We start from the raw sequence: 125,000 nt of genomic DNA on the forward strand, positions 1-125,000 counted from the left end.
CTTTCATTTAGCATTATTACACGATACTGAAGCAGTAATTTTGATATATTTTTAAAGTCTATCTATCTATCTATTGCCAGACGCCTCAATCCCGTTTGGGGTGGCCACAAACAAATCGCCTCCAAGTCGCCCTGTCCCCCGCCATTTCACTGCCCTGCTCCCAACTCACACCCCCCTCTCTCATATACCTCTCCACCCCATCCCTCCATCTCATCAGTATTATACAGTATTGAAGAAAGTATTTGGATTATTACTTGTGTGTATTAATTATGATATTAGCCTAAACCAAAATTACCTTCACCCAACACCCATGTACCTCCTCCCACAGTGCCCTCGTCACCCCCTGTGGGCGTGGAGTGTACTGGGGGTGTAGGCGGTGGGTCCCTGATGGTGAGGTGGTCCCCGCCCTCCCCCGCCCACCATAATGGACTCCTCCAGGGATACAGGCTCTCTCTCACACGCCTCGACGATACTACAGGTGAGAGAGAGAGAGAGAGAGAGAGAGAGAGAGAGAGAGAGAGGAAGGATAAAGTAGACAGGTTGGGAGAACAAATTTTTCTCGGTGTGTGTGTGTGTGTGTGTGTGTGTGTGTGTGTGTGTGTGTGTGTGTGTGTGTGTGTGTGTGTGTGTTGTGTATGTGTGTGTGTGTGTGTGTGTGTTGTGTGTGTGTGTGTGTGTGTGTGTGTGTGTGTGTGTGTGTGTGTGTGTGTGTGTGTGTGAGAGAGAGAGAGAGAGAGAGAGACAGTGGCAAGGAGGTAGATGTGGTAGGCAGGGAGAAACCCAAGGTAATATGATCCACCCAGATATTACCCCTCACCACCAACATTGCTATTACCCAGGTCAATCTCCCATGGCCCACACCTGTCCTGTACACGTCTTATATTACCTGTATGGTTCATCTTACTCTCTATGGATGACCTGCTGATTTATGTAACCCTTTCTTACCTGTTCATTTTTTTCTTGGGATGTGATTTACCCTTTTTTTTATCCACCGGTGTAACTTCATCCTCTCTGACCTAACTTCATGTGATTCCCGACTTCTTCGTGATGTATTACGTGGCTTGTTATTTCTAGGATGATTAGAAGACGATCCGTGACCTAGTATGGGTTAAACTAGCAGACTGACCTTTTGTTACCTCGGAAATGGTTTGCTTTGGCCTGGTATGACTGTACAAGTATGACCTATTGCGACCTGGCAGGACCTGAGTGCCCGGTTATGACTAAGTTAAAATAATTCCTGAGTATAAGTTCATACGACTTTGATTTTTATTATTTGATTTGATTTTAAACTGACCAGCTGTGAACCCAGAGAGGAGGAGGAGTAAACTGTTGTGAGGAGAAAATGGGTGGCGTATTACCCTAAAATGCGACCTAGATTAATATAGCTAACCTAGTGTGACCCAATATGACTCCTTGTGACCTCATGTGGCCACGATGGGGAGGTGGCCTGGGTTTAGGAGCGGCTGATATGATGTGTAGTCTTTTTTTTCGTCTGAGGGAACTGGGCTACTCTTACACCTGAGTCCTTTGCGGGTGCCTGAAACTAAATGATCCTTAGTTAAGAGGTAGGAATGAGTTCTTGGTTACTAGTAAAATTTATCCTTCAGAGTGACTACACCTGGCCATCAAATGATCAGGAAGGAGATTACAGTTATTAGAGGAGCCTTAGGTATCAGGTAGGGTGAGTCCTTGGTTACTAGTACAATTTAACCCCCAATCAAACTAAACTTGGTCATCAAATAATCTGAAAAGGGAGGAGAGTCAGGTTAGAGTAAAAGCACTATACTACGAGCCAACATAACCCAGCCAAACTCTTCTTTGACTCGGCAGAAGAGGTAGAGGAGGTGGTGCGGGTGGTGAGTGACGGGGAGGAGAGTGTGGGCGGCCTCCTTCCCTGGACCAACTACAGCGTCACCGTGGCCGCCATGACCCGGGCCGGTGCTGGTGTGACCTCGCCTGACCTCATCTGTACCACCAGGGAGGACGGTAAGGGCATCGGAAAGGGAGTGGAAGTGTGCCATGTCCCGGGGTTCTGTTGATAGTTACATATATCGTCGTTGCCATCGTCATAGTTACCCTCATTGGCATCTTCATTATCGTCTTTGTAATCATCTTCATCATCATCAGTTCCCTCTTGTATATGGCGTGAGTGGGATCCAGAAACTTACATGAAAACACGAAAGGGGAACTGTAATTTTCCTAGTTTCCCTTTCTGGTAAATGGATTCATCCCGCTTGAAGTATTTGGGAAACTGAGATCGGATGCCACTGATGCTAAAACATGCTCTGTCTTATTATCGAGTCTTATATTACCCATTTGTATATATCCACCCACCATTGTATCGCCTGTATACTTCCATCATGGGTGTTACATATGACTGGGGATTTGCACACACTGTCAAGGTCTGTGTTTTAACAGCATAGCCTCAAGTCCTAGTACGGGACCTCCTCCTTCTTGCTGGACCTTAGGAGGAACAAGGCTGCTTGCAACGCAAGTAGTAGGCAGTGGGGTCACCACAGTTCTACTGTCACAAACAATAGCTTGTCCCTAGTTCCCCGTCAGCGTTGTATCCTGCCTTTCATACATCTTACCCCTGAACGCCAGAAAGTATCTTTCCTTCTTATAGCAGCTGTTGAGTGCTTCATATTGCTAGTATAGAAAAATATTTAATGGAACACCTTCCATCGTCACACCGACGAAATGTTGGAGACCTTCAGTCGTGATAGTAAACCAGTAGATTTTTCTTTTCGGGGGAGGGGGAGGGGGGAGGTGTCTCCTACTCTTCCCTTTTCATCCACCATATACATCCTGCCGAAAATACGTGGGTAACTAGTAGTCTTTCTCCTACGCCCTCACCCCAGGGATTCATATAAAAATGATTGTAGTTTTGTGTTTAATCAAATCGCCTAAATTATTCACCTGCACAAATGAACCCAATACTCCTCTTTTTCAGACAACACATTTTTCCCAGTGGCTTACATTAATCAGTGGCAGATATATTATGCAGTGGGGGTTGTGAAGTATTAAAGAGCACCAGTACCTCTCCACTCCTGTCATCACGCTACTGAAAATCTTTACAAACCAAAGATAAAAATAGTGCTATAGATTCGACTATTTTCTAACTCTCTTTGGAAAACAGACATAGAATTCTAGGTGTGTTTGCATGTGCTCATATTTAGATAGGTTGTAATTTGCTTTATTTAGCTTGAAATTAAGTATAGATGTAAGTGAGTAACACAGAGTGCAGTTAATTAAGCAGTAGTTCACCTGTAACAGCTAGAACTCACTCTATAATTCATCTTTCCAGTATTTCCTTTTCATTTACTAAGCCAGATGATTTCGTTCACCTGAAGGACACTTCTCGTAGTGCAAGATTTAAAAACATCAGTAATTTTTCGTTGCAGTTTTTTTGACCATTGTATCACTTTGTTGTTGCAAGAACAAAGTAAACAGGACATCATCGAACTGAAGAGGTTGAGGACTTTATGGAGTACATGAAACGTGTGCAATCTTGCCGTTTTCCATTCTTAATTGGGCTCAGATAAACAGGTCATCATCATCATTATCATCATCATCATCATCATCATTATTATTATCAATCATCATCATCATCATAAACCAGTATCCAGATATCATATGATCTGAGCTTCAGTTTTCCGTTTTCAATAATATGTTTGTAGTGTTAACATTATCATCAGCATTACTGTTTCATTAGTGTTGCATTTAATAATACTGTTATTTTGTTATGTATCTGTTTTGTAATGCCGTGAATACCAAGGCCGATCTGGTGCATAATCCCCTTCATTTTGTAATCTGATAGAGGTGCTTGTAATGTGAGGCTGTACACTTGGCTGGTATTAGAGTACAGTACGTGTAATTTTGTACATCCTCTCGAAAGTAGCCGCACTCTCAGCATCACTAAGCGCTTGACAGTGGACCGCATGTGCTTAGGAAATTGTCTCCAACTTTTAAATACATACATATTCACAGGATTAGTTGTATTTGCACTTTTATTGTGGTTTTTATTGTTTATGTGCTGTATTTACTTCAGATTTCTTTACTGCTGCCGTGTTACCAGTATATAAATTTGTTTTTGTAATATTACTGGATGTTGATCAGGTTTCTTTCATGTATTACTTTTGCCCTACATAACTATAGCCTCTTTGAGAACACTGAAAGACACAGATACAGAGGGAAAACACAGATACATAGGGAAAAATTATACAACTGTCCACAGAGGAGACAGAGGGAGGAGACAAATTAGACTGTGGTGATCATTATGATTATGGTATTGATTTCCACGTTAACATTTATGGGTGTATGGTTGATCATTATGTTTACGACTGGTTCCAATATTGTTAAATTTATTATTATTATTATTATTATTATTATTTCTTTACTTATTTTATTTACATAGTTTTTTTTTTGTGACAGTTGCGGGAGTGCCAGCTGGTCTGAGAGCCCTACAGAGCGGCCCAGACACCGCCATCATCACCTTCCTGCCGCCCTCCCCTCCTACGGGCCTCCTGCAAGGCTACACGCTCCACCACCGCATGCCCCACGCCCGCACGCCCACCCAGCACCCCCTCCACGCCCACGCCACCGCCCACACCCTGACACACCTGGACCGCGGCGCACACCAATTCTGGCTGACGGCGAGAACCAGGGTGGGAGAAGGACCGCCCACACCCACTGTCAAGCTCACTATTTCAGACCAAGGTGAGGTGGCCAGGACTGACCTTTAATAAACTGTCAACATACACCTTGGAGTAGCATTAGTAATCATCATTTATATCCCCACCTCGTTTCCCTCACGTGTATGAAGTGTGACAGGGACAGAGAGCAAGAAAAAAATGGGTAGAATGGAAGTAATCAACAGTACACCAATTAAATGGCTCCCTCATTCACTTGCTGATGTTCTTTATATGGTACTGTATTTACTCTGTTCCTGACCATGTTCTTAGTTCCTGACCCCATCCCCCGGTGGGAAAATGATGATGATGATGATGATGATAGTAATGACGACGACGACGACGACACTTGCTAAATACCGGATTTAATGAAAAACAAATTTTCTTGAGGTAGATTGTACAGTATATGTTTTTGTGCTTGTATTTTGTGAAAGCACACAGTACACATACACGCATTGTGTGTGTGTGTATATATGTGTGTGTGTGTGTGTGTGTGTGTGTGTGTGTGTGTGTGTGTGTACACCATTATATGCATATAAATTATCACCGGGTCTCGATGTTCACAAAAACTTTCAGGAGTAATTTATAAGGGACTCGCAACTTTAATTTAGCGTTGACTATTGAATTATTTATCTCAGTGTCTCGGAACTAAATACAGATGCAACTGTTGCTTATTATTCCATCGGAGTAACAGACAGACCATATTCAAATTCAAAACACATACTGTAGAACTGTCCGCAGAGTTGACAATGGAACGAGGTAAATTAAACCAGGAGGGACCATTAGTGTATAAATATATCACCAGCTTTAGTACTAATTCACGAAGTACCGCATCACCAAACATTACTTATTCAGAAAAGAAGGCAAAATTAATGTGTACGCATAACTGACAACTCGAAGCTCATTAGCAAAATTGCGCCATTAATCCCGCGAGAGTTGAGGCGGGGTGGGGGGGGAGGGGAGTAAGAAGTGGCGGGAAAATATTGTAAACAAACGGCGGCCATCTTTAACCAGTGCTGCCAACCCCGCCGTATAACCCACCCACAACCCGTTGGGAAATCAGGAATATTTTCACTCTGTAGACGAAATGCCTCAATTATCCCGCACACTCGTCCACTCTAACGTTGTAATTACGTTTACTTTTACGGAATTTTGCGGAAATGAACTGAGGTATTCATGTTGCTCGTATGGTAAGAAGAGAGGGATGCGGATGGGGGTAGATGTGAGATAAAAGATAGATAGATAGATAGACAGGCTTACCTAGATAAACAGGTATTACTGGGATGGGGAAGCAGATACGTTAGTTGATAATATTTTAAGGTACGCGTTTCTCTGATGCAGGAGAGCCAGATTTAGCAGTGAAATGGGGTGATAAAAATAATGAGTTTGAGGATGCTGGTTGATGGAGAGGCTTATGGAGGGAGTAATGAACACATAGGTAGATAGATTGAGTGATATGTCTATTATTATGATGGGTTTAGTGATTAACAGCTGGGTAGACAGATGGATGTTATAATACCGATGATCCTCACGTTATATTCACAGTTAACGCCAGTCCCCATTACGGTACAAATATTTTATGTAAAAAGAAGAAACCAAAGACTGAAAGCCGGCAGAAAACTCCTTCACAGAGAAAGAGAGAGAGAGAGAGAGAGAGAGAGACTGTCAGACAGGCAGACAGACAGGGACAGAGACAGACTGCCACACAGACAAGAGAGACGAGAACAGATAGACAAAGACAGAGATAAAGAGACAGAATTCAATATTCTTTCGTTTTGGAAAGCCGTAACACTTTCATTTTGGAAAGCCGTAACACATTGCATTGGAAAGGTTGGGGTGGAGGTCAAGGGAAAGACAGACTTAGGATGACTGTTCCAGATATGACCAACTGTAAGAGGAAGGATGGTGGACACTCTCTCACTCATGCACTGGAGTGGGAGGGAAGAGGGTGTGAGTGTATGGAGGGACGAGATTGTAAACACGTATTTGCTCATGTATTAGAGGTAGGGAGATGAGGGTGCAAGTATACGAAGAGACAGAATTGTAAACATTCTCTTACTCATGCATTACAAGTGGAGAGAACAGGAGTGCAAGTGTATGTAGGCCAAGACAGGTGCTACTCTTTCTTCCATTACACCAACAACCGTCACTCATATACCTTTATTTAGCGGATATTTTCTTGTTTTTTTTTCAGTGGTTAAAAACGACAGGTGGCTCCATATCCATTCCATTGCACTTCTTCGTGACTAGCACCATATTCCAGTGTTAACCTAGAGCTCAGCATTCGAGTTGGGTAGATGGCATGTGTAGACCAAATATCCTTTCCATTGCACTTCTTCGTGATTAGCACAATATTCCAGAGTAATTATTTTTCAGCGTTCGAATTAGATAGATAGCAATTTTGGACCAAGTGGAAAAAATGTAGGCTATCTCCCCATTCACTCCCCATCTAACCCACATTGTCTCCCCAACAGTGATAGGCGGGGTGGCGACGTTGGGGAGGAGTGTGGTGGCGAGGGAGGGCGAGGATGTGCGTCTGGACTGTCTCACTGTGGGCAGCCCCGTACCTAAGCCTCGATGGACCAGGGGCAGGGTCCTTCTTACCCCCACTGGCAGGTGAGAGAGAGAGAGAGAGAGAGAGTGTGTGTGTGTGTGTGTGTGTGTGTGTGTGTGTGTGTGTGTGTGTGTGTGCATGATCAGGGTCTTATATATTCTTTGTCTTATATTCTTTGTGTATGTATGTGTGTGTGTGTGTGTGTGTGTGTGTGTGTGTGTGTGTGTGTGTGAGAGAGAGAGAGAGAGAGAGGTTGTTTCAGGGAAAGGTCGGGGTCATGGTAAAGCAAGGTTAATAAGTTTAGGAGTGAGCTGGAGAGGCACCTGATTGGGGATAAAACTAGGAATAGCAGCACACTTACATTTTCTCTGCACACACACACACACACACACACACACACACACACACACACACACACACACACACACACACACACACACACACACACACACACACACACACACAGATTACCGTCACCCAAACCATGAAATAACCTAACATCTCTTTTCTCCTGTTCTTCATCTCCTGCAGAGTAAGTCAAGAGGAGGACGGATCGCTGGTGCTCCGGGGGGTGGAAAGGGGTGACCGGGGGAACTACACCTGCTCCACACCCCCTGCCCCTCGCCGACACCCTCCCTACACCCACACCACCGCCACCTACACCCTACACGTACAGGGTGAGTACGGAAGGGCACATATATCATTACTTGTATCTCATTTTCACAAGTTTTCATTTCTTCCTTTTTTTTTCAGTTATCTAGGGTACATGTAAAAGATCTTCAAATTGTACCACTCCTTTAACTTCTTGGTGTTGGAAAAGAATGAAGGATTAATTGTGTGTGTATTTGTATTTACTGTCACCCAACGAAATGACCTCGTATGCACCGATAGACATAGCGGAACAGATATTTATTAGTATTTATTGTGTAACTACGTAATTGTGTGTTTCATTTCACAGGGCATGCTGTTGATAGTTACCCCAGTTTCACACTTTCTCTTTCCTTGTTTTGGTGTTTTACTTCACCCCATCGTTAGATATGAAAAACGTTGAGGAGGAAGATCATGTCACTATTCTTTACCATTTTTTTTTCTAATCTGACTCTTAACCCCGTTCTTCTCAGTGGATGACCAAGTGTAGTCAGTCAGATTGGAAGGTCAAGTGTAGTCAGATTGGAGGGTCAAGTGTAGTCAGATTGGAGGGTCAAGTGTAGTCAGATTGGAGGGTCAAGTGTAGTCAGATTGGAGGGTCAAGTGTAGTCAGATTGGAGGGTCAAGTGTAGTCAGGTTGGAGGGTCAAGTGTAGTCAGGTTGGAGGGTCAAGTGTAGTCAGGTTGGAGGGTCAAGTGTAGTCAGGTTGGAGGGTCGATTTGGTCAGTGAGCAGGAGACATTTCTACCACATAACTAAGGCTGATCGAATTTCATGCAACCTCACTTAAACATTCAAGTTGTGAAAGTGGCCTAGTTTACATATAGAATTTTGTAACACTATACTCCCAGCCTCTCACGCCTTCCCCCTCCCACAGTGCCACCCAGCGCGCCTTCCGTCCACATCGCAGACTCCTCACCCTCTTCCCTGACGGTGGCGTGGGCGGGGGGCGACACAGGGGGTGCGGCGGTGCGGGAGTGGGCGGTGTGGTGGCGGTCAGCGTCGGGCGGGGGCAGCTGGAACACGAGGGAGCTGGGCCGGGCACACTCAAGATATGTCATTAATGGACTGCAGTGTGGCGCACAGTACCAGGTGGGTGGATGTGGGTGTGGATGGGTGTCTGGCAGTAAGTGGGTGTGGGTGGGTGTTCATGAATGACTTGAGTGAAAGTGGGTGTGGATGAGTTTCTGGATGGGTGGGAGGGCGGGAACTGCTGAAACACGAGGTAGCTGGGACAAAACACACCCATGATATGTTTGTTGTTAATGGACGCCAGTGTTGGTGGTACAGCAGATGGGTAGATGTAAAGGAGTGTGGATTACTGTGAGAGTTGGGTGAAAAGATAAGGAATGGGGTGTTGGGTGTTTGCCTACCCCCGTTTGCTCTATCAGTTTTAATACTATGATGACGTGGAAGGTGATCCAGTTGCATGAATAACTATGCCTCTCCCACAGGTGTACGTGACTGCCCGGACACATGTGGGTGTGTCGCCTGCCTCCCGCCCACTCACTGCCCGCACATCAGGGTCTCCGCCCGTGGCCCCGCCCCCTCAGCAGCTGGCCAGCGGGAACAGCACGGGGGTGTGGGTGTGGCTGGGGCGGTGGGGCGACGGTGGCTGCCCCATCACTCACTTCACATTGGAGCTGCGCCGCCCACACGACCCGTCATGGACCACATGTTAGTTACGCTCATTGTCTCTCATTGGAGTTACCCTCTTTCATTCAGGCCCCCTTAATTAAATTCCTTTCATTGCCCATGCAACTTTATTTTCACTGTTTGGTATTTCAGACAATATTACCTGTGATGCATTTCTCCTTGTAGTGATGTAACTGTATATATTGTAGTATGAACTGTTGTGCAGTACGATACATGTTTGATTAACGTATTCAGAACAGTTATACGCATATATCCTCCTTTGTTTCTGCCACTATGTGGCTTACCATTCCCACCCTTACAGTAGCCAGCAGCCTGGCTCCACAGCAGGTGTATGAGGTGGGCAGCCTGCGTGGAGGATCTCCTTATGCCCTCCGCCTCACTGCCCACAATGCTGCTGGAGCCACCACTGCCACCACGCCGGGTGAGGGGACAGGCGGACTGAGTGGGCTGCAGGAGGGGCAGCCCCTGCCTTTTCCCACGGATCCTCGCCTCCTGGCCTCTGGGGCGGCCTCAGCCCTGGCTCTGGCCCTCACACTGGCTGCTGCGCTGCTTTGTGTCAGGAGACGTGAGTATCACTCCAACGTGCTGCCGTCTTGGTAGCAACACATACTGTGCGTGTACCTGCATCCAGTGTATATAACGGTTGTTATGCACATTCAGATAAGAATCACACTAGAGGACATTACAAAGGTTACATTTTTTTTTTAAACTAGCAGTCAGCAAATGGCTCTGCTCCACGTGTGTTGGAGAAGTTACTTAATGGAAATGAAGCTATGTTTGGATGATACCACTTGTGGTATAAAGCCAGGAACACAACGGACTCCCGGCTTACAATGACATGAAGCACTGGAAAAATTGGCCATTTCAAGAGGATACTCCAGGGCAGTCTGTTGTTGGGATGTGTTGAGATAATGTGTTGTGAGAATGAGTTAAGATTACATATTGTGTGAGGGGAGAGGTAATGGTAGAATGATTTGTGTGTGTGTGTGTGTGTGTGTGTGTGTGTGTGTGTGTGTGTGTGTGTGTGTGTGTGTGTGTGTGTGTGTGATATTTTGTGTCGGTGGTGGTTTCGATGGTGCCCACATCACAGTCTGGTGATGTAATTCTTCTCTGTCTAGCAAAGAAACTATCTGGTCGTGGTTCTAGAACAACATAGTTTGTGATTGGAGACTTTGGATGATTGTGATGACCACGTCTGTGTATATTTATTGTGTTGTGGAAGGGAGACAAAAGGGCGCAAACAGCGTCTCATGATTTCATTATCATGTTGCTGAGTATAACCTATCACACAGAAAAGTATGATTTTTTTATCGGATGATATTTTAGCTGAAACATTTTTATGCATTTTTCTATTCACTCTGATATGTTTCTTATCCTTTTCCTGCATATGTATATAATTAATTTTGTTTGCATGGATGTAGTGCATGATGATGTATATGATATTACTTATTGGAAGAGAGCTCCTTTACATGCATGAATGTTAGCCAATAATATACTTCGTTTTACTAAATATCTATAAGAGCATAATTGCTTAGTGACATTATTAAAATCAGTGCATGGTATATTATGTGTTTTGGACTAATTTGATTTTGTGAAGTAATATATCTGATAAATAAATCTCCCATATAGTGACACTTACTCTTTCTTTATCTGTGGCTTGGGGGTTAAGTAGCACTGTGCTCATGTACTCACTGTAAGTTGTAAAGAGCGTCTGAAAGGGATGGGAGTGAGGAGGAGGGACTGGGACCCCACCTTCCCCTCCAAATATTGGTGTAGGGATGTGACCACCCCACCCACACACCACCGATAGTGCTGTACCGTCTACTTCTCAGTCTTCTATGACACGCTGCAGAGGAGATGGAACAGATTTGCCCCTCAGTTCCTGATCTGAAATTATTTGAATGATATTTGTTTTTTTTACTGTGATGTATCTATATATTTGTGTTGCTCATTTTTATCTCTACTCCTTCTCAGTATACTTGCACTGTTGGCTGTGTTGGTTCCATCAAGGTATGTTTCCTTATTCTCCCTCTTAGCTACGTGGATGGGTGGCAGCAGCATCAAAATAATAACAGAGAGAGAGAGAGAGGGAGGAAGGGAGGGAGAGAGAGAGAGAGAGATGTGGCATCGTACTGCAGAGTTTAAATGCGTAGTGTCATATGTTTCCCTTTTATTTTCCGTGATATTGCTAAACTATATTCCCCTCTAGTGCATATTTATCAACCCTTGGCGCCATTTTGCTCCCCTGAATAGAATCATGGGTTGGCTTGAAAAATAAAATAATAATAATAATTCGAGCCTAGCAGCGAAAATGTTGTTAGTGTGTTTCTGTAATTTCTGTACTGTACTGTGTGGCGTGTATTCGTTATTGTTCCTGTATCCTTTATATCCCCATTTCCATCCCCTCGCATTTTCCTACGCCATCGTTTATTCTCCCTCCCTCCATGGTCCTCATTTTGTTCCTACACCTGAACACACACACACACACACACACACACACACACACACACACACACACACACACACACACACACACACACACACACACACACACACACACACACACACACCGTCCCCTTCCTTCTAATCCCCACCATTAATTCTTCCCTTCCCCCTCCTACCACCGCACCAGGCCACCAGGACCAGCCACCAGTCTTAAAACGTCCACCCACCCCACCTCAGAATATTTACATTATTTTGCCTGTTTGGGTGTGGGTATTCTTTGTTTTAAATTTGTTTTGATTTTGTTTTTGCATTTGTCTTTCGATTTCCTCTAACTTTGCCTCGTTATTATGCTACTTATTAATTAATTGTAGTAACGTAATGGTACTTAATGACTGTGAATTTGTCTTGCAGTCAGAAGTTTTATTTATTTATTTATTTATTTATTTATTTATTTATGTATTTATTTTATCTCTGACCTCTTTCCTTTTGTCTTTACGCATTGTTGGTAAAGACGTGCCTAGAGTTGCCCTAATTTTTTTTGTTAAACAAGACATTTTATTAATTAGTTTTCCATAGATGAAGGCTGAGGTGAAGTTATGTAGGCCTGGAGTTACTGATGTTGGAGATGAAGTTACAGTAATCCTTGAGTTATTATTTACACTCATTGTTGTTGGAGATGAAGTTATTGCAATCCTTGAGCTATTAGTATTGTTAGATGAAGTTACTGTAGCCCTTGAGCTATTATTTACACCTATTATTGTTGTGCTGTGTCTTTCCTGTAGCCTCCTAATACCCCTTTCAACCCTCTGTTAGCTTCTCAGTCCCCCTAAGAATCCCCCAGTCCTCTAACACAAACTCACTCCCCAGGCGCTGCGGCAGGTCAGGGCGGGGCGGGGAGCAGCAGGCGGGGATCTGAGGCAGAGCGTGAGGCAGAGGAGAACAAGACCAACCTCCTGCAGCAGCGAGAGGCTTACTACGCCACCGTCCGCAAGCCACAGCAGCCACCAGCCACACTGGACCGCATCCCAGGTACTAAGTCTTTCGTCTTTGCTGCCGGTCACCTCTTCAACTGTTCTTTTGTGTCTACTGGTATTTTCCACTGCCTGTGACCCCATAGTCTTAAACATAATGCATCAAGACATTTCAACATGGGCGTATCTTGATTTTGGCCATGTTCTGTATAATTTTCTCTGACAAGGATACTGTTTTAGGCTTTCAGTCTTTGAACCTTTCTTTTTACGTAAAAAAGACAGGCAAGTACCAGATAATCTTGAGCCCAATGAAACCTTCTCATGACTTTTACTGTATTGTAGTGTTAACTTCTTGTTACAGCCCAGCATTCAAGATTAGGAGATGGCAATTTTAGACAGGTTAATGTGGACAGAGTATAGTTGTGTCTTCCGTGGTAATCAGTCCTTCTAAACACACGCCTAGAACCCTGTTGTAGTGCTAATAGTTTGTTACAACTCAGCAGTCAGGATGGAGAGACGGCAGTTTTAGGCTACGTTACAGTTGGCTAAATAGTTATGTCATTCTTTCCTGTTATTCAGTCTAAACTTATATTTCTGTTTCCTTCCATTTATATTCCATTCTCTCTCCAACAGAGTTCTCTGAGGACATCTACCCATACGCCACCTTCCAACTGGGGGAGGGGCGAGGGGGTGGGGGAGGCGGTGGTGGTGGCGGCGGTGGTGGAGGAGGTGGGGGTGGGGGTGGAGGGGGGGCACCAGTAGGGGGTGGTGGTGCTGGGGCCGGGACCGGGGCAGGGGCCGGGGCAGGGGGAGGGGGTCTGGGCAGCCCCGAGGAAGCAGCCACAGCCAAGTTCCAGACGTTCATCTACCAAGACAATCGCTATGGAGTGACCGAAGCAAGACCTCCCCCAACCTCGGTGAGTCCACTGCCCCTCCCGTGAGCTGTAGAGCCGTATTCTAGGTGACGTATCTTCGTAACACCTCTTCCTTAGCGATTTATTTTGCCCACCACAGTACATCTTAACATTTTCTAGTCTGATTTTTAGGTTCACTGGGCAAAATTAGATTCATTTTGCCTACTACATCATAATATTCTTTTTTTACATTACTGTATATCATTTTAATATCGATATACCAGTAGTTTGCATCAGTGACATACAAGAAGATTTGAAGGTGCATTGAGATAAATAAATCGCTGAGGAAGAGGTACTGTGTAAACTCCAGAGCCATGTAGAATCCGCCCTGTACTTCCTGCCCCTCCTCTACCCTGTCCCTGGTTGATAGGAAGGTTGATGCCAGGGTCTCACACCGAACGAAGGCCTATTGGTGGTGGTGCTTTCCAGACAGCATGAGTAACTGTATCATCGCAAACTGTTCCTTGTGCAGTCTAGCAAAGCTTCAGAGCATCACATTAAACAACAGGTATTCGTTGTGTGCGGATCCGTAGCTCCTCCTGTCGACCAGAGATGAGGGTACGAGGCGGGTAGTACACATGGCTAGCTAGTGTACATAGAAGTGTAATATGCTGGTACTCTGATACTCACACTTCTGCACATTATCCCTTCAGCTCGACGACATGTTTATTTTAAGTCTTGCTACCGCCTGAGGGTTTTATTCAGCTTAGAAGAAATTTTCCCAACTGAAGATTGTTATATATAGCCTTCACTACGAGAAACCTCACTTTAGTCTTTGGTTCTCTGGTTAAAATGAAAGTGAGGTAATCAGACTGAAGGGGATAATCATCTTGTACTTCTCAGTGATGTGGATATTTTTTAAAAGGCTTACTCAGTCAACTTTGCCCTCGTTATATTATGCAGACAGTCCTCTTTATAACTCAATGGTGTGTTAAAAAATGCAACCACTTTTCCATACAATTGCGTCTGTAACTTGGGGGAAATTGGGGTGGATCAGTTTTATAGGTGTCATTGGAACTTTATAAAGGCCACTTTTCCGTAGTATACGTGGACATATTAACTGAACATAATGTCAAAAAAGTGACATATAACAAAGACTTCCTGTATTATCCTGCCACTTAGATACAGCTTTGCATTTAATCATTCTGTAGCCAAGATAATAAGTTCTATTTGGCAAGAATTTAAAGTGCTTACAGTTGCAGAAATTCAGTAGCTACTCAGGATGGCTGTGTTTAAGTATGGGTGCTTGGGGATGAAGTGGTGTGAACACTGTCTGGAGTGAAGTGGCAGAATTGGTTGTGTAAATCCCAAGAGGTGACTGGTGGGTGTTCAGTGATGTAATGCCTGCCAGGGGTGTTGGCGGGTCATCTGCTCTTAAATATACCTCACTGTAGTAACCTACCTTGTTCCCCTACACCTCGAAGTGGGTAAAATGGGATTGGTTAACATTTTTATTACCCTTTTTTTCCCTACACTGCATGTTGTTTGTTGCACCAGAGCACAGTGTAAAAAGGTGGCGTAACAGAGCACATACTAACTTTATTTAGTATCATTGCAGATATTTATTTCATGTTGGCACTTCACCAGTTTTATTCAGTAGGTCTGTGCATTTTGTGTGTGACTCCAGGATGCCCAGAGTTGAACATTTGTTACATCATCATCAAATAACCCAGTTTCCCACAATCACGTTTGGTAGGGAGGTCAGACACTTAACTCTGGGTCAAACTCTCTACAGTTCAGGACGCTTTCTAGTACTTTTTCCTAAGTGTTTTATTTTGGATGCTACACCCTCATATTATTTAATAGTATTTGTCTATAATAACATATATTATGTGAATAACTTCAGGAAGGTATTAACCTGTCATATGCAGAAGTTGGTAAAGAAGAGGTGCTAGCAAGCCTCCTTAACCGACGAGAATGCGACTTTTATGACCTCGCTGGGCACTCAGAACAAAAGAGAAAAAAAGCTCCTGGAATAAGAAGCCCCTCCCATCGTGAACCGATGGAGGCACAAAATTACTTGCAGCACAAGTGCTGGAAGGCAGAGCCGCCACATCGTTACACTATTAGAGGTGCTTGGGTCACGAGCTTCCGTCCCATTTTGTTACTTTATGCATAAGGAAGTACATGGGTAATATTTGTGCCCTGTCCTCAGAGATGAATTATAACAGCATGATTGGGTTTACACACTGCAGTGCTGGAGATGAGAAGGCGATGTGTGGAAAAGGAAAATAGTCACAGGAAGAGTTTGTGAATAAATTGTGCTTGTCAGAAATAGCAGCCAAAACCAATAATGAATTGTGAAAAATACGGTACATTCCTCTTGATGATATTTACATACAAACTGACGACAGCTTCAGTGTTATATCGTTCATATGGAGAAACATTTACAAATAATCTTCAAAGAATCCAAGCGTTTATAGTCAGTTTCCTTAGTATTTCCATCATCATCATTATTATTTCTGCCATTGGTCATTAGTTTCACCATCATCCTCGGTCCTGTGACTAATTTTCCCGTTTTTTGTTCGTGCCTGCCATCCCTCCCGACCTCCTCCCTGCCACAACCACCTCCCTTACCTCTCTGCTGCTAATTTTTAAACGATCAAATGGGTGGTTTTTAGCCAGCCCAGCCCTCCGCCAAAGCTCACGGGCGTAGCAGCAGCAGGGGAGGGGGTGGGGGCGTGGGTGGAGGGGGTGGGGGAGTGGGCGGGAGGGTGGTGGGCGGCCCGAGGAGTGAGAGTGAGGAGTACGATTCGCTACAGTCCGACACCGACACTGAACATGGCACCTCTTCCCGCACCGAGTCCTCCATCCACCTGGACTCTGCCACGCTGGACACCCGGCCGCACCAGCACCTGCACCTGCCCCTTGACCCCACCCCGCCCCGCCCTGAGCAGCAGCATCAGCCACAACAACAGCAACAACAGCAGCAGCAGCAACAGCACCCACAGCACCCACATGCACGCAAACCAGCAGCCTCACGCAACGTCCATCACAGTGAGTGCACGGTCGTTAGTCATGTGCATTTGTGTAGAACTTGCACTGTACTATGTGTGCATATTTGGTGTGTGTGTGTGTGTGTGTGTGTGTGTGCGTGTGTGCGTGTGCGCGCGCGTGCATTAGAGATATCCTTACGGTAGATTTAGTTGGTCCTTTGTAAGTACTGTATTGAGAACTAAAAACAACAGTAGCCAGTTAGGAAGTGCTGATGATTGCTGGAGAGGTACCCATGCAGTGTCATTAAGTCATTTGTAAGTATATATTGTAGTTAGGATTAGAAATACTAAAGTGGCTTGATTTACTAACTTGTAAGTACATGGCAGTAGATAATCTTACTAACACTACTAATCCCATCTTCATTGTTCTTCCTCCCCCTCTGTCATCTCTGTTGTTGTTCCTCCTTTATTTTCCTTGTCTCCCATTAACATCACTCTTTTAATTTACTTTATATCCTGACCTTCTTCCTTCTTTTATTTGACTTCTTCCTCGTATCCTTACTCTATCCTTCATATCGTTATCATACCCTATTTTCCTGATCTTCTCTCTCATACCACCTTCTTCTTTTCTTTCATCCTTCTCCTGTCTTCACTTTCATCCTTCTCTCCTATTCCTCTCTTTCATATTTCCCTCCTCTTCCTCCCATCTTACCAATCCTTTCATCACTTTTCTTGTACCTCTCCCCTCCGTTCCTCTCTTCCACCCCACCCTCTCCCCAGATCTGATTTACCACGCCCCAGAATCCAGCACCTCAACGGAGCCCTCACCTATCCTGGAGCGCAAGTCCTTCCCCCGCAAGCTGGACGTGACGAAGGGCCTGAGAGCCATTGGTGCCGGCTCTGGGGGCACTGGAGGCGGCGTAGGAGCATTCACCAGCCGAGCCGTCCTGGGCAAGATGGCTGCCAACATCCGCGGATCGGGGAGCACCCAGGAGACCAGCCTTTCCATCCCGAAGAAGATGGTAATCCGCGGTCCGCACGCCGATCCAAACAAGAACACCGAAGACGCCAAGTACGGATTCGCCCGCAAGATCAACCCGCCCGCTGGATTCTCCATGGGCAGCCACAACGAGCTGTCTGAGGCGGAGTGTGACCTGGAGATGCGCAAGCGAGTGGCGAAGGAGGGCGGTGAAGCGGGCGGGGATGGAGCATACATAGGTCACGCCAGGTCACAATTTAGGTCGTATGTGCCGGGTCGTGGTGGCAGTGATGGTGGTAACAAGGACTACAGCATTAAGGTTTAGAGCACCGGTTGGCCTAGTCCTGCAAAACCGTAGAACAATATATTACACAGTACTTTAGAATTTTGTAACAAGTCTGATACTGAATGACTGAAATTGATACTGAATTGCTGAAATAAATACTGTAGCAGTGTGGAAAACAACAACAGCCGCATCTGAATATAAGAAATGAATCATATTACGTTGAAAAGAAGCTGTAATAAGTTAACGCATTAAGTCTGATGAATGTTATCAAGAAAAAATAACTGATGATTTAAGTTTGAACAAATATAATAATGTAAATAATGTATAATCAACCACTTGCATTAACATATTGCAGCTTTCAGTGCATAGTGGAAATGGGATGTTGAGAAGAGTAGGTGTATATGCAGTGTTGGATCAGAGACTGTGTATGAACTAATGTATATAATATTAGATGTAACTTCACAAAAATATGTTTATAGAAGGTGAGACAGCATTACATGTGATCTTTGTGGAGAGGACGGGAGATTATAATATTTAATCAGAAAGTGATTGATTTGGATTGATATAAATGGGTCACAGAAACTTGACGTGGACTGAAGTGTAGAGACGGTACTGTATATATAAATAATTTGGTGGGTAAAGACAGACGTAAAGGGTGAAGGAAATAGAAATGTATAAAATAAGTACTTCAGATGGTAATAGACATCAAAAAGATAAATTCAGGTCGCAGAGAATTGAAGTGCACTATCATTTTAAGCAAGAGAAAACTATGAACTAATCGCCAGTGTGAAAAATATTGTGATGCACAGTAGAGTTCCGATTATTTATATATATTGGCTCCAAGGGTTTCCAGATTGATTACATGAATATCAAAGCTTAGTCACATCCCGCCATTATCGATTTTCCAATAAAGGAGGAATTAATTGTGCAAAATCCGCTTAATTATAGTCATCAGTTTAGCCCCGTCCTTGCTGTGGATGCTTCCCATTTTTTTAAGCTGATCAGCATGGGGACACGTATTCTCGTTGGTTAAGGAAGCTCCCGAACACCTCTTCCTTAGCTGTTTATTATTGGATACGGCTGGTTAATATCAATTTGTATGTTGTTTATGCTGAGTATGGTTATATTTGAATGATTTAAATGACAGTGAGGAGTAATGAGCAAAATAAATGGCAGGAAATACATGAGAAAATAATGGTGTAAGTTTACGAATAAGCCACTGAGGAAGAGCTGTAAGTAAGCGTCCTTAGCCCACACAAACGCGGTCCCAGACGATTTAATTGAGCTTAATACAAAATCCAAGCAGTTAAAGGATTGATGGCTACCTGTGTGTTGGAAAAGTTGATCTGGAGTGAAAAGAAACGCGACTTGATCATAATATACCTGAATAATCGGGCTTCTCCTGTACTGGCAGTGCTTGCTGTTTTGCCATTGACTGCTCCTACTATAAATTATCAGCAGCAACTCATAACGGACGAGTGGCAGTAAAGTTGTGGCTGTGAGGTTATGTTGATCCGCTAAGCTAGTTCAGCAGGGTGAGTCAGAGGCGGCAACAGGATTTAGTGGCGGTATTTAGGAGGGCATGAATACTTTGGCGTAATGGAAGAAAGCTTGGCGTAATGGAAAAAGATTTGGAGTGATGGAAAAAGAATTGGAGTGATGGTAATGTGAAAGTTGTGGAGAAGTTACAGCAGTTAGGTGGAGGGTGGGGATGGACAATGAGTTAAGCAGACTTTGAAGATGAACTGCCACGATCAAAAGTCTGCATTTCCCTGCCGAGTGTTGATGGAGTGATATGAATTATATTTGTGAAAAGTATGAAAACACACACACACACACACACACACACACACACACACACACACACACACACACACAAATAGATACGGAACGGTAATCAAAACATACAAAAACTACTGAGATTCTTGGAGAGCAGAACACATCGCTGGCAGGACCTTGGCGACGGACTTTTGCTGATGATTGTACATGAATTACCGGGGATGGGACAGAAGCATTAAATACGGAGGCAAATGAAGAATAGTAGTGTATAATCAAAGGGGAAAAAGTATGTTAGGCTCGTGGGCATAAAGTGTGTGCATCAGTTATCATTTTCCCCAGTCACTGAATATTACCATTGTCTTCCTTGTTCCTTTAAGATATATTTTGTAATTTAACGGAATGAAATAGGTGTTTGCCGGAAAAAAAATCTGTTTCGCATTCATATGATTGAGGGATAATTATAAGGAGCCATGTAAAAGGTCATAAATAAATAACATAATAAATAAGTAGGTAAGAATGAACGAAATGTAAAAGAGTATAATTTACGAGGAAGAACTTTGAAGCGATAAGAAAAGATAATGATGACAAAGCTCCCCAGTAAAGATAAGGTTAAAGATACACAGTGATAAGGATAAACAGTGATAAAAGTCAGCCCAGTCTAGCCCACGATATCACGGCCCCTGACTCACCCTGCGTATTTAATCTCTAATGACGAGCATCCTAGGTGTTTTAAAAAGTGTTAATGGTAATGGGATATTTTGTACTCTGCCCTCGATAAAATTATAATTAGGAATCTAGCGTATTTCAGACGAAGGTGGACATTTACTTCGGTGTTGTACAGATAATCCAGTTTTAATTTCACACAGACACACACATTCTCTCTCTCTCTCTCTCTCTCTCTCTCTCTCTCTCTGTCAGAATGTTATGCCAGGTTTATGTGCATTCTCTCTTTTAGTCTCCTCTGCCACTGTTACCGAGTCACAAGTTACCCAGTCCAGAGCTGTGCAGTCCGGTAACCCCTTCCATAATAGTTACCCATCCAGTTACCCGTTACCACAGTTGCCCGTTACCATAGTTACTCAGTGCCGTTGTTCAAGCCAGTTACTCAATCGACCGTTAACCAATTCAAATACATTCCTCATGTTATTCATTCTAGAGTTATCTGTTATTCTTTCTAGAGTTATCCATCACTATAGAACCCTCGTATAGTTGCCAATACATCTTAAAACTCCACATGTCATCCTTCCTAGAGTTTTTCCACCCATAGTCATCCACCCCACAGTATCCCAGCATCGTTACCCGCATCTCATCCACATGTTACCTATCCAGAGTAAGTGTTTGCCAGTAAAAATCTCTCTCTGCTCATCCACATATTAAAGTTTCCCAGTGTCATCCATCTCAAAATTATACTAACATCTTATTTCGCATGTTATTTAGTAAAGTTGGCCCTGCATTTTTTCAGTAAAGTTGTCCCTATTATTTTATTTACTATCGTTTTCTATATTTTTAGTAGTCTTGTTTTTCCTTACAGTTTTGTCGTAAAGTTCTCCCTGTTTTTTCATTTAGTAAAGTTTTTCTATATGTTTTTTTCATGTAGTAAGATTGTCCCTATTTTTTTATTAGTAAATTTGATCCTTCCTCGCCCACATGACACCATTTGCAAAGTAATCCATTTCAGATTTATTTTTGTTTCTCAGTAACGTTGCCAACGCTTTTCCACGTCTTAAAATTTCCCAGCGTTACTCACCACAGTTACCAATGTTACCCATACCTTGTACATGTGTTTCCCTTTCCAGAGTTTATTTATTTATGTATTTTTCTGTTTATTTGTTTACAGGACACGAGAGAGGAAAGAAAAATAAATAAAAAAAAATCCATATACCAGAGCACACGTGTCCTCCAGTGCACTTGGCCATAAATCTTCCACCTGTTACCTTCCTCTGGTTTACCCTTCCCTGATTTACCTCTCCATAGTTACCCAGGACGGTTACCCACACCCCTTCCACATTACCTTCTCCAGTAATCCAGTAAGTTACCCATTCCACAAGTTACCAGTTCATAAATATCATCAGTTGCCGATACCCTCATCCAGTTACCCCAAGAAGGGTTAACCATCCCACAGATTACCACTATAGTTACCCGTGTCACAGATTACCACTATAGTTACCCATGTCACAAATTACCGCTATAGTTACCCATTCCACTTGTTAATGCTTCACTAGTTAACCAATTACCAGATATCTATACCCGTTACCTGCCGATTACCCACGAGTATCCATCCGAGTTACCCATTCTCAAGCCCTGTTGCCTACTTGGTTACTTGTTACTATCATCATGTCTGTTTCAGTTACCAAATTCACAAGTTACTCATTGCAGACCAGTAAAGTTACCAGTGCTTCAGTTACCCACCCTGTTACCTGCCTCACAACCATCCCAGCCTTGTTACCCACCGAGTTACCCATGAGAGTTACCAAGTTCATTTCATTTATCAGTTTTACACGTTATAGTGTGTCCAGCTTAACTTGGCCCAAAATTGCCTTCAGTCCGTCTTGAATACTGGACTGTAACAAAGCTTAACACTAGAACGCGGTGCTAATCACGAAGAAGTGCTATGGAAAGGACGTAGAGCCGTAGTATGATCGTATTTTGCCTTTTAGCTACGGGGGATAAACTGCAAAAGGACAAAAATCACTGCCAAGTTAATGTGAACAAACTATAGCATCCATTTTCTCCCAGTCCACTTAAATTTCCCTTCTCGGACACCCCTTATTTATTTATTTATTCATTTATTATTTATTTTTGGCAAATTTACCCATACAGGTTTCTTATTAATGTCCGATCCAGGTAACCATCCTTCGGTTACTAATCCACCAGTAACCACTCTAGTTAGCCAAAGTTACCTGTCCCTCACGTTACTCCAGTTACGGTACTCATCCCACAAGTTACCCCAGTGGCATCCATTCCACAAGTTACCCAGAAGTTACACCCATTCCACAAGTTACCCCAAAATTACCCATTCCACAAGTTACCCTATACCTACCCTTTCCACAGGTTACCCAAAAGTTACCCATTCTACAAGTTACCCAGAAGTTACACCCATTCCACAAGTTACCCTAAAGTTACCCATTCCACAAATTACCCTATACCTACCCTTTCCACAAGTTGTATAAATTCCATCACATTTTTCCATACCACGACTATCCACACCCATCTCTCTTCATCCCTATACCACTCAAACTATAGCTATTAATACCAGTCACACCAATAGCCCAGATATAACCAAATAGTGAGCATAAACATAGGTCTATTCCCGTACAGAACAGTTTACCTTGCTCTTATTATCCATTTTCTTTTTTTTACCCATTTTCTGTTCTTTTTCGTTTTTCACTTTGATGGGGTTCTGTCAGTTTGGACTCAGCGTATTTACAACTGTACTTCCATTTTTTATTTTTATGTAACAGGATCCAAGCTTGCATTACAAAAAATATCTTTAGCCATTAAATTGTACGTCTGAGTACTGCGAAGGTCATGATTTGTACTTTTATGTAATTTAGTCCGTACGGTAGTTTAGAACAATTAAGTATTTTCTAAAGCGATTTTTTCATAACTGTAAAAAAAAGAATGTTCTGTCCTGTAATGTATTATATGTGCTTTTTAATAAAGTACTCGGGAAACATGCTTAATAATGTTTTTGAAAGTGGTTAGACAGTGCCTTTTTTGTTTTCATGTTTTGACAGGGTGCTAGGAAGACAGGCTGGAAAGACGGGGGTACGTGGTGGAATGATGGCTTTGTAGTAGGTAAGTCACTCCTCTTTGTTTCAAGTACCATTAACCTCTTCAGTCCGATAACACATTTTAATTATTCCTGCTGCCTCTAGGCAACTTAATTCAGCTTGGGGGTGAAGTCGCGTCCTGCACCCCCCCCCCCCAACTATTTTCGGGAGACCAGTGTTTTATCAAAATACAGTATATGAATTAAATACGTTACATATATTACATTCCAGAATTACTTCAATAAAAAGTGGAATTTAGTAATTTACTAACGAGTTAAAATTCAGACGAGGTTGATGGTAAGATTCATGCCCTCTCCTCTTTGATCTAGGTGCATAGGCTTACATAGCTGTGTGGGTCGCTTTTCCATACCATAAAATCCTAGGAACGGGATTAATGGGGTGGGGGTGTAGGGAATGCATACCCTTATATTTCTGGAGACTGTTTTTACACCAAAATACGTGTAGTAAATACCGTACATAAATATCATCGTCGAGTTGATTTCCTTGGGTATGAGGTGTTTGGGTATTGTGAGGAATTTGGTAGTCGTCATAAACTCTGAGTTTTGGTAAAAGCGCTAGGAATGACCCTTCCCCCCCTTTTCTAAAGTGCTGGATTCGCCCCTGAACCTGGTTAGCTTATTCCACTGTGCTATATTTTGTCAAGTGAACCCTAGTTTTGAGGCAGGTATTGATCTCCTTGGTTATTCGTCAAATCGATGTTCCAGTCTGGCTACACGTGGTCATCAGCTAAACTAAATGGGGTTAAAGATTTTTTCTCATTAAGGGGAAGGAATTAATCTCCCTGGTTATTAGCCAAATCTACTCTAGTCTGACTACACGTGGTCATCAGCTGAGGTAAAAGGGGTTAGGTTAGGGATCCATTCTCGTAAAAATAAATAAATAAAATAGCTGCGACACACGAGGCGGGGCAAGGCCACCTCAACATGTCAATTACTGTACTAAAAAAGGCGGAAAATCCATACCCACGTGAGAAAAAGCTATGAGAGAGAGAGAGAGAGAGACTACAGTAGCTCACCCTCTGGTTCATATGGCCTACCCCAAGGGGGGTTGATGTGAGATTGGCAGTTACTGTTATTTTTTGATGCACTGGTTGGGGCTATTCTATTCTGTGTTTTTCCTTTGCCTGTTTGCATGCTGTCAGAATTATGTGTAACGGTGGAGATAGTTTTGATGGCGAGGGTGATCATGAAGCTTTATAAAAATTCTTTCCTGACTTAGGTACTCTGAAAAAAAAAAAAATCGTTAGTTACAGTCATTTTTAGGAAGATAGTCTGCTTTTTGTAACTTTCACAACGATGACGCCTTTTTAAAAACTTTATTCTACGTAATCCCAGACAGTTAGCCTATCTTCAACTTTGGAGAGACTTTTCGGGCTGAAGGAGGTAGATCTATCACTTCCCTAAAACAGTTAATCCTGAAATAAAGAATTGTTTTCTCAACAAGGACCCCTTAAATACTGTGTTCATGTTACTTCCAAAGCCCGTATTCTCGTGGGGTAAGGAGGCTCCCTAGCACCTCTTCCCTAGTGATTTATTTTTGGATATGACTGGCTAAGATCTTTGTACTTTTGTTTATACAGTATGGCGATATTGAAAGGATTTATATAACAAAATAGGACTAAGGTATAATAAGCATAATAAGTCGCTTAGGAAAAGGTGTTAGGGAGCTTCCTTAACTGACGAAAAGGAGACTCCAGGTGTTATTCAGCTCTTGAACTAAAGGGGTTAACGAAGCCTTTATCTGATCTTCCGTTCAAATTCTCCTGTAAGCTGAATAAAATTGTGTAGAGGCAAAAAAAAAAAAAAGTAAAAAACAAAACATAAGTCATTGGTAGCAGTATCATCTCACTTCCCCCGTCTCCCCCCCCCCCACACTTGACCGTTCAAGCTTTTAAATTCTCTTTCTCCTTCAACCATTCAAAGTTCTGTGTCGAGTGTTTATGGCTAAAGGATAGCTTAGTGTACGTAGGAAGACGAGCAGTAGACTTCTTTGTGTTTATTAACGGCATAACAGTATAAGTATTACCACGGAAATAAATCTTGGCATCTCCATATTTCAGTTACCAAGAGTCGTCTCCCACCCCCCTCTGGGCCCTCATCTCTTCCCTCACATCTGTCCAACTGTATAAAAATAATTTCTTGCTACTGACCGAGAACCAGGTGATAGAACTTTATTTCTTGGCGTGTATTAATACCATAGCATCATAGTTATCACAAGAATAAACAAAGGCATGCCTTTATATCAGTTATCAGGTGCATCTTCCTCCCTGCCTCCATACCCCCCACACCCCCTCCCCTCCGCATCACTCCCCCCCTCCTTCACGTCCTCTCCTCTCTCCCTGATCCACCGTTTCATGCTCTCTGAGTGATGCTTCGAATTCATATTTCGAGGATCTCCATTTCTGGAAAAGGAGGGCCTTAATTACCTCTATTGTTGTGTTTGCTTTAATAACATAAGGAGAATAGTGCAGTACAAGGAGAGAGATACTTTAAATCACATTGAAGATTCGAGTGTAAGGCCTTGTCGTATGGTTTCGCTTGCCGTGGTTCGAGATTGTCCAGATTGTTGGTTCGAGAGGCCAATCTTGGAACTTGAGAATCCCCCCATCCCTTCCCCCCCACGCCGCCGAGCGACATGGCCAGGGTGCGGGATGCTGTGCGTTGCTTTCCGGACTTACACCGTTTTGTGAGTATTGTTTTGGTAATTAAGCTGTTTTAGGGCTTGTAGAGATCACAATTAATTGCTCTAGCAATCATTGAACTATTGATTCAGCTCGGGAATGGGTTAGGTACCTTAAATGGCCGTTGTGAGGCGCTATCAGTGAACAGCATCAGTGTTGCACCGCATGGCAAGTATTGGGTTTTAGCAGTTGCGTAACTTTTGGAAAACCTCCAAGTATATAAACCTAACTTTAAAACCACAAAGCTTTTACTCGGATTGGGAATGGGTTAACATCACTGTAATAAGTTTATTTCATGTGGTACATTTAGACTATCCTACAATAGACGCTACCCAGGTAAGCAGCGTGAATCATGTGTTCGGCTTCAGTGGTTTCCCGTATTTATGGGAAAATCTGTGTTAGAAATGACGCTGGCGTGAACATTTACGGTAAAACTGATATAAAAGCAAGTTACAAAATGATGAATTTACATCCACGTGCTCTGTTGCATGACTGCGGGCGAGGGTGTTGGTGTATAGTGGCCGCCATTTTGACGCCAGGTAGGATGGTCCCGTACTGGTGTAAGGGAATCTTGCTTGTGTCTTCTTGTTATTTTCGGACATTTTATTTTAGGTGAAGGCAATATATAACCCCTCCGGTTTAGTGGAAGAAAAAAATACCATGGATAGAAATAGTCGTAGTAAAGGAGTTGATGCAACTCAAATAATTTACATGCTTAAAGAGGTAAGATTACTAAAGTAAGTTTTTTGTACTTTATGTTCTCATTATATTAATACTTTCAGGTGGTAGATGTAGACTGAAGTGACAGCTGGAACAGTCTTGTGTATGCAGATGGCAGCGGATGTTCCAATACCTGAGGTAGACCATACATGCAACTCGCCGCTTCAGTACAAGGTGAGGATGTTCACCAGATTCACAATAAGACATTACAGATATTCATGCTCAAGTAGTCAACAGCAGATATTGATACTGCGGGAAATGTAGGCACCAACTTAAGGTCAGTTGATTTAAATGGTCAGTTATTTTATTCCTGCATTCCGCTGGTGTGTATTTATCATTTCTCACACAAAAGTTTATACATGCAGTCCCAAGATCAGTAACCCCATTTAGCTCAGTTGATAGCCAGGTGTTGTCAGACTGGGGGTTTGATTTGACGCAACCACCTTTACCGTAGCGCATCAAATTACATACTAGCATGACAGTATTCAAGGTGTGAGAGTCGCCCAATTCCATCAGACGAATACAAACCATGTTCTAGTAACGCCGCTCAAGGAAGAAAAACTGTTCATTCACTTTGAATGTATGGACTTGAGCCCTGGACTCCCAACCACTTCCTGAATAAATAGCGAATTAATGATAAACTTCCACCAGACCATTAAATTCAGCTTTGAAGAGAATTCGAATTACAGGAATATGATATAGCCTAAATCTGGAGGTAGAAAAACAGGTATGAGTGACGTCCTTAGGCTGTATAGGCTAACAATAGGGGATAGATTAACAGGTAAAGTAAATGGTAAGATGCAGTTAGATAAATGGGTGTGTAGATTGATATTGATACAAATACTGTAGGTTGGTGTATAATACATAGATAGATGGAGTTGTAGGTAGGTACTGGTATATTAGTAAGGTGTTGGTAGATTGATGGATAAACTGGTATACAGGCGAGTGGATGGATAAATACTGACAGACGGGTAAGTGTATCAATCCTAAGGACTCTTGGATATGGTGATCAGGCATATACGTCAGAGGCAGTGGGCCCTAGGTTGCAAAACTGTCAAAACCCCAGGCAAAATTCTTGTGCAGCTCCATGTTGTCGAATTATCATACGATGTCCTGTCATTGAAGTACTGTACGTGATTTGAGTTGCGGATTTTATTAGATGGTTACAAGGTTTTATAAAATGCCTTAATTTGTAGTTGTTTTAACATGGAACAGGTATTTGTAGAATTATTCAGTAGTCCACCCATTCTGCCATCATCTATTCCATTTCTGCCAGTTCAGGAGCGTAGATCTAAGTAATATTCAGTCCCATTATATCCTTATGGCCAGGGTGATAGAATTATGTTAGTTGCCCCTTCAATAGCGTTTGGAGAACAGTTTTCTCTAACAAGAGTTTACATAAAACGTCAAAGTTTAATCCAAGTAAGCAGATATGTATAGGTAATTAAAATTATTTTGTCAAATGATGTCATTTGAATATGATTTCAAAGAATTTTCATGGATTTGGGGAAACATTTGTGAATACCTCACCAGTTGGTGTTAGAGCATGGTAGTAATGGTGGATTGTAATAGATACGTAATAATTTCAATACTTTTTCACTCATGTATAAGTTTTATTGTAATAATCATACGTTTTTACCAAATAATTTAATAAATGCAACAACATAGAGAGAAAGTGAATCGAAACTTATTAATGAACGTGCCTGAAGACGCCATTACGTCGTTATGATAACAAAACAGAGTGGTTCGAAGAACAGGCGGAGAAAATTACAAATATTTACAGTGGTAAGTGTGTGTTAGTTGTTTTGCTTTTATGTGAACACTGTGGTGGTATGAGGGTTGTGTGGAGACGAATAGAGGAATGAAAAGGAAAGGGGAATAGAGGTGGGCTAGGATGAAAGTATGCTTGTGTGGAGGATGGTGAGGCAAAATTTACTCTTGATTTTAGTATATTTCTATTTTTTCTGCAGCCGTAGAATCTCAGTTCAGTAATTGAATACTAAATAATTTGCCAAAGATCCCTTCACAACTAATTGGAACATGTACATCTCATTCAGTAATTAATTTTTTAGAGTATGGTAATATTACCGGTAGGTTCTGTAGTCTGCCAGACATGCTTTTTAGTACTGAATTGTAATTATTATTCGTATTTGGTTATGTTATAAGGATTCAGTTGAGATGAATCTGTAAATATTTGAAATTTATGTAGTTAGCCATGCAAGTATAGTCATTGAATGTATGTTTTTAAATTTCAGTAAAATATTATGGTTAATTTGGAAATTTGCTTATACTGTATTGCTTTATTTTAAATATTACTGGCAATTTCCCCCATCTTGAAGGGGTTCAGTTGGGATTTTATTATTTAATCTTGGAAATCTCTGTGGTTAAATATGCTTGTGTAAGGCGTCGTAAAATCAGTGATTACAGTAGAAGTGCTTGCATAGTGATGGTGTTGCATTGTTCATTTTTCATTCATTCATTGCCAGACGCCATGTATCCCAGACGGGGTGGCCAATGGCTTAGAGTTAATTGTTTTACAGGGAGGGGCACTAATCCTCCACCAACCCCACTTCACACGTAGGGATGCCAACAGCATCTGGTGTTCCCAGGCGGTCACCCATCCAAGTACTAACCAGATTGTGCTCAGGTTATTTATTTTTCTCAGCAACAGGAACCCAGTCAGGTTTTTAAAAATTAATGTTATGAGGTGGCTTGCTGACCCTTGGGTGGGTAGTCTTCACAGGCAGCTCAGACCTCGACTCTTGCTGTCCGATACTTTTTCTCACTGTAATGTTTTTGTTTTTATTATTTATTTTATTGTTTATTTATTCATTGTGGAATTTGCCCTCTGCACTTGATTTGGATTTGTATATGCTATAGATTGATGTTATAATGTATTCTTGGTTATTGTGGAAATCACAGATGTCCTTTTTTATTTGTTTACTGGTAATCATTGCTATTTTATTCATCATATATTTGTTCCCTGTTTTTGTGCTTTTCTTCTTTTTTATAAGATAATTATTTAAAGCAAGCGTGCCTTCAAAGGTTAGGTCTTTTGATACTTGGGGCAGCGGTGCAAAAGTCACCCGCTCGTTACTGGATGATGAAGACTGTGTCAAATCTGACCCGCTTGTTAGTGGATGACGCAAGCTGCGTCGAACAAAATTGCCACTTGATATTTTTTGCTTTAGAATTTTTTTGCGTCCATTCCTGGACGCACTAAGGTGTGTGCTGCATCTCAGTATATTGTTCCACACGCCACACCCGAACAGATAGAGCTATAAATAAAGGCTGGGGAAAAAAATAATTTAGCAACAGCTTTGGCCGTGCGAAACACCCCTCCTGCACTGCAGTGTGATCGTAAGATAATATCCTTTTGTGGTACGTAAAACCCACCCGACTTGCCCCACAGTAAATGATTATATACCAAAATGTAGGTAATGAAATTTCCTAAAATTCTTTCTCAGTAACATTTACCATAAAATTATATTTCTTTGAGAAAACACGAAGAAAAAACATCGTAAATTAGTGCTTAATTTATATTCGCCAAACGTTTTTATCAACACCATAAGCAGGTACAACTATTCAAGATTACGAGGAATATAAAATCACGGAGATAGAAGCAAAACTAAGGGTGTGAGGATAAAATGTTTTAAAAAGTACTGTCAGCGCAGAAACGAGGGGTTCTCCCAGCATTCAGCCAAGGCCGAGCCGGCCCACATCCTGAGTTCTTGCCCCCGGTTGCCCTAATTGGACTGACAGCCATGCATATTGTTGATTTGATTTCCAAGAGGTTTCTTATCATTGCTATCAAAGAAAGTAGGCTGGTCAAGTGGTCATATACCCTTAAATGAACTGGTATTGATAACCCCTTAAGTAGGCTGTCTTGGACTGTGGTACGGTAGCCTTGCTTCAGGCCCCTATGCTTGGAAGGGGTAGTTGGGGTTGGTTATATATAATATTGTCCTGTAAGTATAATCCTTGACAGTTGTCAGTAGTTGTTATTACCTTCACCCTGCTGGCCTATTTTTTTTAGTTCGTGCTGCTTCCAGACTGCCTTATTTATTCATATTTTACTGGAGCTGTTTGATGTAGCCATAACCCCATTACAATTATATTTGCCGTAAGGCTAAGTAAGAAATCTGTGATGACAGAATGTAAAGTAAGTGGATACAAGAAGTAAGTCTTACAGTGTGCTTGTGAAGTTTAGATCTTTGTTTTTCTTTAATGGTAATGATCTTGGCTGTTATGCTGCCAGGAATAATTTCTGCTCTTCAGTCTTGTGACATTTTACCTTTTTTATCATTATCAAAATAGTTTTATATGAACAAAGATTTTAGCTAGAGGGGTATTATCAAGATTGTTTTATATAAACAAAGACTTTAACTAGAGGGATATTATTATATCCTTTATTAACCCTTGCATTATTAGGGTAATCAAGCCGAAAAAATAAAAATAAATAACCATTGCAGCAAGAATAAAGAAAATCACCATTTTCTGGTGGTTAGCCAGTCATTGTCACTACCCTTAGCAGAAAAACATTTTCTGGTGACAGCAACAGTATATAATAGAAAGCTGAATTGAATGGAGCAACAAATCGGTCTAACCATTTGACCCATTTGTTTCCCACTTCATATTTACCCACAACTGATTGTATGGGGGTGGTGGTGGTGGTGGTGGTGGTGGTGGTGATGATGATGATGATAATACTGATGATGATGATGATGATGATTCTCAAAGTTGATTTTTTTTTGCAGGTGATTGGCTGGCTGAGTGTGCCAGTATAGATCTAATTGGTGATGTTGCAGCAACAGAAGAGTGATGGGATGGGATTGCTTTGGATGACAACTCAGTACCATGGCAACCACATGATTGGTTAGTGCTCATGTCATTGCAGAATTATTGTTGCATATTTATCCTATCTTTAGGAGGATGTAAGGGAGTGTTTCTTTGTACAGGGCATACTTATCAACCTAGCAATTGTACTGAGTCATAGCTCTTTTTTTTTTTTTTTTTTTTTTTTTTTTTTTTAAAGCTCTAAGAACAGCACTAACTAGCTATGTACCATTCTTATTGTTTTGATATTTTTTTTTTTTTTAATTATGTAACAATTTTTATATATTTATTTTTACCTTTTTTCTGTGAGATGGAGCCAGGATTTGAGGGCATGAATTGTGAGTGAAAGTATGACCTGTATAATTGGGCAGACTTTGGTTAGTTCTCATACATTGAGTTTTTCCTACCTTCTAAATCCAGTATCCTTAGATGGGGAAAATTCTGGATGATTTTTTTTTTTTTTTTCTTTTTTTAAGCTCAGATACTGTAAGGAACAGCACTAAATATATTCAGAACTTGTCAGCTAGGGGCATTGTGTGGTGATGTATATATTTTTCAGTTCTTGCTATGTAGATTTTATTCAGACATGGAGAGTCTTGGGGTGGTTGGTATTACTGTATGTAGTCATCATTAACCTCTCCATTACTAGGGTACACTACATACGCTGGAAGAATTTTAATCTGGTTGCAGCAGAAATAAAAGTGAAATACCCGTAAATATAAAACAGAATATAAATACATCACTAGATTCAATAGATTAGTAACTGATTCTGACCCTTTGCTGCATTTGTCTCTCACTGTTGATATTTACTCATAGGTGATTGATTGGCTGAGTGTGGTGGTAGGGATGTTGATGATGATGATGTTTTTACCCACAGGTGATTGGTTAGGTGGGTGGCTGTGGCGTTGGCAAGTGCATCTTTGGAGGTACAGCAACAGAATAGTGATTGCTGTGATGAGTTGAGGGCAGGCCGACAGACTCTGCCTTGGCAACCAACATATAGGTTAGTGTCACTATCTTTGCTGAATATTTTAGTTTATATTTTTATGAGGTAAGAGTATTCATAAGTGTACAGAGGATTTTTTTTTTTTTTTAAGATAGGAACAGCAATAAATGTGTAATTTTTGTATGTGATTTGTTTTTCATGTTTTATTAGTATTACCATACTATTATTTTAGCACTAAATGGGCATTTTTTGTGAGTGATTTGTTTTTCATAGTTTATTTTTTTTAAATTATTATTATTATTATTTTTTTTTTTAGCTCAAGCAGAGAATAACACAGCATTTTTAGAACAGTGTTAAATATATTCACCAAACAGCTGTGAGTGACCTGGTAAATGGCTTGGATGAAATGTCAAATATATTTACTGGTTTGAGTGGCCAGTCACTATAACCTCCTGCTGTTTTATGCTTTGCCTTTTTTCCTCCACCTCCCATGCCACAGAACATGCTAAGACTTGTCACTCTTTGCAGGTGTCTTTCTTTATTTTCCCTTCATGCCACATACCACAGAGTTTTGTCATAAAATCTTTGTTTCTGTTTGCATAGGAGGCATTATATCATCATGTCCGTACCTTTACCATTATCAGATAATGTTAATATTCTCATCAGAAGCAACATCAGTAGTAAAGAGTTCTAGATTTGCTCGGAAAAGAATCTTAAGTTAAATTAGGCAAAAGAAATTGATGAGTAAATGGTGGCAGGGAGTATGCTTAACCAACAAGTATGTGACCCTAAGTGCCATTTGCATGCCACTCTGGAGGTAGATTTTTTTTTTTTTAGTGGTATCCCCAGTAGGCCTAATCCACTGTAGAAATGCAATTTTTGAGGAATGTATGTAGTATCTTTAGGGTGGTTAGGGTAGGAAAGAATGATTGGTGAAGAAGGGGGAGGGGGAAAAGTATGAGATAGAGTGTAGAGGTGTTGGAGTAGTGCAAGTTGGAGTGAGGGCAGCCTGATGATGGAGGACAGGGTGACATGGAGGCAGAAACCTAATATGTGGCCACCCCTTCAGAGAATAAGAGCATCTGGCTATAGCAAAGATGTGCAGTAGGGAAGTCTGAAGGGGTTGTAGAGTGTGCTTTCATATAGAGGGAGTGAATGGAAATAGGATGGGGAAAAGAGTGTATGTGGAAGAGTTTGAAGGCAGGAGATGGCTGGTAGGAAAGTAGATGGAAGGTGTGGTAGGAACATGGATGAATACAGTTAATGAATGTAAGAAGTGAGACATGGAAATCAGTGAAGCTAGGGAACTGGCAGGATTGACTAGGATGAAGCATAGATCATGCTGTGATTAGGGTTTGGCACCCATTTTTAAACTTGACAGTTGATTAACACTGAGGTATTGTGAAGTGAATCTGTAAAGGAAAATTGACTCCCAGAAAATATGTGCAGATCATTAGGCCCCTGAAGTAAAGTCAGGATTCTGAGGGCTTGAATAGTGAGTGGATAAGTGAGTGGCCCGTTTTACTAGGCATTCTGTTGATTTGTTGGCACACTACTCAGTATTATTCACTTTTTGGACCACATCTCACTCCATCCTTTTATGGGAAAGAGATTATTAGTATTATTAAGATTACCATTATCATCATTATTATTATTATGCTGCATGTATTGAGTGCAGGCTTAGGTTCATCTGCCCTAATATGTTCTGGATAGTGGTAGTCTGGCCTTTGGCACTTCCACCTCAAAGGGGTTAATGTGAGACTGACTTTTTTTTTTTTTTAATACCGTAATACACAGTGCTTATCACCTCATTTGAAGGTTGCACCATTGACTTTCTGCAGAATGCTGGTCACCTCTTTTGAAGACTTATTGTGTATGCTTTCCACAATTTTTCCTAGTTACTTTTCTCCCAATGTATTGCCACAAAATTTCTCTACCTTTTACTAATATTCCTAAAGCTGTTGCCTGGTTGCAGTTTTTGCATGTAAACACCTTATCACACTTTTTTTGCCTAGAATTTTTTCAGTGTCAGTATGGAAACTTTAGAATATAAGCCTGTCAGAATGACCAGTTCATAATGCCCATAATTTAAGCTGCATTTTTGAAGAAGCCAGAGAGGGAAATGATAAAAAAAAGAGGGAAAAAAGCCAATCCCTTAGTTTCCTCCTTAGGTTGTAGGAACCCGAGGGTGGAATGTCAGTCAATTTATTGGTTGGTTGCAGTAAGTGTTGAGGATGTACTCAATTAAGGGAATTTGTATGTCATAATTGTGCCCCCTCCTGGGAATCCTTCAGTGAGATGGCTTGGACAGAATATCTGGTAGGCTGCTTTGTAAACATTAATGTGTTGAGGGTATTGTTATTATTATTATTATTATTATTATTGTTTGGTAGGTGAGGGCACTTACCATCCACTCACTCGGTGTAGTGCTGCTCTCAGGTGACTGCCCTTTCCTCACCTCCTTCCATCTTTCCTTCTGTCCTCTTGTCTTTCCTGCATTCGGATCCTTATGCCTAGAGGTGACTCTGCGCTCCCTCTTGTCTTTTTTTTCCTTTCATACTTTTCTCTTGCTTTTGTCTATGGGTGGCTGTACACTGAGTGACGAGCCAAATGGTTTCCTGTACACCAGGAAACCATTTACTATGGTGGGTGGTAACCTATAACCAAGTTATGGTGCCTGGTGGTTTAGTGAGTAATTAAAGCGCTTCAGTCAGATTGAGCCTGTGTGGGTGCATATCCAAGGGATGGTTGGGGTTTATTGCACATGTAATGCCACTCAGGGATGAGTGAGGCTGGTCACTCTCATGTAAAGTGTCAGGACCAACTTGCCTAGCCCTGGGTTCCTATGCTTCTCATGGAGTGGCTTAGGATTGGATGTTGGATGGATTAGTATTATAATTATTATTATATTTTATTATTTATTATTATCATCATCTTTGTACAGTGTGGTACTGTGGTAGGTAGATTGATAGACGTTTATTAAAGTTTGTTTTCTCCCTCTGAAGTGGATTTCCCACGTTTACCTGGGCTGTGGTAGTAGTCAGCCCATGCTCATCTGAAATGGACTCCATGGACTGCAGGCATGAAGTTGGCCATCATTTGTAGTCTACCCTCCTCCTTTCTGGGAATAATGACATAGTTGAGGGACATTTGTATAAGCAGGGAATTGAGCCAGACAGATCACATGAAATGGATCAGTTCATCCTTAGCTCTTGTACTAGTAATTGTAGTAGTTGCAACCCCAGGCTCATAAGAACATGAACCCAGTGGACTGCAGACCAAAGCCTCTGTAATGCACCATTCTCCTGTTGGGGGATTGGGTTGGGAGTGAGGAACATATACCGTATATAATCAAGCAACTCCTCTGTCCATCACATCAGGGCCATCACTAGAAGGCATTCCATTCCAGCAGCAATACTGTGGGGGTTAATTAAGGTCTATATTGAACTCCACACATGAAGGGTTAATTAATCTACAATCCATCCATCATCCATCATCCAATCCTACATTGCCCCAAGAGGAGCGTAGGAGCCCGGGGCTAGGCAGTTGGTCTCGACATTTAAGATGAGAGTGACCAGCCTCACTCATCCCTGAGTGGCATTACATGAGCAATCAACACCAGCCACCCCTTGGATATAAACCTTCACCGGCTCAATCCGACTGGAGCAAAATAATTTCCCACTAAACCACCAGGTGCCAAAATTTGGTTATATGGTTACCACCAAGCGTAGTAAATGGTTTCCTGGTGAACAGAAAACCATTTGTCTTGTCACTCAGTGTAGAGTCACCCACAGGCAGAATGAAAAGGAAAGAATGAAGGAAAGAAAGACAGAAGAGGGAGTGTAAAGTCACCCGTAGGCAGAAGGACAAGAAAAGAATGAAGGATAGAAAGACAGAAGAGGATGGAAGAGAGGAAAGGGCAGACACCCGAGAGCAGCAATACATCGAGTGAGTGGATGGTGAGCGTCCCCACCTACCACTAACCTACCACTAAATTAATCTACAAACCTGATAATATCTCTTAAAAATTGTCATTTTTCAGGAGTGACAAAAGGTTAATTTATCAACAGACCTGAGAATATCTCCTAAAAGCTCATAATATTTCAGGGGCCACCAGTAGTACTGTACTGCTGCTGCTATTACTACTGATGTGTTTGGTGCAGCTGCTACAACTATTACTGATTGGGTTGGTGGTGGTGGATGGTGCTGCAGCTGCTGCTTCTACAGATACTTTTGAGGTTGGTGGAGCTGCTGCTACTGCTGCAGCTGGTGTCCCTGCTGCTGCTTGTCTTCTTGGCCTGGCCATGGGGACACTGGCCACTTTAAAACTCCAGAGTAACTTCACTGAACCACTCCATAACTGTCTTGGTCGCTCCAATCTTCAGTACCTTGCACTGTCCGTGCAGCTACAACGACAGCTGCTCCTGCTCCTACTACTGCTACCACCCTTCTGAGATATGTGAAATGCACGTTTTGATTCGTCCACCCTGACTTGGCTGAAATTTTTTTCTTCGGCAGCGTAATCTCTATAGCTTAATTGGAGAATAAGACAAGGATAGCAGTAGCTACTGTAGCTTTCCATCCATTCCATATCACTTTTAAATCAAGTTATTGTGGACAGAATATGATAATAGTTGCTCCCCTAGTTAGGAAACTTTTATTGAGAATTCCTCACCCCATCCTTGGGTGGGATAAGTAGGTTGGACTGATGATGACAGCAGATGATGATGGATACTGATGATGATAATTGTGACGATCAGCACCATAACTTAAGTCATTGACCTTGTGGCAGATTATTCCACCACTGTGGTATAGGCCTCTGACATCACCTAGGTGCTTCTTTTACGTGCTAATCAATGACAAAGACAACGATGATGATGCAGTGCCAGGAATCAATCCCTGGCACTCTCAGGCTGGCAGCTTCTTTGTCATACTGACTGCAAGGCCTAGTAAAATCTTGAGCTTGTAAGTCTTCTTTATTCCGATGTTAAGTGGTGGAGCAACTGTATTCTACCTAACACCAGATGTTTTATTCAACTGAGAGTGATTCTTGGGGTCTAAGGAAAATAATGATCTTTATTTTTTAACTTACGGTACTTATTTTAATCTATGCTCATTTGTCATAGTTTGTTCACCTTAACAGCCCAGGTTTTTGTCCATTTAGCAGCTTTTTTTTCATGTAGCTCAGTGGTAGGTCTACATCCTCCATACTCCAAGATCTAAATCCATTCCATTACACTGCTTCATGACTAGCATTATTCTGTTTGCTAAACTATTACCGAGATGGTAATTGTAGGCCAGGTTGAAATAACAAGAGCAAAATAACAAAGTTCCCAGATATGCCAGCAGTAAAGTTCTGCAGCCCATGTGCACTTCATGATTAGCATCAGTCTACTTGTTGAAGCATTGCAAAAACTCAGTATTATTTCATGTTAATAAACAAATAGATTGGTACACATAGATAGAGGGAGAGAGAGACAGACAGATAGTTCAGAAACACATACATACAATGCTAAATAAGTGGTTGTTAAAGATATTGCTAGAATTATCGACAGAAAGGTTCCTCAGGTTAATTTTAATGCCTTTGACTGATTATAACATTTCTCTCTGTTGAAGAATGTCTGGTGTTAGGACAATGAAAGTACTGTAGCTTGTCTTTTTTGTGGCTGTGGTGGTTTCCTAGCATTTTTTTTTTTTTTTAAGCAAGCCTCCTGTGCCACAGAGAAAACATCGCAGTAAATTATGCATGTAATTATTGACTGATTATTAGCATTATTAAAATTTATTGTTATCAGTTGAACAGTGCTGTGGTTTGCCACGTTGTTTTCATTTTAAAAACTTCTGATTAGCTTACTGGATTAGCATACTGTACTGGTATATATTGCAGCCTCTCACATCTGATGATCAGTTTTCCAAAGACCTCCTCTTGTATGAAGACTTCTGTTCTGAGTATGAGCAAAAATATGTAGACACTTCTCTGCCAGCACTAACAATGGAAGGTGTTGTTTGAAATATTTTATGTGGTATGAACTGCATACCAAAGTTACCGTTCATTCTTAGTCCGCCATCCTCCTTTAGGGGGAGTGTAAAGGAGCTGAAGGAAGATAGTATAACCTCCAAGCATCAGTGAAAATAGTAAGAGAAGGAATGTTACTTGTCATTTGGGGAAGAGTGATAAATATGAAATACTAGTTGGTGCTGGTAGAGTATTGTTGGCATACTTTTGCACATGCCTGTACATCACAAACAGATGCAGTTAGTCCTGTTCATATGTCACAGATGCTAAAAAATACAGGGTGGTCCATATATAACATGTCTGATTCCATGTGTTTTGTCCATGCTTTTTGAACCATACCTTACTCCATCCTTAGGTGGGAAGAAGAGGTTAGGGTGATGATGATGATTACAATTATTTTTGTGATAATAATGACTGATATTGATTAATGATTATTATGACTGTAATGATAATACTTATAATGATGATAATTGGTGTAGTGAACGGCTCAGTCTGCGTTACCAGTATCTAACTTGCATAATTTTCTGTTTCCAATAACCCTTTCATACTTTTTAGTGATTACTTGTTTGCATTGTTTTTGTATAAAGTAGCCAAATATCTCTACTTCCATTTGCTTCCATTAATTACATAAATCTCACTTATTTTAAGTAAGCAGAGATTTTTCCCCTTCCCTGTCTTTTATCTGTCTCTTGCCAGACACCTCAATATCTCTGCTTCCATTAATTACATAAAGCTCACTCATTTTAAGTAAGCAGAGATTTTTGCCCTTCTCTGTCTTTTATCTGTCTCTTGCCAGACACCTCAGTCCTGTAGGTGGTCACCACAAACAGATTGCCTCCATATCAGTCTGTCTTTTGCAGCTTGACTGCCCTGTCTCCAACTCACACCCACCTCCTCTGTATATCTCCACTCCATTCTTCCATATCTGCCTTAGTCTCCCCCTCCACCTCACTCATATACACTCTTCTAGTCAGTCTCTCATTCTTCATGCTCTCTACATGGCCAAACCATATCATAGTATTTTTCCTAACAGCACCACAATATATATTTACTTCCTTATTTGTCTGTCTGTCTGTCCATTAAACCACATGCTCTTCACATCCTTTTCCACTGCTCACACTCATGACTTTTGTCCCAGCAGGATCCAAGCTTTGCTTCCATGCTCATTTCCGTATTCCTTATCACTGTTTTCAATGATCCAGCAACCATTCCACCCTGCTGAACCCATGAAAGCACTTCCATCCTTACTCATCACACTACTTAAGTGCTTAGATACACTTCCATTCTCCATTTCCCCACCATCCAGTCATTTCCCTCAAAGACCATAGTTTTACTCATATCTTCATTCTCTTTTAGATTCTTTTTCCTACATACACTCCCAGACTTAGTAACCAAGCCTTGCAGTTCACATTCATCCTTGCTTAACAAAACAGTATCAGCAGCAAGCAACAGTTCAGGAAATTTTCACACCTTACCATCTCTCATTAGACACTCCAGTGTATTCACTTCCTTACCTGTTATCTCTCTTACAGCTCCACTTATATACAAATTGAACACCCACAGACATGACGCAAGGAGATATGACAGAGACATGACACACTGAGACACGAGATTTTTATCCTTATCCAGATTCATTTCTCATACCTAACTGGCAGAATAGATAACAGTGTGGCCCAACATCCTTTCCATAGCACTTCCTCATGACTAGGACAGTATTACAATATTGTTTCAACTAATGTTTAAGAAGGAATAATGGTTATCTAATGCCCATAAAGTAAACATAGTTGATTATTTCTGAGAGTCGTCAGATACCTGCACACCCCATACCAGCAGACTGATCCAACAACACACCAGGTATATATGGGCAGCCCTGTATTATGGTTCAGTAAATTCTGGGCTGCTGTTGTTGTGGTCCTGTATTCCTCTGTAGTGGTGCTGTGACCAAACCACTTCTCTATAACGATATATCTTAATTTTCAGCTTTTTTCCGATACAGTAGTAGCTCCCTTACTAAACAAAACAGTGTCATTTGTTTTGTAGCTTATCTGTTTATGCTGATCATCTAGCTTTTTGAGTGAGATGTTGCTAAAGGAGCCGAGATATTTTGCTAAGGCTATATGCATGTAATTTTCCAAAGTAGACTGCTGATAGTAAGATGCACACACATCTGAAATAGATTATTAGAGGATAATCTGTGTTGTATGGTTAGTTTTCAGGATTAACTCATCCTTTTCAAGCTCATATTGCCTCTTTTCTTTCATTAAATTGCAGTAATTAGTTTATATACCATTCACTGTGATTCTTGGGAGTAAATAAAATGAATCAGGGACCACTGCAACAGCAGGTATTATCAGCCCAAACGATAATAGATAAATGTGGCTTATTACAGGACGCACTCGGTAAAGTGATAGTGCTTTTTTAGCTAACGGTAAAAATAGGTGTTTTGTGTATTTAATCCTACCTGAAATATTGATAATGGTTTTGGTTTATGCCTTTTGTCTTGACCCGTATATAGATAGGTAGTCTTGTAATGATGTGTTATTTTTGCATTTTTATTATTGCCATGTTATGGCGAGGTACTAGACAGTGTGCCACAGGAAAAAATATGCAAGTATAGCCCTTGTTTGGAAGATTTTAATTGGCAACAGGTCAACTTTGGAATTGTCGTCCTCAACCAGTATTTCCCTTTGCGTATGACTTCCAGCCGTTAAAATGCAATGTGTGCAGGATTCTCAAAACTAAAGGATCTTGACTTTGTCTCTTGTATATATTTTTGCTAGTTTCTTTGTCTCTACTTAAAAAAATACTGCCTGAATATCACTGAGAAAACTAACAAGCATCCTTGATGAATGTCTATTAATGTCAAAGATTAATGAGTATCTTGAGTTGTTTCCTTTCATTTATATCCAAGAATAACATTCATTTAGAGTTTATTCTCTTCAGTAAACATCCCCAGTTGATTCCCTTTATTTATATCAGAGATTAATTAGCATCCGGAGTTGTTTCCCTTCCTCTATACAAGTATTTATCATTATTATGCTTTAGTTTTTTATTTTTTTCCTGTGGCCGACTGTACATTTATTTATATAGTGATGTGGATATTTTTTTTGTGCCTTTTTATTACTGTTCATTTATACTGTAGCCAGTTTGTTTTCATCTGACAGAGATTTTAACCTCATAGCTTGGTTGATGGCCACGTGCAGTCAGACTGGAGAGCTAACTTGACTAGTAAATAAGGAGATGCATCCCTACCTCGTCACAAAGGCTTATTTTTATACACGCATTCAAGTTATTAAAGTTGTCCAGTTCTGTCAGATGAAAAACTGACTGTAGTTATGTATGTGTTGAATCTTAATACGTTGTTTTTACATTTCTCTTCATATTGATACGTAGTATTGTGGGGAAAATGTGTCTTTGGCTTCTCATCTTTAGCAGTTTAAAGTTTACTAGCTGTCTGGAAAATCCTAAGATGCCCCAGTGGGGTGAACTATTTTGAGGCCTGTATTTCAGATCACATAGTCATATACCGTAGTTTCTTAACCATGTACAAAAGCCAAGAACTATATTAGCCTGTCAAGTCCCTTCCTATCGTCTGTTAACCCATGGTATCTCAGAAATCAGCAATATTAAGTGTTGAGCAGATTATTTTGTGCATTATACAATATTATGTTTGGCAGACTATGTTGCATAATGTTGTAGCCTTTTTAACATCACAGCAAATTCTTTACATTTAAAGAGTTCCCATCATTATGTTTTTGAGAAGCAGTCCGGTTCCATGGGGCTATTCACTGTGTATGCATTGATATATCTCCCACTCCTATGCTTTCTGGGGAGTGCGGTAGCTCAGTGGTAGGGTGTCGGGCTCATAATCATCAGGTGGCGAGTTGGTGGATGTTGTGCTGGGAGGGGTAGCGCTCTCTTGTAACCCTAGCAGGGCTGTATGATCTGATGAGGTCTTAGTCGGAGATTAATCCTTTTTATGCTTTCTCTTTCTTTATGGAGAAATTTATTGATGGCAATTATTGTGCTTATAAGGTGTTGTCTGGATTCTTGAGCCATGCTGTTTATATTTCTCCTACTTTATTGATTTTCTTTGTGGATCTTTTTAGGCATTTGTGATGGTGTCTGTTAGGATAGGTTATAATGGTTTGTGATTCTGTAGGGTTAGAAAAGAGAGAGAGTGAGGTATATAAATGACAGTGGTTTACGAGTGATTAGGGATGTCTGATTCCTCCATGGTTTGTGTGTGTGTGTGTGTGTGCATGCATGCTAAGGTTCTGGGCTTTGAGTGGTGGGTGAATAAGTGTATGAACCATTGCAGTGGGCTTGCAGTTAGCTAGTTTTTTCGTATATTGGGTTTCCCCTTTGCTTTATGGGCCTTATACCTTTGACCCATATGAAAAAAAAAAAAAAAAAAAATGGATAGGGTGATGATTGCTTGAAAAAGAAAAAAAGGGTATGAGTGGAAAGGAATTGGTTACAATGATGTTTAGTCCTCGTCACTGGCCAAGATACTGATAATTTTCCCACCTTAATGCCTGTTCATTCTTTGTTCCCGGCACCTACCTCAAGAGGCTCTAGCTGGAAATAAAGTTGGGATAGATAGATAGAAATAGAAATTGTTAGACAGAACCTGATGCGTTACTGCTAAAAATCATTACAGGCCACTGACCCTCCCTTCACCCGTATTGAGTCCCCCCAACTTCCCCTTAAAGCAGGAAAATTAATTCTTATGATGTATTTTATTCCTTTGTCAATTGATGGTAAACGTGTTAAATCAAGATTATGCAGTTTTGAAGAATATTTGCTACATATTAGTACTGTATATCTTGGCTTAGTTTGTGGGTCCCTTCTGGGCTTAGGCTTGTGTATTTTGGCCCCATTAACTCCCCCTCTCCAGGTTCCAGGATAAAATAGATGTAATGGTTGCAACTCCAGGTTCGTCTAGACTTAAACTCAGTGAACTGACTACAGAAGTCCTGGCAGCTTCAAAGACATACTCGTATGTTGAAGAATTGTCTGTTTTGATAGTGTGGTACATGTGACTGTGTGTTGTGGTTTGGGAGGAGGCATTTGCACTGTGGTACGTGAGGCGAGTGTGGTGTCTATTACATTGTGGGTGAGTGTGGTGTGCATTACATTGTGGTACATGGGATGTGGTGTGGGAGGATGCATGATATTGTGGTACATGTGGTGAGTGTGTTGTGGTGTGAAAGGAAGCATTGCACTGTTGGCATAGTGGATTGTCTGAGAGATGTATTTTGTGTTGGCACTGAAGAAGAGAAAGATGATAGCCGTGTTGAAGTCTGGTTATACTCATTTGACTCTAACTTGGCACAGATTTTCATGTTTTTGCAGCTTAACATTGCTCATTGGCTGAAAAAGAAAATATTACAGACCTACACTCATTCCGTACCATTTCTTCGTGAGAAGCATCATATTGTAGTGCTTATGTACTGTATTCATACAGGTGTACTAATGTTTCTTTGGGTAGGGTTTCTGAAGAGTGGATGTCTGGTGGTGGTTTTTAAAGGCTTCTGTTTGGCTGGAGATTTTTGGGTGGCTGTAGTGGCCTTGTGTGGGTAGGTAATGGCTGTGTAGAGCCTGGAAAAAAGAAAAGAAAAAAAGAAGCTTGACTACCACAGTCATTGGCAGATGGTCGCAGTCAATTACCTGTGCTGTAACATTCCTTATGCTTTTCACATCACAGTTCTTTTTATAATGGGGGTCATTTAGGTAGGGTTGTTTATGAGAGGTGGATGTCTGGTAATTAATTTTGAAGGATATTGTTTGGCTCGAAATTTTGAATGGCTCTAGTGGCCATGTATGTCTAGGTAGTGATTGTACAGTATAGTCTGAAGTAGTATCTGTCTATCTATCTATCTATATCTATCTATCAATCAATCTATATATATATATATATGCAGTATAACGAAAATAGCAAACTGCTTTTACAGGCTCATTTTGCCCTTTGAATTTGTGTTATCACACCACTTCAGTATTATATCCATAGGTCTGAAATATGTTTGAACATTCATTTGAGAACTTTTGACACATTTTCCTTACAGGAAACTGAATATATAAATTTGTGATTTTCTCGTGTATAATGCCAGCAAAAAGTGAGTCCTCATTTAACAGTTGTATATATTCCTGAAAATTGCTGTCCAGTGGAAATTCCTTTAAGTGAGGGGTAGGTTCCAGCAAGGAGTTATTCTCAAGTATTTAAGAATCATACTCAAGACTTCATGTCCAATGTTTATATTAAGTGGAAAGAGTTTAAATAGTAATATTTTTATTTTCATGGACATTAGTGTTAGTTGCATTAATGTTGAGCATGCACAGCATGCTTTTGAGATAAATGAAGCATATGATGTGAAATGTGTATTAAGACTGATTGACTGACAGAAATTGTGTTTAGTGTAATTGTCTAAAATGAATTACTGATACGGGTTTCAGTAGTTATTTATATATATATATATATATATATATATATATATATATATATATATATATATATATATATATATATATATATATATATATATATAAATTTCTGGAAGTGAAATGATACCTTTTGTAGGCATTATGCTACAAATGATGTGTTATTTTCTGTGTGTGTGTGTGTGTGTGTGTTGTACTATTTCATATGTATAGTTAGGTATTGTATTAGGCTCCTTCCCTCCACCCACTTCCTTTTCTCCTCTCCTTCCTTCTCCACCATACCAACCTTTCAACCTCCCCACCACATTCACCACCACCACCCCCTACCTTGTTGTGCACCTCACACTTTGCCATGGTCTGCATTTCCATGCATCTCCCTACTGTTGTCATTTCTTCCTCTCTCCTGCTTTTTCCAGCCTATTCCCTTCATTGCCTGCCCCTCCCTGCCCTTCTTTTCATTTTCCTCCCCTTTCATTGCATCTCTGTCTTTTTTATCCCTCTCTGTGTCTCCCTTTGCTTCCCCTATTTCCTGATCACTTTGCCTTCTTCCTTACCATACCCATGCCTCTCTCTCTCGTCCATCCTTTCCATTCCCGACTCATCTTCCTCATCCCCCTCCACTAGCCATCTCTTCCCTACCCTTCTCACTCCCTTACCTACCCATCTCCTTTATTCAGCCTCTCCCTTCCCCTTCACTTCACTTGCCATTCTCCTTTCCCCCTCCCCCTCTTCTACCTCTCTCTCCTTGCTCCTACTCTGCATTCCTTCCATGCTTCTCTGATTGTCTTTCCCCCTGTCTGGCCTCCCCTCCATCATTCCCTTACCAACCTTCACCTCCACCACCATTCTTCCTGTCACACTGCTCCTCTGCCACCACACCTTCCTGACTCCCACACCACCGCTTCCATACCTAGCTCCCCCTCCACCACCACCACCACTCTACTCAACCTATCCTCCCCTACCTCTCCCCTTTTATGACCACCAGCCCAAACCTTCCCCTGCATTATGCCAGCACGATCACTAACCTATCCTTACCACCACCACCAGCCTACCTGCTTCCATTTTTTCACTTGACCAACACCAACCTTTAGGTACACTACTAGCAGGGGAGAGGAGGGGTTAAGGTTGGTGTTGGTTACGTGAAGTATGGAAGCAGGTAGGCTGGTGGTGGTGGTGGTAAGGATAGGTTAGTGATCGTGCTGGCATAATGCAGGGGAAGGTTTGGGCTGGTGGTCATAAAAGGGGAGAGGTAGGGGAGGATAGGTTGAGTAGTGTGGTGGTGGTGGAGGGGGAGCTAGGTATGGAAGCGGTGGTGTGGGAGTCAGGAAGGTGTGGTGGCAGAGGAGCAGTGTGACAGGAAGAATGGTGGTGGAGGTGAAGGTTGGAATGGGAATGATGGAGGGGAGGCCAGACAGGGGGAAAGACAATCAGAGAAGCATGGAAGGAATGCAGAGTAGGAGCAAGGAGAGAGAGGTAGAAGAGGGGGAGGGGGAAAGGAGAATGGCAAGTGAAGTGAAGGGGAAGGGAGAGGCTGAATAAGGGAGATGGGGTAGGTAAGGGAGTGAGAAGGGTAGGGAAGAGATGGCTAGGGGAGGGGGATGAGGAAGATGAGTCGGGAATGGAAAGGATGGAAGAGAGAAAGAGAGGCATGGGTATGGTAAGGAAGAAGGCAAAGTGATCAGGAAATTGGGAAGCAAAGGTAGACAGAGAGGGACAAAAAAGACAGAGAATGCAATGAAAGGGGAGGAAAATGAAAAGAAGGGTAGGGAGAGGCAGGCAATGAAGGGAATAGGCTGGAAAAAGCAGGAGAGAGGAAGAAATGACAACAGTAGGGAGATGCATGGAAAGGCAGACCATGGCAAAGTAGTGAGATGCACACCAAGGTAGGGGGTGGTGGTGGTGAATGTGGTGGGGAGGTTGAAAGGTTGGTTGGGTGGAGGAGGAAGGAGAGGAAAAAGAACAAGGAGGGGAAAAGGAAGCAGGGGGAGGGAAGGAGCCTAATACAATATGTAACTAAACATGAAATAGTAAAACACTCACAAAAAAAGAACACTTTTCATTTGTAGTATAGTGCCTACAAAAGGTATCATCTCCAGAAATTGCTTTCTAGTACTGTACCTACTTCTACACCATGTGAAACATTGTAATAATTTTTTGTTAATAAAGTATGTTTTATGACAGGGTTGTATTCATGAGCCTTCTACAGGACACCCCTGATACATTTAGTTCAAACTTGCAGGGTGGGATGCACCAGAGTAGGTCACAAAAATTCGTTAAAAAATTCATATTTATAAAGATTTTTAAGGCCATATTTATAAAGATTCTTATGGATATTTAATCTTTATAAATATGTTATATTTATACATATTCTTAAGTCAGTTTTATAGAACTGTACCTAAGAACCTTTATAAATATGGTTACATCATATTTATGAAAACTCTTAAGTACCTTCTAAGAATCCCTATTTGCCCTTAAAAATTTATAAATATGAACTTTTTTTGGGCACAATTTTATGACCTACCTTGGTGCATCCCACCCTGCAAGTTTGAACTAAATATATAACAGGTGTCCTACAGAAAGTTCATAAATGCAACATCATCAAAATACATATTTTAACAAATTTATTTCCATTACATATACTGTATGCCTAAGTTGAAAAATGTGAAGACAAAATCTGTGAAACATTAACAAATTTGTTAAAGTATTTCATAATGTAGTTGTATTTCTTTCACAGACTTCTTATATTCACACATTTCAACTTAGGCATCTTCATGACTTACATTTATAAATTTTTATCAATCTAGAGATGCAACTCTAAGTCATACAAATTATTGTATTCACTGATAATCTATATCCACATAAATGCACCACAAATGTAAGAAAATTGGTTAATATAATTTGGGACATTTAATACCTTAATTTAATTAGACTTTGATAACCTTTTCCAAAGAAATAAATAGGGGAAGTGGGTGAACAGGTAGGAGGCACGGGGGGAGGGGGCAAAGGGCATACAAGTGGGGGGGAGGAGGCATATGAGGGGGAGGAGGAGGAAGAGGAAAGAGGAGGAAAAAGAGGAAAGAGGAGGAAGAAGAGGAAGAGGAAAATGGGGTGGTGGAGGAGGAGGAACAGAAGAAAGAGAAGAAAAGAGGAGGTTGAGGAGAAAAGATGGGGAAGGAGAAGGAGAAGACAATAAGGGGGGATGGGGGAGGAGGAAGAGGAGGCAGCAACAAAAACAGCTGGTAGATGAGAAAGAGGGAGGGAGAAAGGAGGACGGTTGGGGAAGGGAGGTAGGAATGAGGATGGGGGAGGGGAGGGAAATTGGGATGTGCAAGGAGGAAAGAGAAATAGGGAGGGAAGCAATAGGAATGGAGAGTATCAACAAAGGAAGTAGGAAGGGAGAGTGGGTGGAGAAAGGAGGAAGGATGGGAGGAAGAGGAGGAGGGAGGGGGGGATGTAGGAAGGAATGGGGGTTGGGAAGCTGAGGAGATGGTAGTAAGGAGGTAGGGAGATGAAATAAATGTGGGATGCGGGTTAAATATAACTAAGGAGGAGTGGGGGAGGGGGGGGTACATCCGTAAATAATAATACAGGGATGCAGGTTAAGTGAAGGAATGAAGTGGGGAGGGGAGGGGGGTACATAAGTAATAATACAATGTAGTAATTCTGAGTCAAGAACAAACTCTGTAGATGGTTAGTCCAAATAGTATCTCAACATTTCCATCATTACAATTAAAAAAAAAAAAATATCCAGTAACTTTTCATACATGATTATGGCTGCTGTTGCAGCACATCATAAATAATTAATTTTATATAACAAACAAAGGCATCTGGCATTAGATAGACAAATTAATTCTGAAATATTTGCCTTAAAAAAAAGGGGGGGGAGGGGCACTGCAACAATACTATTTGTGAAACCAACAAATCACCTGGCTGATGATACTTTTTGGAAAGTGTGTACAGTAACGCAGAACATCTGGTAGTAGTAATGCTTTACATCTCTAGAATTATAATGTTATGAGGGTTTTGATTACCTGTATAAATTACATTATTTATCGTAATGACCTGCACTGATGCAAACATATATGCAAAAGATTACATTAACAAATCTAATTAACACGACACACACAGACAGATTAAGTAAATATGTTTTGCTGTAATGGAAGGTGCAAACCATGAGCTGCTTTACACCAGTGTGGTACCCATACCCCCTCCCACATCCTGACTAATAATCAAAACCTTTCCACTACCCTGTTTCCATTCATTCCCTCCATACAACCATGCTATCTGAGCAAGCTCTCTTCAACCATATTAACATACTTCCTCACTGCACTTCTTAAACAAATCACAGCATTCCTCATCCTTGGCATTCAATGCACTCTGCACACATTCCTCAATGCGGTAAAGAGAGGCAGGGTAGGAGTGGGGCAGGTAAGTAGGGGGGGAGGGGTTGGCATGAGTCAGAAAGATAAAATGGGATAAGAGGTAGCAGGGAGGAGGCAGATAGCAGGAAGGGGGTGTCGTGGGATGGCTTGGGGGGGTGGGGGGTGGGGCAGGTGGGCAGGATGGGGGTGGGGCAGGTGGGCAGGATGGGGGTGGGGCACGTGGGCAGGATGGGGGTGGGGCACGTGGGCAGGATGGGGGTGGGGCAGGTGGGCAGGATGGGGGTGGAGCAAGTGGGCAGGAAGGGGTGAGACAGGTAGGAAGGGAAGGGGTGTGGCAGGGAGGAAGGGTGGTGAGCCTAGGAAGAAAAGGCGAGACAGGTAGGGAGGTAGGGGTAAGGAGAAAAACTTGAAAGAGAAAATTGAGGAAGGCATGGAAGGGGGTGAGCCAGGCATGCAGGAAGGGAGGGAGAAAATGAGAGGAGGCAGGCATCTTGGAAGAGAGGGGTAAGCATGAATGAAAGGAGCGAGAAATGCTCCTAGACAGGGAGGGGGTGAGGCAGCCAGAAAAAATTGGAAGGAGGCAGCAGGGCAGGCAATGAGGGAGAGGGTGTGGCAGGAAGACATGCAGGGAGGGGGTGGGGGCTGGCAAGAGAGGGAAGGAAGATGGTAGGGACAAAAAGTAAGGACGATAATACCACCACCACCACCAAAGACAACACAATACTAATTATCATCATGGCCAGTCTCCTACCTAACAACGGCATGACATAAAGTCTAAAAAGTATGAAAACACAAAACATGACTGAGGGTGCACTAATCAATATGCCTATTAAATGGCCCACAAAATAATTCAATCACCATACATGCTCCTGAAATCCTGACAACACAAGCCAAACCAACTGCACATTCTTTCTGCATAGATGTGCTTTACATTACCTACGAGATACTAAACCCAATGACTATCGTAAAAAGAAGGGGGGGGGGGCTAAGCCCGTCATATGCTCTCCTACATACAAACCATCCAACTATCCCTAACCCCTACGAGTTCCCTAGCATCACCTTCCGTAACCTGCTTTATTACAGAAAGTGACCACATAGATCCACTTTCTTACATACCATACCTCCTCCCATCTTCAAATCAAGCCGCATTTTGTATGGTTCATCAAGTGATATTGTTTTATACACGTGCTTGAAATCCCACTTCAGGAAGGAACATCGGATATAACTGATTTACGACACTGTTGAATCAGGCATCTCCCCACGTACTGTGGACTGTTATTGGGAGGATCTATGTTTAAAAGCAAGTGAAATGGGTGATCTCTTTGTAAACTTTGCCTTCTGACGGTGAATAGAAATACAGCCCCAGGGTAACATGTATCAGCATTTTTACATCAGTGAGTGAACCGATTTATAAATACAGTATTCCGAGGTTGCTTTCAATGTAGTAATATCAATACAATATCATTTCAGTTAAGATCCATCGTAAATTCCTATTTAACGAAAATTAAATATGTCCATGGTGGCAATATCCACACTTTTGGCAGGATCAGGGTGGGTTGGAGTGTTTGACAGCAATGTGGTGTTACTTTCATTTTGTGTGAAACTGTATGAAAACTGAATTACTCCACAGACAAATTTCAAATCACCTTCAAGAACTGTTTCACTTTCGACGGTATCATATGAAATTGTGTGAAACTGAATGATTTTGTATGAAACTGTATGACCACAATGTGACAGTAAAAAATGTGGCATCAGTCACTCATACCTTTTTCACCACCCTATTTACATACACTCTCCAAATAACCATTCCATCCAAGCACAGACACAACCTTCAATCATAGTGTCTACAGACTTCTTTACATCATACCTTCACAAGTCATTATTAATTATCCTATCCAGTCTAAAAACTCCACACACACATTCCTCTCTAACCCCATGTCCACGTCTCTCACTTCTGACTTTTTGTTCCCATGCCAAACTATACAATACTAATACTAATAATAATAATAAAATAATAATAATAATAATAATAATAAAAATAACGATAACAGATCATCATCATCATATAGGCTTCTTTCCCAGTTAATGATGGGTTGAGCTAAGGTTCAGAAACAGGTAAAAAAGTGTGAACACTGTCCAGTGAAACGAGCCATGTAATATAATAATAATAATAATCATCATCATCATCATCATCATCATAACAGTAATAATAACCACAAAAATAATATGATAATGAGGGGAGGAGTAGGTAACTTGAAAGGGTAGCCAGTGAAGATTTATAAAAGAGGTATTTAAACCTAAGAACACCAAGTAAAGTAGTTTACAAATTTCCCTCATATTTTCACTGTTGTACTGTCAACCAAAAAAGTATCACAAACCTGAGGATCAATGATTGCAAAAATGAGCAAGTTTAGCAGAGGCACTTAAAATTATTAACATATTGCCTCAAAAAATAAACCATCCAATATGTGACAATTTACGTTATCTTGAGACATAATAAATACCAAGAACAATATTTGCCCTCATAACTGCAGGGTGTCCCATATATCACAACGCTTTGTTCATGTTTGAGAATGATACGTGTAGAATGGCTGATACTTTTTTTCTGGTTGACTGTACTTGTAAATGTACAGTATCAACATGACAGAAGAGTGATCATGTCCTTTGAAGGGTAGATTTGGTGTTTACTTCATAGTTTCCTTACTTCCTTCTCTACTGGCTTCAGCTCCCTCGTTTGGTAGATCTGGCGTTTACTTCATAGTTTCCTTCCTTCTTCTCCTTTACTGGCTTCAGCTCCCTCGTTTGGTAGACTGGTGTTTACTTCATAGTTTCCTTCCTTCTTCTCCTCTACTGGCTTCAGCTCCTTCGTTTGGTAGACTGGTGTTTACTTCATAGTTTCCTTTCTTCTTCTCCTCTACTGGCTTCAGCTCCTTCGTTTGGTAGATTTGGTGTTTACTTCCTTCTCCTCTATTGACTTCAGCCCACAACCTCAAGCCCACAGTCTACATCTTAAGTTTAGCCTGTTGGGGAGTGCAGGAAGTGGTGAAAACTTATAGCACAGTTGCTTTAACTTATATGAAAATTACAAAACACCAAACAAATATTAAAAACTTCCATTTTCAGCATCTAAACCACAACATTACCAAGTTGTGTCCACTTAATCTAGATGCACTCAGGGATTAGATGTCTGGCAACACATATGGCCCCAAACGCCTCACCCGCTGCTGTAGTGCTGTGATTAACCCTGTGGCCCCTCAGTGCTCCGTACCCTAGTGTTCTGACTACTGTATAATGAGGACATATCTGTGCGAATCTATCCTCAATAAATGCCAACACTAGGTGTGTACAAGATTAAGGTTCATCCATCCATCCATCATCCAGTCCTACTTCGCCCCATGAGGAGCATAGGAGCCCAGGGCTAGGCAAGATGGTCCTGACATTTAAGATGAGAGTGACCAGCCTCACTCATCCCTGAATGGCATCACATGAGCAATAATCCCCAACCACTCCTTGGATATAAACCTTCACCGGTTCAATCCGGTTGGAGCGCCTTAATTACCCACTAAACCAACAGGTGCCATAATTTGGTTATATGGTTACCACTCAGCATAGTAAATGGTTTCCTGGTGTACAGGAAACCATTTGGCTTGTCACTCAGTGTACAGTCACCCACAGGCAGAAGGAAAAGGAAAGAATGAAGGAATGAAAGACATAAGAGGGAGTGTAAAGTCACCCGTAGGCAGAAGGAAGGGGAAAGAATGAAGGAAAGAAAGACAGAAGAGGATGGAAGGAAAGAAGGACAGAGGAGAGGAAAGGGCAGACACCTGAGAGCAGCACTACATCGAGTGGATGGTATTTCCTGTATTACTGTAGTATATGTACTGGATCAATACTGTATTGTATTTTATACTTGATTTTAATCTTTAACTGATCAGTTTACTCATGAATTACACTGGATAACTGAGAGTTTATTGTATGAAGTCATTTATTGGGAGTACCAGTGCAGGTTTTAATGCCTACGTGTGAAAATCCTGTGCCTCATGCAATTAAATTCTTGAAAGAAAAAACAATAATACTAATAACAGTAAAACTGAGAAGCCATAGATGGACAAGCATTAATGGAAAATTAAGTCTTGATAAATGACTACACAATGCATACTGTTCTCTGAAATCCAAAATGATTGGCTCTAAAGGATTAACAGAAAATTAAATTTTGAAACACCGGTATATAATTATGGGAATGTAACACTCCCTCTTCTTTCTTTCCTCTTCCTTCTGCCAACAGGTGACTCTACATTAAGTGACAAGCCAAATGGTTTCCTGTACACTAGGAAACCATTTACTACACTGGGTGGTAAACATATAACCAAATTAGGGCGCCTGGTGGTTTATTGGGTAATTAAGGTGCCCCAATTGGATTGAGCCTGTGTAGCCTTATATCCATGGAGTGGTTGGGGTTTATTGCTCACATAATGCTACTTAGGGATGAGTGAGGCTGGTCACTCGCACCTTAAATGTCAGGACCAACTTGCCCAGCCCCGCGTTCCTACGCTCCTCTATGGAATAACAAAGGACTGGATGATGTATGGATGGATGTAGCCATGTATAGTATTACTGACCTGAAAACTGACTTAAGAGTTAATCAGTCTTCAGTTCTTTGTGGTTGTGTGACGGACTGAAGTACTTAAATTGGTGGAATTGATTTTTATTGGTCACTTTCTCTGTGTGAGATATCCTCCCCCTCCCCTCCCTACCCCACCTGACATTATTATTGGTGCAAACATCATTTAAAATCAAATTTTGTTCCCATATACTATTGCACGTAAAACTAAAATTGGCACAAGTGCACACTACATAATTTCATGCAAACAGCTTTCCTTCATAATGCTGGAGTTTAGGAGTTAACACTTCTTTATCATAGGAATTCAAAGTACAGTATTATAATGTACTATATGTTAGGACAAGGGATATAGGATCCCAGTAATGCACAAAGAAATACTAGTAAATACATGGTACTTGGAAATATCTGAGTTTACAGTCTCACCCTCCCCTATACTCCATCTTTTTACTGATGCGAAGATGCACATGACAGGTTGATGATGATTGGCTGAATGCAACAAGTCCAAAAAATATTTACTACCCCAAATTTCCCTCTCAGATATTTGTTGCCAGTTAAAAATGCTAGATTATGAAGTAATGCTGCACTCAGCCAATAATCACTAATCTGTTCAGTGCATCTTTGCCCCAATAAAAGAAACTGAGTATAGTATGTATAAACTGAAACATTAAATAAATATGAGGTACTTGGAAATATCTAAGTTTAGAGTATGTACTACCCCTCCCCTTGTATGTATAAACTGTAACATTAAACTGTGATTTAAAAGTTGAGAAAATGAAGTCTGGGGAAATATTTCAACATATTTTTTACTACACTTGGACCACTGTGCTTTTGGTACCAATGGAACTTCAAAGTACATTTTAATTTCATGGTTCTTCAGCTGATTATACTATACACTATTTAAATAACACCATATAAAAAAAAATTAACTCAATGCACCAACCACATTTTGATCTTTTGAAATTTGACTTATTGCTGCATAAAACTAGTGCAAAAAAAAAAAAAAAAAAAAAAAAAAAAAAAAAAAACTACTACTGCAATTCTTCCATCTTTATGAAAACAGGAAATTTAAGTTTTAAGAGGTATGAATTCATCTCCTTGGTTACTAGTCAAAACACTCCAGTCTCCTAATTACTGCTACAAGCAATTTGTCTAATGTAGGAGTGTCTCCTTGGTTGCTGGTCAAGAACCTCCAGCCTCCAAATAACGGCTACAGGAAATTTAAGAATGAACCTCCTTGGTTACTAATAGAAACCCACCAGCCTCTAAATAACTGCTACAAGATATATGATTTAGGAAAGAGTCTCCTTGGTTGGTAGTAATATCCCTCCAGTCCCCAAATATATCCCACAGGAAATATGCATAATATAGGAGTGGGTCTCCTTGGTTGCTAGTAAAAACACAGATACTTACCGGTATCTGAAAAGCCTTCGTCACTTGAACCCAAACACCAGTCTTCTTTGTCGCTTGAATCCGAACACCTGCCTTCTTGGTCACTTGAATCCAAGCATCCATCTTCTTGGTCAACTGAATCCAAACATCTGTCTTCTTGGTCGCTTGAATCCAAACACCCATCTTCTTGGTTGCTTGAATCCAAACAGCTGTCTTCTTGAATACAATCACCCATCTTCTTGGTTGCTTGAATCCAAATGCCCATCGTCTTAGTCACTTGAATCCAAACGCTTGTTGTCTTAGTCATGAATCCAAAAAACCATCTTGGTCACTTGAATCCAAACGCTTGTCTTATATGCTCTGAAAAGCAAAAACAAAATTTTAAAAAGCAGTACATAAGACTATTGGAATTCTTATAGGTTAACCCAGTAAAGTACTATGAAAGCCCAAACGACTTCAAAGCTGAAAATCCAGAGTAAAAATTGATTTATGGTAAAAACCCATCCAATGCCACGTCCACGTTATGGTTTCTACTACCAACCAGTTATGCAATACAAAAATCATTACGTAAAGCTAATTCCACAGTGTCCTGAAGATAAAACTCTGGTGAGAAATCAAATCATAAACATTTCAGAACATTAGGTACACTTCAACTTGGCCCAATGCTATCATCGCCATCATTAATGTCCAGCTATAACCTTGGATTACCACTACATATAACGCTAGTCACAAAAAAGTGCAATGGAAAGTATGACGGACCACTCTAAAATCGTATCCCATCTGCGAGGTACGGGAAATTAAGCAGCAAAAGAAAAAAGTGAACAAGCTACCGTAACATGGGAGAACAGCCTTTCAATAAACAACGCTGCTGGTAAAAGAAAAAAAAAAATCGTTTAATAGACTTTAATCTCGCAACAGGTCAACGGTCGAAGTGCTGAACATAATCCAATTAAGTCAAATTATTGGGGTGAAAAAAGATTATGCTTACCCAAAGAGGAGAACGCCCTCCGACCAACCTTTCCTCCCCCTCCGAAGTGGCCATTCCCTCCAGCTCCCCCCCTCCCCTCTTGTTCGGCCGCTCCACGCCATTATGCATTTTTTTTTTCTTTTTTTTTTTTAATGAATATATAAGCATTTATGTACGGTATGAGTTTCCACTGCTCTATAAATTGGCCTCCAGTAGGGTAATGACTGCCTGTACCTTTTCCCTGTTGGTGATATATATATATATATATATATATATATATATATATATATATATATATATATATATATATATATATATATATATATATATATATATATACATAGTTTACCTTATTAACCCCCAATACAAATGACGAACCATTTAGGGTTCTCACCGATTATAAAGGATTATATTCAACTCAAGAATTACGTAGGTTATTTATCAGGTCTATATTCTCCCGTTTAAAAATTAAATAAAATCATATGGCGTTTGCAAGAAATGGAAATTACATAGCAGGTATTACTATCGCTACTAGAACTACTGTCGCTACTGGTTTCTACTACCAGGCTATTGCTGCTGCTATTTCTACTATTTTACTGTTGCTGCTACTGCTGCGGCCTCTCCCACTATTGCTGCTTCTACTGCAATTGCTGCTTCTACAACTACTACTGCTGCTACTAATACTGCTGCTGCTTTTGCTCCTCCTCCAGTTTCTATTCCATGATCGATGATCCTACCACTACTACGACTATCATATTAACTGAACTGACTTGAAAATTGAATGTTCCTATCATATTGTTTTACTAGTAATCAATGGCTATATTTCTTAAAAACTGGGTACGTATAAATTCTCAAACGGCAACAATCCCAGAATTTGCTCCTTAAAAAGCATTCTGCTAGTCCCACACAATATCAACGTAACTAAAGTGCTGAATCGACAGTAAGGGTAGTCTGCAGACCTGATGGACCCAGGTTTAAATCTCGACTTGGACAGGGAGCACCTCAAGGATATGAATTTCATAAAGCAGACTAGCTCATCTACCAGAAGACTAGCCGACGAGTAACAGTACCCCCGCTAATACCAGTACATCAGTCCTAAATGAGAGAGAGGAAGCATGTGTTCAATATTGACGGTGGGCGTTAGTGATGAAGTGGTGTCACGTGAGACTACTGGGCCTTGGGAACAGGCTGAGAGACCTAAGCCCAGTCACTGGAGAAAAAAAAAAAAAAATAAAAAAAAAAAAAAAAAAAAAATGGGGGGGTCTATGAAAGCATGCAGAACTTATACCTTGCCACCTACTAAACCAGAGGATATCTGAATGCCCCATGTTTATTTTGCCATCTTCTTTAATGCTGAGCTATGATGAGAGATTAAAGCTACAGTAGAATAATGCGCTAAACAGGATGAAGCGCCACTGCACTGTTTTATTCTACCACTGAACAATGGGAAATGAGCTGCAAAAAGGGTGATCCCCATCAGGTAAAAATATGAACTGTAGTCCTGAATAACCATCCCTGCAGATGTGAAAGTAACCTTGAATAACACTGAAGTGATTAGTCCAAAAGGTGTTTAGTCCCTTCAGTCCGATGATCTTATCGTTTTTCCTTCTAGTTTGATTTTATGTAGCTTGAGGAAATTATTCTTTACCACAACGGAATTAGGTATGGCCTTATGAACTCCATTAAAAAAAAAAAAAAAAAAAAAAAAATCATCAGAGGGTATGGGGTTAATGCACCATGATTCACAGACCTTCACAGATGTTTGTCACATGTACACTGCTGTTCCTGTAGGGTGACCCCACACAAGCAGTTGCACACCAGTAATCGACAAATCTGCTCGGTCTGGCGGACTTGGGTTAAGCAACAGGTGGGAAGGACCCTGCTCTGCACCAGGCGAGGCACTACCACAAAGTGGGGTCAGTTCCTACCTAACATGTACACTGCTGTTCCTGTAGGGTGACCCCACACAAGCAGTTGCACACCAGTAATCGACAAATCTGCTCGGTCTGGCGGACTTGGGTTAAGCAACAAGTGTTCCACCCACTGCACCACAGACTTGTGAATTCAGCTTTATAATAAAAAATACCATACCACATACATACGGATGTATTAACAAAACTGGGTAGGAGGAGGAGGGAATACATGTGTACAGAAACATGAGAAATATAATGTCTTGTTTGCTGTTCTATCTGGTGGGATATGCAATAGTGGGATATGCAATAAACAATCTCAGTACGCTTCTAACTTAGGACAGATTTTTTGCCCTCTTGCAAAATACTTCACAAATGACAAAAAAAGGGAATGCTACACATCTACAGCTTCTCCTAAGCACTTCAAGATTAGCATCACATTCTCCTGTTAACATACTGCTACAGCCAAGTATTCAAGAAGTAAATAAGGCAATTTTAGGTTAAGTTGATTTAAGTATAACCAAAGCACTGATCCTGATGATACTCATTTTAAACAAATATTATACTGTACTAAAAATATTGAACTAAAATTTGTCGTCCTTGAACCGACTTATTTCAGATTCATGGCTTAGTTGAGTCACAATTAACCTCCATGATTTAAAGGTGAATTACAGAAATGAATTAGTATATGAAATTTTTTGTTTTGGTTCAGTAACAAACACTCATCATCTAATGAAACAGTATACTTTCACATTACTAGTGCCAAAGTTGCTCAAAAACAAGTCTCTTTCTGGCACGCAAACCTTAAAATAACAGCTCTGTTACACCATGTGTCCCAATGTAAATCATAAAAGTAAAAAATTAAACAGGAGTGTCTGGAGATGCAAAATGGTGCTGTGTTGCAGCAAGGGCTAATGAAGTTAAATCATCTCGGAGTTTGACTCACTGACATCACGCACGTGATTTTGGTTTTTGAACATGAGCTGCCTAGTAGTATATTTGTTACTGAGCTTAGCCAAGGAAAAAAATTTGGTTTTCACATGGTAAACAGGTGCATGCACAATATCTGATCCTACAGGGAACTCAAAAAACATGGAGTACTCACATTACCTGAACACTGGTATCCTGTGGCAGACAGTAGCTTGTGAGGGTCATATCAGGGTTCCAAACAGCAAGGTGGTGGGAAAATGGAGGCACGGTCCCCCCAAAGAGGAAGGACTGTGTGCAGGAGTACTTGGTAAATGAGGCCAAATTCCCCACCTGGGAGTACTGTGCAAGGCCAGCTACCAGATCTTGGTCCCACGTCACTCCCATGGTACTACGTCCCAGGATGTGGGTAACCATTCACCTACTGCCTTTTGGCAACTAACGGGTGCAGCACCTTACCCAAGGGCGACCCGGGACTGTGCAGGGCAGGGACGTCCATCTTCCCTGAGCCAGACATTCTGGCCGCATACCCTATTACTTATTAGGAGTAAATAGGTCCATTGCTGAAAACTGGTCCATTGTATACAGTACATAGCTGCACTAGAAAAAATAGGTCCATTGCAGAAAATTGGTCTATTGTATGTACAGCTACATTAGGGAAAATAGGTTTATGAGGCAATAAGCCAAGTAAAAACAAATAGGCTCATTAGGAACAAAAGTCTGAGAAACATAGGTCCACTGGAAACCAGGTCTATGGGGAAATAGGTCTGCTGGGAAGAAAAGTAGATGTATAAGGAAACATTGGAAACAAACAGATCCATGGGGAAATTTCTGTAGATTCATTTGAAGTAAATAAGTCCAAGGGGATGCAAGTCTGTTAGGATAAGTGGGTTCACTGGGAAGAAATACAATAGGTTCATTGGGAACATGTCTATGGGGAAATAGATCCATGAGAAAACAGTTAGAGTAATTATGTCCACTGTACATATTGATAACAAATGTCCATGTTCATTGGGAACACAGGCTCATGGAAATAAAGGTCCACATGGAAATTTGGCACTTTCATTAGGGGCAAACAGGTTCATGAGGAAACATGTCCATTGTGAACACATAGATCTGTAGGAAATTAGTCCACTGGGAGCTAACTGTTTATAGAATATACTGGGGGGGGGAAGTGGTCTTCAGGGAACATGATACACTGGGAACAAATAGGTCCATAAGGAAATATGTTCATTGGGAACAAGCAGGTCCCTGGAAAAACAGGTTCACTGGGAGATAATAGGTCCATGACAAAACGGATTAATTGGGAACAAGTAGGCCCATGGTGAAACAGGTCCTCTGGGAAGTAACAGGTCTGTGGGGAAATTGGTCTTATTGGGAAAATAAATTTGGAGAAACAGGTAAAACAAAAACAAGTTAAAGGAGAAATTTGTTCACTTGGAATAAATAGGTCTTTTCCATACTAGTCATAAAGAAACTAAAGTCATGTGAAGATGTTTTCAGAAATAGGTCCAAAGGTAAATACTTGTATTCACTTGGAGTAAATGCCTCCAATGGGAAATGTGGTAAAGAGAATCTTATGGGATGAATACGTCCATGGGGAACAAGTCTCTAGGAAAATTCTGTCCATGAAGCAACAGGCCTCTGAAGGGAAATAGGTGGATGGGGGACTGACCCCTTGGGAGTGTAGCTGAAAACAAGCTTCTGTTGCACTGTTTTTAGATCCAGTAATGTTATTTGCTAATTCTTTCCTTCCATCCCATGAGAAGAGAAAACTGAGTGAAGATGAATCATAAAAATTAAGGAGGATAGAATAAACCACTTTGTTCACTGTACAGCCGTGAGTGCATTAAAATAAAACCTTTATTTACATCTTCCAAAACTAACACACAAACAGGCTTGTTACAATAGTGGATTATTAATATTATGCATGTGACTTGCAGCCAAGGAATTCCTTGTATGGGGAGTATGGGTGTCAGAGGTTTGAGAAAAGAAAATGAGTACAGCTGAAGTATTCTAGGAATCAACTACAAAATTAAGACAATTAACAATAAACTACAAAACAATATATGTTGTGGAAGGTAGACACATAGCATGGGTATGGAAACATCCAACATCCTCACCCTGCAATACAATGATACAGGGGAATCTCGGCAACTTAAATCCGTAAAGGAAAAGGCTGGATGTGGTGGTATGATGTTGATATAGCAGATGAGGGATATATTAGTTACAACACTGTCATGTTCACTGCAACTACGTTGTTCATAAGTGGCATTCCAGAAATTTAGAATTTTCGTATAGTTCTGCTTGAACTTTGGGAACCTTTAACTAAACAATTTTTGTATAAGTCTACTTGAACTTTGGCAACCTTTAACTATACAAAACAAACATTAACACAAACTTAGTGCATCCAACATTCAATCCTTTATGCCTCATCAGAAGCACAGAGGCCCTGATTTAGACTACTCAGTACATAAACATACCATACTAGAACAATATACAGTATACCTTCTCAAATCCTAGTCTGAGCCAAAAATAATCAAAGACTGAAAACACAGGCTTGGATTACTTTCATAAGCATCACCATCATCCAGACCTCCTTTCCCACCCTAGAACAGAGTGAGGAGTAGCAACATCCAGACATCCCAAGTTTGCCCAATTCAATGGGACACACTTCCATTCACTCATCATTCATGCCCCCAGAATCTTGGCTCTATCTGATATGCCAAAAACTTTCACCACGTTCTGCAACTCCACATAAATGTATCCGGATTAATTTCACTAAGATATAAGACTTCTTGTACTCCGATGATAGTTCGTGTAAGAGTCAACTTCAGAGTGAACCAGATTTGCATTTTTTACTGTTATGATTCTACACTGCAAGAGAGGCTGTGAAATGAATGACGGCTGGGGAGGAAAAATGAGTCAGGAAAAAAGATATTGGTAATAGGTTAATGCAAGTTTCTCTGTGTTTCAGTTCAGTCAATGCTTAAGTTTACACAATGTTGCCCAACTTTCATAAAACGATATCATGTATGAATATAGTTAAATTTAAGTCATACCTAAAGGGCCAAGGTTGAATTCCTGGACAGAACAAAAAAGTTCAAGTTTTCCAACCTACAGAAAAAGCCAACAAGAATCTACAGCAGAGTACTCCTAAACCTAGTCTGCAAATCTGCATATGTTGTATAATCACATAGTTGAATGAAAGCACATCCAACTCAGCAAAAAAGATCAAATAGGTGATAATTCCAAAAAACTACCACAGCAGATATGGCAAATTACTGCCACCATATATATATATTTCATAACTCATTACTAAAAAGTGCTGCTACTGCTGCAGCTGCTAAATATGTATGCAGTACTGTACCATAATTATTCCTAAGCTTTATCCTCAGCTATGACTTAGCACAAAATGGTAAATGCAGCAATTTATTAATATTTCACAGAACTAAATATTCTTAACTGCTAAACCCACCTAACTGTCATACTTGCAATTACTATATAGAAAAAAAAAATCACCTCTAGCTACTCACATATTGAGAATTTGTCAATATTAGGTAGTTTTCTGAGTCGGACGGGCCAAGATGATGCAGGACAACTGAGACTAAAGTGTGATGAAAGAACATGAGAGAAAAAGACTATAACAAGATGACAGAATATGAGAGAGATGGGGAGAGGTGGAAGAATTGTAGCGTATTATGTCAGAGAGCTTGACCCATTTCTTCAAGCTTTACAAAATTTCTTGAGTAGGTCAATTTTAAGTTACAATATATACATTCACTTGAATGAGCCCTCACTGATGGCCTGACCTGTCTTCAGAAGTATGAGACTGAACAAAACCATCATTTTGTTTAAAAATAAATAAATAAAATAATAAAAAAATCACAATAACTTTCACTGTCTGTCTACAGATGATCTAATAAAACTTTACACACCAATTAATCCAGGATATTTACACAGATGTACAGCTTACAATCTTACCTCTCTGAAGTAAAATGGCAAATCTGACTGGTCTCTAATCATCACTGTACACAACCTACAAAATTTCTGCAAGCTCTACGTAGACAATACTACACAGAGCAGTTGATTACAACCTGATAGTGTAAAAGAAATTCCTGACAATGAATCTGAACATCTGTGGATACCTTCCATGCTGCTGAATGTAACATAGTAAAAGTGAGGTTATGTGAAAACAGCATATCTGAGGAAATCCAATTACTTTCAGAAGCATTCACCTATGTGCTGGCAAAGGAAATTTTTCAATATTTTACTTGGTACTGCAAGAACTAAGATTATATTGCTTGCTATGGGAAGTAATAGCAGCAGGAGTTTTGACACTATCAGTGGGATTTCATATTAAGATGCATAGTAAAGGACAAAAGTCTTTGTACATAGGCATTTATGACCGTGTTATGGGTTGGCACTTTTCAAGGCAAGCTGACATGGGGAAAAAAAAAAAAAAAATCCGAGAGAGAAGCACATGCAAAATAAAGTACATCAACAGTAACGGCTGAAGGTGCTGATCACTTGAAACTGGATATTGTTTTCAACAGTAAGAATGTCGGAGTTTACAACTTAAATAAATACGAGAGTGAAACTGGATATTGTAGTCAACAGTAAGAATATCAGTGTTTAAAACTTAAATAAATACAAGAGTATATACATGAGTAATGCAGTACAGCTGTGTTTAGTTGCATAAAATAAATCAAGGTGAGGACAGACTACCCCACACCTTATATACTCATCAAAATCTTATACCTGCACATTATCACACAGCTTCACTACCACCAAGAGCCTCTGCCGGTATAGTATTACGTATGACAACAACATTTGTGTTATATGTCCTATTTGATGTGATATTATTTAATACCATTATTAACAAGATACTTTAACCACAAGAGTGAAGAACTGAAATATCTTCATGATCATCAGAATCAGTGCTTGTGCAGAGTAACAGGCAATTTTGTGTGCAAAACCAAATGCATGGAGAAAGCAGTACTGCACCATTTAACCTAAACCTACACTACTTTGTAGCTGTTCTAACCAGTAAATACTAACTGAATGAAAAAAGCTGTGTGGATATGACAGTCGAGCTTACGATACATGGGGAGGGGAGACAACTGGAACTTTCCTGAGCTCATTTCCATTATTAAAAAAAAAAAAAAAAAAAAAAAAAAAAAAAAAAAAAAGGTAACTACTGGTGCACTGGTGTCAACTGGAAACACAGCCTTATATCCTCCCAGTACTTCAGACTGGAAATGATGCTACATTCTTCATCTATCAGAAATTTATGAAGATTCAACCTACGCTTATCTCATCACAGAACAACAGGGACTGTAGACACTTAACTTACATCAATTTTCCTGTTCGTCTACATCCATGTTAGCGTACTCTTCATAATCCCCTCTCTCTCCACATGATCAGAGCGGTTACCTAGGGAGTACATGAGGAAGTGAAGTTCAGAGAGCCAGCGAGTCCTCCAAGAGCTGCTTCACTTCACGCAGATGTGTCTTCTTATTGCCAGTGGCTGGAGATGCAGAGACAGGTCGGCCGGCATATCTGATAAAGGGGCACACATTCAATGAAGTCTGTCATCATACCACACTTGTGAAGCTACATTACTGAATTACCCATCTGCTGGGCTATCTGAATTACTACAAAGATAAATGCAATATGAAAGGTCGGAAAATAAGATGCTAGCAGGTCACCAGCTGATAAGCACCTAGAAATTCAGGGTAAAAATGCACTTCAATTGTTATGGCTCAAGAATTACATTTGCATAAAGAAATACAGTTACTGACATCATTTCAAAAATACCTGGGGTAAAAATTTTACAGAACCTACACAACCAGTTGCCATATGAGAGAGAGAGAGAGAGAGAGAGAGAGAGAGAGCCACACCGTGCCATCAATTTGCTAGGAGTAGGTTTATTGATCAGATGTCATTTTTTTTTTGTCTCCAAAGATATTCTTCTCTGTACAGTGGACTGATGTAAGGGTAGTGCTGTACATATTGGGCCGAGGAATAGGATATACAGTATATGAGGCGCTCCGAGCCAGAGGGGCGACCGTACATTTTGCTTATTTGCTTTGACATTACCGAACTGTAATATACTATAAACATGTCATATTTACCACCATTTTAATGTTCTTGGCTAGCACTTTCAAGCTAAACAATAAAATGCATATAATTTTACCACTGTACAATTAACCATGTCAAAGTTTAACAACTAATTTCCGAAAATAAGCAAAATGCAGGGTCGCCCCTCTGACTCGAAGCGCCTCATATTATTAGAGGCACTAAACCCAAAGAAGCCAAATTAGACTGTGTACCTTTGCCTTCATGCAGCAGTGCCAGTACGAATAGTCTGTGGCTTAAGCAATTAATTTTGAAAATATTTTAAACTTATTCCCAATATCTTGAAACAAAAGATTATTTTAAAAATAAATAAATAACAAATGAGGAGGCTGAATACTAGGAAACATTACCATGACAAATGTCACAAAAAACTTTTAATCAGCTCCACAAAATCACAAACAAGAAATGAAGCATCTGGATAAACCTGGTGTATGATGTGGGAAAAAATATATATACTGTATATGAAGCTAAATTTGGCATCTGAACCTCCGAAATTATTGTCTTTAAGTGCCTTTGTGAAACAAACCTAAATACATGCACAAAAACCATGTTAATTGTAAAGCTGATGCAAGAAGCAATGCACAATTACCAAGATATCACAGCACATGCACACAAGACCTGCTTCCACAGATGAGTCCTTCATGAAGGCAAACACACATGTGCATACACGAACCATACATCACAAATTTAAAAGACAGTAAAGTTCAGTATTAATGTGGCACAACCAAACCTCATGGCGAGCACAACCAAACCTCATGGTGTCAAGTGCCATCCTCTAAAACTAAACTGATGTAAAAAAGTAAGCCTTATATACATCCTGTACCTTAGTGCTTAACTTTAGTACAGTTCCAGAACTGCAGTCCCCCCCCCCCCAATCAATCTTGGTACGTGTGGGGAGGTGACACAGGATACAATGAACTTAAAAATTGATGACCATGATATCTACATCGCTCAGTATATAAGTGCATTTACTGTATACTTATTGCAAGGTTTAAACTGAAAAAGGACACTGATACAAGCCTTGCAAACATGAAGTACATACATAAAATAAAAAAATAAATAAAATAATAATATATATATTACATAGCGCATGAATTTACCAAGCTCTCTCCTCACCACCACCACCACCACCACCACCACCACATCCTGGCATTGGGATCATGCGAACATACATACAGATTGGCACAGTTCAGAGAGAGCCAATCTGTACTTCAATTTACAATATTACTGTAGTATCAGTGTCATACTAATATGTGAAAGCAACTAGGAAACATAATTCCTGCCTTAGATGGCACTGGCTATTTACTGCAGACCATTACCCATTCCAACTAATGGGCTTCACTGCTGTATCTTCCCAGAAAATGGAATGAACATGAATAAATTATTAAATGGATTGGAGTATTGATAAAATACATATCCAAAGATCTGGACATTTTGTAAGTAATCAACATTAACATTCATCTCTGCAATGAACTTACTATCTTTAGTACCTTCCATGTTGTATCCCTCTTTAAGTGGTAACATTAGAAATCAGTCACCAAACAAACGAATAGTTGTCTTCAGAGGACAAGCTTAGATGATTCCCTCACAGAAATTTCAGACTGGATTTTTCAGTCCTTGTAATATGCTATACAATTAAGTCATTTCATGAAAGCCCACGAGGGGCGAGTGAAGGAGGAGCAAGTGAGGAGTCCCTCACCTCAACACTCTGGTCACAGTGGACTTGAGAGCCTTGCTCTCAGCTGGAGCTGGGGTTGGAGGTGGGGCTGGGGCAGGGAAGAGCCAGGGGAGCCAATACTCGTACCAAGACTGAGAGTCCGACTTCTCACTAGGTGTCGAGTGTGTGCTATTAAGGACAACGGACAATCACTTGGTCAGCAATCATCAACCTTCAACACCCTGCACTGTCAGTCATCCCAAAGCACCTTTATGAAACCATTTACACCATTAGAACAAACAACATGCATTATGTTTATATCTTGACAGCCACTACTGAGGGAAACTGCAAACTCCATGCATTATAAAAGTTTACAGTGATAATTTTTCCCCTTTAGTTCCTTAGTGGTGGTGGTTCTTGTTGTTGTTATGGCATCAGCTTCATCTGAAACATGAACCCACTGAACTGCAAACAGAAGCTGTCTTTCTCTTGGAGTCCACCATCCTTCTTTTAGAGAAGAGAAAGTGAGTTTGGGGATGTTTGTATAACTGGGCAATACAGCTGCCCACCTATGTCCATGACACCACATGAATGCATCCCCATCAAGCACTTCAAAGCAATGGCAGAATGAAATATTCATTAAATGAAGTAATAAATACGAATTTCTTGGCATTTCTTCTGGATCTTTTCTCTATTCTTTCAAACACTGTGTAGGCATCACAAATGCATATATCAGGATGGTAGCTCACTCTCATGAAGCTCTCTACGAGTGACAAAACTTGCAGGGCTTAAGTCACTTGCTTCATCTTTGGATATAGATAAGGAAGAATAATATTTCTAATTCATTCATCCATCATCTAATCATTGATAATATACCAACATTGTTTGTCATTTTCAGTCTTCATATTGTGACAAGCTGGTTGGTACTATACGGTACAAACTGCCTTTTAATTTCAATGGCAAAGTACAGTATGATAAGATTTTGTATCCACTAAACATGGCAAGAACACCAACAGCCAAAACTCTTTAGGAAAATGCTTAGGAGTATTATGCTGAAATACTTTCCATATAAATAAAACACTAAAAAAAGTCAACAAAGTAGGATGGACAGAAGCAGTCCTAAGATCTAGTGAAATGGGCCCTAAATCTCTCTATCAACAGCATTTAATTCTCATCACCATCTACTCCAATGTTGCCCCATGAGCTGCGTAGGATTGTGAGACTAGGCAAGTTGGTCCTGACAATTAAGATGAGAGTGACCAGCCTCACTCATAGCTGAGTGGCATTACGTGAGCAGTAAACCCCAACTACCCTTTGGGTATAAACCTTCACTGGCTCATTCTGATTGGAGCATCTTAACTGCCCACTATACCACCAGGTGCCATTATTTGGTTATATGGTAACCACCCTGCATAGAAAATGGTTTCCTGGTGTACAGGAAACCATTTGGCTTGTCACTCAGTGTAGAGTCACCCATAGGCAGAAGGAAGATGAAAGTATGATGGAAGGAAAGACAGAAGAGAAAGGATGGAATGAAGAAAGGAATAGAGTTCCACCTCGGAATTACTACACATGATGACTGGTGATACAGCTTCAACCAAACTTAATGTAAAATACATTTTATCATGTCTTCCGAAAATTATTGTACATTCACATGAATTAAAACATGACTGAAGTCACATACCTATCATACACCTTGCATATCACAAATGGATATCATTTACTTTGCACAGCATAACAGGGCAGGCTGTTGTTAGGCATTCCCTGTCATCAGCTGAGGACTGCAGGTATCTTAACACAGTTATATATACAGTGCACTCACTAGATTTGTGAAATATACTTTCCGGAATAGCAGTTTCATGATGTAAAGGAATATTCCTCCGCAAAGAGTCTTGCGGTCCCCAGCGGTGACTAATCGCATGCATACACATCTCCTCGGTCACTTGTTCATGACATTTGCGAGCTTGGCGAGTTCCCATTGGATATTGAGGGCTTTAATGTTGAGGCATCGGGAAGTGGTAGTGTGGGGGACTCAACAGCGGTGGCAGGTGGTAACTAACCACCGCTCCCAGCCTCGGAACTCATCTTCAAGCCTCATCGAGCAGTTCAGCCAATTTGTCAATGGTAGTAATGTCTTTCATAATTTATGTCTGAATAATTGTATGAAATTTATAGAAGGGGTATTGTGTCATTAATGGGTTGCTAAGGGGGGATGAGGTGGCTGACCCCAGAATCAATTACCACTTATTACACATAAAGTTTACACACGAGTTTTGTGAGATTTAGTTTTGCAACACAAGTGTGGTACCAGTTAGATGCAAAACTAGTCAGCGTACTGCACATACTACTGGATACTTATTCACATAATTTTCTCTTTGCATGAAGGAGCATTAGTGTCTAATTTAACATGTGGGTGTAAGACTTTGGTATAGAACGAAAATGAAAAGTAATGACTACCACCAATGAAAGTGAGGCTACTGTGGAATGTGTGTGTGTAATATGGAAATCGATGGACATCAAAGAGTGGAGAGAATCCTTAGATGGTATGGTCATACAGAGAACTGGTGTGAATAATGATGGAAAGAGTATATTAAGGGAGTCTGAACATGGGAGGAGGCAAGGTAGGCTAAGAAGATGGATAGCTATAGCATTTGAGTATCAGCACAGGCAAGGTATGGAGTGCTGGGGCTAGGGAAAAAGGCAGTGGATTGAACTGTTGGAAGAAGTTTGAACAGAGGAGTGTACTGGTATGAAAAGGGTTTGGCACTCATGTTCTTTCATGATGAAATGAAAGTCACTGGACTCACTCTAAGTGACAGATGGTATGATGGATGTGTACGCCAGTAGTGGATGCTGGATTCTAGGGGTTTGAATGGTGAGTCAATGAGTATGGCCCAATCAACTGGGCAGCCTCTTGGCTATTTCCTTCTGTCGTTTTTTTCTAGCTCCCTGGAACCTAATTCACCCCCATCCTTATGTGAGAAACATCTGAAAGATGATTATGATGAGTGCTTGACACGGGTTTGACACTCCTATTATTTCCTGGTGACGTAATAGCTGTCGGACTGACCCGTAATAGCATTCAGACTGAACCAACCTGACAGGTAATGAGAAGTATGTATATGTGGATGTATATGCCTGTAAGGCAAGATCAAGATTCTGAGGGCTCGAATGTGAATGAATGTGTGTGTGACCCACGCAACTGGGCAAACTCAGTTTAGATATGAGTTTTCTCAACTGCTTAATCTAACTGAACAGAGAGATTTAGGTGGTGAGACAGAACAGCATCAAAGTAAAATAGAGCAATTATGGATAAAACAAATGTGATGACTGACTCTAGTGGATGGCGACCCTGATGGCAGGTTTGTGATCTGCCCATACGCTTTGTGTTGGCAAGGCATTGGGAGCAAGTCAGGACTAACAGCTGCAACAAACTTGTGTGTGTGTATGTGCATGTATGTGCAAACATACAGACACACACACAGAAAGAGAGAGAGAGAGAATGTTTCATATAAAGATTTAGAACAAATATAGATATGTAGTACTAAACCATCTACTTAACCTCACTCTCTTCCTCACAAATATGCCAGTGCAATACTCACGAAATATGACGTTCATGGTTTAGGGCAGTGGCCACTCTGGGCTGAATGTATGACCAAGCACCCATGTTCTTGTGCTCCTCCTGTGACCACACCACCTCTGCCTCAGGATACTTGTCACACTCTTGTTTTACCAGGTCGTAAGGGAATGGAGCAATCTGGAGGCGACAGTATAATAAATATATTTTGTGACGGTATCGATAATTGTTTTCAGTGTGTATGATGGTGACATGGAAATGAGAATTTCTCTTATAAATTTATACAATCTCCTATATTGTGCTCACTCGTCATTGTTAAGGGCATAAATTTGGGTAGCCTTTTTTTTTTTTTTTTTTTTTTTTTTTTTTTTTTTTTAAACAGTGTCCCCTTTTTCTCAATAAGGGCTAAGATGTTGCCCCTGGTAGAGGATTTTTGGTTTGCAGCATGTAGCACTTTATAACCACATGCCCTTCTTGATGTCGACCATTGGCCCTTGGGTGGACTTGAACCTCTGACCCTTCGGTCAGAGCGGAGTGCTCTAACCCAATGAGCCATGGCTGCTACAATTGCAATTCTGCAGATATATTAACCTTACACATATTAATCATACTTTTTGAAATTCTCATAAAATATAAGACAATGTGAACTGCAAAATTCAATAAAATTATTGCTGTACCTCCCTCCCCAATACAAACCTGTTCCACCCTGCTGATGGCCACCTGATCCTCAATGCCTGCCTCCTTGCGAGCAGCTGTGAGGTCGTAGTACACCTTGCCCGAGCAGAATATGAGACGCTTCACTGCTGCCTTATTGTTGGCAGCCGGACCACTCTCAGGGATCACTCTGGGGGAGGATATTGTTAACTCTCCCACAGCTCAGTATTTTGTCAATATGGTGAACGGTAGTATTTTATTCCACCCAATGTCATGTGATATTTTCTCCAACTGCATAGGACATAGAGGCTTTAAGCTTAATACTGTCACCATTACCCTTCTCACTGTCAGAGCAACTCTAACACCAGCTAACAAAAGATTATGTATTCAGGCGAATGATTCACAGAAGCCTGAGTGTTACAAGAGGATAGGAATCAGTAGTGAAAAGAGGAGAAAGGACAGGAATACAGTCATATGAGAGATGTAGATGGAGAAGGGCAAGAAAACCTAATGCCACAGTTTTCATTTTAAATATGATCTTTCTGCACTGTAAACCATCCACTTTACCATGGGCTAAAACTGTCACCTCTCTTTACGAAATCTTTGTTCACTATACTTTGACCCCTTTAACAGGGACAAGAACTGCCATCTCTCATAATTTGAATGCTAAGTCACAAAGAATGGCTATGGAAGAATACAAAGTTGTACTATCACTTTGTTTTGTCACTGAAATACATGAAACACACTGCAAATTGATAAAATCTCCACCATGCTAGGGAAGATGGACTCAAATCAACTCACCTCTGGAATTCTGTGCCCTCCACCATGTCATCGAAGGAAGACTTTGCCTCAGGGTGACGCAACAAAGATTTTGGAGTCATAAGAATGAGAGGCTTGCGGAACGGCAGGGCAATCTGGCGACGCAGGATGTGGAACAGATTGGCTGGTGTAGAACAGTTGGCAACCTGATCACAAAAAAGAAATGTGTGAAGAATGTAATGGAAAACTGGAGAAATATATTTTATCAAACAGCAGTGATTTCAAAATGTGGCTAGTTAACATGGATGAAAGTCAGTGAACAGGTAAAGAAAATGAACCTTTAAGTTGATGAGGCTGAAAACAATAGGGGATTGAGTTCACTGGATGAAGCTACGCATGAAGAAACACATGACGAAATTTGAAACCATTTTTTAATGGTAGTTGACAATTACAACAGGTCTGTGTGAAGCAAATCAATAATAATAATAATAATAAGCTACATAAATGGAGATGGTTTGGCATGTCAATTGAAGGATTATGGGAGGTTGAAGTCGCCATCCATTCACTCAATGTAGTGTTGATCTCAGATGCCTGCCCTTTCCTTTCTTCCTTCTTCTTTAGTATGTCTTTCCTTCATTCTTTCCTCTTTCTTCTGCCTACCGGTGACTCTACACTGCGTAACATGCCAAATGGTTTCCTGTACACCAGGAAACCATTTACTATCCTGGGTGGTAACCATAAAACCAAATTATGGTGCCCGGTGGTTTACTGGGTAATTAAGGGACTCCACTCAGATTGAACCAGTGCAGGTTTACATCAAAGGGGTGGTTGGGGTTTATTGCTCACATAATGCCACTCACGGATGAGTGAGGCTGGTCACTCTCATCTTAAATGTCAGGACCAACTTGCCTAGCCCGGGGCTCCTACACTCCTCATAGGGCAACAATGGATTAGATGATGGATGGAACAAAGAACAGTGTGTCCCATATTGCTGATTGTGGTTTTGACAGTTTTCCCACTTTTATGCTTCCTCTTTCCTAGTTTCTGGACCCTACACTGCTTCATCTTCACACAGGAGCAAGGGTCAGGTTGATGATGTAAGGCTTTGAGATGATGAAAATGGTCAGCATATTTGACCGTTACATAAATTTTTTTTGTTCTTCTACTGATTAGATGTGATACTGTTCACATATGATGCCTGCTTCGACAGTATTTCATTATCTCAAGGGATACTCTGAGCATTAAAAAGTGAAACAATACAATACTTAAGACACAGCCACTCACAATCCAGTTGATGTCAGAGAGTTGTCTAATGGCAAAGTCTGATGAAAAGGCTGGCAAGACATCAGGGTCATCGGAGGTCATCTGCAGGAAACGCTCCAGTCGGGCACTTGAGTGTTCCGGACCCTGCGGAATGCAGAGACAGAATTATCTGTCAGAGGTTACTATATCCCAACATAACACCTACCACCACCCCTTAATGCATAATGACCCCTTCATTTCACCCCTCTCTGGACTATAAGACTTTAAAAGATTGTCAAATGTAACTGAGAATGTTACAGAATACCTAAGGATTGCAAATTGCAAGTAAAGAAGGGGCAGGGTGAGAGTGAGGAAGAAAATCCCTTTGTATTGATACAGGGATTTGGTAACCTTGTTGTCCACTTCAAGCACTGTAAGTAGCCCTGTACTTTAAGTGGTGCTGGAAGAGTGAATCCAGAGGATAATATCAGAGATTTTCTTCCTCTCCTGAATCCTGTTCCCAGTTATATTACAGTGCTTAGCTCTGGCTCTCTTTAACTAATGTGGATATGACAAACTAGCTTAGGATAATACTGATATTTTAATTTAAGGCAATATACTGCTAAACCTACAGAGCTGTTACCTGTCTGTGGCTGTAAACTTGTGTATCTTTTAAATAAACTTTGACTGTAGTACACACTGGTAAGAATTCATATAAAGATAATGCGAAATATACCAAATAAGTAAATAATAATAATAATAAATTTAAGGAAGGCCTAAATAATGAAATTCTCAAACTGAAATACTGGGAGGCTAAGATGGCATAACTGTAAGATGGCATTAAAATATGCACTTTAAAGCTGTCAACAATACTACCATGAATGAAAACACTGAGCAAGAAACTATGAATCATAAGTACATTCAAATGCTGCTTCTGTGGCAATAAGTTTTACTCTTTAAAAGTCATTCAGTGTTAGCCACAAAACATTGTGAACTGTACTGTGATCACTACTTCAGGTCTTACCCCTTTATGTACTTAGCTTTCCTTCCCCTTCCCCTTTATTCAACTTAACCTCCTCATCCTGAGGAACTGACTCAGAGGTCCCTCCTAAAGACAAAACCTGTCTGGTTTTGGCAAGAATTATACAGAGTACAAAGTACATCTTTAGGGTAACATCAGAAACAATATCCATTATGCCTGAAGATCTCCTCTTGAATTCTGGAATTTCATTCAGTCTGGGAACAATGTGCAGGACTGATGAAGTTGATATTTCCTTTACCTCAATAAAAATGTCAAGTGCTAATCAGGTCATCTTCATACACAGGTTTCATTTTGAAGTAATTACGAACACAATAAAATGCAGACTGTGACTAGGTTCAAGTATTTAAGTCAATACTTAACTGTTCACAGAAGCTGAATATTTTTTGTGAGAAAAAAGTGCTGCATGACCCCCAAGCAAAAAATCTTTGGTGATAATGACTGGCAGATTCTTACACACATACAAACCAGTAACATGCATAGAAGTATTCTCTACTTCCTATAACAAAGCAGTACAAATAATAGGAGAAGCAGGCTGGGAAAATTTTCATGGGCCTTTTAACACCTCTGGAAGATAATACTTAAAAATTTTGCTACAATACCTCCAATTGTCACAATGAAGCCTTTTGCAAGCACTGTTACTGAAGACAACTACCTATCAAACTATATATTCAAACACCACACGGGTGATGAGGCAGCAACTGCAGTGCACTTCCTAGCAAAATGAAAGACTGCTAACAACCCTAGATAATGGAAAGGGAGCCTGAATGGGACAATTATCTGCATTACAACTCGTTAAAACATCTGATAATACTGGAGTATCAAAAACTACGGTAATAAAGAAAATGGAACTAATTCATGCTATTTTCTCAGCTGGTCACACTCTATAAGAGGAAGCACCAGCAATAAGACTTCTAGGCATTCAGCTCCTATCTATTAACCCATAAATTGCAAGATAACAAACTCGGACTACAATTTACCTCAAAACCAAAGAAAATTGAACTTCCTGTGCTTGAATCACTGATACTCATTTCAGCTTAAGTGCAGTAGCCAGTGACAGGAAACATGAATCCCTGTATTTCTGCATGCCCTCTTCCATCTTACACATCTGTAACTGGGTTTTCATTTAATCCCTCGTCCCCCTACAATATCCTGAAAAATGTTGAACTCCTTGGAACTATTGTGGCAAAACTATGTTACATACGTTAGAATGTATACTCTGCTACCTCATACTTCCACTCACCATTTAGCCTGTTTGTTCTTAATAATCCAACTCACACAGAGTTTCTCATTCAATCTCCTTCCCTATCACTTCTGTGTAGCAAAACTACTTTAAATGCCACCACCTGTGTTACAATACCTCACAGGTTGAACACCCACACATTTTCAGTTTTTATACCACTTATAATCGCATTCAATTCCAGCTTTCAAATTCACTGGCAAATCCTGTCGAAACTTCCTTTCCCAAAAACTCTGTACCAATCTAGATTTAATGTGTGCTGCAGCAAGTGAGTCATGCAGTGTGGTTGCAAATGCAAGAGTGCCATCTACTGAAACAATGATCTGCATTTCAATTTGAAAGAGCTGACAATAAATAGACTTCCACACATCTGAATAATTAAAGAATACAAACAACAGACATGCATGTGGACAACAGTTAGAAAACTTTAGTGTGAGACCACCTGCCACTGTGATGCAATATGCCAGGCAGAGAACATGAAGTAGTGAACATCCATATTTGATAGCTCAGAGGTAACTAACTGCCAGCAAGTTATCTGGCCACAGTTGCCAAACAATACTGCACTCTAACATGAGCCCAGCAACCATTCAATCATGCAATACTGCTAAAAGCCTCAACACAATAGTACAGTAAACCCTCTATACAAGCCTAGATTTACTTAATTTTGGCTTTAAGAAAATTTTGCGTAAATGGAACAATCTTCTAATATATGAAAAAATGATTTGGTGTGTACAGCAAAGGCAGTCAACTGGCCACCTGACCTTGTGATGGCCTTGCTTCAATGTACAGTACGCAGCCCACAGAAAATCAAAACAATTTCTGAACACTTTGCGTTCTATAAGGTATCTAAAACAGCAGCATATGTACTGTATACAACATTCCAGGGTTCATTAATTACCATAAGATGACTACTGAGCATCAAACTTAATGCTTCTGGATATAACAATTCCATGTTCTTATTTGTTCATGATAAAGAAGGTCTGCTATGTTACTCAGTGCTCACCACTAAGTGACTGCTTGATGTAAGATTGTCTTTAACATCTGGTGATGTATATTTCTTCTGGCTACTGCCACATTTTATTAAACTAAGGAACGGACCTCTCGTGGTGAAGGGGTTAAGAGAGCTATATCTCACTCCTCTAGTTTAAAAACTTCTTCCAAGCTGAATAAAATCATGTAGTGGTAGCAATATTGGATTATTTGTCCATCAATTCACGGAGTTAACAGGCCAAGAAGCCTGGCAACAACTCTACTTCTGCCCAACATTTTTGTCAACTTTCTTGCTCAATGTACCATTAACCTGTATGGTTGCTTTTGCTCTATCACAGTAAAGCTTAACTTGATTACACGAAGCTATTTCTCCAGTGTATCCTTCTGCACTATGACAAGAATGAAAGAACCTAAAATGTACATTTTAGCCAACTTCTGGTCAATACCATAATAGAAACACTAGACCTCTTCAGCCTGTCTCTACAACTGCATACATCTGTTTGGCACTGGCCAACACAATATTCAAAATGTACTTAAGATCAACGGTCCAGCCAACATCTTTGCCAGCTAATCAAGCTGACAAAAAGTAGTAAAGTCAGTAGAACTTTCAAAACTAATCAATGATCATTTTGTGTGATACCAGTCACTATGCTCATGATCTTTCCCACTCCAAAGTTTGCAACAAAAATGAACTATCCCCTTATCTCATGGTCAGAGTGTATGGGCACATCAGGAAAGTGGCCAATTAACAAATATTCAAGAGCATTACATATCAATTTCAGTTAAAATAAAACCAAAGTATGTTAGTAACACGAAAAATTAGTGAATATATCCTGAGACATTTTCTAAGGGTGAAAATTTTTTATATCTTGGCATAATCAAAGGCTGAAATAAGAAACTTTACAATAATCTGTTTCTCTAATTGCATTCTACATAGACCTAATCATTGTTCATAATGATCCTCTGACTATACTTCTGTAACCTGTTGTAAGATTCTATAGGAAGTGAATTACAGTATATGAATACAAAAATCTATCAGACAAACTGTCTTTCCTCTCATCATCATTAAGATCACCCAAATCCTTATTCCCAACAAAAAGGATGAGGTGAAGCAGGGGGGGGGTTGCAATTCTTGGAGGTAAACAATCACATCCATTTCAAGAATACAAAACCAATGCTTAGGCATATGCTTTGTAAAACATTAACTGCTGGTATAATAGCCACTACCAACCAGAACAAAATCTAAAATCAAAAACTATGTCACGACAGCTTAAGTAACGGACTCAAATGAGGTCATGTAGAGACAATGAATATGTAAGGTAGGTTAGATAGAAAAGTGTGTGAGTGTGTGTGTCTGTGCATTAGCACAACTTTTTGTTAACACTGAGTCCATGCAATGCCTAACTTGAATATGTAAAATGCATCTTTAAGGAAACAAACTGTACACAAAAACGTAAAGGTATGTTGGGTGCATAATGGATCATCTACACGTGCAGATAATTATGCTTGCGAGATGGAATCCTGATATGTATCTGTGGCTGATTTCATTGAGTATGATGCTGAAAACTCCCAATTTATGTTTTCTCATTTCTTGATCCTACCTCACCTACCCTTTAAGTGGGAACAATGGTCAGGATGATGATGATACTACTATATGGCTAAGTCAGATCTTGCATTTTCTGAACACAGTTGGCCTGAATGTTACAATACTGATAACACAGACACTGCAGCTTCAGACAACACTGTCTAGTTATGAGGATAATATGGCTTACACTTTCCATCCAGGCAGCATACAGTACTTTCAATTCATATGCCGAAGGCTGCTAAAACAAAACAAATTTTCCCAGCCTGAAAACAAATACTATGGATGAAAACATAATCCTCACAGGCATATAACAATCATGGTCAGCTTCTCCACTCTTTATTGCACTCAATATGCACGAAGAATTCCTCCCAATCTCCTGAAAAGGAATTAGTAACATTTCTGAGATTACAATAAGTCCTCTCCAATTCAACCTTTCATTATTCCAATGCTTTAATAATTCAAACAAGAGTAACTTTCTCAGGAATTAATTAACTGATCATTTACATGATGATGTCAAAGTATTTTACTCAAAGCCTGGAACACGATTTGAACAGCTGTGTAGGTGGGTGTGACTAATAAGCAGTTGAAAGCAACTCAAATACACGTAAAGAATGAATGACTGGATACATGTACTGCAATAAATCAATAAAATATGAAATCAAAAGCAGCCGGTACAGCACCTAGTTATCTGCAAAATGAATGTTAACGAATGTGTACCTCTGACTGACTCATTTATATGCAGAAAGAACAAAATGCTGTTCATAAAATTACAGTAAACTTAAGTATCCTTAAATGCAGAATACTGCTCTATTATGCATTAATTATTCCCCGCCACCAAAATGCAAAAATTTATTTACATCAAAGTCTTGTACCCAGCAAGAAATATTTTGTTATCGTACCTTAATTATTTAACAAAGCAACGTTATAAAGATGTATGCATGTCCAATTATGATACCATAACTACTGAACAGTGCAATGTTATGAAGGTGTACACCTGTAACTACAATTTAGAGATGTTATGTTACTATAGCACAAAGGCACCACAGCATTAACCCCTGCAATGCAATGATGGCTTTGGAAGTTTATTCTTGCTATCTCCAGATAGTTATATTCAAATTAAGAAAGGCTTCCCTTAATGAAGAGGGTAATGAAGGCTGTATCTTACCTATTCAGTTTAGAAAGTCTCTCTAAATCCAAATAAAACTGTATGGGGATGGCAGGCACAAACTAAAAAATACAGTCCAGTTTGTCACTGGACTCAAGTGAATACAGCCAAAAAGCTAAGCAAAGCATGAAGTATGACTAGTTATGATGGGTCAGCACAGTTGTTAGTTCCATGTTGCTACAGTACTTTGTACACTTATCATACTAGATTTGTCAATTTTATATAATTCATTATAACTGAATTAGAGAAGACTTATTATAAATCAATTCTGAAGAGGAAAGCAGTCAAGAGAACCATATATTGCCAAACAATGGAATATCATACATAAGTTCTCACTACATTCACCCAAGAAAGCTTATTACTGAGAGAGGACCACCAAGCTGAGTTCTGAGAAAGCATCTGCAACAGGCAAAGATCTGTTAATGCACAAAGATATATATACCAGCATCCCAACCACCACATGCAATGTGCACCACACCTTCTAAGCCATGGAAGGAAAATTACCAGTCCAGTCTGTGTAGCATCCATTTTACTGTTGTTATTTTTTTTTTTTTATCTAGTAAGGAGGATTACCTGATAACTAAACAAGCTTTATACATCAAGTTAAAAGTGTAGAATGTTTTGCAAGTCTGGATGCACCATGCCCTCTTTGGTATAGCTTTGATGGATTCACTGTTACACTGAAAATGAAAAGGTTTGATGGAAAAAGGGTGTATATGAGCAAATATTTCAAGCAAACGCATAATAAACAGAGCAGAAGTCAAAGGAATAAGAAGTGAAACTTCTGACTGTGGAATAATGACTTACAGAACCCTGTTACTTCTGCTGAAATTTCATTAAAAAAGACATACAGACATCCTAAAAATACTAGATTACAGATGTACTATCAGTTTGTGAATCAGCTATGGTTATATCAACATGATACTGAAAGATTCATGAATGCAATTAGAGCATTAATATATATTATTCTCCCTTCAAACTTTCAGTAAAAGGTTACAGAAAATCAAAGGGAACCTTATACTTAAGTAGCAGACTGAAAAGAGGATGTCTGCTTACCGTATCTGTAGGATCCATGTCATGTCTTTGACAGGATAAAGTCAAGCCATGTAATATGCTGTACATGCCAGTCTGATAGTGCTCTCACCAAAATAAGAAGATGTAAACAAAAACCTACCATGCCCTCCATCCCATGGGGCAGCAGCATAACCAAGCCAGTCTGCCGGATCCACTTGGACTGGCCAGAAGAAATGAACTGGTCAATGATGCACTGAGCTGTGTTATTGAAGTCTCCAAACTGTGCCTCCCAGAGAACCAGAGCATTAGGATTGGTCATGGAAAACCCAAGCTCAAATCCCAAGACAGCATACTCCGAGAGGGATGAGTTGCACACGGTGTAGGGTGCCTGATCTGGGTACATGTTGGCCAGGGTGTTGTACTGGGACTTGTCAACCTGTTGGAGGATACCATACATGATCAGACAATGTATGTGACCTGGGGCTGCATTCTCATCAGTTAAGGAGGCCTAGCAGTCCTTCCTTACCACTTTATTTCTGCAAAGGACATGTTAATATTCTCTTGTATGTTATTTAAGCAACCTATGATGCTATTATAAAGGCACAAAAAACACATGTGTAAGCAGTAGGGTGTAGTATGCAAAATAAACTGCTATGGAAAAGGAACTAGAATGCCTCCTTAGCAAGAATTTAACCCCTCATATCAGAGCTGTGACTGTTAATGTGGAAGAACTATATAAACATATGGAATGTTATTCTTTGAGAAGATATAATGGTTTCTACCTGATATAAGCTAAAAACCACTGTATTTTCTCAATACACATTTCCATATATGGGTATAATTATTCCTGGTAATCTAATTTGTAACTTACATTTACAACAATAGTTTCGTCTTTTACATAAATATCACAGTTATAAACTTTATCAAACTGCAAAACACCAAGATTGAAACTAATGATGTATTTCTAAATATTTACAAATAATATAGTGCATACTCGTGAAAACCATAACACACCATAGTTTATAAGAGATTTCCAATTTCATTTTGCTCCTACTAATGTGCATCACCACTGCTTGATAGAGGCAGAGACGAAAATAGGAACTAAAACAAGTTAAATATAAAATTAATCCATCATCACCAACGGCTGTTTCCAGTAATACATATGCACACACACACATACTCACCCATCACATGTCACTAACTTCACTCCACTAGCTCTGGTTAGGATGCTGGGTCTACAGAAAACATGGCATGCACACACACACACTCACAAAAAATATAAGAACATTAGAACATGACTGAAGGCATGGTAATGGATTCTGAGTAATGGCAGGATAGGATTAGTGTTACTGCAGAACAGTTTGTATGTAATTAATACTGAGTAAATTTCATGAAGCAGATATATGAAGCCACAGAAGTAACCTTTGGGATTAAGCAGGTTTATACCTTGATATTTAAAACAAAATACAACATATAATACAATAATGTTTTAAGTAACGTTTTACTTTTAGGGGAAAAAAAATGAATGCTAAAGAAAGTTTTACCTTTAGCATTAATGGTAATGTCAGAACTGTTTAAGATTTACGGTATTAATTTTCAATCAACTCCACACCAACATCCAGCAAAGCAATGTGGCCACTGCAACTCTCCTAGACAACTGTGCAATCTGTATCGCCAAACACTCACTACAGCCACAGAACTTAACTACTTATTATGCCAGAGACATTTTTTACTGGGCTATTTCCACATCTTTTTCCAGGGGATGGGGAGAAATACTGTACTCTAAACTTGATTTTTTTTTTCGGTGTAAAAATGCACACTGGCCAAACAAGGTACATAGTAAGGAATGAACTATAAGAAGCTAAGCAGAAAAACACAAAGTTAATTTAACAGGGAAGGATAGGATGGAGAGGAGGGGGGGGAGGGGAGAAGTGCATGGTGGACAGGGAAATTTGAAATGAAAAATGGATAGTGCAATACATGACTCACTATTGAAGTGAGGATTTTCAAGTCTATGCCTGAGAAACATGAATAACATGGAAAGTAAATAGGCCAGGAAAAAAAACAGAAGAAACAGAAAAAGATAATCATGTGAAAGAACCAGAGAAGTGTAAGAAGAACTGGGGTAAAAACTGAAGGATTTAGGAAGAAAGGAAAAGGATGAGGAAGAAAATGGATATGGCTGAGCTAAGTGGAGGAGTTGTGTGACCAGCTTACTGGGGTGTCATTTGTCATCTGAAAATACCAAGGAAGTGTTATATGCAGCGACTGACAATTATGAAATCAGTACACTCGGAGACAAATGTTCGCCAAATATTTCATGTCTTCTACTACTTACCTCTGTTGGCAAATATTCCTAAGATGTAATAGGTTTGTCATGTATCTCTGTCCAAAGATGATGTTCCCTAATAAGATACATTATGGGGGAAAGTTTTACTCGTAGATGTGCCCTAACTGTGAAATAGATGCAGTGGAATAATTGGCGAACTTTTGTTCCTAGACAGAACATCGACTAGAGCAGCACACACAAGGATTACTGCAATTAACTATTCTAATCAATTATCAACATTTTTCAATACACATTACTAATAACCTGATATTAAATATTAGTTCAGGACAAACCAGTATTGCAAAAACTGCTCTAAAACATGACACCACTATTAAACAAACAATGCATTCGCAGCTATGCCATTTAAATCTGCTTTGTACTGATCAAAACAAATAATATAGCTATATTACATCTACATTAATGACATTCTTACAGACAGCATTACACATTCATTACCAAGTTGTTACTAAAAATAGATAAAAGAGCTGTTAATGACAATGCTGTAAAAAAAATAAATAAAATTAAAAAAAATAAAATTCCGATTACCAGCCACATGATGATGCAGCTTACTGGCTACAGAACATTTAGATACGCTATAGTACACTTCATGTACATACAGTACATGTGTAATACCATGCACACATTCACTCACTCACTCATCCATGCATGCATACATGCACATACACTCTCACACTATCATCAACTTGACCCTGTTTTCCCACCTAAGGACGGGGTGTGGTAAGATCTAAAAACAGAGACAGAGAAATTACAAAAGTGGGACAGCAATAAACAGAATACCCAGTGAAATGGGTCAACCTATCATTAACACAACACTCCCACCATTCTCTCATAATAATTCACTTTGTTTATTAAATACATCTACTGTGTACTCACTCAATGCATTATTATTTATATTTTTTACAGTGCATGGGACAACCCTGCAGGGGTGAAGTCTTGCCAGCAGCTGATGGGTCTGCCTGACCACAGACTAGGGCTGATCAACAAAAACAACACCACAGACATTACCAGACATAAAGGAGCAAGGCAGGAAGGGTTATGAATTATCGGTCACTTGTCAAGCACAAAAGTGGATCAAAATTAAGGCAAAACAAATTATGAATCTTGGCTGTCACTACCTAGGCTACAAAGCAGAACTGATATGTATGTGAGTTAATGGCTCACAAAATTCTATTTTACATATTCTCAACTTCTACTTTTACACATTTTTAACTCAAATACTTTAACTGAGTGAGAGGAGTACAACTGAATGTGGAAAAGTGGAGAGAAGGCACTGGCAGCTGAATATGATAACATTTGGAATTTTCATGGAGTATACATGGAGTGTATCATTAGTATGATAACTGTGTGTGTGTGGTGTGGCAAGAACAGACTAAAGGAAGGAAAAAACTTGGTGATACTTTGAGGTTGAAAGAATAATAGAATAACAAAAGGAAAATGTGGTTAAGATATTGTGCCTTGGAGAAAGCTGAATACTAACACACCATGACTTGAATCCAAGATATGGCTGGAGGTTTTTTACATCACGTACAAAACTGCAATGGGTATATAAGGTAGTCTCTTACATCTTCCATGATCTGAACTAAAACAGCCTTAGCTTGGGCCATGCCACACCTCAGGCCTTTGAGGTCCCATTAACAGTAAGAGGATTGCCTGTCACCTTAACCATTCACTCTCATTGTTATCCTGGACCTTATTCCTACCTAAGGATGTGGTGAGGTAGGATAAAGAATCATCATCATCACCATCCAGACCTCCTTTCCCACCCTAGGGCGGGGTGAGGGGTAGCAGCATCCAGTCATCCAAAGTCTGCCCAATTCAATGGGCCACACTTCCGTTCACTCATCATTCAACCCCACAGAATCCTGGCTCCACCTGATGGGCCAAAAAGTTTCACCACATACTGAAGCTTAGTATACCTATCCGACAGAGTTGGTACGAACGCTGTTACATTAAAGTGGTGTGCCAAATCCCTGGTCATGCGTTTCTCTGCACAAAAATAATCCAGCCAGCTCAATCTCTTGACAGTCCCTTAGCCTTACCAACTTCCATACCTCTTTTCCTCACACACTCATCCACCATACCTCTCCAGATTCTCCTTGGCCTACCTCACCTCCTCCCTCCTTCAAAGTCACTCAGATATACCTTTTTCATCACTCTTCTGTCATCCATTCTCTCCACATAACCATACCATCTCAGTATACTCTTCGATTTTGGTATCCACAGACTTCTTCACTCCGCATCTTTCACAAATCACATTATTCTGTATCCTATCCGCTCTCTGTACTCCACATACATTCCTCAACAGTCCCATCGCCAATGATCTTACTCCTGACTTTTTATTTTCATGTCACACTGTAGTCTCACACCCTTATGTTAAAGATGGCACTAACACTCCTTCATGTAAGCCTCAGGCAGCTGCAACACTCAAGCATTTGTTTCAAGGCCTTCATGGCACCAGCCACTTTCCTTTCATATGTCACTCTACTTTCCACTTCTTTTGCAAGTTTTCCTCTCTCTTCTATCACTGTACCCAGGTATTTGAACTCTCTCATACTTCAGAGTCCTTCTCACAAGCCGTCTCACTGCAAATATTTGATCCACACATCCTCTACCACTCCTAAAAGCCACCCTGTTCATCACTCACTGGGCCTTCTGATAGCTCTCTTACTTCTTCTGTAGTAATTCTTCCATATAACTTCCCTACAACACTCAGTAGACTTATGTAACGAAAATACTTGCACTCACTTCGCCCACCTTTACTTTTGTACAGGGGAAAAATCACAGCCTTTTTCCACTCTACTGGTAGTTTCACTCGTCCATGCCCTCTTTCATATCTCCAACAAGCACTTCATTCTGCTTTCTCCACTACACTTAATCATCTCTGCATACCCCTCATCAACATCAGCTGCTTTCCCATTTTCCAGCTGTTTCACTGTTCTACACTTCTGTGAGTATCACATTTCCTGGGACTGCATTCCTCCTCTGTACAACCCCAAAAGCAATCATGTTTACAGCCACTCTGCTCTCTCCATTCCCACTCATCAGACTTTCAAAATATTCTTTCCATCTGGTCCTTACTTCATCCCCACGGGTTAATAATCTACAGTACTATATACATCCTTCACACTTCAAAAGAGGCAAAGAACTACTAACTACATACCCAATGAAAAAAAGACTACACTACCATCCACCCATCATTCAAGCTCTCTAACTTCTGGCTCCACCTCACAAGCCAGCATCAGCATTTATACATTATTATTTTTCATACAGTTCACACAAATATTAAAGTGTGAATCAATCCACTAAATATAAAGTATAAAGGGTGCCAGTTACCAAGCCTTTCTCATTTGCTTCTCCATATACTGTATACCCCATCCAATGAATTATCCAGTAATTTTTAATATTCCCCTCGACTTTTTAAGCTTTCTCCCCCCCCCCCACACACTCTCTCTCTCTTTACCATAACCATCCACCCTTTTCTTGGCTTACCATTACTAATCCTACCTTCAAATTCACTCACATACCCATTCACCACCCTTTCCACATCCAGTTTCTCCATATGATCTTCACCACCCTTTCTACATCTTCCATCTCCATATAATCATACCATCTCAGCACATGCTCTCTTACCCTATTACCAACGGACTTCCTTCCACTCTGACAGATTATACCATTTCTTATCCTGTCCATTCTATACATGTTTCTTAACAGTCCTTTTCCCAATGCCCTTCCTTGTGGCTTTTCAAACTCATGCCATAAAGACCATGGAGAAATTAAAACAAGAAAGATGGCAGGACCTTTGATAACTGTGCACAGCTTCCTAATGGAAGGTAGTGAAATGATGAGCAAATATTACCATGCAATGTTCTAAATGGTGGACAGCAATGACAAGGACCAGACTGGTCAATGAGAGAGCCTGAAAATCCTTGGCTCTCACCTTTTGATGATAAGGGCTATAGTGTCTCTTCTCATTCTCTTCTCTTGTATTTAGGGCACAGTAATCACAGAAAAATGGCCTACTCAAGTTATACTGCTACCTATATAGGTGAGCTGCCAGTTTCCTCCAATTGTCAATACCAGCTGTACAAAAAATGTTGTGAGATTCTGGAACACATCCATCATACGAGGGCTAACCACACATGACAGAAGAAACTGAGAGAAATGCATATGAATAGAAAACATATGGAATTAATACTCAAAATTAGTCAAGAGGGCAAATTAGGAAGGGAACAGTAGAGTGAGGAATGACAGAGAGAGCTGTACTAAAAACACATTGGAAAAAGTCAAACCTTCTGATGGTGCAGGATGTGATGCCTGTGAGAGAAGGTGCCACGCTCAACATCTTGCCCTGAAAGTCGTACATGTACCCCCTCCTTCAGCAACGATCCAAATGCCACTGCCTCGCCCATCGCCCAATCCACAGTCCGTTCTTTTGCCATGTCCATTCGGCCTAGGGTGCGGTAAAAATTTATTTAGTAGTATGTATATGAAACACTATCGATACGAGCAGAATGTAGCTACTGGCTTTGTAACTATCATTAGCCTACCTTGAGACATCTGTCCCTTTGAATTGAAGTGTCAAATGCACAATACTCTACATCCTTTCAATGGAACTAAAGACTATTTCATATACAGGTACAGTATACCGTATAAATTATTTGTCAATGTTCAAAATCCAACTGATACCCGGTAAAAAGCAAGTTTATTAACTTAAATTACACAGTATTGTGAACCTGAAGCCACAAGCTGAGACTATAACATATCTTTAGTCTTACTCTTTTTTTTTTTTTTTCCCAGCAACTGGTGGGAAACAATGGCTGCATTTAGTCCTTGGTTAATTTTGGGGGGAGGGGGGGAGGGGGCAATCCCTAGTCTCAGGTGACTTGAACTGACACCAACTTCATTGAAAGCAAAACAATAATGATGTTTCATTCTCTACAAATTACTACCCACATTATATCAACTTTAACAGCCTAAAATGGTTAAAACTCCATCCTGACTGGTGAACTGTAACAATGATTTTAACATTAGAACTGGTGTTAGTCATAAAAGTGTTTTGAAAATGACAAGCAGCTGTGGTACTGTATTATTCTGCAAGTAAGCTACATGTAATAAGCTACAAAACTACAAAAATTTCTGCCAAGTTAAGATAAACAAACAATCGTAGAAGAAACCAGCTACTGTGGTTAGTTAGCTGACACATGATCAATGAACACAACGCCCACACACTCACTGTTTAGTATCCTCTGCAATCCACGGTGAATAACAAAATCACTGGCATTCGGAGGGGCACTAGCAAATCGACGACAGATGTGCAAAATGGTGTCCTCATGGATGCCAGTAGGAGAGGCCTTCAGAGGGTCCTTGCCCTCAAAGAACCCAGACCATGGGGAGTCTATCCAGTGCTTGTTAAATACACGAGTTTCCGCCTTGGCTGAATTAAAAGCTTCATCAAGGATCTTCTCATACTTCTCTCGCACCTCCTATATTGTGGGTATGGTGAAGTGTGTTAGTGGGGAATAGGTTTATGTTCTTCCTGTTGGGCTATTATTCAGATACACATGATAATTGTAATAAATGCCCGAGTCAGTTATTGCTAGAATTCCTATGCTGTATAGAGTTGAATAACATCAATTTCTGAGCTAGTACAAAGTACACATAAATGTACTCTCGTTCACTGATTCTCTCATACCTGGAAAGCAACTATGATAAGCATGACCTGACAACACATATAATGACAAACTATACATTTCCTTGTACAATACAATCATAAGATAGGAAAAGTTAAACTAGCATCCGTTCATAACAATTTCTTTTCTCAGTCTCACTTTTGCCTACTTTTTCATTTTCCTTTCTGCCTTCCTACCAACCTCCTCCTCCTCCTGCTATTCATACCTTTGCCTCTTCAGCACTGACAACCCCTTCAGCAACAAGTTTCTCTGCATATAGTTCATTGACTGGTTTCAGTTTGCGGATGCGGTTGTACATAAGGGGCTGAGTGAACATAGGCTCATCAATTTCATTGTGTCCATTGCGGCGGTAGCACACAAGGTCAATCACAACATCCTGCGACAAGAATGACAAAGGCATTAGAAAAAAATTTCAGTTACATAACATTTGATTACACAAGAAGAGATCAAAATTTTTACTTTATGCAGATTCAAGTACTTGTCATCCTAATACTATTTCCCATTTAAAGATGGCAATGGTGGGACGTGTAAAATCTTAGTTCTGCTTCAAACACAAAAACCATCTCCAAGTGGGTTGTGTAACCCAAGGTTCAAATAATCATGAGTCCGATATGTGATGGACTTCTCTCCATTAATTTAATACCTGATCTAAATTATCTCTGGCAAAAAAAGTAGAGAAAAAAAAAGTCTAAGACCAGAATAAAGTAATAATTAAAATAAATAAATAAAGTAGATAAAAGTTGGGGTATACTACTTCCCCTAAAGAGCTAAAACTAATATGTTACAGATCAAAATGCTAAATCTTTTCATCTGGCTGACTAGCTTTGCAATCAATGAGTAGCACATAGTTGTAAACAACATGCACTACTCTGCAGGTGTATGATACCTTATGGAAGGTGTGGCGCCAGTCTGCAGCCACATTACACACATGCATCACAGCCTCAGGATCATCAGCATTAACATGGAAGATGGGTGCATTTACCACTCTGGCCACATCTGTGGGTGAATCACATGACAAAGTTCAGTTCAAGCCAATGACAAGTGAGTGTAGGTACTACTCTGCTGTGATGGAACATTTAAGATATATATATTTAATATATAAATGATGTATAATTTTGTTGTCAGTGGGGGCGCTCACCATCCACTCACTCGATGTAGCATTGCTTTGGGTGTCTGCCCTCTCCTCTCTTCCTTCCTACCTCTTCTCTTTCTTTCCTTCATTCTTTCCTCTTCCTTCTGCTTATGGGCAACTTTACACTTCCTCTTCTGTTTCTCTTTCCATCATTCATTCCTCTTCCTTCTGCCTATGGGTAACTCTACAATAAGTGACAGACCAAATGGTTTCCTGTACACCAGGAAAGCATTTACCATGCTGGGTGGTAACTGTATAACCAAATTATGGAGCCTGGTGATTTAGTGAGTAATTAAGGCATTCGAATCGGACTGAGCCCAGGTTTATATCCAAGGGATGGATGGGGTTTATTGCTCTTGTAATGGCACTCAGGATGAGTGGGGCTGGTCACCCTCATCCTAAATGTCAGGACCAACTTGCCTAGACCCGGGCTCCTATGCTCCTCATAGGGCAACGTAGGCTTGGATGATGGATGGATGGATGTATACAGTATATATCCATCCATCCATCATCCAATCCTGCGTTGCCCCATGAGGAGCGTAGGAGCCCGGGTCTAGGCAAGTTGGTCCTGACATTTAAGATGAGAGTGATATAAAAATGTTACATAACCCCCCCCCTCCCCCTTTCTAAAACCAGCGGAATGTCAAAACAATGAGTTACTGTAAGACAAGACTGATATAACCCAGGACCATACTGTAATAAAAGGCTTAAGAATGCACTGAAAGCTACATAGTGTTTTACTCAAGTACTCCACCCCCCCTAAGCTTTCCAACAATCACAGTACACTGTACAGAATTTTGCAGGAAGACAGATTCTATACACTGATTCATTTCAATGACATTTGTATTAAAAAAAAAAAAAAAAAAAAAAAAAAAAAAAAAAAAGGGGGGGGGGGGGGGTTGCCCAATGATTTCATTCAACTTAACTTAGACTTCTTCAGCCGAAATTGACTAGTCATTACAATAATCACAATTCCCCCCTCCACACACACACACACACGGGGGGGGGGGGAGAGAGAGAGAGAGAGAGAGAGAGAGAGGGGGGGGGTCAACAACATGCCAATACTCAATTACCCCTATGCTTACCAGTGCAATAGGGTGATGACCGAGACATACGAGGATCAGTAGTGAAGCCAATCTGGTTATTGACAACAATGTGTATTGTGCCGTGTGTGGTGTACTCGGGCAGTTCTGACAGATGAAAAGTCTCATAAACAATGCCCTGCCCTGAGAATGCTGCATCACCATGAAGTAACACAGACAGAACCTGCGTAAAAATAATAAAATAAATACAAAATAATTCACAACACAGGCTAAGACATCACATCTTACACAGGTGCTCGACCCCATACCTTGTTACCCTCAGAGTCGCCATGGTAGAACTGCTCAGCCCTGGTCTTGCCCTGCACCACTGGGTCAACAGCCTCCAAGTGCGAGGGGTTGGCCACAATAGCAAGGCGGATGTTTTTGTTGGTCACACGGTTCAGGCGCTCCTGGTATGTGCCTAAATGGTACTTCACGTCTCCTGAACCCTGTAAAAATAAAGTACATAATGCATGTCTCCTGAACTCTATATATTAAAACAATTTATGTGACAAGTGTATACGGTATGATAATTCAAAACCAATTCAAGACTGGTCTGCCTGGATTAAAGGCTTCATCAGTAATTCATTCCCAATTCCAGCTTCACTAAAAAGAAGTGGGATGAGTAGGACACATCGCCACCCAAACCCTCTCTCACAAACAGAGATGGGGTAAGGTAGGGTAGAGAGAATAACGGAAAGAGAAAAAGCAAATGAGAAAACTATCTACCAAGGGTATGCCTAGTGCTTGGCTGATTCACATGTAACCCGGACAGCCTCATTTCCAAATAAATTCTCCCTCTCCCACACACCCACTAACCTCATCACCAGTGTCGAGGCCAGCAAACTGTGTGAAGATGTGCTCCAGTGGTTTGCGGCACACATTTGAGAGCACATTGAGGCGGCCACGATGAGGCATTCCCATCACAAAGCTCTCAACACCCAGTGACGTTGATCGGTCAATTACCTGCATGATGAGAACAATAGTGTCACGTAACAGTAATGCACAAGAAGAAAAAACTAAAAATACAACTGCATATAAGAATATGACTCCTCAATTGAACCATTAAAATATTTTATAATATTTTGGAAGGTTTGTTGGACCCCAAAGCTCACGTCACTGGCCTTCAAGTAATTGATCAGTCTCTAATTACTGTAAAGAAATTCAATAATACCTATATCTTGATCACTAATTAAATTTCATTATATACTATATCCTGGATGGGTTTCTGAATTATATAACTTTTTCCATACGACTGGTAGTACAAACTGGGGAAAACTAGCAAATCAGCTTTGTATGTAAAAATGGAATTTCAATACTCAATTTTCTTGTGCTTACAGTGGATTTCAAATGAATGTCAACAAAGACAACATATAATTAGTAAAACAGGATATAGCAGATCCATGTTAAGCTGGTTTCATTTAGTTTACATCCTAATTTCATCATTTTATAGTGTATGATGAATGAAAGCAGGCTCTTTTTGCAAGGAGTAACACTTCAAGAGTGGGATAAGCAAATTACTGATACATGCTTCTGTCGTCCATTAAGAAAAGCATGTTGAGAGTGTTAGAGTTTAACCAGATGAACCAGACTCTCTGAAGAAGTCTTCTTATAAGTACAGTAAAAGTCCTGTAATCCGAATCGCAGGGGACCAAGAGTCTTTCAGACTAGTCCCCCCCCCCCCAATTTCTGGGAGGGACCTTTGAAAACACTAAAAATATGTACATGATCATTAAATAAACACTTAAAATGATATGGGTTACTGTTTATTAACTGGAAATGCACAGAAGTGTGAGTGAATAGTTGCAGGTAGGTACATCTAAGTCCAAGAGCACGTCCAAGCCAGATAAATCCTTAGATAAAGCCCAGAAAAATTCAGGAAAAGACCAGAAAAATTCGAAAAATTTTGCCTTGAAAAATTCGGAATGCTGAGATATTTGGATTATTGGTGGTCAGATTGGAAGACTTTTACTGTATACTGTGTGTGAGATTAATGTGGAAATATAATAGTACAAAGCTTAAAATACTCTTTTAAAAGCACAAACCTGTTTCATTGCTGGGATAAGAATCTCACAACCCTCCAGGCCGAAACGTTTTTCTGAAGAGAACTTGCGAGCCAAGAACGCCTCAAATCTGAAATTTTATTATTATTCAGTTTAATATAAACTTACAATTGCAACCTTGCAACTTTGATAAAAGAGCAGTACTGTATATTATAGTTGCTGAAGAACCAGTAATAAATATTTCATTCATAACTAAAGCTTCTACTTACTTATTAATCTGATCTCATCTTCCTCAACCTCTTTACAGTCCTCTACTGTCCCCTTTTCACAGTATGCAACATCTCCTAAAGTTTAACACCTTTTGTAAGGCCTCCTTCTATCCAAGTTTCCACTTATTCCCATTCTATTATTACTGAAAATATAGTTCTGAACCCATTCTCAACCAACTATTTTTTCCTTGATATAAGCCATACTACCCCATAGTATCCCGGCCAACCTTAACTACCTTACTCTATTCTGCCTCACTATATTCTCCCTAAACACTACCAAACCATAACTTACCCATGGGATCTGGTCAGGCGCGCCAGCAACAGACGTTTATCTTTATTGTCCATGTTCATGATGCCAGGGGTCTCAAACTTCTGACGGATCCAATTGCACTGTTCAAGTGAATTGATGAACATGAACTCCACTCCTGCAGAAATGAATACACAGGAAATCTGCATGGTCAATACCATCAACTAGTATGTGTGTGTACATACATATATAGATAGATAAATATAGCAATATATTATATATATATACATATATATTTATACATTTATATATATATTTATATATATATATTTATATATATATTTATATATATATTAATATATATAAATATATATATATATATATATATATATATATATCCATCGTCATTTCTATTACCCACACTAAGATGGGGTGAGGTAGGAATGGTCATCATCATCATCATCAACAAAATTAAAAATAAAGGAATGGTCATCATCACCGCCAGCCAAAGTCCGTCCACTGCAGGACACAGGCCTCTCCCACCTTTTTTCACTGATGTAGTCTGTTTCATTTAATCCCAGTGAATTTCCAATTTTCACATCATCACCATCATCATCTCTCACTCATTCACTAACCTCACTCTCAGTAGAGCTACTGAAAATATTTTGGTATAAAGACACAGCATTAAATGAAACATACCAATAGATCTGCAGTAAGCATCCTCAAGTCTCTTGATGATTTCCTTAAGAGGCAATGTTTTCTCCCCTCCACCTACAAATGTCGACAGTGGCAGTTTGAAGGAGCGCTCCATGTCTGATTCATCTGGCGGAAGTTACGAGAGGCTTGATGGGGTCAAGCTGAGTTACAGGAGTACTGTGCTAATTCTGGTTCCTATAGTGACTTCAGGGTACTGTATTCGGACACACTAATTGATGTATAATTTAAATGCTTTCTTGAACTGTTTTTCACTCTCATACTAAGCTGATTCTGGTCTCTATTATGATATGTCACTGTACTGTTTACTGAATATATTTAAATAAAGTACATGTGTATACTTCACATTCAAATGTTAAATACTGAAGGCTGATTTAACTATGGAAGTACTTTAAACATTAGCATCAACACCATTTACAACAAAAATCTATGCTGTTATTTTACATATTTCATTTTATACCATAGTTATATCAAGGTAAAAAAATTCATGTTTAACAAAGCTTTGCAAATATTTTAAGTGAACAGTTATGATATAGTACTTAGCTTCATGCAATTATTAAATCCCATAGGAAAATTTTATCAAACGTAATACACAAGAAATAATACGATGAAGTAATCTAACACTACCCTTTGCCAGACCAAATCACTTCTACTGCCCCATTGCCCACTACTCTCATCCTTCCAAGCTCCAAATTTAAAAAATAAATAAATAATAACAATAATAATAATACAGTAACAATCAATCATTAGGCTCAGCTTCCTTGGTTACGTACTGTATCAGGGAAAAAATAAAAAAATAATGTATGCCATATTATTAAGTGTTATAAATTTACCCAAGTTCATATACAGAAAACAATGGAAAATAAATACTGCACTATGGCACTCAAGACATGCCATGAAGCAAATGAATCTATAACAATGGGGAATCATCATCAGTAAGTAATGGTAAAGGAAATTGGTAATGCATAAATCATTCAGCTTGAACATTATTTTCTTCTTGCATAAATCATTCAGCTTGAGCATTTCTTCTTTCATTATAATCATTATTTTATTTGTTCATTGCCGGAAGTTAAACAGAAAAACCAAATCAGCATCAGTGAGAAATAATAATGTAAGCAAACAAAAGGGGGCAAGAATACAAACATTGTCTTCTGCAAAAAGCAATGTAAATTTGTCAAATGACTACACCTTATTACGCTTTGGAAAAATAAGTGCAATTGCTAACAACGAGGGATTCCCCCATAAGTCAAGCATTAACTTCAAAATGTGAGACAATGCACCAATACTGCCCCAATTTCCTTATATAACAAAATCTTCAAGTACGCCAAGCCTAAAACATAAGTAAAATTATTATACTATGAATAATTTACCCTTACATAAATCAATCGCACCAGACTACAGCTAATTAATAAATGTACTAAGGGAAACCTCAAACCCAGTATTCAAGAAACCTCTGCTTCCACATCAGTCTAAACTCAGATTCCGTACTATAATGACTGTACATTGCCAGACAAAAATATCTCTTCAATTTTAAGTTCAACAATCATGAAACACAAAACAAAAAAGTTTCTTAGGTGTTAAAGACCATAACAGTGAGTTTTAAATGCCACTGCTCTGTTTATCTATCACAAGGAAATCCACTGATATTAATGACCACAACTGTACAAATCTGTGCTAAGCTGAGTTCAGTCTGAGACGAGCAAGACTTCAAACTAAATCTTGGGTCCAGACTGGCAGACAACAGGACAACTAGGAATGAACAGATGAGAGAAAAGGAGGAGGCCACACTGTCATTAACATCAAAAGAGAAGAGAAAATAGTGTAAGAAGAAAACTGGTCCACACAAGCACACACACAAGAATAATAATAATAATAATAATAATAATAAATATAGAATAAATATAAAAGTACACAACAGGTAAATCAATTACAAATAAAGAAAAAAATTATATGCATCAGGTATAAACAGGAGTTCTCAACTATGGGTCCCAGCCCCCTGGTTTTTGAAAGCAGCCACCTGGTGAAAATGGCAAGCACAGAATACTGCTTCTCAAAATACTGTACATTTACCATGTGTGTAATGTATCCCTTTAACTGATAAACATGTCTTCATGTTAAAAATGAAAAATGTTTAGCAGGTTTAAATTTTCATGACTGCATGGTCCCCTAGTATAAGAGCAGTTATCGAAAAAAAAATCACTAACAGGCAGTGTACCAGTAAGTACATACTGTTACAGCCATTTGAACAAGCCTAGGGAGGCAGGTCTAATTTAAACATTCAAGTCAATGTTTGGGTTGCAGAACAACCCACTACATGAATTTTAAGATGACAAATGCCTCAACTGATTGGGTTAAAAGTTTTCAAGTGAGAACTCCTTGCTGAGAAGGACAATGATAAACACAAGAGTGGAAAGATCTGCAGGGACCAGAGCAGCACTGGACTGCAATAAAGTTAACATTCTCATGATCAGGACAACTCAAGTACAGTACTCCATTCCAGCTAACATGACAACCGAGGGAGTTACTAGAACTTGAAAGTTAATAATGGTTCCAATAAGCTTCTCAGTTTCGGAGCAGCTCAAATGTTCTTTTCCAGTCAAAGCTAGGTAATATTATGACAACTCATATATTCTCTTCCAGCCAAAGCTAGTTAATACTATGCACCTAAGAATTACGTGAGCCTGAGAGTGTTATCTGTTAACACAAGGAAATCCAGTAATAAAGGCCGGGGAAGACAAACACTAACATTTATATTCATCAATAAATAATGATGCTATCTAAATGGAAAGCATTACAGTAAAACCTTAAATTTTTGCACGTGTAAAACAATCGTGGGCAGATCTTGCGTTATGGTAATAGTTAATAATCCAGAGGGGGACATAAGTTCAAGGGAGGGCAACAAAGTGGCAGAGGACAAGATGACATGGAGGCGATTTGTTTGTGGCCATCCCTTATGGGATTAACGTGTCTGGCTACAGATAGACTGAGCGACGGACAGACAAGTAGGGTCAGACACTTATGGTTTTACTGTACTAATAAGTAAATAAATCAAACTGACCAGAGACTGAAAAAAACAAGTCTATATGTAAAAAAATAAAAATCTGCAATACTACATAGTAATGAAATACACTCAAACCATGATTTAAGTGACTAAATGGGGAATCAACTTGTCCCTTACCTGAAAATGTCCATTGTTGTACCACATATAAAGACAATCTTATTATGAAATGCAATGATTGTTTCACTTATTTATATGATTATGAATATCTTACAGGTACTGTATAAAGAAACATATTAATGTGTATAACCTAGACATTACGTATCACTTTTTGAATGGTCTTGTCCATTTGTCCGGTAGAATATGGAGACCCTTAAATCTAAAATCCCTTAAATGGAGGTCCCTTTAATCGAGGTTTGAGTGTATTGCATTATGAGAATCTATACGATTAAAACCTGCTCTCTCACACAATACCATTTAGCTATTCTGTCAGCCCCACACTGCTGAAATTATTCCAAGCAAATCAGCTGATATTACTCCAAGCAAATTATACATCATTTAAACTCTGGAAATCTGGTACATCTGCAACATTAGTTTGAGGTGGATGGGGTCCTATTGCCAGGCACTGATGTTATTTTTCTGGTGTTAAATGTCGTGCTTATTCCACATCATAACATCCATCACCACCTGTTACCCTAGTAAGGTGAAATGAAGGGAGGGGATGGCTAAAGTACCAGTACTATGTGTGAACAGGAAAAGCATAGCATCATATACAGTGCAATTCCCAAAATCTAAACCCCATATTTCTGAAAATACCAGTTTTCCCATTTCTTTTTTTTTTTTAACTCACAAAAATTAAAGTTTCTAATTTCAGGGCATTACCACCATGTTTACAAAGTGCCATGGTAGTCACAATGACTTGTTAATTAGCCAAGCTTGTAAGTCATGACCCGTGAGTTAGCTTGGCGCAAGCATGACTAGTTCTATAGAAAAGCTATTGGGCTAGCACAGAACAATCACTTGCCTAAGCTAGGTCAAGAGCTTGGCTCAAGAGTGAGTCCCACATGTCCCCAAACTAGCTCATGAGCTTGGCTAGGCTGGCCTTAGCTGACCAGTTCACTTATGTGGATGACTTCATCATTCTTTGTTATGCCACTGTGAGCAAAACTGCCATTTTTTATGCCAAACTCACAAACTTTAACTCAGAAAATGTCTTCAAAGAAGCATAGTAATGATAGCGACTGCAGTAATATGAAAACATAAAGTGTTAAATATCAAGGAAACTCTAGAGTTTCTAAAGATGCTGGACAGATGTGTTGAAGAAAGCAAGCTACAAGTATGGGATTGGAACTACGACTGTGTAACAAAGAAATGGTGTGAAAAATTATTGAAATTTTTGGCTGCAAGTGAAAATACTAGTCTATGACAACCAGGAAAAATTTTAAAGTCAATCTAAATGTGCCACTGTTGATCATGTGCTATAGGAATGGCGTAAACAACAAACAAGCAAAGGAACTGCTATTTTCAGACATTCACTGACTAAACTTAACTCAGTCTTGTAAATAAATTCATTTGCTGGATGAATAGATTTAAAATGTCAAGGAATGTGTGTGTGTGTGTGTGTGTGTGTGTGTGTGTGTGTGTTTTGGGGGGAGGGGGTCAGCTGACAAGGATGACACCAAAAAATTTGTGCATGAATTTGCAAAATTAGTGGCCAGTGAAAATCTCAGCTCTGAAATGTAGAATAAAAAATATCACTTCAGCATCTAACATATCAGCATATCAAGGTAAAAAAAATATCTTGAGATCTAATAACTTAAAAAAATCACTAAATACAAATCTCAACAGGTTCAGTAGTCCTCACACTGGCCCAGCTGATCTTGGCTACAATAGATAACGTTATCGAATACAATGGCGACCACTGTATTACCATTATGCTTTTTCATAATTTGATGATTCTGCACAGTACACAGGACTAAGGCTAATGACTTTTTTCAAGTTTTCCCAAAAATCCTATTTTCCGAGAGCTTCCTGATCCCAACCATATTGGAATTTGGGAATTGCACTGTACCTTGAATATTATGTAGCAAGCTGTCAAATGTTAATCTCGTCATCCAACAGACGAATTAAGTACAAAATATAACCAACAACTGTACACCGCGGTCAAGTTGAAATTATCAAATACTGCACTAATTTCTTCTATGCTTTTCAGCAAATTACATTTAATATTGTAAAAATCTTTAAATGTATAATTTTATTTAAAAAATATGCAGAAATACTGCAGCAGTATGTAGCTTGTATTATTCTACACAGTTAAACAAACCTTTAGTTGGGAACCAGGAATAGCAACAATCACTACTCTCTAATGACTTTTTTCAAGTTTTCCCAAAAATCCTATTTTCCGAGAGCTTCCTGATCCCGGCCATATTGGAATTTGGGAATTGCACTGTACCTTGAATATTATGTAGCACGCTGTCAAAAGTTAATCTCGTCATCCAACAGACGAATTAAGTACAAAATATAACCAACAACTGTACACCGCGGTCAAGTTGAAATTATCAAATACTGCAATAATTTCTTCTATGCTTTTCAGCAAATTACATTTTTTAATATTGTAAAAATCTTTAAATGTATAATTTTATTTAAAAAATACGCAGAAATACTGCAGCAGTATGTAGCTTGTATTATTCTACACAGTTAAACAAACCTTTAGTTGGGAACCAGGAATAGCAACAATCACTACACTGAACAAAGCTTTGTGCTGCCTACTCTTCACACAAAAAATAAATTAATTAAATGAACATGTAAGTGGAATCTTAAAGTCTTGCACATGCACCAGGGAACAAAAGTATATCAATTACATACACATGAGGGTGCCAAACATAAATGTGAACCCAGGTAGGTCTAAGTAGTGCTGGAGGCATTGGAATGGTTCTTTCATCTACAAGAATACATTTCCCTTGTAAAGGGATATATAAAAATTAATCATACATGATATACAACATGAGCCAGCTGTAATATAATGTCCCACACTGAATATTTCCTAATACTGTACTATACTCTCCAAGTCCAGTACACAATTACAAGCATATGCAACTATGCTATAATCAAAGATTCATTACTAAATCCTGAGTCCACCACCACTCCCATAATTATATATATATACATACATATATATATATATATATATATATATATATATATATATAAATATATATATACATATATATATATATATATAAACACGAGGTGACTCCCAATGCGATGTTGCAGTGAATGGAGAGAAACTGGAACTGGCGATAGAGTTCAAATACCTAAGTACTGTGACAGAAAAGAGAGGAAAATGTGCAAAAGAAGTGGAAAGTAGAGTGACACAAGGAAGGAAAGTTGCTGGTGTAATGAAGATCTTGATAAGAAACAGAGGCTTGAGTGTTGCAGCTGCATGAGGCTTCCATGAAGAAGTGTTAGTGCCAACTTTAACATGGATGTGAGACTATGGTGTGGCATGAAAATGAAAAGTCAAGAGTAAGAGGAGAAGAAATGGGACTGCTGAGGAATGTGTGCGGAGTACAGAAGGTGGATAGGATATGAAATAACGAGATTCGTGAAAGATGTGGAGTGACGAAGTCGATGGACACCAGAATCGAAGAGAGTGTACTGAGATGGAATGGTCAAGTGGAGAGAATGGACAACAAGTGATGAAAAAGGTATATCTGAGCGAATTTGAAGGAAAGAGGAGGTGAGGTAGGGCAATGAGAAGGTGGAGAGATATGGTGGATGGGTGTGTGAGGAAGAGAGGCTTGGAAGCCCGTGAGGCTAGGGAACTGACAAGAGATTGAGCTGGCTGGATGGATGAATGTTGTGAGGAGAAATGCATGATGAGGGATCTGGCACCCCCTTTTAACATGGAAGGTCCGGATTGACTCTATCAGATACGTTTATGTGAAGCTACAGAACGTGGTGAATGCTTCTGGCGTATCCAACAGAGCCAAGATTCCGGGGGCTTGAATGATAAGGGAATGGAGGTGTGGCCCATTGGACTGGGCAAATTTGGGCTGTCTGGGCATTGCTACTCCTCACTCTGCCCTAGGGTGGGAAAGGAGGTCTGAATGATGATGATGAACTAACTCAACATGTAAACTAACAAATCCCCCCAATCCATTTCTAGAAATAGCAATTGCAATGCTACTAACTAAGCACACATTCCAATGACATTCAATAGCAAGACTGAAAAAGAAAAATTAACATTACTCAAGGCTACCAGCCTTGATAACCTGGAAAAAAAAAAAAACTGAAGTAACTGTTACAGTGGGTAGTATCCAGCCAATTCAGTTAGGCAAGCAGACAGGCAGGGAGTCAGGCCAGATGAGATGGTATTGTGGGGGAGGGGAACTTACTGAACCGATTCATATAATTGCGGACAACCAGCTGCCTGCTCTGACTCTCGTCCACTGTGGTGATACCCAGAGGATCTGTCTTAGCAATGCTGTGCCCACGAATCTGTCAATGGGGAGCCAGGAATGGGATGGGAGGGTAGGGATCTTTGAGGATGAAATTCCATAGAGGTAAAAAAAAAAAAAAAAAAAAAAAAAAAAATGTACTTCGGGTAGTTGAATGTACAGTGATGGCATTTATAATGTGTCTTGTGGAGTGAAGTTCAAGCACCAGAATCACTCACCCAGTAAAGAGGAGCATTAAGATTTACCACACTCTTGTTGTGTGCAATAAATACAGCATAGTCAACTTTGTCTTCTGATTTTCTCTCAATATGAAAGAGAATAAGTTGAACGACATTCTAGGATTGTGACCCAAGCAAAATATATATAAACAAATTACACATTACATCATAAATACCATATGACAGTGCCTGGTGCAATGAGACTGAAAGAGGCCATGTTCTAGTACTGGATTTGCAAATTCTTTTGTCAACACCTACCATGATATGGCCATAGCAAATATTTAGGTTTTGAGGGGTACAGTGCTAAAAATAAACCATCCTTGACTTTTTTTTACAGCTTAGCCCCGAGTTCCTACACTCCACATGGGGCAACATAGGATAAGATGATGGATGGATGGATGGATACATGGTTTTGCTTATAAAAGCTCCAACATGCTCGCCTGTGTCAGCCTTGGACACCTAATGGCAGATCTCCATGCTGCTCGATCTCTGGTAGCCTCCCTGATCAGTCCTTTATCCCTAAGGTCACACCTTATGACTTCGTCCCAGGTCTTTCTCAGTCTGCCTTTCGCAACCCCACCGCCTATGCTGACTTATAACTTTCTGCACCCAGTGATACATATATACCTATATACACACATTATATATATACAGTATATATATATATATATATATATATATATATATATATACACAAATAAATACACACACACACACACGTATATCCCGCTATATGATACCTTTTTATGCATATCCCTACCTTAGCAATGTAAAAAATTAATGCCCTTCCCCACCTAATGATGGCCAGTCTCCAGTTATGCGACTTTTTTTTTTCTTTAAGTGACTCTGATTATATTTTAGACTTGAATTTTGTGTTCAGGTTGATTTATTAACTGTTTTTGGACCTAGATTACTGTTTTCGCCACAGGTGGAGTGAATGCTGTTATTTGGGGGTATAGTTTACTAATTTTTTTTTCCCCCAGACTCATTTTTGATGATTTTAAGATTTTATTTTCATGTTTAGGTGGGCTGTAAACTGCTTTTAGGTTTAGTTTAGCTTGTTTTAAAGCTATTTGGGGGAATGGGTGAGCTAGAAACTTGTTTTTGGACTCGTTTGGGTGAGTTTTGGACTTGGTTGGGGAGGGAATCCCAAGACTCCCAAACACATCCCTATACTTTCTATAACGTCCCCATTTAACAATACCCTGGCTCAATGATAGGTATTCCCAAACACATCTCATCATTATAGCGGGGACGACCTGACTCCGTGTGTGTGTGTGTGTGTGTGTGTGTGTGTGTGTACAGTATATATCCATTCTAGGTCCAAGAAGACCAAGGATTCAGAAGTGCCCGAGGCTGTGCTACAATAATCTTGATTGTATGACCACACAAGGTCACCTGTGTCCTTGACAACCTATATTTTCGTAATAATAAGATACATAAATAATTTAACATCAGCTGTCTCTTGGATTTAACTGCCACAAGTTAACACACATCGGGCTCCAAACCGAGACTACATAGTAAGTATGGGGGTACCAAATACAGTACTATATTAGGAAAACAGTCCAAACTGTTTGGCCACTATAAATTCTTGGAGAACCTTCCTCCCGATCTGCGTATACGGAAGGCAGATGGTGGAAGAGAGTTACCAAAGAGCACCATGGCATGAGACCTCTCCCTCCACAACTTATAGTAGTGATGGATGCGTAGGAAAAGAAAGGGGCAATAAATGGCAAGGAATGGGTAATGGGACTGGAGGGTTATTTATAGTATATACATCACCAAATGATACTGTACATTCAGTGTTGGCTCCCAGCATCTATATCCAAAACTAACTGCTGGGCATTCAAATTTACTTTTTCTTTCTGAACAGTATTCAGAAGCCACCCTCCAAAAATTCTGAAAAGTATGTTGCAGTCTACAAGTTAACGAAGCTTTTTTATTAAATTTGCCAAAAAACTAATGAGCCACTTTCTTTTAATAAAAGTGAATTAACCCTTTTGTTCTTTATACACCCTGTACAGTACTGTAACTCCCCATTTATCACTGTCAATGTTGTCCCAAACACTATACTGTATTGTAAAGTGAACACACCAGCAAGGGTTATGCTTCACAAAATGAGCATCCTCAAAGTCACATTATATGTTTCAAATTAAAATCAAATGTATGTGATGTGATTATGAATCCATATCTTATATGTTAGGTTCAAGAAAAACACCTGGGATATACTGTACTGAGAATGTCTGAGTTATATCAACCCTGACCCTTCACTGAACAGCCTGACTGATTAATAATGAACAAAAGTGTGCTAAGTGAAAAGCATTCCTGTTAACTAAGCTTTAAACTGAAGAACGTGTAAAGTAAAAATGTATTAAACAAGGAATTACTGTAGCTGTGGCTTATGGAATGGCTTACTAATTCAACATATTTTGGCTAATAGAAATTCAAATAATTCAACATGCACAAGCTTGGATAACTGGCATTCCACTTTCTAGAGAAGAGTGTAGTATGCACTAAGATAAATTTAAAATTTGGCACAATCAAGCTGACAACTGTAAACAGATATTCCAGATTACCACAGACTAAAAGGTGACCTCTTACATAAAAACACTAAAGTCTAGAAGGAGTGGGGAATCAGCAAAGAAAATCTGGGGTACATTTTCAAAGCTGGTGAAAACATATGATTTTGTCATAGTTCCCTCCCACCGGTCCATCTCTTTATTCTCATTTTCAAAGCTGGTGAAAACATATGATTTTGTCATAGTTCCCTCCCACCGGTCCATCTCCTTATTCTCGTCTTCTCTCCCAGTTCCTTATCTAATAGCTTACTGTGCCCTATCCACAGTCAAACATCGGAATCGTAATGCATATGGACTGTAACGTGGTGGCATCTGTGCAAAAAATGGTTAATAAATAATGTATTAATATCAGAAGGTACGATCATGATCAAAGTCCACTGATAATTCCCTGCTGGTTATGGCAATGGAAGGTGTTAAATTACATACTTTAAGGAGATAGCGATATGAGGCACAAAACAAAACGTATTGAGAAGTACAGATACTCACTGAGAGGCTGGGAGGAATGAGAAATACGGAAGGCAGGACACAAGATGGCAGGGGATTAATGGTGAATTTTGCTTGTGATTGTACATTAGTATAAAGAAAATCACACATCACACGAGCCATGAGACAGAAGATTAGTCACAAAAGCTATAATACCACTGCGCACTAAAAAGGTTAGTTTTAGCTGTAATGCAAAGGCATAAAAAGTCATACTGTTAAATAGTGTGGTTACATCAAACACACAGACAACCACACTGTAATATGTATCACAGCACCAACCACCCACATTCACTGACACACAATAATTATATGACATGACATGTTTTAATATAATTTCTCAATTCAGGCAGCTTCCTTGCTATCTGAAAAACAATAAAAATTCTACAACAGCGACATAAAGACAAAGGTGATTCACATCTGCTCTTGATTCAAACAAACATATATTAGTAGTTCAGCAGAAGTGTGCTGTGCTTTGAAGATGCAAGAATACCATACTCATTTATGACTGAAAGCTTGTGAAGAAAAAAGATCTTTATGTATTTTAAAAGGTGCAGATATGAAGATTTAAACAAGAAACTTAGAAAATAACGAGAGAACTTGGTCACAATCGAACATTACAGAACATGAGAAGGAAGGAACAGAAAGATCGGCAGTGCAAGGAAACTCATGGTACTTGAACAAAGGGAAAAACTGTCCAGCCATGTCCATCTTCCCTTAGTACATTTCTTTCCCAACTCCCATTTTCTACTCTCTCTAAGGCAAGGATGACAGAAGACTGTCTAATATTTTTAAATTGGCCCTACCAAGGTAGCTCATTAAAAAAAAAAAAAGTCAAAACAAAAGGGGGGCAATATTGTTCTATATGAATGTCCGTATTCTTCTCACCTATCTCCCATTTAATGATCTGAATACTGTTTAACACAAAACTTCAAGACAGATTATCGTCAGTACAAAATTCCCTTCTCGATCATCTGAGGCATACCAAGGTAATCAAAATAGTTGCGCACAACAGTCTTGCTTGGGAGTGTGACAGGCGGACGCTCGGACAGTGCCTCTCTGTCGATGCCTAAGGGGTCGAGGGCAGCAACAAGGTGACCACGCGCCTGGATTTGTTTATGGCCACACAGACACACAACCAACAGGGTAAGGGGATTAGTCAGTACCACACAGGGATTTTGGAAGATGAACAGCTGATTATTAGTATGACTGAAATTTTATGTCTAATCAATACTTCTATATCAATAATCCACTTGCAACAATGAAAAAAAATCATTAATATCTAATTCACTGTATGTCTCCAGAGCAGTGATTTATATATTTACTGTACTTTAACACAATTGTAGGATAATTTGATTGTTTTCTTTTTCAGAAACTAAAAATAAGCATGACAATATCATGCACACATTCTGATATCCTGATGACAGAGCCATGCTTAAGAAAACCAATGTAGAATATAAGAAATTACAATTTTGCTGCATTCTCTTACACATTCTTCTCAAAACATAAAATTTTCGAGTATGAATGTATAAAAACATACTTAAGATCTGGAAAGCAAAAAAATAAAGTAACTAATTTTAAATAAAAAATATAAATATACTGGTATATACAAAAAATAATATTGCCTACAGCACCAACAATCAAAACCTACGACTCATAAACCTGTACAATTAATAAAAATGGGATAATCATAACACACAAATGCAATTCAATGGAAGTGTGAACCATCAAAATTTAAGTACCCTTGCATGCTATGGATGACACTGTATAATTTATGAATACAATCACTTTAAAATGCCTACCAAGATAAATTATATCTAGTATACTGTCAAAGGCAGTTCACAAACCAACAGATTACATCTCACTATCTTATCACCTCACTTGAATAGGTAACTGGGTGCAACAGCCTTTAGGTATTTCACATCCTTCATACATAGTGACATAATAATGGTAATAAAAGACAATTAATATCTCACAAAAAAAAAACAAAGAAAATCCTAGTATACCTATACCATGTGGCATTAATAAAATACCCAATCAATAATATTCTGACCAGACGTTCTAATTACATTCCTCTTTTGATGAAGCTGTGTAAAGAAGGAAGATTATATAACTATCATGACAGAGACTACCTTTAAATAATGTAAGGTATTCCACAATCACATTTACAAACATAACAGTGCAGCATTACCAAAACAATAAGTAAATTTCTGTTCCATAAATTACTAACTGCACATACAATTCACCAAAAAGGCTATACAGATAACCAAGATGGCACTCTGCCAAAAGGTTAGTCTCTCCTCTCATTCTTACAAATCTATTTATGCCACTGCTCTTAGCTGTATTGTTAGCCTTACTTAACCTTCACATAACTTAGCTACAAGATGATACTACATACTTCCAGAATTATAATGACCTGTATCTCCTCAAAAAGAAATGCAAACTAGTCATGTGTTCTACATATATATATATATATATATATATATACCTGTATATATATATATATATATATTCACCTTACACCCCTGATTATTAAGATCAATGTGTCATCATCCTGAGATACTCCCCGTCTAAGAAAGGGATGTAGTGAGATCCACAGCCAAAGGAAAAAGTATTTATGAAAGTAACAAAACAAACAACATGCACAGGGAAATGGGCCATAACTTCAATTGTTCATAACCTCAAAACTGACTCCACCCCACATTCCCAAATAATCGATTCCAAGGATTTTACTCCTGAGTTTTCATGCATGTCATACCAAATCTTACACCCATACATCAACATGGACACTAACACACCATGCAATCCTCTTGCATAATCCACACCCAGACCTCTGATTATTATCAAGGCCTTTACTGCACCACCACCTTCCTGAACACATTCACCTCTCTTACTACTCTTTCATCAATTATCAATTTACTCTCCTGCATTTCCTTCCATTTGTCTGCACTTATCTACATCCTCATTCCTCATATTTTCACACCTTTCCACCCCTTTTCTTATGTTCCTGCTCCTCTTTAAAAAAAAAAAAAAAAAAAAAAAAAAAAAAACAGCAGATTAATTTTTCTTCCATAGTTATTAACCTTTTCCCTCTTCTCAAACCTCATTAAGCAATTCTTGCTCTCAATATACTGCATTTCTTTCTTTCATTTTAACTCTTTTCTAGTCTCCACCTCATCCACTCCACCATCTTTTTCATCACCTGGTCTACATCCCACTAAGATGTTCCTTTCTTAGTTACGAACACTTGCTTGTTGTTTTTGATCTACCCCAGTCTGTCTAGCCAAGCAGACCCAACAACCACAGGCAAGCAACCACCCCTGCAGGGTAATCCCGCACTGAGAACTTACAGCATGTTCCCTTGTGGCTGACAGCACCTTGTCAAGGAAAGGCATGGGAGAAAATGTGGTTTGGTTCCTCGATGGATGCTGCATTTGTTTCTCCACACAGTTAACAGGGGCATAACAGGTTCCACTTCACCCCGTGACCTGGTTATATGGTTACCATCCAATGTTGTAAATGACCTTCTGGGTTATCAGAAACCATCAGGCTTATCACTCAGTGCAGAGTCGCCTAAAGTGGAAGGTAATAAGTGACAGGATGGAAAGAGAAGTCAGGCAAGAGAAGGGGTGACACAAATAGAACGATAATGGTGAAGGAAGATGTGGGCAGCACTACATCAAGTGAATGGATGATGGTTGCCACCATGTACCATTTATGAACACTTGTAAAACCACATAGTTTTAGCAATCTCAGTTAATCTTGTAGGCTATTGTACATAAATTTCCCAAAATAATGTCCTGAATTCCTCCATCTGTGATTTTTCAAACTACTACACTTGCAAATCTTCATGAAACTCACTGAGTCATTCACGTTTCATTACAGTTCTACTGTCAATAATGTTTTTTCATTTACACAATACACACACAACTCCCTGTTCACCTCGTCACACATTATCCAGATGCCAATTTATCAAAAAGTATATTACAGTTCTCACATGCATTCAAAGATTACTCATTACATCATTCACAGAAATCACCCACTCTGCCATTCTTATCATCTGTCATAAACCCCCAGTAATTCTATCTACAGATCATTATGTGGTCACACAGACTAATCTGTTCTCATCCACCCCTGCCTTCACAGGGTGTAAATGCCTGTAGAGTATGGTATTGTATGTATGCACTTCAAGTACTGCAATCCTAACAAAGCACAAACAATGCTTCAATACATAATGCAGAGAATATCCCAAAGAGAATCTGGATGAGGTGGCTAAATGTCTGGAGACCATCAGATAACCTGAGCCTGAGACCGCAACAAAAACCATTCACAGAACATGAACCAACCAAATTGTCTACCTGGTATGACTAGGCATAAATACAGTACATAACTAGAATGGCACTCAGTAGAAAGCATACCTCCGCCAACGCCCTAGTGCCTATCTCACAAAGTTAAAGAAAGTGAAAAAAAAAATTCCTGGATCCGCACCTTTATCCCGATCTGCACCAAAATTTAAATGGAGTGTATTCTAGGCCAAGGCCCATTCTTCTACCAAGTTTCATGGAAATCCGTCCAGTAGTTTTTATGTAATCTTGCTCACAAACCAACCAACCAACAAACAGACAAAGGTGAAAACATAACCTCCTTGGTGGAGGTAAATATAAAAATATAAAAAATACCACCCATACACCAGTACTACATACCTGATATGCTCGGATGATGCCTTGAACGGCCAAATGGTCATCAATGACTTTATCTGATATGGGTGCATCAGAGGCGAGAGCTGGGACTCCAGAAGTCGTGAGTGCTGGAGCCAAGGAGGAGAGAGGCACATGGTGGGGTGTGGGTTCTGCTAGAGTAGGTGGCGAAGTGTAGGCCTCCCCAGGACGTGCACCAGCCACAGCATTGCGGAAAAATGTGTCCCAAGACTGGATAACAGAATTAAAATTACATTGAGCTTTGTAATAACTAAAATTTGTGTGTGTGTGTGTGTGTTCCCTGTGGCACTAATACCCACAGTCTATATTGAATAAATGCTACGGTGTCTCATGACTGGTGCATTGTATTAACAGTGGCACAAATACGACATGTTGGTGGGTCCTGTGCAAAATCTGTCACCTGCTATTACAAAATTCAATCGAAACTGTTTCTCCACGCGCCTGAGATCAAACTTGCATCATTTCAGATTAGAGGCAGTGAGACAGTGACAGTTAGAATGAATGAGACTAAGCAAGATGAGTGTGTCAGTGAGAAAAGCTGATTGTGAGAATGAGTGCGTGTGTGTTAGAGTGCATGAGTGTGACACATGAGTAAGTGTTAATGTGTGAATTACCATATTTTAACTAAGTCACAGAGAAACTGGATTAAGACAAAATGTGTGAAAGTGAGTGACATTATGAAAGAGAGAAATGAATGAGCAAGCAATTGACTGATATTTGTTCAGCATTTTTCTTCATTTTATTTTTTTGACACAGTAAAGGGCTACAAAATCTAGAAAAACTTTGCTATAAGCAAAACATATTTGTATGGATGAATTGTTTAAGCTGTGATACTGCTGACCACATTCCTAACTTACGAGAACCAACATACACAATATGAAACTTACCTGGTGTACACTTTTGGGGTCATGTAGCCAGGCAGTGTACATCTCCTCCACATAGTTTGATGACGACCCATTCAGGAAAGGTTCTGTGGCCAGGGCTGTGGGTGGGGGAGGTGGTGGTGCTGAAGCTTTGCCCCGCACCCCCATCACCCCCAGAGCCCTTAGGCCCTGGGGTGCCCGAGCTAACAGGTAGGACACTGTACAAGCTCTGTTCATGGTTGACTGATGCTCTCACCCACCTCACCTTCAACAAATACAAAGAAGTACAATGAGGTTTTTCCTCCAGCTAATTTCTGCTAACTCTATTCTCACAAGGCAACTGCCGTAATCCCTTCACCTTGGTGACATTCCTGGAGAGGGGCACTTGCCCAAGGTGGTACCAATACAACCACGTGACTCTGTTGCCCAGCTATATAAACATCTAAACTCCCTTCTTATCCCACTGTAAGGGGGCATGGTGGTCTGCAGAAGGCCAAAGTTATCCTACAGTCCACCAAATTAATATCCAGAAGTACCTGCAGCAATAACACCACCACCACCACCACAACTTCATTCCCCCCATCCCCCATGATACCACCAAACACCACACAATCCAAACAGTAACCTCTAATGGCAGAGGTTATACAATATTTGTAGCTAACCATGCCAGAGCACAGTACAATCATGTAGAGGTAACAAGAACAAATCAAATCAAGTAACATCTGACTAAAAGGTTTAAACACAGCAATGCAAGTCTGATTGCCTACAAGAATAAAAATTACATACTAATATACTTACTGGACAGCCTCTCAGCTTTGACTAAGTTCTTTATAAAAAAAAAAAAAAAGGCACTATCATAGGCTACAACCTAAAGAAGCACATATTTGGAAGAACTGTGCTACCAAAGTTGGTTATATACCATCACTGACATCTGTCCAACCAGTTCAACATGGTACCGTACTGGTACCTATAACAAAAGTAAAAGACAGCACTGTATTGCAATACCACAAACAAAATCCTTGTTTTTCCTGTATTATATTCTAACTGAATGAAAACCATATACCATACTGCTACTTAATATATCCAAGTCTCATTACTATACTGTATATGACTTTGCTACCAGTATATGATAAATTACTACAATCATAATTAAAAATTATACTCTTTCTTGGAACAGCGATAAAATATTGGTCGAGGTCTCGCTAGAACAATAATTGCGATGACCTCCTCCGATAATCTAGTGCAGACGCAGAGATGCATGCAAGTCAACAGTCAGCTGTCTGAGCCAACATGGCGCCCAGTGTTTAACTTCATTCTTTATGACTGTCTGCCTTGCATTCCATTTTGTGCAAGAAAAACCACTGAAACACCATTGCTATCACCAAATAACAAAGCAAGTGCTTAACAAATAGCACAATGGGTGATATTAATTGTACCATTCATAAAGGCTCCAACATGTTTGCATGTGTCGGCCTTATTCACCTGATGGCAGCTCTTCACACTACTCGATCTCTGGCAGCCTCCCCATTAGGCTAAGTCCCTTATCACACTCTATGATCTTGTTCCAGGTCTATTCAGTCTGCCTCTCGCAACCCAACCCCCTACGTTCACACTTCTCACCTTCCGCACACAAGTCATCTTCCATCCACTTAACATGCCCAAACCATCTCAATCTACCCCTCCTCATAACAACATGACCACTCCAATCCCATCCTTCCTCCCAATTCTTCAACCGTAATCTTCTCCCCACCAGGTCTTGCATTCAAGAATGTACCGTACTACACATCCATCTAATCACTGTCGTTTCTGTATGTCTGAGCTTAAAATTATCATCTCCCTTTACTGTCCAGGACTCACTACCAAACAGATTACACTCCTAACACATGCTGCACACAAGGATCCCTCAGCACAGAAAGAGGGCCCTCACAATGTCGGGAGAAACAAGAGCTCCCTCCTCCTTTACTGCCCAGGTCTCGCTAACATACAGCATTACACTCCTAACATGCAGTGTACATGAATCCCTTTGCCCTCTCAATGTCGGGAGAGGCAAGAACTTGCAGAACTTCCTCCAACCACTCCTTAACCTTGGCATGGAAAAAGCCCCAGCACCTAACACATACCCCAAATAACAAAACTTCTCAACACACTCAAGAGACTCAAGCAAAATCAATCCTTTCAAGCCTGACAGACTCTAAACACTGTACCTGACACACCCCATGCAAGAAATCAGCATTATCTTGGTCTACACCTAATACCACTACGGTACATATTTTATGCACCTACTTATCACAAACAATGCACAGGATGGAGTTACTTCCCAGTGGCAAACTGCACAAGGCCACATTCTCTCTGCTTTGACATTACTTAAACCAGCCCTAAATATCATCACTTAACATCACACACTGCACTATTGTTACACACTTACACTGTTATTTGGCAATAGTAATGGTGTTTCATTGGCCTTTCATGCACAAAATGGAACAAAAGACAATCACAGGAGATGTAAACTGGTGCGACAAAATACCACATTGGCAGTCATTTACCGAAGCGGCAGTCTAAACTAGAAAATACTATAATTTTCATCACCATACAGGTTCACACACATGATTATCTGAAATCCAGTCAAAATTTTGTGTTTAACTGTCAATACAAAATTAGGATTCAGAATGAAAATTAGGTATGGTAGAGTTAGTGGAGGTGTTTTGCCTTTAGCTCAAAAACTTGCCCTGACAGACTTGTAGTTTGTATAAATATTGACTGAGCATGCATATACATTTATTTGTGTTGTAAATCAATATTTATGCAAATCATAAGTCTTTCAAGGCATGTTGGCGATCTAAGGGGAAATATCCACAAACTGTAGCATGTTTTCATTCTGAATCCTGATTTTTTTATTAAGTTATTTTAAGCACAATTTTTTTGGTCAAGATTTCGGATAATTAGGTGTATAAATCTATAAGGTGAAAAAAATTATATTTTCCTATTAAAGGTGCCAGTTTGGTAAATGACTTGGTACCCGGTATACCGTCACACCGGACATAAACAGTGGGCGGCCATCTTGGCTCAATCATCCGACTAGGAGGTTGTATACCCATCGATGACACAACTTCTAATTCACAGGTTTCAGTACTTCACACAAAAAGTTACCACTTCACTAAAATTAAGAGACTACAAACTGGAGAGGTTAGATACCAGTACTGTACTTTATAGCCTACAGTAAAACAAAAGGTACTGCCTTATGTTAAACAAAAAATACTAGAGATCAAAGAATGAAATCAAAATTGACATGTAAAGTGGTTAAGCAACCTGCATCCTGACGTGTCGCTTAGTACAGTCACGGTTTGCTATACAATAGGGTTGCGTCGTGTGAACCTACTGCATAACAACCTATTTTATAATGAGGTCAATACAACAAAGGGATTTCAAGTCACTCTGGCCCACAGTTTTACCAGTCCTAGTCACTCTGGCCTCCCACCCTAGGCACTCCACCCTCCCTTTCCTGACAAATCCACTTGTTACAACCATTATTAACTAACCTAATTACAGGTAATAACTAACCTAACCTAACCTAATAAAATGATAAAATAGCCTCGTTTATAAATCCATCTTAAGTACTTGGGTGGGAGGCCACAGTGAGTAGGGCCTGTAAACTAGGGGCCAGAATAACTTGTTTCCAACATGGGTTCAGTGGGGATAGGGAGGGTGCCCTTGACCACAAAAATTAAAATCTAAAAAACCTTAACCTTCTAGGCTTGCCCCTGGCGCCCCTCAATAGCCATATTGTATACAGTAGGAAGTCGAAACTACTAAACAACATGTGGATGTAGGTTGCTTAACCATTTCATTTGACAATTTTTCTTTTAGCAATCTCCTGTAATTTTTTTTAAAACACAGGCAGTACTGTACTTCTCAATAGTGTAAGGGTTATTGATGGCACTAACTTCTCCAGTGTACAATCTCTCTCTCTCTCTCTCTCTCTCTCAAAAAAAAAAAAAAAAAAAAAAAGTTGAAGTAATATTTTAAAAGGCTGGTAACAATCCCTAATAACTTCTTTCACCTGTGGTTATACTAACTTCTTTCACCTGTGGTTATACATGTTTTTATATGGCTGGTGCCATAAGCTCCATCAGATTAAAGGGATGAAATCAAAAGCAGATATATACAATACAAGGTCAATAAGACTTTAAGGAACTCTGACCAGTCCAGATTATTAAAAGTTCCAATTAATTTTAAGGAGAAAACCATAATTTCTACAGTTTGCAACTCATCTGTCCTAATACTGGATAACCTTACACACATACTGAGAAAAAAATAAGCATACGCACTGCAATGGATTGAAGCAAACGTACAATGGAATAATTTATGGCTGACATAACCTCCAGTAATTACAAATGTCTGAACTTACCAAACCTCATGACAATAAACACTACAATGACACTGCCTGTGGCTCTGACCATGAAGCAGTAAGTCCAGAGATTCTGCCCTACTACTACGTGGTCCGAGCCAGCAAGAGAGCTGGATTTGTGGCAATTCCAATGTAATAAAGTTTGCCTTCGTAAGCTTTTACTCAGCAAGTTCTCGTCATTTCTTTGCAACAACATTTTACAGAATATTTGCCCATAATTTCCAGTGTTATCTTTTAAGCTGATTGCCAGTTTTTATCAATTTACTGGACTAACTGGATGGAGAATGTGGTATTTTTAACACATTTCCGACAATGACAACTACTGCCTAATTGCATCTTTTTTTTTTTCCAGCACTACAATTTGGTTGTGGATTTCTGTCGAATTATGCACCACTTAACGGTAGATAGGTTCCAGTAATATTATCCCTGAACTATATGAAATGTGACGAGCTATTCCAACAAAATTGGGCCAATTGCACTTTTTTGGCGGGGCAACAACGACTGCCCTCTTCTAGCACTGACCACGGATTACAAAGTATCCCAAGACACTGATTTCGTCAACATGAAAAAGGATTTCATCAGTGGCTTCGAAATTACGCAATATTACTGTTGAAGCGGGAGTTCTGGGGTGAGGCAGCAAGGCCGGTTGGCAATGGTTTTGGTTAAACAATTCATACTCGCACTGAAGCAAGGAGTAGGATCACAACATATCCAATGACACTCATGGATCGATCTACTAATATTCAGAGCATCGATAAAAGCCGGCAAAAGTATGAAAGAGCATTTATGACACTGGGATACCTGCCAGAATGTATTTATGTTTACCCCAATCAGCTGGTCACCTTCGCACCGACTATATGCCACAAATCACTCTTTTCTCCCGATCTTGAGTGTATTTTCTTAACAAAACTTTGCTTCTTATAACGTTGGTTTGTTTCAACATTTAGGGTACACCGATGGAGATAAATTCCTACTATAATATGCCATGATCTTCATACCTGTCGCTACGTCCACACCCCGTGAGGTGTAAGAGGGAACTGGAAGCTGATTGGCTGTCTCGCACATGCTTATGACGAAATTTACATAGGTGCCAACAGTCAATTGTCTCTTTAATTATTCATTTCACAGGTATTTGCAAACTATTAACTATCACCGCAGTATACTTACAATATACACAGGACTGCGTAATAACTGTTAACTTTGGCATACTGTAGCTTTCACCGTAATTTTACCTGAAACTAGCTGGCACCTCCACTGTAGCTCCTGCTGCATAATTTCATCTTCCTCATGCAGTAAATATTTTTGTGCTTTGCAACATACGAGGTACTGATTCAGTCTTGCCAAACAAATTCCAACCCACGCTATAATATTAAGTGCTTAGATGTAAAGTGATAAGAATAGATTTTCTTAGATTGTCTGGGCATCTTTCTGACGCAAATTGGCGGGAGGTACGAGACGGCGGAGCAAGTAACGGTACGTGTTCCCCTGACTAATCACCCGCAGTAAACAGTTCTGTAAACATAAGCGAACACTAATCTCCCTCTAGTGCGGATGCTGGAAACATTCTCCACTTACGGTAAATATTCAACGAATCTTGTCTGCCTTACGCATGAGTAAAAAATATTCGTCCAAGGATACGGTTCTACGAGCAATTTTCTGTCGACTGTTAACTCCAGCGGACTTGCACACTCTAATAGAAAAAAAAAAAAAAAAAAAAGTCCAATACGAAAAAAAAAATCGTTTGGCTATTCATCATGGGACATTTTTGTGAATCCAAAATAACGGCAATCCCTTGTTGGCGCTTTATTTGGCGTTCATTCCTGCAGAACGTTCAGCTCATTAATGGTATAGCAGTGACGCAACTATGAACAGGAAAAAGCAGCATGATCTTCATGCTAAAGCCCAAACTACTGCATGGAACAAGGAGATTGTGATGTAAGATGTATGGTTTGTTATACTGGGGGAATCTTCTTCTTCGAGTGAGAGAGGGGGGAAGGGAGATTGTGAAGTAAGATGTATGGTTTGTTATACTGGGGAAATCAGAGAGAGAGAGAGAGAGAGAGAGAGAGAGAGAGAGAGATTGTGAAGATGTATGGTTTGTTATACTGGGGGAATCAGAGAAAGAGAGAGAGAGAGAGAGAGAGAGAGAGAGAGAGAGAGAGAGAGAGAATGCTGTCTGAACATCTTCCTAATCATTCTACCAAAGTTTTTCAAATGCAATCAATATCCAGCGACATATTTTGCTGGCTGCCGGTACTGGACTTATACATCTGCAATTAGAGTGCCTGTATATTGGTGCACAGTGTATCAATATCAACGTGAGCTTATTACCTAGATGACGTCACAAGCTTATTACCTAGATGACGTCACAACTGGTATGGCTTCTTACCTAGATGACGTCACAACTGGTATGGCTTCTTACCTAGATGACGTCACAAGCTTATTACCTAGATGACGTCAAAACTGGTATGGCTTCTTACCTACATGACGTCACAACTGATATGGCTGTCACATGGCAAAATTACGTAAAGTGGGGGGGGAAGGAGGGTCAGGGGAAGGCAGGGAACGTATGATACGATAAGTGAGAGGAACGAGACAGGATAAAGGTGAGGCAGGGAACGTAAGGTGGGGGAATGGTGGCAGGGTAAGGGTGAGGAAAGGAAAATACGGTAGGGGAAGGGTGGCAAGGTAAGAGTGAGGCAGGTAAAGTAAGGCAGGGTAAGGAAGATAAAGTAAGGTAAGGGAAGTGTGACAACGTAAAGGTGAGGCAGCAAAAAGTGAGACGGGACGAGGAACAGGTAGAGTGAAGGTAAGCTGGGGTATGATAGTGTTAATAGTGAGAAAATGAGGCTATAACAGGTAACTATAAATGAAAACAGTGGCCGTGAGTGTGGCTGTGGTCGGATACGCTTGTACACTCTCAATGCCACCTCACTCTATACTCACCATGTTCACTTTAACTACGCGTAAATTTGCCATCTCTCCACCTTAAATCCTGAACTGCAACAAAAGATTAGAATATGGTGCTAGTCACGAAGAAGTGGTGAAAATATGGAGCCATTAATACTGTCTTCTGCCATTATGCTACGGAAATAGGCTGGGAAAGTAAGAGAATCCCCACCCAGTTAAAAGGAATGAACTGTATAGGCAAGATGGAACCATATCGACAAGTAGTAACGAGAATAACAAAAGACATCATTAGCAGTAGTAGTAGTTGCAACTTCAGGCTCATGTGAAATGTGACCCCAGTGAACTACAGACTGCATCCCACCATCCTTCTTCTGGGGGGACAGGGTGAGCTGGGGGTAAAGCTTGCCTAACCGGGCAGGTCCTCCATCCCTTTACGTTGGTGCCATCACATGAAGGCGTCCCTCTCCAACACCCAGACCCCAAGAATTCCTCCAATGTGTTGTTTAGGGAGGATTTCACTCACGGTAACACCACGGTACTATTCACCCCAGGCAGGCTGTGTGGTGGTGGCTGGATGGATCAGTGTTAGGTGTGGCCCTATGCACTGACCCGGAAACACCAATTACAACAATGCAGACCAAAACAATAACACGGTAGCTCTACTGAACCTGTGGACCCTAACCTACTTCTCTCAAGACTCCGTGGCCTCTCTTCCATTGCGATTTGTTTTGTGCATCACGTTTAAACACTCTTCTATGTCAATTATATCGTTTGAACATCGACATGAAGGCTGTATGCAATTTCTACATTTTACAGTCTCCAAATATAAATACACAAATAAATAAATCGTCCGTTAGTGTCAATAAAAAAAAAAGTAAAGAACGCCACAAAGGAAGGCTTAAAGCAATCAACGCATTTACGGTCGCTCCTTCACTATCTCAAGAGGCCAAGGATAATGTAAGTAGATCTGAAAATTCTATCGGGAGTTTTTTGTAATTAGCCAAGTATTGGGTTTTGTGTGCCACGAGAGAGAGAGAGAGAGAGAGAGAGAGAGAGAGAGAGAGTGTGTGTGTATTTACAGCCTCGCACACACAGCTCAAACCCTAACATCACGACCTATTAGTAGTCAAACGCCATTGTCTCTAGTCTGCTCATCTACAACTGGCGGGCTCTGCCTTCAGTGACTCTTAACCCGCCTCAAACCAGTCACTGCACAACACACACACACACACACACACACACACACACACACACACACACATACACACACACAGTGATAAAATTTCAAACAGTAATCTAATGACACACTATCCTACAACACACACACACACACACACACACACACACACACACACACACACACACAGTGGTAAAACTTCAAACAGTAATCTAATGACACACTATCCTACAACACACACCCACACACACACACAGTGATAAAACTTGTGACAGTTATCTAATGACACACTACCCTATTACACACACACACACACACACACACACATTCTCTCTCTCTCTAGTTTAGGAGAGATTTGTTCGAACTGGAGGAAAGCAAAAAATATTAGCCCCATCACCACCGTGCAAGACGCCCCTCCTCAATCTGCATACTTGTACTGTCTGGTAGCAGCAAGACAATAGGTCTTTGGTCTGAAGAGGTAACAAGGCTGAGTAGTGTTGGTCGGCTAATGCGAACATAGTGAGATCAGCACAAACAGCAATGCCAAAAAACACCACCATCATCATCACTACCACGATCATCATTATTATCAACATCATCACTACCACAACGATCATCATCATCATCATCACCACCATCCTAACTATTTCCCACTCACAAACGGTGTAGGAAGAATTAACGAACAGAAGCAGCCAGCCCGCAAACTGTTCCCTCCAAGAAAAAACAAAAACAAGATAACAGAGAGCCAAATTCAAGATCCGCTCAACTCGAGATGCCTGGACACACTGCGTATTGAACTCCACGCCTGATAAGAGCCAGTGCAGCAGATAAGAGTGATAGCACCTGTATACTCCTGATAAGCCCTGGCAGATTAATGTTATCAGAGCCATGGCATCAGGTCACAACAGCTTACAGACTAGAAACTGTTAAAGACACGTATGATAATGCGACCAACAACAGCTCCTTTACACTGTCTATAGTTACAATGACAAAACCTACCGACTTAAACTAATCAACAGCACGCAAATGGACTGGGATCCCACATCAATAATTCTTTTGGCTCCAAGACCGTAAAACACCGAAATATTACCAATTAATAATCACAGACTGAAATTTCACTTGATTACCTGGGAACACTACACGCCCAAGGGAATTACTGCCTCTTTCTGGACCACAGTTAGCTAAACAAAATCGTCCACCAACAGTCGGAATTCGATTTTAAAACATCATCAAAGCTGCGACAGAAGTTCATGAGCTACATAAATCCTCTATATATATGGCTCAAGAGTTATTTTTTAGGCAGTAACATCGCCTGGGGGCCATCGCAATAATTAAACACACACACACACACACACACACACACACACACACACACACACACCACTGCTATCTTCAATCCTTTCACTCTCATAGTACTACGTCTATACTGACTCTATACCAATGATCCTATTATCTTCACTCACACTTTCTTTCACACTACCTACTTCTAAATTTACAAAATCACTCTCACTCAATATTGCATTATTACTTTTAGAACTTCAATCACAGGCCGTCTTTCACTGTATTCTTCCTACCTGTAGAATATTTTAATTAATATACGATCTTACGTAGTGATGGTGTTAATGAAAGTGTTAGCCATTCCCTACAGTTTATAAAGCTAAATAAAAGAGAGAGAGAGAGAGAGAGAGAGAGAGAGAGAGAGAGAGAGAGAGAGAGAGAGAGAGAGAGAGAGATTCGTGCTAAAGGGACCAAAAAATACTCCATCCAACCTGCAGCACTATACATGTTCAATTCCACCTCCACTAGCACATTTCTTTACATACATTCATTTTCTTCACCTCACACCCTCACTGCTACCCATCAACACTGGCTACACTCACATTCTCCTTAGGACCTCTTCCTTAGCGATTTATTTTTGGAAATGATTGGTTAGTATCCTTTTGTACGTTATTTATGCAGAGTGTGGTAATACTGGAATGATTTAGGTAACATAGAAGGCGGAAAGGTGTAATAAACTGATTAAATCGCTTAGGAAGAGGTGTTAGGGAGCTGTCTCACTCTCCTCCTCCTTCTCCCTCATTATCAGTCCTATTACACTCACCTCCCTCCAAGACGTGCACTGCTTGCCACGTTTTTTGAAGCTTTGTGTTAGCATCCTATTAATTCCCTGACGCTACTACCTTCCTTCAGTTTCTACCACACACACACACACACACACACACACACACCTGCAAGTAAGCATGAATGGGCTGTCTGCTTGCCCGGCGCGAGAGCATCACCCACCTAATAACAACCACAGGTGGGAAAATAAGAAAACACATTATATAACATCCTGGCTAAAAAAAAATAAATAAATAAATAAATAAATAAATAAAAATAAAATAACCAGACTAAACACACCTTGAGACACACCCAGGTCACGTTATCTTTAAGAATCGAGATGCTGATAATTAGAACTCTCTCTCTCTCTGGCTTGTAAGACATCTAGGTAAACACACTGACACACTACCCCAAACTTACCACAACTCGACTTACAAACATACCTGGTTGTCCTCATTCAAGTTATATGCACCACTACTGTTCTCTTTTTCGAATTCAACCACTACGAATTCCCGTGTGTCAAGTCTTTTTAATATACTGCTCTTGAAAATAAATGGGTATACAGTATGCTTGCTTGAAAATACAATCCTATTCATTCATTCACCTACCAAACACTACGCAATGGAATAAAAGTGAATATTAGAAGTGAAAAAATATGAAAAACAAATGATATTAATTGTAAATGGAGGCTTGCTTATCCTGAAATTCTGCTAGGATCCTTTATAAATATTGTCCTTGTGGCCTTGAGGAGAGAGATACAGGATGTGTAGGGATATAGCTACACACACACACACACACACACACACACACACACACACACACACACACAAATAAACTACAACTCATCCCGCTCCCCTTGTCTATATAGAACTGGCTACCGGGAAATTGCCGCACCACGATACTCTTTTCACTCTAACTTGGCCCAGATTTTTTCTCCTCTTGTAGATTATTTCACGTGGCTCATGGGCAGAAAAAAAAAAAAATGCCACCGCTCTCCATCCTTTCAATAGCACTTCTTCGTGACTAGCATTATTTTCTAGTGTTATGGTCACAATTCAGCAATCAAGATGAAGAAAGTTTAGGCCACGTAATAATAATAATAATAATAATAATAATAATAATAATAATGCTACTACTACTAATACAAATACTAACAATAATAATAATAACAGACAATAATAATAATAATAATAATAAATAACTTAACTAAAGGGATCTAAGTTTAACGAAATAGCCTCAGAAGAAAAAAATGAAATTGTTATAAGTGGATACCGGGAAGTAGTTACAGAATTCACCCCGAGACGATCTGCTTCATGTGCCGCGAAGGGAGGAGGGGAGGGGGGGCTCAAGGAAAAAGTTTGTCTCCACGCTGACGTCATATATTGCTCTCTCTCTCTCTCTCTCTCTAAGGTACTGTAGGATGTATTTTTGTTTATCCTTCACGGTGACGTCATGTATTGCTCCCTCTCTCTCTCTCTCTCTAAAGTACAGTAGGAAATATTTGTGTTGATCCTTCATGGTGACGTCTTGTAGTTTCTCTCTCTCTCTCTCTCTTTCTCTCTCAGGCACTGTAGGAAAGTTTTGGGTCCATCCTTTATGCTGACGTCATAATGTAGTTTGCACTTTACCTCACTCTAATTCAAATAATTTTCCATTCACCAATCAATCACACTACGCGTCACCTCTCTCAACCATCCCTGAAATCTTCCCTACCCAAACTTTCACAAATAATTACAGACAATCATTACGAAAACTCAGAACTAGTTAGCCAAAACTTCCTACAGTTTCTAGGCAATACAGTATCATCTTCCACCATCACATTGAAGATAAGTCAGTTTATTACCATCATCAATGTCACTCCCGACTCTCTCCTTTCTCCTTTACTACGATGTTATTTTTTTTTTTTTTTTGCGACCATCAGACGGCTTTATTTAACTGGGGAGACATATAGTGATAAAGGGGTTCATCACAGCTAAATCTCTCTCCCTACAACTAAATAAAATCGTCTGGTAAGAGTATAATCTATAATGCACACCTTAAGACATGATTCGCTGCCATCACAATAGCTCTCAACACCATTCACTCCTTTTCTTTCCACACCATACGCAACCATCCACACTCCCTCTCTATTACCCTTTCCACACCATACAGACGCTGCCATCCACACTCCCTCTCTCTTCACGATACCATACGCTTTCTACACCATACGCAACCACACACACTCCATCCTTTCTTCACCTTGTCATACGCTTTTCTCAGATCCACATACGCATTTACACATCTTACAGTCTTTAACACACTCTCAATTCTGCCTGCCTCTCTAACGCTAACAAACACATCCACTAACATCCGGAAACCACCTTGTTTACCACGTACTAAGCATTCTATCTTTACATTATTATTTACAAGACTTTCTTAAATTTTCATTAATTAGAATCTCTGTTTTCTATCTTACATTCTCGATAGCTACTTCTTGATGCACGTTCTCTGCAACATTCAACAAACTGCAATGGCGTATGCACTTATGCAATCTTAATGTTAGTGCAAAGGTATATTCGGTTCTTTTTAACATCACTGGCTCAAATTCGACTCATCCATCCAGGCTTCTTCACACACTTATCCATAATAATAATAGTAGTAGTAGTAGTAATAATAATAATAATAATAATAATTAATAATAATTATAATAATAAAATTATAATAGTAATAAACGCACTCTGACGTACAACTTATCACATCTACAGGTACCTCAACAACTGTGATATTCCCAACCTTCCACCTTTGCACTGCCCTCTTTACTCCCCCCCCCTCCCCACACACACTGATATTCTCAAGCACTACACATTTTTCTACGGCGCCACCAAAGCATTTCTTCTCAGCTTCTATACTCAACTCACGTCACTCCATTTCATCAGTATTCAAAGCAGCGTTTTCACATCCTTCCCTCACTCTCTATGCTCTAATAATAATAATAATAATAATAATAATAATAAAACAAGCAATAACACCAAATTTTCCATATCAACTTTCTACATCCTTCTCTTTGCTTTCCCACTTTAGCTAAAATGTTTGTTGCGTAGCGGTGACCTGACCTGCACGTGGCTCCATAATAGGGGAGGTCATGGGAGGTCACGTGGTCACATTCTCACATATCATTGCCCAAACACTCACTTCACATTACTTCACGCTTATGGCCACCAATTTACTGATTATATGAAGCCTTTTTTTAACCTTTCCCGTGCAATTATGACGGTTTTAGTAGGTCTGTGTGTGTGTGTGTGTGTGTGTGTGTGTGTGTGTGTGTGTGTGTGTGTGTGTGTGTGTGTGTGTGTGTGGTACAAGTGTCTCCCTATCGGCCTACAATTACCAACCTCTTCGTAGTGACGTCATATCGTAATAACGTCATAATCTAATCTTGTTGCCACACTACTTAAGCTCTGGGTAGGAAAGAAATATTTTACTTAAGATGGGGCGTGTCACTCTCCCTCTGTATCCAAATGCATTTTTTTTATTTTTTACTAGCACGCCGTTTTTTCTTTTGATTTAGTTTATTCTGCATATTTTCGCACATTTATATAACTTTAAAGGCTTCTCGTACTGATGGATTTTCATGAAGGCTGATTTTTTTTTTTTTTTTTTTTTTTTTTTTCTATCAAGGCCCAGCAGTCCTCCTACATACCATACACCTCTGCATGTCACCTACCCCACCCCAGGCTCCAAAATCGGTCTTAAAACCGTATGGGAATGGCAAGATTCTCTCTCTCTCTCTCTCTCTCTCTCTCTCTATTTTTAAAGAGGCACTGTCCGGGAAGAAAGGCCGGGACGGAAATTACCTCATATTAAAATTTATTCCTACGGTTGTGTTGCTTCATCCTTACTTATATTCTCTCTCTCTCTCTCTCTCACACACAAACTTTAGCCTGTGAGGGGACCCAATGGCTGCAGCTAAAAATGGATCGATCGAAGTTATTTTCCTTTCCTGTCTTGTTAGTGAAAGGCTGTCCAAACTTTTTCTCTCTCCTCCTCCTCCAACTTCTCTTCTTCCTCTGCTCTTC

General features: G+C 39.9%; 2 protein-coding genes and 1 long non-coding RNA gene across 7 annotated transcripts in view; 1 reads left to right on the plus strand and 2 right to left on the minus strand.

The window, feature by feature from the left end:
- Positions 1–18,118, plus strand: part of LOC145417807 (cell adhesion molecule Dscam2-like) — a 252,292-nt gene extending 234,174 nt beyond the window's left edge. The window contains exons 23-35 of the mRNA XM_080286430.1: positions 329–478; positions 1,831–1,986; positions 4,435–4,719; positions 7,166–7,307; positions 7,777–7,922; positions 8,770–8,984; positions 9,347–9,569; positions 9,850–10,113; positions 12,861–13,032; positions 13,587–13,675; positions 13,802–13,881; positions 16,500–16,875; positions 17,595–18,118. Of these exons, the coding sequence (XP_080142556.1) occupies positions 329–478; positions 1,831–1,986; positions 4,435–4,719; positions 7,166–7,307; positions 7,777–7,922; positions 8,770–8,984; positions 9,347–9,569; positions 9,850–10,113; positions 12,861–13,032; positions 13,587–13,675; positions 13,802–13,881; positions 16,500–16,875; positions 17,595–18,118 (2,822 nt within the window). The remainder of the gene's footprint in view (positions 1–328; positions 479–1,830; positions 1,987–4,434; positions 4,720–7,165; positions 7,308–7,776; positions 7,923–8,769; positions 8,985–9,346; positions 9,570–9,849; positions 10,114–12,860; positions 13,033–13,586; positions 13,676–13,801; positions 13,882–16,499; positions 16,876–17,594) is intronic.
- Positions 18,119–49,872: 31,754 nt separating this feature from the next.
- On the minus strand, positions 49,873–60,004 carry LOC145390437 (uncharacterized). Of its 4 annotated transcripts, none has more exons than XR_013895628.1 (4): positions 59,671–60,004; positions 55,705–56,043; positions 52,608–52,693; positions 49,873–52,339 (listed from the first exon to the last, which is right to left on the minus strand). It is a non-coding gene; the product is annotated as an uncharacterized LOC145390437 (long non-coding RNA). The 4 variants fall into 4 exon arrangements; XR_013895630.1 differs by having other exon boundaries at positions 59,666–60,004; XR_013895629.1 differs by lacking the exon at positions 49,873–52,339 and having other exon boundaries at positions 52,626–52,693.
- Positions 60,005–61,309: 1,305 nt separating this feature from the next.
- Positions 61,310–115,785, minus strand: Ogdh (oxoglutarate dehydrogenase Nc73EF). 2 transcript variants are annotated; one of them, XM_080265371.1, is made up of 21 exons: positions 115,757–115,785; positions 110,378–110,618; positions 109,476–109,700; positions 101,433–101,535; positions 94,023–94,145; positions 93,369–93,501; positions 92,850–92,937; positions 91,624–91,770; positions 91,074–91,253; positions 90,808–90,988; positions 89,477–89,586; positions 88,796–88,966; positions 88,134–88,383; positions 87,190–87,350; positions 82,768–82,785; positions 80,711–80,986; positions 73,560–73,682; positions 72,318–72,481; positions 71,559–71,706; positions 70,888–71,042; positions 61,310–65,049 (listed from the first exon to the last, which is right to left on the minus strand). In XM_080265371.1, the coding sequence occupies exons 2-21, from the start codon at positions 110,588–110,590 to the stop codon at positions 64,950–64,952; spliced, it is 3,069 nt and encodes a 1,022-aa protein (XP_080121497.1). In that variant the 5' UTR covers positions 110,591–110,618; positions 115,757–115,785; the 3' UTR covers positions 61,310–64,949. The 2 variants fall into 2 exon arrangements, with proteins under 2 accessions (XP_080121497.1, XP_080121496.1); XM_080265370.1 differs by lacking the exons at positions 82,768–82,785; positions 101,433–101,535 and adding an exon at positions 105,758–105,878.
- Positions 115,786–125,000: the final 9,215 nt, after the last annotated feature.

This window comes from Coenobita brevimanus, chromosome 14, assembly GCF_032717465.1.
Source record: "Coenobita brevimanus isolate Jiangsu-jjx chromosome 14, ASM3271746v2, whole genome shotgun sequence".
Lineage (NCBI taxonomy): Eukaryota > Metazoa > Arthropoda > Malacostraca > Decapoda > Coenobitidae > Coenobita > Coenobita brevimanus.

Excerpts from the sequence above, each read along its gene's own strand:
- Ogdh (XM_080265371.1), bottom strand. The coding sequence starts at position 110,590 with ATGAACAGAGCTTGTACAGTGTCCTACCTGTTAGCTCGGGCACCCCAG. Across the intron at positions 88,384-88,795 it reads TCAGTGCTGAAGAGGCAAAG|GAGGTGCGAGAGAAGTATGA; the intron begins GTATGAATAGCA and ends CCCACAATATAG. Across the intron at positions 72,482-73,559 it reads TCTCTGACATCAACTGGATT|GTTGCCAACTGTTCTACACC; the intron begins GTGAGTGGCTGT and ends TTTTGTGATCAG.